The sequence below is a fragment of the Mixophyes fleayi genome, chromosome 2, assembly GCF_038048845.1.
Source record: "Mixophyes fleayi isolate aMixFle1 chromosome 2, aMixFle1.hap1, whole genome shotgun sequence".
Lineage (NCBI taxonomy): Eukaryota > Metazoa > Chordata > Amphibia > Anura > Limnodynastidae > Mixophyes > Mixophyes fleayi.
In genome coordinates, this window is record NC_134403.1 from 217398903 (window position 1) to 217543081 (window position 144179).

At 41.0% G+C, this 144179-nt stretch overlaps 1 protein-coding gene across 2 annotated transcripts; it reads right to left on the reverse strand.

The window, feature by feature from the left end:
* Positions 1-32026: 32026 nt before the first annotated feature.
* On the reverse strand, positions 32027-108011 carry LOC142138642 (protein argonaute-1). 2 transcript variants are annotated; one of them, XM_075195472.1, is made up of 19 exons: positions 107883-108011; positions 67609-67792; positions 66381-66501; positions 66082-66263; positions 65826-65962; positions 63219-63353; positions 62596-62683; positions 62364-62511; positions 54555-54674; positions 52450-52572; positions 51966-52099; positions 48115-48299; positions 47102-47261; positions 45352-45442; positions 44812-45006; positions 44590-44724; positions 44216-44317; positions 35494-35693; positions 32027-35397 (listed from the first exon to the last, which is right to left on the reverse strand). In XM_075195472.1, exons 1-19 carry the CDS (start codon positions 107905-107907, stop codon positions 35289-35291), a joined length of 2574 nt encoding a protein of 857 aa, XP_075051573.1. In that variant the 5' UTR covers positions 107908-108011; the 3' UTR covers positions 32027-35288. The 2 variants fall into 2 exon arrangements, with proteins under 2 accessions (XP_075051573.1, XP_075051572.1); XM_075195471.1 differs by lacking the exon at positions 107883-108011 and adding an exon at positions 77109-77201.
* Between the last annotated feature and the right edge of the window lie 36168 nt (positions 108012-144179).

The following is a 144179-nucleotide window of genomic DNA, read 5'->3' on the forward strand; positions in this document are numbered from 1 at the left end:
GAGATTGAAAGTCAAAGACCCAATAGCTGAAATAATTGGTCTTTCAGGGGGTTCTGTCAATGATTTATGGATCTTAGGTAGAACATAAATCACAGACATTCTCGGATGTATTTTGTACAGAAAATCAAATTCATGTTTATTCAAAATGCCTTCCATGAAGGCCCTCGTGAGTAATTTCTGTAACTCTTTACTATAGGCAGCAGTGGGATCACTGTTCAGATGATCATACATCGACGAGTCTCCAAGCTGTCTTGCCATCTCTCCCTCATACTCTACTTTATTCAGAATGGTGGTACCCCCTTTATCAGCAGGTGTCATCCACAATAAGTTTATTCCTTCTCAGCTCTTGAAGGGCTTCTCTTTCTAGAGGCATAAGGTTTGTTTTTCACCTATTTTTAGCAACAGGAAGTCTTTCTAGATCATCTTCCACTAGTTTTTTTTTAAAAAAGTTTTGATATAAGGACCCTTCATGTGACTGGGAAAGAAGGAAAAGTTATTCCTAAGATTAGTATGTGTTGTCGAAGTCAGCAAATTGGATAAAGTCATTTCAATTAAAGTCGAGCAAACTTGGTTGTCTTTGTCTTAAAAGATGCGTACGGTACGCTACGACGTACAAGGGCACGCTACGGCGTGAAAGGGCGTACGCATCCACTACACGTGGCAGCAACAGTAATTGGTCTTTTACCATACATTCGCACAAACACGCATACTTATAAAATAGTACACATTAATGGTAGTTGCAACACATAGTCAGTTATGTCGAAATATAGCAGTATTTATATGTTATATTAAAGTTACATGCATATTAGTGAAATACACGGAACGGGTTGAAGGAATCATATCATGAGTGGTATCATAATAAACCTCTTTACATTTCCTACTGTTTGGTTCACTCTGCGAAGGAATCGCAGAGTGCATACACAAGTTATGAATGATAGGGAATTATGAACTACTTAAGACTAAGGAATCTTGGCGGGAAGAGCCGAGCATACCCCCTGGAGAGATGACCCCCTCCTTTGGATTCCTTGGGATGAACTAGCCAATGATTGACAACCCCTTGGACCTTCCTGAGACCTGGACCAATAGATGCAAGCTATACCATCTTCATTGTATTACTGTATTTCTGTGTGTGTATATAAGCAGCAGCTTCACATCTAGTGTTCAGACATCTTGTCCCCAGACTTCAGGATTGAATGACTGCACACTGGATCCAGAGCGCCTGCGATAAGTAACGGCTGTATTTATTATCACTTCGCTTAAGCATATTATTCTACTTGTTGCGAATAAATCTTTGTGCGTTGGAAACACAAATCGAGGTTCGACAATCGTTATTGGTTAGCGACAATATGCACATAATTTGGTGGCTCGTGAGCTTTGGAGGTTTCGTTGCCGATGATACGCAAGACCAACGGATTTCGGTTCCGCAACAAAGGGTGGAGATGCGTCCTATATATGGGTAAGAACGCAATGTGTTCAAAACCTGAATTTTACTCTGTGCTGTGAAACCGAATGTCCGTTTTGCATTGTCTAGGGCACGCCAACTAGAACCTAGGGACAAAAGAGAAAACTGTTTCTTTTTACTGTCATTGTGCATTTTAACTGTATTGCATTGCTTAGCTTATGTGTATTTCCTGCTGTGCGTACGCGAACTTCTGGTAGATTTGCCACGTGGTTTTGATTTTCTGCGCAGAAAAGGTGTATAGTGTGTGATTTTGTAACGTAGATACACTGTTTACTATTCATTGTGCTCAGTTGCTGTCTGACGAGGCGGATTGCCCAACTGAAGGACGGTATAGAGGGCAGGTATACCGAATGCGAAAACCGGGTTTTCGCAAAGTGCTACCAATAGATAGCAAGGTTTGCTAATAATTAGTATTGGTAGGCAGTGCAATCTAACCGCACCGTTAGTGCGAATTGGTGAAGCAGCTAGGAGGAATTATACTGGAAAGGCAGGTTGATTTTATCAACTTGTGCTCCCAGCGATAATAAACTCAGCAGATTTTGTGGTGAGCCAGGGTATCAAGGAGCTGATAGCCCTTGGGGCCAACAGTGATATTTCTGTGTTAGGGAATTCTTGTTCGGAACAAGAGAAAGCGAGTGGACGCGGCTATCTGGAAATACGTTCACAAGGGCATTAGAGATCTCTAGCAGTGATTATAGCAACAGGGTTGAAATTGTTGGGTGGAAAGATCAGAGCATTGCGGTGTGTCTGTGTTATGTGCGTATTGTCGCTAACCAATAACGATTGTCGAACCTCGATTTGTGTTTCCAAAGCACAAAGATTTATTCGCAATAAGTGGAATAATATGCTCAAGCGAAGTAATAGTAAATACAGCCGTTACTTATCGCAGGCGCTCTGGATCCAGTGCAGTCATTCAATCCTGAAGTCTGGGGACAAGAAGTCTGCACTCTGGATCACAAGCTGCTGCTTATATACACAATCAAATACAGTAATACAATGAAGATGGTATAGCTTGCATCTATTGGTCCAGGTCTCAGGAATGTCCAAGGGGTCGTCAATCATTGGCTGGTTCATCCTAAGGAATCCAAAAGGAGGGGGTCATCTCTGCAGGGGGTATGCTCTGCTCTTCCCGCCAGGATTCCTTAGTCTTAAGTAGTTCATAATTCCCTATCATTCATAACTTGCGTATGCACTCTGCGATTCCCTCGCAGAGTGAACCAAACAGTAGGATATGTAACAAGGTTCATTATGATACCACTCATGAGGTTATTCCTTTAACCCGTTCTGTGTATTTCACTAATATGCATGTAACTCTGATATAACATATAAATACTACTATATTTCGACATAACTGACTATGTGTTGCAACTACCATTAATGTGTACTATTTTATAAGTATGCGTGTTTGTGCGAATGTATGGTAAAAGACCAATTACTGTTGCTGCCACGTGCAGTGGATGCGTACGCCCTTTCACGCCGTAGCGTGCCCTTGTACGTCATAGCGTACCGTACGCATCTTTTCAGACAAAGACAACCAGGTTTGCTAGACTTTAATTGAAATGACTTTATCCAATTTGCTGACTTCGACAGTTCCACCCTTTGATAGTGTAATAAACTATCACCCAATCACCGTTTCAAGTTCAGGATTATACAATACTTCTTCACAGACCATGATCTCAGTATCTGGTACCACCCTTTCAGTCTCTTTCTCAGTGTTACTCCCCTGAGACCGTTTTCCACACTTCAACACAGTAGGAACACATTTGACAACTAAACCAATTGCTAAGATGACACCCAGTATAAGGAGAAGGAGCTTACCTACAGTCGCAATAATTTCCTGTACCCACTACCCCAGACCGGAGAACCATTTTGCTGGGTTCAACCATGAGAACCAACCCGCCACCTTTTCCCCGACCTCATATAACGAAGAATTATGGCTCTTTCGAAATTCCCATTTCAGCTGCAAAATTTCATCCATCTTCCGGTCTATAACCTCTTTAGGGTCATCAGTATTATTAGTAATGTACGTGCAACATTTGACACCGAACTGGGTGGCCAGTGTCACACAGTACCCACCAGTAATAGAGGTGAGATAATTTAGTACCAGTCTATGTTGCACCAACTCCTTTTTGTACGCTTGTAGCTCCCTTCCAGTATACCTGAAAGTGTCATCATACATCTCGGTGATATTATCTATTAATTTAGCTAGGTCTTGGATATATTTAAAGTTTAATGTTCCCCGAGCGGTCCTGGTGAGATCTAAAGCAACCATAACTTGGAAACCAGTAGTTTCGCTAATCAATTTTGTAGCTATGGGTTCCTCACCAGGAATCATATTTCTTTTGCCACGGTGTTCCTACTGTGTGTGTATGTATGGTGGTGATGTAGTCTTGTGAATATCAACCATTTCTTCATGAGTAATAGTCATGATTTCAGGAACCAGTTTAGCTAAGAAACACAAACCTTTGGAACTCGGAGTCACCCAGGAATAAGCTTTTCTTCCACAAACAAAGTACACATCCTCAGGGAGAACATAAGGGACGGTATGCCCATGAATTATGTCACACAGAGTTTTGATAAAACTACCCATGCCTAGTGTCTACATCTGCTCCAGACATGTGTCGGCATTAATGACATTTTCACATTTATCTGTAGAGACCTTTCCAATGGATACCTTCTTATGTTTGGTTATACGCCCTAATTTGTGACTTCCATCAATATTCCTGCCTAGTAGTGACCTTGTGAGTCTCTCTCTAAAATGAGTGTGGCGAGCCATTGTCTGATCTGATAGGTCAGCCTCCCAATTCTCCAGGCGCTTTGCGTGAGATATGTTTAGGCACAGCAAAGATCTGCCTATGGAGTATTGTCGAAGCGTCAGACTAGGGGACCTAGTGTTATTGTACCTCCCTTCTATAGGCCTCCCACCCCTTAATTCGAGTACTTCGGATATGTTTAGAGGGAATGGCACTAGTCCTATGTTATGCTGCCCTTGAGGCACGTGAGAGCACACCCAACACTCGGTTTGGTTTAGCACCTTACCCACCAGGGAGTGATAATCCTCCAAAGGATGCCCGCCTATATTCAGAGTACTGGGGACTGGCATCGTTGGATGCATCTCTCTTCAACTAGGGAGTTGCAGAACTTGCAGTTACAATACTCATCAGACAATAGCCCCTCACACTGCCTCCGAGTTCCTGAGCTAGCAGACCTTTTCATAACCCCTGGACCAAGTTTGATAATGGGCTGCTCAGGACATTCTATTAACTTTTCTTCGGCCTCTATTTCATCCGTATCACTCCCAGAACTCTCCTCCGTCCTCCATTCTCCATTCTCCTTCACAAAAATAGAATGTCCTAGAAAAAGTAAAAACAAGGAAAATCCTGGAACAAAAGAAAAACAAAAACCCCCACTCCATCGCTGGAAAGATAGTTCTGAGGCAACGTCTCTGGTTCAGGTGTCTCAACTGCAGGCTTTAGGTCTCCCGGAACAGGTTCACAAGTGACAGTTCTATGTCGTTGGTCTGAGTCTTGTCTTGCACTTTCTCCGGATTATGGACTCTCCTGCAGTGGGTGGAATGGACCCAAGTGTCTCTCTCTGCAACCTTCAGTGATGTAGTACTGGTCAGCAGCACTTGGTACGGGCCTTCCCAACGGTCTGTTAAACAACCTGAACGTAAGAAATTGCGGATCATAACATAGTCTCCAGGTTCAACATCATGACAGTTCGTTTCTGGCATATCAGGTGACAGCATTTTTAGTTTTTGTTGTTGTTGTTTCAGCTGTCTACTCTTTCTTATAAGATATTGTACAGTCACTTCATTATTACACTTCAAGTCGTCTTGTGGACTCACGATCAAATGAGGCTGTCATCCAAACAGTATCTCAAAGGGGGACAGATTAAGAGGAGGTCTAGGAGTGGTCCGAATGCTATGGAGGACCAATGGCAAAGCCTCAGGCCATGCCAACCCAGTTTCAGCCATTATCTTACCAAGCTTGTTCTTTATAGTACCGTTTACTCTCTCCACCTTACCACTGGCTTGTGGTCGGTAAGGGGTGTGAAGTCTGCTACCGATTCCCATGAGTTTACACATATTTTTGAAGATATCACCAGTAAAATGGGTACCCCTATCACTTTCAATGATTCTAGGGATACCGAACCTACACACAAAGTCTTGTACAATTTTCTTTGCAGTGAACACAGCAGTATTAGTGGCTGCCGGATATGCTTCTACCCAACCGGAAAACACATCAATACACACTAACACATACTTTAGATTCCTGCACGGTGGTAATTGGATATAGTCAATTTGTATTACCTGAAAAGGTCCGTCTGTAGGAGGGATGTGGGATGGCTCAGTTGGAATAGTTTTCCCAACATTTTTCCTCAAACAAGTAAGACATGACATTGCTTTCTTACCAGCTTGAGAGGAAAATCCGGGAGCACACCAGTATGCTCTCACCAGTTTGCACATACCTTCTTTACCCAGGTGAGTCAGGCCGTGTGCTGCTTCAGATAGTATGTTCGGGGAGCTACAGGCTTACCTTGTCCATCCCTCCAGAGTCCTGAGGACTCTTGACCACATCCCTTCGCCTTCCAGACCGCCTTCTCCTGCAGGGAACACAAATCTTGCATTTCAATTAATTTCTGCGTGTCTAATGTCTGAAAAACCATCATAGTCTCGGTCGATACAGTCATAGGTTGCCCTGCTGCCCATTTAGCAGTTTCGTCTGCCCTGTTGTTGCCCAATGACACTGGGTCTTCTTCAAAGGTATGGGCTTTGCACTTTATGACGGCTACTGTTCTGGGTAACTGTATCGCTGTCAGAAGTCCTTTTATGTGTTGTGAGTGTGCCACTGGTGTACCTGCTGCTGTCGTAAAGTTTCTAAGACGCCAAAGGGCCACAAAATCGTGCACTACCCCGAAGGCGTACCTAGAGTCAGTATATATATTGGCTGATTTACCCTCTGCCAGTTCACACGCTCTCTTTAGTGCTACTAGTTCCGCCACCTGGGCTGAGTGAGGTGGACCAAGGGGTTCAGCTTCTACCACATCCTGATCGTCTACAACAGCGTAACCAGTACATAGCTCTCCTGTCTCTGTCTGTCTATGGCAACTTCCGTCTGTATAAAACGTAAAATCTACATTTTCTAAGGGGGTGTCACGTATGTCGGGCCTTGCAGTAAAGGTCTGATTCAGGTGTTCCATACAGTCATGCGTGTCAGTATTCTTGCCTAACTCATCATCAACCAGGGTCTCCTCACCTCCCACCCTTTGTGTCTCTCGAGACACATACGGAAGGTATGTAGCCGGATTTAGGGTGCTACATCGTTTGATGGTGATGTTTGAGGGTGCCATCAGGGCTAGTTCCCACTTTGTGAATCTAGCTGAAGAAACATGTCTGGTTTGGGCTGAATTTAACAGAGCTGATACAGCATGGGGTGTATAGATGGTTGAATTATGTCCTAATACTACATCCTCGCTCTTACTTACTAGAAGGGCCGTTGCTGCTACACTTCTGAGACATGTTGGGAGTGACCTTGCCACATTGTCTAATTGTGCACTGTAGTATGCTACCGGTCTACTAGCGTCACCATGTTTCTGTGCGAGGACACCTGCTGCACAGCCATCAGCTTCTGTACAAAATAGCTCAAAAGGCTTTTCATAAATCAGGTATTCCCAATGCAGGTGCTCTTGTCAGACTATCTTTAAGGTTAAAGAACGCTTGCTCTGACTCTTCTGTGTGTACAACACGCTCTGGTTTTGAGGAAGAGACTAGCTCCTGCAATGGTAATGCCAGAATAGAAAAACCTGGGATCCAGGACCTACAGTATCCACACATCCCCAAGAAAGTACGAATTTGCTTCTGGCTCTGCGGCAGGGTCATGTGTTGTATGGCCTCAATTCTTTTGGTTGTCAGGTGTCTTAGCCCCTTAGTGAGGCAGTGTCCTAAGTATTTGACCTTAGTCTGACATGGCTGTAATTTATCCTTTGCTACCTTGTGCCCCGTTTGTGAAAGATGAAGCAACAACAATTTAGTATCATGCAAACATGACATAAAAGAATCAGAGCACAACAACAAATCGTCCACATATTGAATTAGAACGGACCCATTGTGGGGTTGAAAGGATTGCAAACAGTCATGTAAGGCTTGGGAGAAAATACTGGGACTGTCAATGAACCCCTGGGGTAGTCTGGTCCATGTGTATTACACTCCCCTGTAGGAGAATGCAAAAAGGTATTGGCAGTCAGGGTGAAGAGGGACTGAGAAGCAGAACATAGATCAATGACAGTAAAATGACTGGCAGACGGTGGAATCTGCATGAGGATGACAGCTGGATTCGGCACTACGGGGAATTGGCTCTCAACAACTTTGTTAATTCCCCTTAAGTCCTGGACTAATCTATAGCCCCTCCCCCCACTCTTCTTCACAGGGAAAATGGGACTATTTGCTGTACTGGCTGTACGAATTAAAATCCCTTGTTGTAACAGCCTCTCAATAACAGGATATACCCCTAGTTCCACCTCCGGTTTTAATGGATACGGTGGGATTTTTGGAGCTATCCTACCACTTTTTAGATTGACCATGACAGGGGCTACGTTTGCCATCAGTCCAGTGTCCTGTCCATCTCTGGTCCATAGGGAACCTGGTATTTCCAGCAACATCCCCTTTACTTGAGATGGACTTTGTTCTATAACAGGAGAGTGTAACATTAACCTTTGAGGGGTGTCCAATATGTCCTGTACCTCATGTGCAACCTTCTCGGGTATATCTAAGAACACACCATCAGAAGTACAGTATATGACACATCCCATTTTACATAACAAGTCTCTCCCTAGCAAGTTAGTAGGAGCCGCTGCAGCCAAGAGAAACGAATGCTTAGTATGCAGAGGCCCGATAGTAACTTCGGCGGGTTTAGTTAGAGGATAATGCAACACTTTTCCCGTTACCCCCATAGCTGGAATAGTTTTGCTGGTCACCTGTAGGTTGAAAGGAGAGGTTATCACAGATCGGGCCGCCCCTGTATCTACAAGAAAAGTTTGTTTCCTACCAGCTATGTCAACTATCATTGTTGGTTCTTCACTCTGACTCTCAGTTAACCTCACTGGCTGTAGACTACAGGTATGACCTGACCCCTACCGCTGACTATTGATTTCCCGCGCAGCATTTGCTGCCGTAATATGCGCGGGTAGATGTGAGTCTTCTAGTCTATGTGAATCCCTCCTTGGAGGATATCTATGTGACCCACCTTTCTGTGTATTGAGTCTTTCCTTTTTACACTCTCTAGCGTAATGTCCTTCCTCGTTACAGTTAAAACACCTGATCACTTTAGGTTTCCGGTTATATGGGTTGTATGCTGGTGGTCGTGTATGCACCTTTTCTAGAGCCTGTATACTTACCATCATTAACCTATCACTTTTCTCCTCCCTTTTTCTAAAAAGGTTTTTGTCATGCTCCACAGCAGACTCCCTAAGAGAGTCTACCGTGACGCCTCTCCAATTAGGTAATGTGGTTTCTACTCTCGTCTTTAAATTTTCTCTAAGGCCATCCATCAGTACTCCTACAGCTACCTCTCTGTGATGTGGGTCCTCACTTATGTTGGATATCCCAGTAAATCGTGCGATCGCTGTTATAGCTCTAGCAAAGTAATCTGAGGCAGTTTCACTATCCTTTTGTTTAATGGTGAAAATCTTACTCCAACTTACTACTATTGGAAAACAGATGGCTAAGTGTTTGACAATTTGTTCTATATTCCGTTGGTTAATCTCATCAGTCAAGGTTTCATCTTCCTCCAACAAACAATCTTCAATAAATTTTTGTATGTTAGTATTGGGAGGAAGACACGCCCTCAATACTACCCGCCAATCCTTACTGGTTGGTTCGTGAGCATTTCCTAAATCTTTAACAAATTTCTGACATTTAGCTAACTCTTTTCTAGGATCTGGGAATTCAGTCATAATGGAACGTAATTCTGATCTAGTCCAGGGACAATGCATTGTAACATTTCTTAAAGGAACTACACCATCCTTATCCGGTTTCCCATTGGGAACTGATATTGTATGGACCGGGAACGCACCCTCTGGTACACTGACTTCAGGAGACACTACAGGATTTACTGGTCCTAGATTTAGAACGCTTTCACTCCTAGTGATCACGCTACTCTCACCTATCTCAGCCATTTTCTCATACTTGCGCTGAGCCTCTAGTACACTAACGGCATGGGCAATGGCCGAAATCACAGTGGGTTCATCTTCACTTTCAGATACACTTGATTTAAACTGGTTTAAAACAGGATACAACTTAGCAATTTTTCTATTTTCAGTTTTAACAACGGCTGTACTTACCCCTCCCGCCACATAAGGTGGCGGGGGCGCGCTTGCGCTGAGTTCGCCACGCTTCGCAACTGTTACATCCTCCTTGCGCGCGCTTTTCGTCACGCCTACTTCCGGTTTGCATTCGCTGCTCTGCCACGTGTTACTTTCCATTTGCCACAATTTTAAACAATCATTATGTTTATTCCTCACTTTCGTTGAGGTAATCAACCATACTTTATCTTTTACAGTATTTAGTACCTCTGTATTAAAACTTCCTATTGTTGGGAAAGGCCTATCACAATCTTTGGTCATCTTGACCCACGTGTCACAATACACAGTTGCGTATGCACCATATTTCTTACACATGAGAAACTTCGCTGAACCAATAGGGCCTTCCTTAGGCAGTTCACTGACCTTCTCTAGCGTATGCTTAGCACCCATGTTGAACAATATACCTTCTACCCGGAACACAGACAAACCGCAATGCTCTGTTCCTTCCGGCCAAATGTGAAACACAGACACACCACAATGCTCTGTTCTTTCCACCTAATAATTTCAACTCTGTTGCTATACTCACCGCTAGAGATCTATAATACTCGGTGAATGTATTTCCTTTAGCCGCGTTCACTCGCTTTTCTCGCCCCTGGCGAGGATCCCTAATACAGAAATATCACTGTGGGCCCCAAGGGCTATCAGCTCCTCGATACCCTGGCTCAACCACAAAAATCTGCTGAGTTTATTATCGCTGGGAGCGCAAGTTAATACAATCAACCTGCCTTTCCAGTATAATTCCTCCTAGCTGCTTCACCAATTCGCACTAACGGTGCGATCGGATCGCACTGCCTACCAATACTTATTATTAGCAAACCTTGCGATCTATTGGTAGCGCTTTGCGAAAACCCGGTTTTCGCATTCGGTATACCTGCCCTGTATACCGTCCTTCAGTTGGGCAATCCGCCTCGTCAGACAGCAACTGAGCACAATCCACAACAAAACAGTGTATCTACGTTACAACATCACACACTATACACCTTTTCTGCGCAGAAAATCAAAAGTTCCCAACAACAGTAATAATACCTCAGAGGCTTTCACAAGTAATTATACTATACACGTACAATAACTATCAAAACGATTGTTTAACCACGTGGCAAGTCTACCGGAAGTTTGCGTACGCACAGCAGGAAGTACACATACGCTAAACAATGCAATACAGTTAAAACGCACAATGACAGAAAAAAGAAACAGTTTTCTCTTTTGTCCCTAGGTTCTAGTTAGCGTGCCCTAGATAATGCAAAACGGACATTCGGTTTCGCAACACAGAGTAAAATTCAGGTTTTGAACACCATGCGTTCTTACCCGTTTATGACGTGTCTCCACCCTTTGTTGAGGAACCGAAATCCGTTGGTCTTGCGTATCATCGGCAACGAAACCTCCAAAGCTCACGAGCCCCCAAATCGTTATGTGCGTATTGTCGCTAACCAATAACGATTGTCGAACCTCGATTTGTGTTTCCAAAGCACAAAGATTTATTCGCAATAAGTGGAATAATATGCTCAAGCGAAGTAATAGTAAATACAGCCGTTACTTATCGCAGGCGCTCTGGATCCAGTGCAGTCATTCAATCCTGAAGTCTGGGGACAAGAAGTCTGCACTCTGGATCACAAGCTGCTGCTTATATACACAATCAAATACAGTAATACAATGAAGATGGTATAGCTTGCATCTATTGGTCCAGGTCTCAGGAATGTCCAAGGGGTCGTCAATCATTGGCTGGTTCATCCTAAGGAATCCAAAGGAGGGGGTCATCTCTGCAGGGGGTATGCTCTGCTCTTCCCGCCAGGATTCCTTAGTCTTAAGTAGTTCATAATTCCCTATCATTCATAACTTGCGTATGCACTCTGCGATTCCCTCGCAGAGTGAACCAAACAGTAGGATATGTAACAAGGTTCATTATGATACCACTCATGAGGTTATTCCTTTAACCCGTTCCGTGTATTTCACTAATATGCATGTAACTCTGATATAACATAAATACTACTATATTTCGACATAACTGACTATGTGTTGCAACTACCATTAATGTGTACTATTTTATAAGTATGCGTGTTTGTGCGAATGTATGGTAAAAGACCAATTACTGTTGCTGCCACGTGCAGTGGATGCGTACGCCCTTTCACGCCGTAGCGTGCCCTTGTACGTCATAGCGTACCGTACGCATCTTTTCAGACAAAGACAACCAGGTTTGCTAGACTTTAATTGAAATGACTTTATCCAATTTGCTGACTTCGACATCTGTGTAGATTGGAGTTGTTCAACATGGGTGCTAAGCATACGCTAGAGAAGCTCAGTGTACTGCCTAAGGAAGGTCCTATTGGTTCAGCGAGGTTTCTCATGTGTAAGAAATATGGTGCATACGCAACTGTGTATTGTGACACGTGGGTCAAGATGACCAAAGATTGTGATAGGCCTTTCCCAACAATAGGAAGTTTTAATGCAGAGGTACTAAATACTGTAAAAGATAAAGTATGGTTGATCAAGTCAACGAAAAAGAGAAATAGAAATAATGATTGTTTAAAATTGTGAAAAATGGAAGGTAACACGTGGCAGAGCAGCGAATGCACAGCGGAAGTAGGCGTGGCTAAAAGCGTGCGCACAACGGACATGGCCGTTGAGAAGCGCGCCCCCGCCACCTTCTGTGGCGGGAGCGGTAAGTACAGCCGTTATTAAAACTGAAAAAAGAAAAATTGCTAAGTTGTATCCTGTTTTAAGCCAGTTTAAATCAAGTGTATCTGAAGATGAAGATGAACCCACTGTGATTTCGGCCATTGCCCATGCTGTTAGTGTACTAGAGGCTCAGCGCAAGTATGAGAAAATGGCTGAGATAGGTGAGAGTAGCGTGATCACTAGGAGTAAAAGCGTTCTAAATCTTGAAACAGGAAATCCTGTAGTGTCCCCATAAGTCAGTGAACCAGTGGGTGCGTACCCAGTCCCCACAATATCAGTTCCCAATGGGAAACCGGATAAGGATGGTGTAGTTCCTTTAAGAAATGTTACAATGCATTGTCCCTGGACTAGATCAGAATTGTGTTCCATTATGACTGAATTCCCAGATCCTAGAAAAGAGTTGGCAAAGTGTCAGAAATTTGTTAAAGACTTAGGAAATGCACACGAACCAACCGATAAGGATTGGCGTGTAGTGTTGAGGGCGTGTCTTCCTCCCAATACTGACATACAAAAATGTATTAAAGATTGTTTGTTGGAGGAAGATGACACCTTGACTGATGAGATTAACCAAAAAAATATAGAACAAATTGTCAAACACTTAGCCATCTATTTTCCAGTAGTAGTAAATTGGAGTAAGATTTTCACCATAAAACAAAAGGATAGTGAAACAGCCTCAGATTACTTTGCTAGAGCTATAGCAGCGATAACACGGTTTACTGGGATATCCAACATAGGGGAGGACCCACATCATAGGGAAGTAGCTGTAGGAGTATTAATGGATGGCCTTAGAGAAAATTTAAAAACCAGAGTACAAACCACATTACCTAATTGGAGAGGCATCACAGTAGATTCTCTTAGGGAGTCTGGTGTGGAGCATGACAAAAACCTTTTTAGACAGAAGGAGGAGAAAGGTGATAGGTTAATGACGGTGAGTATACAGGCTCTAGAGGGGATGCATACACGACCACCAGCATACAACCCATATAACAAGAAACCTAAAGTGATCAGATGTTTCAGGTGTAACGAAGAAGGCCATATTGCAAGAGACTGTAAAAAAGCAAGACAGGATACACATATGGATAGGGAATCATATAGGTATCCTCCACGGAGAAACACACATACGCAAGAGAACACACCGTTACCTGCGCATGTTATAGCAGCAAATGCTGCGCGGGAAAGCAATAGTCAGCGCTAGGGGTCAAGTCATACCTGTAGTCTACAGCCAGTGAGGTTAACTGAGAGTCAGAGAGAAGAACCAACAAGGATAGTTGACATAGCTGGTAGGAAACAAACCTTTCTTGTAGATACAGGGGCGGCCCGATCTGTGATAACCTCTCCTTTCAATCCACAGGTGACCAGTAAAACAATTCCAGCCATCGGGGTAACGGGAAAAGTGTTGCATTATGCACTAACTAAACCAGCTGAAGTTACTATCGGACCTCTGCATACTAAGCATTCGTTTCTCTTGGCTGCAGCGGCTCCTACTAACTTGCTAGGGAGAGACTTGTTATGTAAAATGGGATGTGTCATATACTGCACTTCAGATGGTGTGTTCCTAGATATACCCGAGAAGGTCGCTCATGAGGTGCAGGACATATTGGACACCCCTCAAAAGGTTAATGTTACACTCTACTGTTATAGAACACAGTCCATCTCAAGTAAAGCGGATGTTGCTGGAAATACCAGGTTCACTATGGACCAGAGATGGACAGGACACTGGACTGATGGCAAACGTAGCCCCTGTCATGGTCAATCTAAAAAGTGGTAGGATAGCTCCAAAAATCCCACAGTATCCATTAAAACCGGAGGTGGAACTAGGGGTATATCCTGTTATTGAGAGGCTGTTACAACAAGGGATTTTAATTCGTACAGCCAGTACAGCAAATAGTCCCATTTTCCCTGTGAAGAAGAGTGGGGGGAGGGGCTATAGATTAGTCCAGGACTTAAGGGGAATTAATAAAGTTGTTGAGAGCCAATTCCCCGTAGTGCCGAATCCAGCTGTCATCCTCATGCAGATTCCACCGTCTGCCAGTCATTTTACTGTCATTGATCTATGTTCTGCTTTCTTCTCAGTCCCTCTTCACCCTGACTGCCAATACCTTTTTGCATTCTCCTACCTGGAAGTGCAATACACATAGACCAGACTACCCCAGGGGTTCATTGACAGCCCCAGTATTTTCTCCCAAGCCTTACATGACTGTTTGTAATCCTTTCAACCCCACAATGGGTCTGTTCTAATTCAATATGTGGAAGATTTGTTGTTGTGCTCTGATTCTTTTATGTCATGTTTACATGATACTAAATTGTTGTTGCTTCATCTTTCACAAACAGGGCACAAGGTGGCAAAGGATAAATTACAGCCATGTCAGACTAAGGTCAAATACTTAGGACACTGCCTCACTAAGGGGCTAAGACACCTGACAACCGACAGGATTGAGGCCATACAACACATGACTCTGCCGCACAGCCAGAAGCAGATTCGTACTTTCCTGGGGATGTGTGGATACTGTAGATCCTGGATCCCAGGTTTTTCTATTCTGGCATTACCATTGCAGGAGCTAGTCTCTTCCTCAAAACCAGAACGTGTTGTACACACAGAAGAGTCAGAGCAAGCGTTCTTTAATCTTAAAGACAGTCTGACTAGAGCACCTGCATTGGGAATACCTGATTATGAAAAGCCTTTTGAGCTATTCTGTACAGAAGTTGATGGTTGTGCAGCAGGTGTACTCGCACAGAAACATGGTGACGCTAACAGACCGGTAGCATACTACAGTGCACAATTAGACAATGTGGCAAGATCACTCCCAACATGTCTCAGAAGTGTAGCAGCAATGGCTCTTCTGGTAAGTAAGAGCGAGGATGTAGTATTAGGACAGAATTCAACTATCTATACACCCCATGCTGTATCAGCTCTGTTAAATTCAGCCCAAACCAGACATGTTTCTTCAGCTAGATTTACAAAGTGGGAACTAGCCCTGATGGCACCCTCAAACATCACCATCAAATGATGTAGTACCTTAAATCCAGCTACATACCTTCCGTATGTGTCTCAAGAGACACAAAGGGTGGGAGGTGAGGAGACCCTGGTTGATGATGAGTTAGGCAAGAATACTGACACGCATGACTGTATGGAACACCTGAATCAGACCTTTACTGCAAGGCCCGACATACGTGACACCCCCTTAGAAAATGTAGATTTTACGTTTTATACAGACGGAAGTTGTCATAGACAGACAGAGACGGGAGAGCTATGTACTGGTTACGCTGTTGTAGACGATCAGGATGTGGTAGAAGCTGAACCCCTTGGCCCACCTCACTCAGCCCAGGTGGCGGAACTAGTAGCACTAAGGAGAGCGTGTGAATTGGCAGAGGGTAAATCAGCCAATATATATATACTGACTCTAGGTACGCCTTCGGGGTAGTGCACGATTTTGGGGCCCTTTGGCATCTTAGAAACTTTACGACAGCAGCAGGTACACCAGTGGCACACTCACAACACATAAAAGGACTTCTGACAACGATACAGTTACCTAGAACAGTAGCCGTCATAAAGTGCAAAGCCCATACCTTTGAAGAAGACCCAGTGTCATTGGGCAACAACAGGGCAGACGAAGCTGCTAAATGGGCAGCAGGGCAACCTATGACTGTATCGACCGAGACTATGATGGTTTTTCAGACATTAGACATGCAGAAATTAATTGAAATGCAAGATTTGTGTTCCCTGCAGGAAAAGGCGGTCTGGAAGGCGAAGGGATGTGGTCAAGAGTTCTCAGGACTCTGGAGGGATAGACAAGGTAAGCCTGTAGCTCCCTGAACATACTATCCAAGCCTGGCTGAAGCAGCACACGGTCTGACTCACCTGGGTAAAGAAGGTATGTGCAAACTGGTGAGAGCATACTGGTGTGCTCCCGGATTTTCCTCTCAAGCTGGTAAGAAAGCAATGTCATGTCTTACTTGTTTGAGGAAAAATGTTGGGAAAACTATTCCAACTGAGCCATCCCACATCCCTCCTACAGACGGACCTTTTCAGGTAATACAAATTGACTATATCCAATTACCACCGTGCAGGAATCTAAAGTATGTGTTAGTGTGTATTGATGTGTTTTCCGGTTGGGTAGAAGCATATCCGGCAGCCACTAATACTGCTGTGTTCACTGCAAAGAAAATTGTACAAGACTTTGTGTGTAGGTTCGGTATCCCTAGAATCATTGAAAGTGATAGGGGTACCCATTTTACTGGTGATATCTTCAAAAATATGTGTAAACTCATGGGAATCGGTAGCAGACTTCACACCCCTTACCGACCACAAGCCAGTGGTAAGGTGGAGAGAGTAAACGGTACTATAAAGAACAAGCTTGGTAAGATAATGGCTGAAACTGGGTTGGCATGGCCTGAGGCTTTGCCATTGGTCCTCCATAGCATTCGGACCACTCCTAGACCTCCTCTTAATCTGTCCCCCTTTGAGATACTGTTTGGATGACAGCCTCATTTGATCGTGAGTCCACAAGACGACTTGAAGTGTAATAATGAAGTGACTGTACAATATCTTATAAGAATGAGTAGACAGCTAAAGCAACAAAAACTAAAAATGCTGTCACCTGGTATGCCAGAAACGAACTGTCATGTTGAACCTGGAGACTATGTTATGATCCGCAATTTCTTACTTTCAGGTTGTTTAACAGACCGTTGGGAAGGCCCGTACCAAGTGCTGCTGACCAGTACTACATCACTGAAGGTTGCAGAGAGACACTTGGGTCCATTCCACCCACTGCAGGAGAGTCCATAATCCGGAGAAAGTGCAAGATAAAACGAAGACCGACGACATAGATCTGTCACTTGTAAGTCTGTTCCGGGAGACCTAAAGCCTGCAGTCGAGACAGCTGAACCAGAGACGTTGCCCCAGAACTATCTTTCCAGCGATGGAGTGGCAGTTTTTGTTTTTCTTTTGTTCCAAGATTTTCCTTGTTTTTAATCTTTCTAGGACATTCTATTTTTGTGAAGGAGGATGGAGGACGGAGGAGAGTTCTGGTAGTGATACGGATGAGATGGAGGCAGAGGAAAAGTTATTAGGATACTCAGAGCAGCCCATTATCAAACTTGGTCCGGGGGTTATGAAAAGGTATGCTAGCTCAGGAACTCGGAGGCAGTGTGAGGGGCTATTGTCTGATGAGTATTGTATCTGCAAGTTCTGCGACTCCCTAGTTGAAGAGAGATGCATCCAACGATGCCAGTCCCCCAGTACTCTGAATATAGGCGGGCATCCTTTGGAGGATTATCACTCCCTGGTGGGTAAGGTGCTAAACCAAACCGAGTGTTGGGTGTGCTCTCACGTGCCACAAGGGCAGCATAATATAGGACTAGTGCCATTCCCTCTAAACATATCCGAAGTACTCAAATTGAGGGGTGGGAGGCCCATAGACGGGAGGTACAATAACACTAGGTCCCCTAGTCCGACGCTTCGACAATACTCCATAGGCAGATCTTTGCTGTGCCTAAATATATCTCATGCAAAGCGCCTGGAGAATTGGGAGGCTGACCTATCAGATCAGACAATGGCTCGCCACACTCATTTTAGAGGGAGACTCACAAGGTCACTACTAGGCAGGAATGTTGATGGAAGTCACAAATTAGGGCGTATAACCAAACATAAGAAGGTATCCATTGGAAAAGTCTCTACAGATAAATGTAAAAATGTCATTAATGCCGACACGTGTCTAGAGCAAATGGAGACACTAGGCATGGGTAGTTTTATCAAAACTCTGTGTGATATAATTCATGGGAATACTGTTCCTTATGTTCTACCTGATGATGTGTATTTTGTTTGTGGAAGTAAAGCTTATTCCTGGGTGACTCCGAGTTCCAAGGGCTTGTGTTTCTTAGCTAAACTGGTTCCTGAAATCATAACTATTACTCATGAAGAAATGGTTGGTATTCACAAGACTACATCACCACCATACATACACACACAGTATGAACACCGTGGCAAGAGAAATACGATTCCTGGTGAGGAACCCATAGCTACAAAATTGATTAGTGAAACTGCTGGTTTCCAAGTTATGGTTGCTCTAGATCTCACCAGGACCGCTCGGGGAACATTAAACTTTAAATATATCCAAGACCTAGCTAAATTAATAGATAATATCACCGAGATGTATGATGACACCTTCAGGTATACTGGAAGGGAGCTACAAGCGTACAAGAAGGAGTTGGTGCAACATAGACTGGTACTAAATTATTTCACCTCTATTACTGGTGGGTACTGTGTAACACTGGCCACCCAGTTCGGTGTCAAAAGTTGCACGTACATCACTAATAATACGGATGACCCTAAAGAGGTTATAGACCGGAAGATGGATGAAATTTTGCAGCTGAAATAGGAATTTCGAAAGAGTCACAATTCTTCGTTATATGAGGTCGGGGAAAAGGTGGCGGGTTGGTTCTCGTGGTTGAACCCTGTGAAATGGTTCTCCGGTCTGGGGTAGTGGGTACAGGAAATGGTTTCTAGTGTAGGTAATCTCCTTCTCCTTATACTGGGTGTCATCTTAGCAATTGGTTTAGTTGTCAAATGTGTTCCTACTGTGTTGAAGTGTGCAAAACGGTCTCATAGGAGTAACACTGAGAAAGAGACTGAAAGGGTGGTACCAGATACCGAGATCATGGTCTGTGAAGAAGTATTGTATAATCCTGAACTCGAAACGGTGATTGGGTGATAGTTTATTACACTATCAAAGGGTGGAGCTGTCAAAGTCAGCAAATTGGATAAAGTCATTTCAATTAAAGTCGAGCAAACTTGGTTGTCTTTGTCTGAAAAGATGCGTACGGTACGCTACGATGTACAAGGGCACGCTACGGCGTGAAAGGGTGTACGCATCCACTACACGTGGCAGCAACAGTAATTGGTCTTTTACCATACATTCGCACAAACACACATACTTATAAAATAGTACACATTAATGGTAGTTGCAACACATAGTCAGTTGTGTCGAAATATAGCAGTATTTATATGTTATATTAAAAGTTACATGCATATTAGTGAAATATACGGAACAGGTTGAAGGAATCATATCACGAGTGGTATCATAATACACCTCTTTACATTTCCTACTGTTGTGTATGCACTCTGCGATTCCTTCGCAGAGTGAACCAAAGTTATGAATGATAGGGAATTATGAACTACTTAAGACTAAGGAATCTTGGCGGGAAGAGCCGAGCATACCCCCTGGAGAGATGACCCCCTCCTTTGGATTCCTTGGGATGAACTAGCCAATGATTGACAACCCCTTGGACCTTCCTGAGACCTGGACCAATAGATGCAAACTATACCATCTTCATTGTATTACTGTATTTCTATGTGTATATAAGCAGCAGCTTCACATCTAGTGTTCAGACATCTTGTCCCCAGACTTCAGGATTGAATGACTGCACACTGGATCCAGAGCGCCTGCGATAAGTAACGGCTGTATTTATGATCACTTCGCTTGAGCATATAATTCTACTTTTTGCGAATAAATCTTTGTGCGTTGGAAACACAAATCGAGGTTCGACAATCGTTATTGGTTAGCGACAATACACACATAACAGTGTATATCCCGTTCCCTCCTTCGGTGAATACATGGTACCTCTCTTTTCAGACATGAAATTTCTTTAAAGTAAGTTTGCGTACAAACTTCTCTATGTCAACGTAAGTACTAAATATATCCATATTCTTTCTGGGTGCATACTTGAGGCCTTTATCTAACAATCTCATTTGCCCTTTTGCTAGATTGTCACTCAAATTGAAAATCCCCTTAGGAGTATTCCTCCCCAAGTTCTTCTATTTTCTTATTTTAGGACATGCTCCTAAATCTCTTCCCGCCCCGTTTTACTCTGTGGAAGATTGTCTTGTTTTCCTTTTCAGGCACAAAAGGCTTATTCTAATATCGCACGACAGTGCTGGATCCAAGCCTATGCCCTTCGCTGTGCCCGTTTCTACAAAAAACGTATAGTGGAGTTTCCCCACTCTTCTGTGGGGTTATCATGTGTGGTAAAATCCTGGGTACTGGTTAAATTCTCCCAAAAAAGAAGTTTTGACCAATTCTTAATCGTCAGATATTAGCTCCGCCTCTTTACCAAAACTCCATCTGGCGAAGTGGTCATAGTCAAATCTGGTTTTCTTTCTTCAGTGGGCTACCTAAATTAAGGGGATTAAGAGATTTGTAGATCCTCTTTTTCCTATTCATCGATATTGGTTTTATTAGTGGCGATTTCTCATATAGGGATTTTCTAGGATTCATACCTCTTTGAATTTCCTGGAAAGGGATCTAAGAACTAGACCGTGTGGAGAATCTCTTGGGAAACTATCCCTATTTCCAGGGGGTCCACTTCTTTCCCAATTTCCCCTATAATCTTTGGGGTCCCTACATCCCAGTTCCTGGTCCCTAGTGTGCCTCCTAAACTTTTTTTTTCCCTTAGTAGATGTAATCTGGTCCTCAATCTTATTAATTTTGGACAATGCGAGTGATACAAGATTCTTATAATCCTCCAGATGCTCTATAGGCCTTAACCTCAGTTGTATACCTGTTTTTGAAGTGCTGACAATGGACTGCCAGTTATTTTTGTAGTACTTCTCTATCTTTGTGATTTTGCATGTATGTGACAAAAAGACTCCAGGTAATGGCAATGACAGCAGAATAACTTTTCTGCTGTCATTGGGCTCAAATATTGTAATCTTCTGCTGAAGTAACTGAGCAGGTGAAATCCTCTCGTAAATTGTTTTTTATGTAATTAAGAAACCTTAAGCTCTAGATCTTACTTTGTGAGAATGTTTTTTTAAAAAATACACACTCCATATTTAACCATATACATTAGTATTCAAGGTTGTTTGTTTGATTCCCTTTTACTGTAAATTAATGCAACTCTTATGATGCCTCTCTTCCACAGACTCCTCAACCTTTAGAACAACTTCCATTGCTCTACCAGACTTTTCCCCAGCCTCCAATGTTTTAAACTCATTAAAAACTAACCTGTCCACCTAAGCTTACCAGACCTACGCTTAACCCCGCATCCCCAGTATACCGACATGACATAACTTATTTTTATCAAAAGAATCCTTCATTTGCAGCAATTACAGCTCTGCAGACATTTGGCATTGTAGATGTCAGTTTTTGAACATATACAGAGGAAACTTGTACCCACGACTTCTGTAGCTCTTCCTAGAGGTGCAACTGACTTGTAGATAATTTTTCTCTGACCTCTAGTGGGATGAGCTTGACCCTAAGCTCAATAGGGTTGAGATCTGGCGGTTATGCTGGCCAGTCCAGCACAAAACAGTACTCTGGACTCTCTGGTTATTCACCCAATAGTTTTTGCATAGTCTAAAAGTATGCTTAGGATTGTTGTCTGCTGTAATATGCACCAATTAAGTGCTGACCATTGTTGATTGCTAATGGCATGACATTGTAAAATAGAGTGGAAACTTTTCTTGTTCATTATTCATACACACTGTGTAAATCTAGCACAAAACAGCCCCAATACCATTTCACTTTCTCCGCCATGCTTGCCAGACAGCATTAAGCACTCCTCCAGCATCCTTACATTTGCTCTACATCTCAGATATATTCTCCTCTTTGAGCCAGACACCTCAAACGTAATCATCCTTCCATAATACTCTTTAACAGTCATCCACCGTCCATTGTCTGTGCTCTTTTGTCTATTTTTCTTTTTTAAAATTTGCCAGTTTCAAATATGATTTTTCTTTGCAACTCTGCCCTTAAAGCCAGCATTATGGAGTCATCTTTTTACTGTTGCACGGAAGAGAACACTGGCATTTGGAGTGTACTAATTAAAGAAGCCTCCATCTCTGGATCCTCCTTACCATGTAGGCATCTCTACATCATGGCCTTCGTATTTTACAGACTCTGAACCACAGTGACCCCCACTATGCCAATTGTCCACATTATTCCCTCTCTTTAGGATGTAAAATCTACCCTATTGTAATTTCTTCTGTATATTTGTACATTTCCTATAGATTGTAATCTTGTGAGTTTGTCTGTATATACCCCAATTGTAAAGCACTACAATGTATGTTGGCATTTATAAATAAATGTTAATAAACAAAATACATTATATCTGCATTAAACTGTGAAGGTAAAAACAAGTTCATAATAGAACATAATGAAAGCAAGTTATATTAAATATATTACATCTGCCATTCTTCCCTATCTATGCTGCTGTCTTTAAGCCATTGATTAACCATTGACTAGATGATTACTAAATAAGAAAGGGGCTGTTCTACTAATATACCTAATAAATTGGTCTCCTCCCTCCTGTTTACATAGGAGAAAAGGATGAAAGGTAACAGGGGCAAATTAAAAAGTAAGCATTTGTGAAGCAAATAGTTTTTGAATCAGAAGAGAACATATCAGTCTATGGTGACAGATGCAGTTTAATAAAAATCTGTAATAATATCTAAAGATAACAGTATTAAAGAAATGCTTGAGGAGATATATTAAACAAACAATGTGACTTACTAAATAGTAATGAATGTGAAAATCCCAATTATGCAGCAGCTTAGGTACATTGTGTTAGGAAAAAACACACTCCCATACCCTCAAAACAAATAAACCCCCCAACATATTGAAAATAAATAATTGGATTTTAATCTTGTGTTATGTAACAGATTTACTCTAAGGACGCAACTCAAATTGTGAAGATTCTGAAACTCCACTAACTTCAGGCACCTCATGTGGCCCAGAGTTTTAAATACAATGATTTCCACTCCGTAATAAAATGTTTCTGCAAAGTTGTTGCAACTACTTGAAATGGAATGTCTGCACTTCCAACCCTATCTCTACATGCAAGGATCAACACACCACATATCTGCCTTTTGGTAGGGTTCTTCTCGGTCCTTAATCTCGTGTCTATCCTTGGACTAACACATACACACCATAGTCTCTGCGCCCCCCCCCCTCACCCCCCCCCAACCCATAGAATTGGATAAGGCCATATTGAAACCCTAGAATCCAGCCACTATCCATTTTCCTGTGACGGAACTATGAGTCACCTCTACCCTAATAAAGCAGTGGACAGCTTAAGGGGCATTACATTAATTACAAAGAAAGACCAAGACATATCATTGCAGTGAAGACTTTAATTTATACAATTCTTATAAACAGTTTGTAAATTATTTACAAGTAGCAGAGTTTTTCAGTTCTTCCAAAGACTGTATTCAACAATCTGCACTAACACTAAAAATCACAACAACTTTAAAATATAAGCAGTTATTGGTATAAAAAAAAAAAGTTGTGCTGCTGTTGTAATTCAGTTTGGGCATGACCGCTGGTATATAATCTTTATTTTGTTATTCAAAATAAAAACATTTCTTCACCTAGACACATAAAAAGCTAATGTAAAGACAAACTTAAAAAGGTAGCCTGTGTGCATGTGAAATTTACATACAACCCAACATGTGTTGGTATCTCGAGGTATAAAAAGGTCTATCACTTGTTAAACCAAAAAGGTATGAGAAGTGCTAATCACATAAAGATATGTTTATTGCTGCGCTAACATTGTAACATTTCAAAACACACAAAGTCCAGCTAAATGAACAAACAAAATAATATCATAATAGTAAACTTACTATTACCAACTGTTATACATTCCACTGTACAAGATTCTGAAAATGAATCATGAGGCATAAGTGAGAGTATTATTTTCATTAAATGTGTAAGTATAGATTGACTTATCGTGCAAGCACAATTCGTGATGGGTTTTTTTTGTACCTAAAAATATGAATTTGCTGTACAAAATAAAGTTTTTCATGTGGGCATTCTTGACTATGTACTATAAAGAAGCTTTGTGACCATTTCTACTCCTACGCAAAGCTGTATTTTGTGGTAGATAAAAGAGTTATCAGCAGAGAGCACAGACAATCTTATAAAACAGAACAGTCCATTTACAAGCAGCGCTACCTATGCCCTAACAAACGTAGCCATCTGATGGATCAGGATAACCACAGAACGACCAGATTGTTCAGAAGGACTCCTGCTCACTAACTAGATTACGATTTCTTCCATTCCTGAACTTTTGGGCTGAATAAGGACTCCAACAAAATTGCATTGTGTGTAATCAGTTTATACAAATATAGCACATTTCATTTAGATCAAAGGTCTATCAATCAAGCCGTTCACATCCAACTGTGCGTGCTGCAATTGAAACACAGTAAAGTGGATGGGATAAGTGCAGCACAATCTGACATATCTTCGTAGCTTTGGGATTGTGCAAACTCTGCTAGCCAAACAAGTTACACTTGTATCTAGTCTCTTTGCAGGGCGAGAAGTACCTACAGAGCGGTTAATAACTCTACATATGAATGAACATCTAAACGGAGAGCTCTGTAGTCTGAAATTCTAGTTCAATTGTGCACCAACACTATCAAGGTTATACAGAAAAGCAAAGCATCTGAAAAGTCATAAAATCAACATGTAACATATATAGAGCAAAGAAAAGCAGAAAATATGTTTTCATTATCCATAGAGTACAAATTTGAACTCATATACATTTTGCACGGATGTCCATTACAATGTATTGTTGAGAATAATACTTTGAATAGAACTGCTATTTTACTGTTTTATGACAACACAACTCCTTCCCATTAATAGTGAATAACCCTTACCAAGGCAGCAAAACCAGGGCAAATTGAGCACTTACATTAATATTTTTTTGCATTTAGTTACATCTCCCCTCCCCCACCCCATATTTAAATTCCTTTACCACAAAATAATTCAATTGCAACCTACTGAACACTGAGCCCGCTGTACTACGCGCAGTTTCCATAAGACCGCTGCCAGCACCATCATTGCAGCATCATGAAAGGAACTTCATAAGTTCCCTGTAGTGCAGTGAACAAACACGCATCATGATCGGCAGCAAATAACTGTTCAATTACTAAGCAAATAAAGATATGGTACAATTTTAAACTATATCTTAGGGTAGTAAAATATAAACAAACATTCAAGTTTAACAAAACTAGCATCTAGCTTTTTTTCCTATTAATGCCACTTTAACATGACTTTATGATCATGCCTACACAAAAGACAGTGGCCGGATTCTATTTACAGATACAGTGACGACTAGGTGCAATGCATGTGAACTAGCAGACAAGTGCAAATCAGCTTTGCGGCTTAAAAGTACCACCATTCATTTACAATTTCCACCAGACATCGTTTATACATTTGTCCTGTTAGATGCCACAGCAATGTCTCTTCCTTGTGTTGGACAATAATGCAGAAGGCCAGCCTGTTCCATAGAGATTTACTTGCAAAAGCAGAGGAAGTACGACAGGTCACCGGTAATGCCCGGGGGATCCATCCCATTGTTGGAGGTGTAGCCAATCCTCAGACACTTAATTGACATGGATTAAACATGACTGAACATACAGGGGCACAGACTGACAGGATTGGTGCCACACATGTAGATGGACTGGATGAGATCTACAAGACATCAATGCCGATATTGTAGCATGTGTGGACAGCTAAGTGCGAAATTATGGAGTTAGAGGAAAGAATGCATAAATCAGAACTAAGCGAGTTACTGAATAGCCAGCAAGAAACTGTGCTTTCGTTAATAAACGAACCATATCTAGAGTATTGAGAGATTATGACAAGATATGGGCATGAATCCTCAGAAGAGATGTCTGGTGATCTCTTGTTTACTGTTATTTTCAGGGGTTTTCCACTTTCTTAATCAAATAAGTACAAAGCTATTTTTAAGAGTTTCCTTACCAAGAATACCAATAATTTTATGAAGGACACAGCAGCTGCAAAGACTTCAATAAGAATCCATTCGCTGATGTCTCCTGCCACAAAATTTGACCATTAGTGATAAAGTCACAACTGCTTTAACCATTCTTAAAATGCATCTAAACAATGCATTTCAATTAAATGGGAAAGTTCAATGACAAATTTCACACATATTTAAGAATTCAATTTTCAGACCTCCTAACATAACCCATTCCAAAACGTAGTGACTTGGGCTGAAATAAATAATTGATGTTGAAAACACTTTTAGGGGAAGGCCCAGTGACTACAAGGCAACAATGGCAGTTATTTGTCTGCACAAGTATCTGATCAAATTTGAACTCATATACACATGCACTTGACACTGAACTGGTTTCAAATCAAGTGCATTATCGGTGTGCGTGGAAGAAAAAAAGTGCAGCCCCATGACTGTACATTCCTAGGCGACACAAAACATTTGCAGTTCTCACACCCGCAACAGTATGTAATGGTGTCCTATACTACTTTATGTATCTAATTTTTTTAATCTTTGCTTTAAATAAATACATACAAGTTGAACGGGGCAGAACTGTAAAATGTTACCACAGGCTCTTGAGTCGGTCATTTAAAAAAAAAAAAAAAAAAATATATCAAACTTAAAATGCACTGCATTTGGCCACAACATTTGGCATATTTTACAAATGGAATCTGACCTTAAGTGTTGACACTCCTTGCCAGAACACATAGCAGAATGTACTGACCATCACCCCAGCTGCATTCATTCTGTGCAATGTGAATTTACAGATTTTGTGCAGAATAGTATACTGTAGGATCAGGAAGCAAAAGCATAGTTGAAAGACACGATTGATGAAGCTTTGCATCTCTGCGAAGCGGCCTGTTCTGCTACAAAACTAGATCTGCGCGAGAAAAGGTGGCACACTCTACTGTATTTTGTCTTCCCGGTACACAAGTGGAAAACAAAAAACTACAAGCCCTTAGGATAGTATGAGATGGGCAATTCTGTACGTTAGCGTTTCCTAAATCAACAGAGATATAGTTAGTCTCTCTGGTAAGAAATGTGAGATCTTCAGTTTATGTAATGGCAAGAAAACACAAGGTTTAGGCAGCGTTACAGTCACCATGTTGTGCACATTACCGAAGACGTATAAACCAGTTTAAACCACAGAAGGACTTTTCTAAGGAAACTATGCAACACAGAAATGAAGTATGATGCATCACATGTCTGTCAGTTGTTACGTATCAGGAAAACAAATATATGAACGCCTAGATAAATGAAGACCATTAATTACATTCAAAGCAAGAGCTTCTTTACACGTGTGGCATTGTAAAACATCCCAGAATTCTTAGTATAATAAAACATTGATTCAGACCAGTTAAAAAAGAGGATTGGATTTTGGGCGCATCAAGAAAGACAGCTAATTTTGATGATATTACATTAGTACTGGAACTACTGAGAATGACACCATCAGTGCAAAGCAGCAGTGGATGAAGCATATGTACCAGGAATGTAATACTCAGGTGTTAATTCAAAGGGTGACTAAAAACATACAAGCACTTAAATATATATTATCAACAGTCATTTTAATAAAAATAAATGCTCTACATAAGCCATAACTGTGCGGAATCCCTGGCTTTATACCTCATCTAGCCAGGTGTTCTCATATTGTACCCTGCTTCTTTCTGAATAAACGTTCAACTTCGTACATGAGAAACCTTATTAAAAGGTTAAGTTCAGCACTGTGTTTAAAGGGACTGTATTCCCCTTTTCAGTGAAATCCCAATTGTGGCTTAAAACCATCAAGCCTAGAAAAATTTGAAAGACAGCAAACACATCCATCTTACAAACTTTATTTGGATTGATTACCGTTAAAAGCTGTGATTTCAGTCATTTGTAAAAGCATGTGTGGCTGATGTGTTTTTTTCTGTATGGTTTTATATGCAATACTATGTGTGCAGCTGATGTGATGTGGACTGTGGGTACCTACAGTATGTGTGGATGGTGCTCGTTCACTATATATGCACATGAGGAACTATGTTTGTCGATGAGAGTTAATTTTAGAGAAAACACTAAACTTTATTACTGGTCCAAGTTTTTTATGGGACATATTTTCACCAATACAGGTAGATTTTCAAATCAGACTCTCTTAGTGGCCCTAAAAAGGACCAGAGTTGAGAACACTGCTACAGTCTAGAATTGAATATGAAATATGAAGTGTCTAACAACTGTAGACTACATCCTGACTTTTAGTACTTAACTGCATGTAAACTCACTTCCACTATGTGGTTCATGTACTAAATATGGAGAAAAAGAGCTGCACATTTCCTCTCTTTTCTCGACATCTGCCTCCTGTCAGTCGCTTTCCACCAGGAGAATTGTCTGGAGGAGGAGTCGGGGCTTGCATGCATTGTAATATGGCTTAAAAAAAAAAAAAAAAAACAATCCACACTTTACAAATTTGACACTTGTGGAAATAAAACCCAATGGAGTGTACAATTTTAAGTGAATCACAAAAACACAAACATAAAAAAAGTAGTATGTCAGGCACAAGCTCAATGGCATAAGAAAAGAAAGAAAGAAAAGAAAACCACATTAATAATTCAGCAGCAGCCACCTACTGAGGTGACAACCTGCAGTTATGTTTAGTCTGAAATTAACACCAAGTTAGTAACTTCAGTGTTTCCCAAAAAATGGAAGTGAAAATGTAAAAACAAACATTTAAAAGTTATATGTAGGCAATGCAGATCAGGGCTCACTGAGCCTCCTCTCCCTCATATTGTATTTTACATAGAGCATATCTTTTGCATCACACCCAGAGTGATACAAGGACTGGTGTGTTTGTGTGTTTTTGAGTGCTCCTTGCAGGGTGTTAACCCCTGAGACTTCTATCATCATATTCATGTCTGTTCTTTCAGAAGTTGCAATAGGGAGCGGTCTGAGACTTAATGATAGTGAGTCATTTTGGCAAAAGTCAATTTATCCCACATACTGCAAGCTACATGGATGAATACTAAATAGGGCAAGGTCAAGCATTACTTATTTCCCCAACCTATATAGGGCATATGCAAACGAAGTTAAAAGCAACTGTTAAAACTTAAAAAATAACCTTAAGGAAGATGTAAACAAAAAGCTCATCAAGTAGGTGCATTATGAGTCAGACTTACTAATGTGTGAATACGAGAGGTTTTCTGAAAACTAAATGATATAAATCTGCTATTTCAAACCAAGTTTTGGTAAAAGTAATATAGGTTTCCATTTCCATTTCATAAAATGGAAATATGTAAAAAAAAAAATAAAAAAAAATCTGTGTTCTGTTCAGTAGCAGATTTTTACATATAGAGAATCATTTCCATGTAGGCCACTAATGAGACCGCTGGAGATGGTCCATCCAAAGCTCAAAGTACTAAGCATTTCTTTTCCAATTCTCCTACTATTCCTGTTTAAATTAAGAGTTTTAGTGTTTTTCTCAAGTGTAATCAGGTTGGGTCTAACTCAATGATGGTAACTGAAGGTATAATACTGATTTACATAGAGCTAAATGCCCAGATCATAAAGTAAACGTACAACAGAATGGCATGTATATGAGATCATCAAACAGCCTCACTTTATCTCTGAGTGATCAAATCCAAATCACATTTTTATCATTCAAAACGACTAGTTGTTTTGCTACACATGCTGCAATATTTGGTCAACTTGAATGTTAATGACCAAAATAGCTGACGATCTGTGAGTATATGGCCATCTTAAGTCACCGGATATGCAATAACACGAAAAGTTGCACTACAATCATGGCCAAAAGTTTTGAGAATGACATAAGTATTGGTTTTCACAAAGTTTGCTGCTTTAGTGTTTTTAGACCTTTTTGTCAGATGTTGCTATGGTATACTGAAGTAAAATTACAAGCATTTCATAAGTGAAATTAAATGTAGTTCATCTGATCACTCATGACATTCTGGAGTATATCTAAATTGCCATCATAAAAACTAACGCAGCAAACTTTGTGGAAAATATGTGTCATTCTCAAAACATTTGGCCATGACTGTATATTGGATATATAGGGGGGTATTCAATTGTTGCTTTTAACGCGCTAAAACAAAAAAAACCGAGCGCTCGAAAAATATTACAGTTTATATGGCAATATGCGCGTAAATACCGTTAATACGGTAGTTTACTCGCCGAATTTAGCGAGTAATTACCGTATTAACGATAATATTTTTAGAGCGCTCGTTTGAGAGTGTTAACGGCAACAATTGAACACCCCCCATAAAGCCTTTAAAAAATATTAGATAGTGAAATGGCAAGTCCACTACATGTTACTATATGGCTCAGATGAATTAAAAGGACGTGTAGAAAGAAACTTTTTTTTTTAAATAGGTTTGTCCTCATTTGAGGCTGTATTTTTCAGTGTGTGACCAAACAGCTTCAGCTAAGGTATTCCAGAACCACCTTGTTAAACATGGCCACTTTATTCAGAATGTCAGACAGGTTTATGAACAAGGCATAAGGAGAACAAATTTGCCATTATCTCCACAGTCAGACATTAGCTTTGATCAGTATAGTGCAACTGGACAATAGTGGGAGAGCCAGAGTGGGTCATTTATGAACTGGAAACAAATGTAGCCCAACAGCGCATTTAATCATTTTCTACCTAGCACACACAATGCTGCATGCCCCACCACACTTATGGGAGACACCCCATTAAACACTCTGTCCAAGTTGAGATGGAAACAGGCATGGTGAAAGTAGTAAAGATATAAGTCCTGTCAAATTACACTTTAGGATCACCCCTTTAGCAACTACAACTTTTACATTTTACTTAGAAAATACTGCTAAACAGAACATCAATTATGTCTTTAAAAAAAAATTGGAGTTGGGACAGTACTACTGTCCCAACTCCATGTGTCACCACCATACATATAATCTTAATAAATTGTTAAAATTGCACTTTCCCAAAAAGTGGGAATATGGTAAAAGGCATACCATCGAAAGTGTAAACCAAGGAATAATCACTGGCATCTACAAGCACATTTCGCAGGGAAGTGGAAGGGCTCTGCAGCCAACTGCTAAACCTGGAAAACATCTGTAAATGCTGGCTCTCCACCACAGCTAAATGACACATCCCCAAATCTGTTCTCACATTTCAGTACAATTTAAGGCACACAAGTGCGCTTAGTCACCTTCATTGAGGGAGATCAAATTTTAGCCAGCTTTTACCATCAGAAAAGGTAACCTTTGTAACCCCTATGAATGCTGCTATACTGATACTCCAACCTGTGTATTTCGGATAGAAAAAAAAAAAAAAGCAACGAAAAAAACCTCTCAAAATGTCATTTGCGCTGCATTTTTCTGCCACTTCATGAACTACCTTTAATATCCAACTAGGTGCTACTTGTGCATACTTTATTATGTAAAATGTAACAATAGGAAACACATCAACAATGCTCAAGTAAACATAGTAAAAGGTACAATATATACTAGGAATTAAGAATTTTTACTAAAATTATTGTAGATAAGACATAAAAACACTTATTTAGTGCAAATGCACAGCAATTACTTTGCCAGTGAATGCAATCATAACCGGCCGGACTCACCACTGTTACAGTTATATTTGATTTTATATTCTAATTGATAAAAGAATCATCCTTCAATGTGAATTGAAGGCTCACTGAGCATCGTAAGAGGAGTGAAGAGTGCACAGTTAAAGCCATAGGGGTGAATCCCACATAAGTACAATTTTTTTTTTTTTTTTGAATTAAATAGTTATGATTATTTACCTATCCACCAACAACCACTATTTTTCATGATAAACTTAATGATTTCCTGTAGTCTAGTTTCAATTAACTTTCTCATTGATTGCATTATACACGGTTACATATTGCAATTTATATCTTAGTCAGTTTAACTACCGAAATAAAAGAAAAACATACATGAAACTGTAAATTAGTAGGAAGTTTTCCCACAAGGAGCCAACAGAAAATATCTACAAGTGTTCGAGGGATTCTGAGCTATTCTTCCACCGGATACCTTGTGAAGGCTGGTTTCCCACTGAAATTGGGAAAACATTTTAAGTGCTGGTTACCACTGCATGTTGCATAAAATCAGAAATAAAAGGAGCAGGCAGCTTCTTCAAAATGATACCGTTCCGCAAATGCTCACAACTGAGTGGTTAGGGCATTAGTGGAACCAATGGGTCTCTTTCCCATATCGTTTACCTGATTTTACTAGTAAGAGCATGAGTTTTGATGTCATCCTGTAATGGGCCTCACGATGCCAAAGACTGCAGGACTAGCTGATATTTCAAGACCAGTGGTTAAGGTAAAAGTTTGTATGTCTCAGGGAAGGACATCATAAACTAGAGGCAACTGTGGACTTGAGATTCTGGAGTGGCACCTGAGCCAGCATTTGGCACCATTGTTAAAAAAAAAACAAACAACAACGTATGGTATTTGTTGTGGGGAGATTCTGGGCTATTCTTCCACAATAGAGTTTCAGACCACTGTAGAATCTGTGATAAGGGAAACTGAAGCCTTTCTGGTGGTTCATTGTGGAAAACACCCTACTAAAAAAGATGTATGGTTGTGTTTTTTGTTTTTTTTTTACTTTGTTAGTTAGATTTAATCGCTTTAATTTGGTCAGTAGTCATATAAAATACCATGAGATAGTCATTTGAAACTAGACTACATGAAACAACTGAATCTATCATAAGAAAACCTCTAACTATACATCAGATTGTATTATATGACCAAATAAGAACAAATAAAATAAATAATACCAAAGAGATATGTTTTCATTACATTAACAATGATATTTTGATAAAATAGACTACTAAAAAAGTTACCTAAACAGGGATTAACCCAATTATGTTCGTTTTTCCAAAATGAAACACTTCTTTCAATACAAACTGAAGGGATTGTTTTGGCATTGCAATCCCAAAGCACCCCCTTCCCCCTTTTATATCAGGACAGCTATTATTGAAGGATTTAAATCATGTGCTCCTCATAAACCATGCACACTAAAAACAAAGAAGAAAAACCCTTTTAAACAAAAATCCACATGATACATTAATACATTGTTACAACTCTCAAATGGTCCTACTTTTTACCCTTTGATTCCAGGACTACAAGGCTCAAGGGCAATGTTGGGTAGAAACCAGATTTGTATTGGAGCCTCTTTGTACTTGGCATGTTTTCTCTGTGATAGAATACTTTGTGAGAATAAGGTGTAACCAAACGTATTCTGATCTGGCAGCGAGACCTGGCACCATTAAAAAAGAAGGGAACCCTGGGTAAAGTTGGGGTTATACAAAGAGGAGACAAAGTTTTCTAAATAAAAATTCTAAAAGTGTCTGTGGCACTTAATCCCATTATTAGTGTGGCACTCTCAATAGCCTTGTGGAGGGAAGTTCACAATCATGTACTTCTTTACCATTCTTCAGACTGTGGGAGTTAAACTATTTTGTGTGTAGTGCTCTGCGTCACTGATCAATATTCTGCCACTGGAAAATATTTCCAGTCATTTGGTTTGAAATTCAACATATTGAAAACCTCATAGGTAATCTGAATAGGGTTCTACTAAAGGCTCATTAGCATTGTAACCCAAATCTTGACATCTACTGAAATTTTTGCTTATAATCAGATGTTGTGATGATTCCATTTCATATGGCAAATTATTAACCTAACACTTCTCCCTTGTAAACTCGCACAAATCGCTTTCAGGTTATTAGAGTGCTTGCTGATGGCATCATACATTTATGCAGAATTTTCATACAAGTTACCAAGATCTAATTAATACAACAAATAGTCCTCAATCTCGTGGACGCAGGAAATGTGGTTCAGGGACTCTACAGTTGAAGGAATTTAAAGAAATACAAGTAGTGAGCGGCATATACTGTCACTACACATAGCCAACAACACCTTGCAGTAATTGCGCAAAGACTGGTGGATGCACCCCTGGTCAATTTCTTAGCTATTAGCTGGTGCTTTTAGTACCTGTACGTATAATCTGTAGAGCTGGAGAAGCAGGAATATTTACCCCTTTTCTAGCACTTTAAAGGTTCAAGGCACTTTGCACATTTTTTTTTTTTTTTACTACTAACAACTGAAACCAGTGATGTTTCAGTATCCAGATCTATCAAGTGCATTTGTAAATGTGGCAAACAACTGTTTTGAGATATAAAGGCACGCAGGAGTCAGGTCATCACTGGATAAATACCGTATTGCTTTGAATAACCCAGCTCCATTCTGCCTCACTGAAAGATCAATATTCAATTCGCTGTGGCAGGTTTATCATGCCCTGTAAGAAGCACCATTCCTCTCCAATTATGGCATACATTGTATGTCTTGCCTTACAGACATTCTAATCTCAGGGCATATCAGTTCCTGCATCTTTACAGAAGGAGAGAAACCACAGCAAGATCAGAGCCAGTGGATGACTCGAAGTTAGCTCAGCAAGCCTAGTCCTTACAAACTGAAACGGTATAACTGTGCTGGTTACGTTCAAAGTGCTAAAACGTCTTCTGCAGGAGCATTGTCAAGTGACATCTTCCATGCTCATATGGTACCTCGTTGAATAAAGTTTGCTTGAATGGGAAAACAACTTAACATTTATCTTTTGTTTAAGGCTCAAAACTGTTGGTCTTTTCATTTAGTGCTTGTCAAACACTTTTGCAGTGCACATCCAACCTTTCCCACTGGAGTGTAGAGTTTCTTGTTTTTTTTTTCTGCCTGCGGTACTGCATTTCAAGTCATCGAGGAATTTGCCGCAGCAATCAGGAGAGACCTGCTGAAATGGTGCTCTCTTACATTCCCACAACAAGTGAAACAAAATCAGTGTCTGATGTAATTCCCAAATTGGTCCCCCAGGGCTTCACTAGGTTTGTCAGTTTATTTTGAGGTACCCATCTTCAAAGAGGCTCAAGATTCCAGGAAACATATCTCTTGTGAGCCAATGAGGTACAGAATGTGGCAAACAAGTCACACATATATATAATCCACCAGGAGAGCTTTGTGACAGATTATCAAGCAAAATACATGGTGCGCAATGTGTCTTGGTGAACTTGCACTGCCTTTGCTAAAGCCTGTGGGTCCCTTCCATTGCTTTGCCCAGAGATGTGGCTGCCTTCCCCGCTGCAAGAGACATGAAATACACCATTCAGTAATCCCAACATTATATAGACATCTCATATGTGAACTTTAAGCATAGAATGAACAAAACTGACAAACCTGTCATGTTCCTTATCCACTAGGTGGTACCGTGCTCTGAATGCAACCAGTCGAGCATAGTATGCAGGCGCAGGTATGGAAACAGACCGTGTACAGCGCACATATGTGTGACAAAGCTGGTAAGTGAGGATCTGGAGCTCATCAGCTGTAAATCGGTTGTCATCCCAAAGAACATAGTAATGGGAGGGACGGCTGGTGCCCTGCAGAGAGGTAAAAGAAAATTGTCCCAAATAATTCATAATTTATCCCGGTAATCTTGTCAACATTTTTGTACCCTACTAAGAGTAGTCAGTGGTTTCATCTGGTAAAAATATATTTAGTGAATGTTTTTTGTAACCAACATATTTCTGGGGGGAAAAATAAAGAATACATTAAATTCTTAAAGGTTTGTTATGCTTACTGTTTTTAGCAACTACATCCAGCTTAATAACTGTTCTATCTGCCTGTCAGAATTGCACTCCTAGCTATAACCTAATTTGTGACAGTCCATTTCTTACTAAAACTGCTGGTTTGAAAAAGTGGAGATGTTGTCTATAGCACTGGGGTCATGAGGACGATTCCTGACCCTAGCCTTATCTGTGTGGGGTTTGTATGTTCTCCCCATGTTTGCGTGGGTTTCCACTGGGTGCTCCGGTTTTCTCCCACACTCCAAAATTATACTGGTAGGTTAATTGGCTGCTATTAAATTTACCTTAATCTCTCTTGGTGTGTGGGTGTGTGTGTGTGTGTGTGTGTGTGTGTGTTAGGAATATTAGACTGTAAGCTCCAACGGGGCAGGGACAGACGTGAGCGAACTCTGTACAGCGCTGCAGAATTAGTAAATATATCTATTCCGAATGATGAGGATGATGATGGTGGGTGTAATCAAGCGAGCAATGGATTGCTTGGACACAGGCCAAACTCGTTTATGAGTGTCAGAGAACGAAGAGGATGTTCGACTTACGGAAAGTACCCATGCATTTGACATAAAACACTGAAGGGCCCAAACCATGTCCAAAAGGAGGGTTTATCGCGGAGCACCAAAAAAAAGGGGGATTGCAGCTCCCAACTCTGACACTTGCCAAGCAGAGGAGATGGCTAGAAGGTATACAGTCTTCCAAGTGACATATTGTAATGCCACTGAATCCAACAGCTCAAAGGGATCCTTAGTGAGAGGCCGTAGCACAAGATTGAGATCCCATGGTTTTACTGGATAGGCAAAGGGCGGCTGAACGTGTACAACCCCCTAAAGAAATGTTTGTATATCCCTGAAAACTGCTAGCTGGCAATGAAAGAGTAGAGTGCACAGAAACCTGCAGTTTTAGGGAAACAAAACGTAATCCCTTATCCAAGGCCACCTGTAAGAAGGGAGAGATTTAAACAGGAAATTTGGAACCCCCTGAGAATGTAAACCTTCCAAACCTGATAATATATGGCTGAGGATGAGACACGTCTTGATCATGGTTCTCACCACACCTGGTTCTCACCACACCTGGTGAGAACCTTTGGGCCCCGATAGTCAGGATCTCAACAGCCAGTCCGTCAAAGTCAGACAATCTAAGGAATGGCAAAAGAACCTTGAACTAGAAGGTCTGAACAAAGAGGAAGTCGGAATGGAGAACCTGCCGCCATTCCCTGAATGTCCGAGTGCCATGCCCGGCGAATCTAGGGCCACCAGAATTGTTGGAATGCATTCCCTTTTTAGCACCCACAGAAGCATGGGGAACAGGTACACAAGCCTGAAGTGCCACGGAATTGTCATGGCATCCATGTACCACGCGCTCTTAAGTTCCTTTGAGCAGTAGAGAGAAATTCGGAAGTTTAGTCGGGAAGCCGTGAGGCTGGCCCCAGCTTTGTACCAGAATGACAAAGACTTCCTCGTGAAGGAACCATTCCCCGGGGTGGAACCTTTTTTGACTGAGAAATTTGGCTTCCCAGGTTTCCACCCCTGGGATGAAGATGACTGAGATACCCGGATCATGGCATTCCGCCTAGGACATGATCCTCATCGTCTCTCTCATCGCCATGTCAATGGTTCAGGTAAGCCACGGCATTGTCGGATTGTATCTTCAGGGGACTCCCGGTCAGAAAGAGTTGACTCTAAAGCAAAGCTCTGTGAACTGCCCAGAGTGCCAGCACTTTGATGGGCAGTGCAACCTCCCGTTTGGACCAGAGGCCCTGAAAACAGAGAGGACCGATAAACACGCCTCAGTCGGACAGACTGGCGTCTGTGGTGACCAGGGTCCATGTTCTTGCGCACAAGGATTGAACTTTTTCCAGATTTGCTCTGGCTAACAATCATGAAAGGGAGAGGTGCATGGCCCCGGACAGTGTGATGATCTGCCTAACCAAATGCAGTGGGGATCCGGACTATTTCTGGAGAATCTCACTCTAGAGAGATTGAGTGTGGAAATGCACAAAGAGCACTGCCTCGAACACAGACACCATAGACCCAAACGGCTTTATGCAATAGAAAAAAAAAAGAGACCGCTCTCCTTGCCAGGATAGACCTGATTTTTGCCTAGAACAAAAGATTAATCTGGGAGGTACATCCTCTCTGTCACCGTGTTGAAGGGGAGGCCCAGAAAATGCATTTGTTGCGCAGGGGGTACTTGGATAGGTTTAGCACACCCAGCTGTGGACTTCCAGAAAACTTGTGAACTGGATGTGCTGCATGAGCAGCGATGCGGACGGTGCCTTCAGCAACAGATAGGCCAAATAGAGTATGACAGTGACCCCTTGAGATCACAGGATCCACCCCTTGACGGCCATCACCTTGGTGAACATCTTTGGAGCAAATGCCGGGCCGAAGGGCAGGGACCTGAACGGAAAAAGATTGTTTCTTCCTAAAAAGCAAAGGAGACCTTGATGTTACTCCCAGATAGGTACATGCAAGTAGGCATCCTTTATGTCGATTGATGCCAGGAAAACTCCCTGTTCTATGTCTAAAATCACGGAGCGCAAGGATTACATCTGAAATTACAGCACACTGACCCTCTTTGTTGAGGGTCTGCAGGTTTCAGAATTGCAGACTAAAAAAGTCGTCCGGCTTCAGAAAGATTGCTGTAAAACTCCAACTCTCTTTCCAGCTGTGGGACAGGGACAACAACCCAAGAATATAGCAGTTTTCTGATGGCTTCCTGAAGCGCCAGGCACCTGTAAGGGCAAAAGGGCAGAGCTGTGGTGAAGAGTCTGCATGAGGAAAATTGTATCAGGTCAATGACGTAACCAAATGTCACGACTCCCTGAACCAAGTATCTGTGGTCGATGGACGCCACTGTTCCAGGAAGTGCGGGAGGTGGACCCCCACCACAATTTTGTAGTGAGAAAACCAGTCATGCTGTAACCTTGTCATTCAGCTTGGAGGTCCCATGTCTAATCAGAACTCAGCCACAAGGAGCAGTGGGCTGCAATGATGAGGTCAGAGAGTCTGGAAGTGACCCACACTTCATCCAGGGATGCCTGACCCACATAGCCTGAGACCTCCTGGATGTGTACTGCCAGCCTGAAAAGATTTGCTCTAGGCAGATTGTCCTGGAGTCCCTTGGCCAATAGCTCTGCCCTCCCCTCCCCTGAATGGCCTTGTTGACCAAGGACGTGGACATATTAGGCCAAAACAGACTACCCGCCACGACCTTTGAATAAGAAAGTCACATTTCTTGCCCATTGGGTCACTGAGTGAAGCTGCTCCCTGTGCAGGGATGGCCATGGTAGTGATGAGGCGAGCTACTGGAGAATCTAATCTGGGGGCACCTCCCCTATTTTACAGATTCCTCTGCTGGGAGTGGGTAGATAGATTCAAATCTACCTGACATCTGAAATTGTTTATTAGGCTCCTGTCAGGCATCAGACACCATTTCCAAAAGTGGAGGAGATGGGAGAAAAACCAATATGAGTCTTTTGGTTTTTTGTTTTTTTTAAAAAAAAAAAAAAAGAGAAAAACACGGGGGAATCCCCAGCCCCGGTTCTGCGAAACCTAATGTGTGTCTAACATCCAGAATTACATTATCCACACCCTGTGTGGTGGTGTTCTCTGGACCATACAACTGCTTCCCCCCAGATTCTAAGAGCAACTCACCATCTTCCGCAGAAGAATTTTCAGAATCCCTGTTAGTGGGCCTGAAAGGAGTCAGGAACCAAGCATTTACTGGAAGTCCTCTGGAGGACGGTAAGCAGGCGTTCTAGAGAAGAGGAAGCCCGCGCCAAGCCCTGGGTGGATTTAGCCAGGAATACTGCCAAGCTTTTCTCAGTCTGAGAGGCTCTACTAACTGGATGTAGAGGCAGTGAGGACTGAGTGTGTGGGGCATTTAAGGTAGGACCTTAAATGCCTACCTCTGTGGACCATGACATCACCCTAGTGAGTTCGGCTATGGATGTCGCCAGCAACCTGGCTTCTCCAGGGCTGTCAATACTGTGGCGGGTGCACACTGATCACAGAACTCAGCTTCGCAAGCTGCACACAGGGCATTCGGGCCAGGGTGTCCATAAAATAATTTCACTTTACATTTGGCACAGGTATAATGTAACACAGACATTCCTGCATGCCCCTTAGGCTTGGAAGTCCCTTTTGCAGACATAATTATGGTAATAAATTGGTTACTTTTTTTTCTCCAAATTATTGTCCAATAAAATGCTACAACCATCGGATGAACCCTACTCCAAGAAGGGTTAACTTAATTATGGACACATAAAATGCACCCTGAGACACACTACACTGATTTACAGCAAGTTTTGTTCCCACAGAGAAAACGAAGATTACAACGCTATAAAAAAAAAAAGACAGGTGGTAAAGCTGTATATTCAGTTAATGGACAGTTAATGAGACCAAAAATTGGTACCAGACAGGAGTGGGCACTGATAGTACTCATCCTGAGCAAAAAAAGTTCAGTCAGACAGCGTATCACTAGTGCAGGGAAACGGCTGCTAACGTGTGGGCAAGCCTGCCAACAATGTCAAGGAGAATGGGTACTGCCCCCTAGAACTGTCCTCATAATGGCCGCCTCCAAAGTGCAGTAAACAGCCTACTCACAGTTAGTAGCTATCGGCTATCTCTTCCCCTCCTGTCAACTCTGCAGACAGATGCCATGGAAGGGCCTGGTTGGTCTGAAATGCCGGACTCCACAGCGATGTTGACTGCTAATGGAGTACCATCTTGTGGAATAGTTATAGCTGATAGACCCAGCACTCCTTCTGCTAGATTCTAGGGAGACTTCCATCCGACCAGCTTGCAGACAGAAGAGGCTGTGTAGCTTCACTCCCGTAAACAAAAATAACAAAAAAGTCTCCTGTTATAGTGGGGACGGCAGGCAGATACAGTGTCAGGAGAGAGAGTGAAGCAGACATCATCATTATCATCATCAATTTATATAGCGCCACTAATTCCGCAGCGCTGTACAGAGAACTCACTCACATCAGTCCCTGCCCCATTGGAGCTTACAGTCTAAATTCCCTAACATACACACACACACACACACACACACACACAGATAGACAGAGAGAGGCACACACAGACACACACAGACTAGGGTCAATTTGTTAGCAGCCAATTAACCTACCAGGCTGCAGACCCCTATGCAGGGACCCTGACTGAAGCAAGCCAACAAGCTATTTACTCACTGGGTCTTAACAGGGGGTCTCTGTGGTGACACACCAACTAGCATTGTAAAAGTTTGACAATTAAGCTATATGGGCAGGAGCCCATACAAACCCGCCCTACTCCTCTAGCACTTTAACTAAAGCGGAAGTAGCTTCCAGAGAGGAGAGGCATAGTAGGAGAGGAATGTATTCTCAAAGATGTTATGATAAGTGACTTAACTACTAGTCCATCTATTATACCCCAATGTCTCGCAGTGTCCCCCAATGGTTGAAAAGCAAAAAGGGGAATGTACATTCTCACTGGTGTGTGTGACATGTAACCTTAGGTAATTCAGTACAGAAATGGTTTATCCGGCATGCACGATTCACATATAAATAGAAACAGAATAGCAGTAATACAAAGCTACACACTGGTCAATGACAATCAATAAGTGTAGGGACATTTATTCTGGGCTTACCAGTACACATCCTAGCACATGAACCTCAATAGTAGACCTATCTCAGAAGCATAATAGCCTAAGACGGCGACAGACCATTGTTTCAAAAGGAAGTGTCTGTGTGTGTGTTCCTGAGACCTTCTCGGTAAAGTTAAAAATAAAACGCAGACAGCACGGTGGCTTAGTGGTTCGCACTTCTACCTCACAGCACTGGGGTCAGGAGTTCAATTCTTGACCATGGCCTTATCTGTGTGGAATTTGTATGTTCTCCCTGTGTTTGTGTGGGTTTCCTCCCACACTCCAAAAACATACTAGTAGGTTAATTGGCTGCTATAAAAAAAAAAATTGTATATGTGTGTGTTTGTTAGTTAATTTAGACTGCAAGCTCCAATGGGGCAGGGACTGATGCGAGCGAGTTCTTTGTACAGTGCTGAGGAATTAGTGGCACTATATAAATAGCTATTGATGACGAAACTATGGGTAAATAAAACAAAACAAAAAGAAAAAAGAAAGTTCTCTTTTTATCCAGTTAACGCAGCTGGAATATTGGTCATTACAGAGATCAATGGATTACTATGATAAATACAACCTCTATACCCAATAAGATGGGAAGGAGGCGGGCACAGCTGTCTGTGCATATTGCGAAAGCAAGATCATGATACCTCCACTGCAAAGTCTTAAATTATTATAAAACAGCTCTCCCTAAATTGTAAGACTGCAGGGAATTGCCACATGGCATAATTTGTACCAGTGGAAATGTAAAAGTAAACATAGAAAAAACCTTTTCCTTTTTCTTGTATATAATATATATTCACATATGTGCCAGAAAAGAAAATGGAATTGTGTGTGCTTCATGCAATTTCTAAAAATGTATTTTTTTTAAATGTATATCATCTACAGAAAAAAAATGACAAAACAAAAAAAAAAAGTTTTGGGAGTACATAAAAACGCAAAAAGAAATAAAGAGATAATGGATTTCACTAAATAAAACATGTTAAAAGGCAATTTTTATATAAATCTTCCAAGCACACTAGAACTGTACTATAACAGTCTTTGGGTAAAAACAGAAGGGTTGTACTATTCCTATAACTGTCCTTATATTTTGTGGCGATGATGAGCCTGAAGCGTTCCATTGGAGAACCAAGGAGCTGTCTTCTGATTTGCAGAGCCGTCAATCTTTTACTTACGTTTTAGCCACCAGAGACTTGTTCTAAAGTCACGTACTACCTCCACAATAAACAGCTTAAATTCAATGCCATATGGGCCCACTTTAGAAAACGGGATTCTAGGCAGCATCTCCCAAGAACGTCAACTCCTCCTTGAGGTATACCTGGGTGAGTCATCATTTCAATATTCTGGACACTGTCCCCGGGAAGGACTCTTGTAATCTTATACAGTTTATGACGTCCAGATTTGTAAGTCATTCTGCCGTTCCCCCACCCCCATGTTCAGGAATTATGTTTGTCCTCTTTTTGAGGTTATTTATTTAGCGCTATTGTTAGTATAGTTCCTTTTATTCTGCTTTGCACCTGTCCCTGAATCTGTCTCTACCAGTTGCCCTTTAAAAACTATATAATAATGTGGAAACAATTCTGTAGGGGTGCTAGAACTTGTTTGTGGTTTTATTGTATTTCCTCGTTCCTTCAATAAAGTTTTTTTTTTTTGTTTTTTTTTAAACTATTCTAAAGTTCAAAGGTCTAGAATGCATAGAACATTTATATGGAAACAGACTTTTATACATGACTAATTTTTATCTGAAGGAATCATTCATTATCTCCAATTCTTTTTGCTGCTATTTTAAATTACAATTACAAGTTACTTCTTGAGCTCTGCAAAGGGGTAAGGGAGTCCACAAATGTGTGAATTTGCCCCAGGCTCAGTAAGGTATTAAATTAAACATACACAGGATCATTCTTATGATTGTTGATACAAAGCCCTGATCATATTACGCAGCTCTGTAGTCACACATTCCCTGCTTCATTGGAGCCTGTATTATAAATCCCTACAGAACACACACACACACACACTAAGGCATACTTCCCAACTTTGACAAAAATTCCGGGAGAGTAGGCAACTATACTCTAAGGTCCATTTCGTCTTAAGGCAATTAACATATCTGTATATTTTGGAACTGTGGAAAGAAACAGGAGAACTCAGAGGCAATGCACTCAAAACACGGGAGAACATACACACTTCACACAGATAGGGTCATAGTTGGAATCAAGCCTATGACCCCTATGCTGTGAGGCAGCAATACTGACCACTGTGCTATCCTATACATGAAGACACATATGATACACTTGTTTAAAAGGTCTCTAAGAAAGGCAACGCTAAGCTCAATAAATAGCATGACACAAGGGAATATTTATCAATATTTTTAAAGCTTGTACATCCCAACAGTCAATAGAATATTGTTCCATTAATCCCTGCAGTTTACAGATTTTAAAACGTCCCCAAACCATCTCGGATTATACAAATTTTCATCTTTCACCAGTATTCATTGAACTATTAAGGTGACTTTTGCATATGTACTGCTCTCATAAAAAGCATACAATGCATGTTGCTACCCCGCGATTTCCCAACTCCCAGATTTCAAATAGCTAATCCTATGCAACAGAAAAATCATTACAGTAAAGCGGATGTGCAAAGTTTAACTTCTCTACATGAGATTATTGCTACCGTGTCCCTACAGATAATTTGTTGCATATTACCTGGATACCCGCATGACTGCACAGATAAAAATCAAACTCAAATGGATGTGTGATGTTGGTGTCAACGGTTGTTCCTGCAGGAATGTTACCACTTTTTCCAATCTGTGAAATATTGCACAGAAATAAAAATAAAAAGCAAGCATATGTATGCTGTAGAGTAATTGTTATTTGTTGTACATTCTGGTGGCATGACACCGTTTAAGAAAAGGTAAATATTTTCAGCAATGGCAGTAGTGACATCTGCAGGTCATAATAATGTACTGTACCCCATAAATAGCACTGTAAAAAAAATAAAAAAAATAATACGACATCATCCCACTGACTATTGCAATAAAAAACAACAACCACTTGTATAATAACATGACACCACATACCCGCTCACTTCGGTCAGCACAAAAGAGACGTGTGTGGTGACGTTTTTGCACCACAATGTAGGTGATTCCAGGTTGGTAATCCTTCTCCAGTTTGATACATGCATCCCGGATTGCCAGCAGCTCATAGTGTAGTATCTGACAGGGCAAACAATTAGGCTCTCACAGGACTTATTTCTCAAGCCAATGAAAAGTTCTTTAAACTTGCATTTCCTGTTAAATTACCTGTGGGAGTTGCCCTTCTGGAACACCATCGCGATAGAAGATGATTCTGGTGGGTTTGAAGCGTGTAGACTTGTAGAACTGGATGAGAAGCTCCCTCACCATGTAGGAAAGGTCCTCAATGATCTCTTGCCGAGGGCGCTGCACTCTCACTGTAGCACAGTATCTGCTTGGATGAGCATCCATACTGCCTACAACCTGAATTAAGCCAAAAAGTGCCAAATGTCAGTTCCTATTTTTGACTTTGGTAATTTTTTTGAGCATTTATTGGACTCTTAAAAGCTACATTTAACCTTCCTTGCTCACATAAGTTCAAGCATCCTTGGTCTTGAGTATACATAAAACAGACTACTTATGCATTCATAACTTAGAATTTGCGGCCTTGAATCAATATTTAACGATTATTTGACGTGCGTTTGAAATAGTCAAGTGATGATATGTTAAAACCATTAGTTATAATAGGCATTAAGCATTTCCTACATTAATAGAACATTAGGTGAACTAGATTGGGTAGTCAGCCTTCTACGTGGTTTGGTTTCTCACCGCGGTGATTGAGGGCTTCTTTCCATCTCCAGCGGGTGGGTGCGTCACATCTGCTCCGAGAAAAATGACTGGCTGCTGGAAGACCGCAGATCTGTCATAAGGCAAAACCAAGAACTTAAACATCCTTGTTAGTATCTTCACAATAGTAGTAGTATTGTCTGAACATCTACAAAAAAAAAAAATACACAAAAACAAGCAAGCAAGTTTGGAGCAAAGATAAACTTTGCAGTACATGTATATTGTATAGCCCAGGAGCAGTCGGGCAGAAAAATAGGTAAACATAGGTAAAGACTTAGGTTTAAAATCTGCTAATACAAACGGTATGCACATAAGGATAGGAACACCAGGTGTGACGAAAAGATCCAGGGATTGGCAAGGGACATGTCATGTCCATTGTCTGTAGTTCTGTGTATGATAGATATACCGAGCAATGGGCACTTGAGCGCCAGAACTGGACCATGAAGCAACGGAAGGAGGCCTGGTCTGATGAATCATGTTTTGCTTTACATCATGTGAAAGGCTGAGTGCATGTCGTTTACCTGGGGAAGAGATGGCACCATGATGCACTTACGGGAAGAAAGCAAGCAACCGCAGGCAGTGTGATACTCTGGGCAATGTTCTGCTGGGAAACCTTGGGTCCTGGCTTTCATGTGGATGTTACTTTGACACAGTCCACCTAACTAAACATTGCTGCAGACCAAATACACCCCTTCATGGCAACGGTATTCCCTGATGGCAGTGGCCTCTTTCAGCAGGATGATGCGCCTTGCCACACTGCAAAAATTGTTCAGGAGTGGTTTGAGGAACATGACAAATAGTTCAAGGTGTTGACTTGGCCTCCAAATTCTCCTGATCTCAATCCGATAAGAGCATCCGTGGCATGTGCTGGAAATATAAGTATGAGCCATGGAGGCCCCACCTCACAACTTACAAGACTTAAAGGATCTGCTGCTAACTTCTTTGTGCCAGATACCACAGGACACCTTCAGAGCTTGTTTTGGCGACGTAAAAGGTGGTTTTAGTGTTGTAGCTGGTTGGTGTACTATATATTGGTGGTCGAAGAGGAATTTTATAAGTGAATGGAATTTGATAGTTTTTCAATGAAGGCAGTAGGGGAAGTTGTTGTATGGCATACCATCGCACACCAGCCCACTTCGAAAAAAATAATAAAAAATATATATATTTTTATTATATCTCTCTATCTATATACACAAACCTGTCCCATTAGGTATACATACATTTTTCTACAGCTGGTTTTATTCTAGCACAATTCTCCATAGACGTTGAGGTCTTTTGTTTCTGCCCACCTCTTTGTAAAAAGAGGTGGGCAGAAACCTAGACGACAGGCACCCCCTTATTAAAAAAGTGATTTTAACTGCTGCTATTCAAACCATGCAAGGAGAACATCAGGGTCTAAGATTAGACAAGACAGCAACACATGATGTGCTCATTTGGACTTTCAAACACCATAAACAGAACACCATCCAAACAGTGTTTTTTCACCCAACAGGACAAGCAACTAGGAGAGACAACGCCTGAGATTTAGACAAATTATCCTTATATTTTTGTGCACTGTAGTGAACTAATAACTCTGACAATGTTTAGCAACCTTTGAAAATGGAAACAATGTTAAATCCTTTAGCGAAAAGCTGTACTATCATTTCAGTTGTCCCTTTTAAAAGATGACAAACTCCTTCAAATAAGGGCATTTATGTGTGATTTCTGGTAATAAGAAAAAGCCAAACAATACCGTTGATGAGGCACCAAGATGTTGTTGATCCCGCCCAGTTTTACATTAATCTTCAGACACAAGTTGCTGAGGGTCTGCGGGGAGGTCTTCACCACATTTTTCACCTGGACACACTGGGTGGCCATGCCAAGTAGAGTGTCTCCAACACGTTTCACTTCCGCTGGAAACAAAGAGATTGCTATACCTAAAAAAAAATGCTTTACCATACTCCGCACTAAATTTTTCAATCTCAGAACAGAATTACGATATTGTAACGACAAGAATAACAATATATTAATGTGTAGTAACAGTGCATGGACACAACAGATGCAAAATGTTTTGAGTTTTATATAAGTTGCTTTTACAACAACTAAACATTAATTAATGGCACTCTGATCCTCGTACAATAAAAATACATTCTCACACACAAAGATTAAAAAGCTAAAGAAAGGTTTAATGTTCAAGAAGTTCTACAGCTGTATTCCATTTTTTCTTCATAACTGCAGAAACACTGGGAATAGTACAATCATGTCAATTTTGGAGTTTTAGGAAATCTTCTCTCCTAATAAACAAGTGTTGTGGATCTTATTTATTTGTCAGGCCATAAAATGCACTATTTTTTATTAAACAAATTGTTTTAAAAAGTATGGGCTGGCCTTGTGTTTTAAATGAAAAAAATAAATAAAAATATAAAAACCTGCTGTACTGCCCACACAAGCAGTACCTGCAACAGATATCCCCCTCCTCTCTTCAGTCACAGAGTCTTTTTGATCCACAAATAGCTTGGGAGTTAAATAGTGAGGAGGTGAGCAGTTTAAAATTTAGCTACAAACAACATAGAGAGAGCAGCAGCGGGTTCCCAGTGTTCAAATTGAGGATCAACAGAGCGGTTGCCATAACAAAGCTTCTGCTTGTCAGCACACATGTAGGCCTTATGGATGTTAAGAGTAGCTCAGGAGTAGGGGGCCAGTATGAATGAGCAATTGGATATGGTAGAGAAGGGGGAGGGGGCAGAAATATTTCAGTCTTCTCACCATATACCGGCGTTTTTCCTGGCAATATAACGATGATGAGCTGGAGACCAGAATACGTGTTTTTAAGATGTCTGAACATTGGCTCCACACTGTCCGCACCCTGCGCATATTTACAGAAGCATGGCTGACCCTGGATGGGCATCCCAGCATCCTTTGAGATCTTCCTCAGCTGGTCTGTGAAATTCCTGGAAGTATAATTGACAGCAAAACTTATGACATAACATTTTATATTTCATATTTGGTAAAATGAACAGCTCTCCAAGGTCAAAACATGAACAGCAAAATAAGAATAAATGTGCTTTGGAAGTATATTAACTGCATTTTAAAGATGATATATTAACTGATTACTTAGAAACATGGTAAAATAGTACCCACATCAAACAATCAAATAAAAACCATCTGTTATGACTATTGGCTCCTTTAGATAAGCTACTAGAACCAGACAGAGATCTTCACCTACAGCAGCCACCTTTCCCGTAGAACTAATTTGTTCAGAGGTACTTGGATGCCCACCAGATTTAGCAGATTTATACAGGGAGGGTTTAGCCTCCCTGTATTTAAGCCTACCCTGCCTTAAATACATTGATGGGTCAATCAGAAAAGAGGTGGCACAGAGGCTCACAATCAGCTGAAAGCTGCTTAATTTTGCACACGCGCCGAGCTGCTTAACATGCCGGGACACAGCGTTATCTGAAAAGACCGTCCTGGCCGTTGCCCTGTGTAGAGGTCAGGACGAAGGGGGAAATGACATCCAGGTCATCATGTTGACGACCGGGACACAGCTGGAGAGAAAACAGTAAGTCGGGGAGGCTCGGGACACCGTCACGGCTCACGACACTCATCTGCCAGCTGCAAGCTTGACTAATGAAAAACAAATGTCTGATTGGTCACTTTGTGTGTCATCATATTTGTGCTATTTATGTGTTGTTAAAGAAGCAATTCATTTTTAAACACTCAATTTTTTAGTGATATAGAAGCACAAGTATATACGAAATCCCCCCAAAAAATATATAAAATTACAGAATTAACTTTTTACACAGAATTATATTTTTACAATATAGAACGCTCATAAAACTGCTCCAAGTACAAGACAATAAATCATAGCATAACACCCAATTGCTAAAATGCAAAAAATAATAATTATATATAGCTGAAGTATGGGTTAATGTTGAGATGAGATATTCCTACTACACATCAACTACTGAGTATATATATCTCCTTTATCACATAAATAGTAAGTTACGTTTTCTTCCATACAAACCAGATTGTGTTGAGAAGTTACGATATACACAGGGAGCCAATCTGCTACCAAGATTTACCTATAAGACATTTTGCCACACTTAGTATGTGTGAAGGAATCGTCTAAATATGTTTATCAACATCTGGCAGGGGATGGCATAGTAAAAATACACATGGGGCTTTAACGACGTTGATCCCTAGAACTTTTTGGGCATGTCCACCATATGTGGATAAAAGGTACCAAACTGGCTGCATTGTCTCTAGCAAAGAGGGAAAAATAGTCTTTTGTATCTTATGGAGTTTTTCTTAGACACTGTACCATCAGTACTACACTGCTATAAGCATTTTATTTTATAAGAGCGGAGATAGAAGAGAGAGAAAGGGTAGAGAAGAGTTTTAACTGGACAACAATCCTCATGAAGGGGTTAACCTAAATCCTACTCACACTCTAGTTTATGACTGTCATGCATTTTTGTTTTAGAAGATTGTACAAAGAAGCCTTATTGCCACATTATATATTATGATACTAAGGACATTAGGCATAATGTTTCAAATGGCCTAAGGGTTCTGATATAATTATCATCATCATTTATATATGAGGCACCATAAAGGGCCCCAAGCACTGTACATAGAGCTTGGGACAACAGTACAGGGTAGCAGTTCACGGCATACAGGCAGTTAAAAAAGTGCAATTAGGACAAAAATTACAAACCCAGCAGAAAAAACAGCTGCAAATGTTCTCTGGGGAGGGAAAATAAATAAATAAACAAAAAAAAAAGGGGGCTGAGCATGTGCCCAATAGTGTGGGCGACACTTACAGGATCAAAGCAAAGGCAAGGGAGAAGAGCAGAGAAAGAAGCAGGAGTCAAGTGACGAAGTGGAGAAAAGAGGATAGATGGCCCTGCTCAAGGTAGCTTCCAATCTAAAGGTGAGGGGGAGACTGACAGGAGACACAGAGGGAAGATAGGGTGAGGAGATGAGAACTAAGAGGAGAGATGAACGAGAGTAAGTAGGAGCAGAGGAAGAATTAGGGTGAGGTAAAGTGTGGTTAGTGTAGAGGGTTAGAGGAGGGCAGGGTTAGATGAAGGAAGGGTAGGCTAACCTGAACAGATAGGTTTTGAGGGAGTGTTTGAAGTTTGGTAGGCTGAGGGAAAGCTTGATCGAACAGGGGAGATCGTTCCAGAGAAGGGGGCAGCATGGGAGAAATTTTGAATGTGGGAGTGAGAGATGGTGACCAGATGGAAGGTGATGCTCCAGTCGCTGGCAGAACGTAGATGGCGAGAACAAGTATGAGTGGAGGAGGTTGAAGAGATAAGGAGCAGTGGAGTTAGAGAGGGCTTTATAGGTGAGGGTGAGGAGTTTGAGGACAATTCTGAAGCAAAGAGAGAGCCAGTATAGAGCTTGAAAGAGAGAGGAGGCAGATGAGGTTAAGTTGGGCTGCAGCGTTTAGTACAGACTGAACAGAAGCAAGGCGGGTGTGTAGGAGGCCCGTGAGGAGGAGGTTGCAGTAATCCAGACTGTAGATGATCAGAGAGTGGATGAGAGATTTGGTGGCAACAGTGGAGAGGAAGGGTCTGGATCCGGGCTATATTGAGGAGATGGAAGCAGAAGGATTGGGCAAGGGATTGTATATGAGGGGTGAAGGAGAGCGAGAAGTCAAGGGTTACCCCCATACAATGAAATTGTGGTGGAGAGGAGATGATGGTAGAACCAATGGTGATGGAGAGGGTTGGCAGGGAAGAGTCTCTAGAGGGGAGGGGGTGATAGGAGTTCTATGTGTCTTAAATAATCCTAATTGAAAAGCGATGAATAAGTGGTTCAGATATGCAGTAAAATAAAAAGCTTTAATGTCAGGTAGCTTTCTGCCTCCACCTAGGATTGGTCTGCACAAGGCTCCAGACCCTTGTAGGTCTGTCTCTACAGACAACCATTTATGTATCTGGCAAAGATAGTTACAGGAACTTGGACTGGGAGGGATGAAACGCTTATAATAATCTTGGTAGTATATTTATTTTTAAAGCTATTATCCTGTGCCCCCAGTTCACATTATGCCACATAGCTGTGCACACAGTTCACATTATGTCACATATAAGCATCCGTAGTTCAAATTCAAATACATGTAGGCAGCAAGTGTGCAACCCAGCTCGTCAGCACACACGTCTTAGTTCCGCAATGGAACTGAAGATGTGGATCTTCAGTTCCATGTTCCAATGGATTGTGGAACTGAATGGATTCAATTTCCAATGGAGCAAGCACAGCAGATCCATTTTGTCAGTCTTCAGTTTTAAAAGTAGCTTCGGGCGGCGTGCCAGAGGACACTGGGCTGCGTGCCATGTGCACATGTGCAGGTGGTTGCCAACCCCTACTCCAGTGCAACAATTTTCCCAGCACATGATAGTCTCAGATTGTTCACCTTCATTAAAATAATTTGTTGCTGCTATATAACAGTATCATTTTATTAACCACCCACAAGGAACAAGGGTGGCTTTTAAAAAGTAATTAAACTACTTGTTACATGGATGTCCTGGCTTTCTGTTCCAACAATATGGGAACCCAAGGCATAATTAATAGTTCACATGCCTCTCTGATTTGTAGCCAATATTTGCACTCACTTTAGTACTTCCTCCCTGCATTGCTTCTGTGGAGCGAAACAGGCAATGGCCCAGACTTTAATCTCAATGCCATTGTAGAACTGCTTTCCTCTCATGTCCCACACACCTTGGTTTGGAGTTGCAATCGCTCTGTTCTAGGAAAAGAGAAATATAATAAAGGAACTATTTATTTACAATCACTGACAGTGATCAACAAAGCTCACAATGGAAAAAAATGCTATCTTATAATGGGATGTTATATAAAAGGTCACTTTTCCTACAGTATATCACACTGAGATAGTTAGACAATTATTTACAATTCACTCACAGACCCCTGATGGACATGTAAAAGTTCCAACCTCCCCTCTGCTTCAATATTAAAAATGTGATACAAATAAGTGTATTCATGTAACACACAGGATCTAAAACACAACATATAACCCTTTATAGGAACTGAACACACACACGCGTTGTGAACCAACTTCAAACAATATTTACAACTTACTCTGCCTCCATACTGCAATATGGGTGCTGGGAGGACCCTTCCTGTGACCTCTGTCATGTCATCTTTAACTTTGATTCCAAATTCTTGGATGTACGGATCCAGATTGTAACTTGCATTTTTCATCTACAAGCAGGGTGAAAGACTACTCAGAGAAATACAGAATCAGATACAGAAAAGCAAAATCTACCAAATTACTGCATACTTCCAATTACGGTTGACATGCAAAATTTGCACAAATGTGTAATATTCACTCACGTCAGGATACCCCTCTAAAAACATTCCAAGCTATTGTTGTATATATTTTCTAGGGTTCATGTGGTCATCATACTTCCTAAACAACCATCCACACCGCCTTCTGACTGCAATTTAACTGGCACGTCTAACACGGACCTATTTAGTTTCTGGTCCTATTGTCTGCCATTTTTCTTCCATATATATCTGTTATCGCACCAATCTGACCAGCATCTCTTATTTCCCACAAACAAACAAATAAATTGCTTAAATATTCTTCTTATAATACATCAGCCTGATGTGGCCCACACAAACAAGAACTAAAGTTTGTATTGTTTTTTCCATCTTTTTTTTTTCCCTTTCTAAATATAAAAATTCTGCCTGCCCAAATAGAAAAACCCTCATCACTGTTTGGATGTGGTCACCATACACATTTTTAATTCAATGAAGAAAGTGAATCCATCGCATGTCAAATAACCACTTTTTTCCTGCAACTTACAATTTTAGCAATTGCAATGTAGATTAAAGGTATAGCCCAGTTATGGGCAAACTTTTTCAGGAGCAGGCCAAATAAAAAAGAAAAACTTTAGGCGGGCCAATATAATTTATTAAAAAACTCAAATATCGAAATATATAATACAAATTTTTTGAATGGGACGGGAGGGTGTTATATAGCAGTGTTACCTCTATAAGTGCAGCGATCGTACAGACACAGCACTTATTTCAGGAGGTTGTTGCAGATTCGTCTTTCTGGTGAGCCACTAACTGACAACACAGCAGCCAATCGAAATCCGCCTTAGTATATGGCCCAGCCCATCTCTTCTCACATGACTTTCAGCCATTAGGGGGCGGGCGTTTGAGTGATTGACATACGAAGTGTCCTTTTAGGAAGGAGGATGAAGTGTAATGGAGGAAATAGCTGGGAAGGCATAAAAATGAAGGTTCTGACACACAGGGTCGGCCCTAATAATTTAATGCATATTTTAACGAAATTTTTTAAAATATTGGTGGGCCGGATAGAACCTCTAAGTGGGCCAGATCTGGCCCGCGGGTCGTAGTTTGCCCATCACTGGTATAGCCACTAACAGCCTGTGTGAAGTGTGTGACAAACTGTAAATCACAGCAAACCCAACTGGTATGTCTAGCAATGACTACAATCCCCCCACTACTTTAGTCCAAAACTGTGACCACCATAGGTTAAATTCACTACTACACCATTTTGCAGGTCTTAGATTCTCCCGAAAATTAAAATACAATCAGAACTTATAGGTCACTAAAATTCAACTTCATTTAACCAGAGGTATAAGTAGCCAAATAATACCACATTTGCATTCTTCAGAGAAATGTTGACCAGGATCAATAATGAGTGTGTAAATCAACTTTGCAACTCATGATTCAGTTTTTAATTAAGAATATATTTCCCTTTAATTACTTTATAGGTCTACTGAAATAAATTATTGCTATTACATTTAATGAATATGAAATTGGGGACCTGTACAAATTGAAACAAATTTAAATTAGTAAATTGGCTAAATGTGGCAGAGCACAACAGATTGGAAACCAATGATTATGCAGACTCGTCTTAAATGGCTTGATGATGCACTGGTCCACAGGTTAAAAATAAATATATATATTTTAATGACAGCTAATGAGCTGCATTTTAAATGTGGTATTTAATCGCTACTGCAGTAATGAAGTGTTTCACCAAAAAACTTTGTATACACTCTACTAACTCCTTTTTCAAACTCTATTCGTCACTGTGTCAGTGCAGGAGCATTTAAGAGTCATGCATAAACAAGTACAGAATAACTAAAACAGACACAAGCCTAAAGCAAAATTGTGCTTTGTCACCAATTACGTGCAACGTCACTCACCAGCCGGCTAATCTCTTCCTGCCTGTCCGGAGCAGACCGGGCTGTTGCTTTGATCATAGTGGAGGTCTGATTGTCAGTCAGTTTCTTGATGCATCGCTGGCCAGCTACAATGTTACAGACCTGCAATAATAGCATATGAATGTTTACTGTAGGTTTTCATGGTGACAATGTTTGCAGTGACATGCTAATCACAAGCCTGATTAAATGTATATTACTCCTGTATCACTTAATAGAGAGAGTTGTTAACACTTAAAAATAGCTGTAGAAAATAATCAAGTATCCTGGAAAATTAGAAGCCAAGTAATCCATGTATAACCAAACAAAACAGCTGTTTTATACTGTACTAAAATGTCTGCATTTTCTTTTTTCAACTCTGCTCTAGACACTGAATTGTGGAAAACAAGTATTTGCCAACATTTCAAAAAGTGGCAGATACAGCCAGTACCCTCTTTTCAGAGGAAAACAACTTCTCCAATCCTCTGTGGCATTTGCAAATGATTTTTAGCTGCCACCACAAAGGAAGAATCCTTTTAGGACTGTGCAGGCTGTGAGGGGTAATGAATATATTATTTTGTCCAGAAACTTTCAATCTTATTTAGGACAGACCAAAAGTGTTCATGTGCCACTGCTCTATGAGACACCAAGGTATAAGTGTACTGTTTGGGAGCCCAAATAGCAGGTATTACATATCAAACTACCTGGGGATTGCAAACAGATTCTGGGACACCACCTGAGGTCCAGGTCAACGGGATGTGTACACCTACCACTGCATTAAACCCTGTCACCACTTCATGCATACATATGTCTGATTTATGTTAAATACTAGCACTTCCAAAAGGTCCACCGGCTGTGAGAGATGTTAATATTTCTACATCTTTTTATGTAGGGGTGGGTTTACAGCTTCTTCCGTGTATGCTACACAGCATATCACAGGCAAATAATTTCAAAGTTGGCCTTTATTGATCAAAAACTATACAACGTAAAAAAGAAATCCCACTGAAAGAGAGAGGATGCGGAGCCCCAGTGTAAGTGCAAGTAAGAGAAACTATAAAAATGTATTTTATGTATAGTATGCATAAGAGCATCCCAATTTAAATATTTAATGTAGAAAAAAGTAACTTTTTGAATTGATTATAGTATTAATAGCTGTAAATTAATTTAATAAAATACATTTTTTTTGGCATGTGTTCTTATGGGGTTTTATATTGCACATAGGCATGTGCATATCCTGCAGTTTGTTCTGTCTCTCTGCATATGGCAAGTAACATATAACCACAACGTACTTACACCCATATTCAAATGAAAAATTTTCTTGACATCCGTTTGTATTTGAATACAGGCGTACGTGCTTGCAAGTTGCATCCATTTTTTTTTAAGCGCAAGTTGCATTCACATTGTGTTCAAAGATGAATCAGGGCAAGGATCACAATGGAATGTACCAAAGCATTATATTATGGGTAGAAAGGATAGTTACTCCAAAATTACCTCCTGCAACAGTTTCCTTACAAAATTCACCTCAGCTGAGCAGACATTGTGTACCTAGGCCAGGATGGATTACTCTGCCACCCGGTCTGCATGGAAGCTGTTTTACAGACTTGTCTTAGGTATCCTCTTCCCGTCAATACCCTGTCATTACTGACTGTCTGATGGCCAATTAACACCAGTAGGAGCAGTCGCTGACTGAAAGTGCCATCTGAGCATCAGGTGTAGGAGATCAGCCACTGCCACTAGCAGCCTCTTTCAAAGAAACCTATTTGGTGGTGTGTGTAGTTTCTGCAGCACCTCTTTGCTTGTGACTGGTTTCTTGTAACCACGTACTCTGGATCAGGACTGCAGACATATTGTTGACTCAGGGATTTGGGTTTAACACAGGACATCCGGAAGACAAATTATAGGGTTAACTCTTATCTGTAAATCATAGAAATTCAGCAAATAATAGACATTATGCCAGAATAGAATAGAATCTTTAGTAAGAGTAGTGTTTATTGCTCAACAGTAGCTCTTAAAAGAACTTACCCATCAGTGAGAGGTAGTGATAACACACAGATGAAAAGCACAGAAAATATATTTACATGAGGATATGCTCCCAATTTTACACATTTTTTACATAATTGGCAGAGGGTATCCTTTAACCAGTCCAGGCTGATGCACTAATTTTTTACATGAATCAGCGTGGACCTTTTCATAACTTTGACATTGTATTGTCAAAGTTATGTATTGTGTATTTGTATTGAGTTGCAGAGACCTTGAAGGTCTTGGTGGCGAGAGTTTCTTTACATTTTGGCTTTTCGACCAAACGTCAGATCTCTGACATTAACCGGTAGTACACCCTGACTCTACAAAGTCTGGCCTGGAAGATTTATCTTTAAGTCTCCCACCCAAAGTATCATCCAGGAGACCTGTTCAGGAGTCTAGTGCCACAGTCAAGCCAAAAACAGCTTCAGAGGGATGGTGACCAGACCTGGAGACAACAGTCTCCATGCTGCTGCTACTGAAGCCCTCTGAAGTCCAGTGTGTCACTTTGCTTTTTGGGACTCCCAGGAGCTAGTGTGACTCTTGGATTTATTTTAATCCAGGAGGCTCCATCAAAAGACCTTCTGAGGTCGATGATGATGATGATGGAGTCTGCCAGCTGGGGCTGACGTGCAGCAGCCCGTCCCATTGACCAAGAAGAATGGAGGAGGAACCACCGCAACTTCAGTGCTTAAGTCAACGTGAATGAGAACAGGAAGGGCAGCATAACGTCGCCAGATGCACCCTCATTCCCAATGGACCACCAGGATAAGCACTAAAACTTTTTTTTATGTAAAAGCATTGTCAATAAATATATGTTCTATATTTACACATTAGACAGTGTTCCAGACATTTCCCTTAAATTAACTGTTAAGGTGCCACAGTGTCGACACTAAACTGAAATATGCTCTGCAACATGTGGTGTGGAAGACGGTGAACCACACTACTACCACCATCCATGTTGGCCAGTTCCCCATGATTTGACTTCTGGTTCCACAGACAAAGGGGTTACCATGGGTTATTTTGGGGATTGGGCTCCTCCTGCCAGTACAGTACATCTATACTACAGTGGGCCCTTAATGCTTGCGGACAAAATGAAAGTCATAAATCTAAAGTGGAACTGCAACAGTCTGCCATTCTCTCCTGAGATGTGTTACAGCCACTTAAAAGTATTGTAGTCCGTCACTACAGAGAAGTGCCAGACATACATAGGTCTGAAGTCTTTTCATTGTAAATACTCTCTCAATTGTGATACTGCAGCTTCCGGTTCAGCAGTTTTCTGCTCAAATAGGCCACAGGGTGCTCCTGCCCATCAGGTACCTCATGGCTGAGTATTATTCAGACTAATGTGTCACTTTGAGTGCTAAAGTCCTTATTATAATTTGGTGCCACCAGGACTGGAGCAGTCACCAGGTCTTCTTTAAAGACTGAAATGCCTGCTCACAAAATGGTGTCCTGTCTATTACTTTGGGGAATCCCTTCTTAGGCAGGTCTGTCAGCATCTAAAAACTGTAAAAAACTGCTTGTAGTACAATGTAGTCCCTAGGATAATCAGTACCGATCTCTGGGTCATAGGCCAGGTCCTGACCTCCCCTGACACATTGCCCCAGTTACTGCACCCATCATATACCTATGTGATGCTTGTCTGCCCTAATTGTCAGACCTGCTCCCAAAACTTCCCTAATACCTGGCCTACATGCTCTAGATGAGAGGTGTCCAAACCCAAACACAGTCCTCAATGTCTACCAACAGTTCATGTTTTCTAGATTGCTGTCTGTAGAAACAGGAAGGATAAATAATGACCCAGCCAAAAAGATGAACCTGTGTACGATTAAAAAAAACCAAAACTAAAAACGAACTGTTTGTTAGCCATTGAGGACTGAGTTTGGACACCTCTGCTCTAGATGATCTTCCCAGTTCATACTGAAAATAGCAATGAACTGAATATTTGACAGTGCTTTTTAAAATCATGGTAATCATCATCCCATGCTTACATCAGTGTTAAAACTGAATATTTAAAACTGCTTTTTAATTCATGGTATACTGTCCTTTCCTTGCTTGTTTAAACTTTTATTGCTAGTTTTTGTTGTGCGAGTTTATTGGGAGGTTGATAGATGACACTGATCACGTTTTTGTTAACCATATATAATCAATCTATATTGACTGCATAGCTAGTGTGTAGAGCTCAAAGTGTGTTAGTTACAGGTGTACTAGAATTAATATAGCATAATTCTGAGTTATTCCGGCGATAGAAAGGAGAAAAACATGCTATCCAATAGCACTGCTACAGAAGGTCATAGTCCTACAAATCTAATGTGCTTTTTGAACAGACAAAGCCTGGGTCAGCCAGTGTGTATTTTTTACAAGCGTATACACCGTATTGTATAGCAAAGTAAGATTTACACAAGACTTGAACAAATAGAGGGGAACTTTCTACCAGGAAACACAGCTACACAAGGACAACATTTAGCACTAATTTTCAACTCCAGATATTACTCCTGATGTTTCCATCTCTCTGCGGCTGTAAGCTTCATATCTCAAGAACTCTGTTTTGAACTCTGAACTTATTTCCTTCTCACATCAAGAAAGTTTGTTTTTCATCTGTCAGTTTATTTCACTGCAACAGCACTTCTGTTTAATCAGTCTGCTGTTCTAATTGCTCAGCCATTCTTTCCCTCCGCATCAGTTGTTTCAGTCTTCTATCCCTGCCCTGCGCACTCTGGAATGCAAGATCGGTCTGCTGCTTCCTCCAATGCACTGCTTTCCCATTTCTTCTCTTCTTCCTACTATTATTTTGATATCCCTATTGACTCTCCTATTACTATCTCTGCCTCTAAATTCCTAACTCTCACTACCTACTATGGCCTCTCCCAATGGACAACTTCCACCACTCACCATGATGGACACTCCCTGGACCTAGTGTTAACACATCTCTGTGACATCTCCAACTTCTCCAATTCTGTCTTCTCCCTCTCTAACCACAATCTCCTTTCCTTTACCCTCTCTTCACCCCTTGCCCCCTATCTCCCATTCCAAAGTCATTCGCACGATGTGTCCCATCAACAGCATTGGCCCCATCATCTTTGCATCCTCCTTCGAACCCTTACTTGCTTCCATTTCTTCCCTATCATGCCCCAATGCTGCCGTCTCTCTTTATACACTTTCTGTTGCCCTTGATACTGCAGGCCTCCCCTATTATTTGCCTCCTCCAAAAGTACTTCCGCTCTCCTGAATGCCAATGGAGGAAATCTAATGGAGAAAATCCCGCACCATTGCCGACTTCATTCTACTTTAAATTCATTCTTTCCTCCTACTATTTTGCCCTCTCTCTTGCCAAGCAAACCTATTTCAAATCCCTCATCTCCTCCCTGTACAATAAACACCGACATCTCTTTGCCACCATTAATTGTCTACTGTGTCCTCCCACACCTCCTCCTCAGTCCTCCATTTCCACTTTTGACTTTGCCCACTACTGACTATTCACACACAAACACACACACAAAGACAGACAGAGATAAAGAGAAAAACTAGGGTTAATTTGAAAGCAGCCAATTAACATATTATGGAAAGTGGGAGAAAACCGGAGCACCCAGAGGAAACCCATACAAACAAGGGGAGAACATACAAACTCCACACAAATAAGGCCATGGTCAGGATTTGAACTCATGACCTCCGTGCTGTGAGGCAGAAGTGCTAACCACTAAGCAACTGAAGACATCTAAAAAACAGAGCTGCGCAGCAGCAGCTCAATTGCAGCCATCTTCGGCTGCTTTAGTAATGCAGCTGCGAAGCTCTGGTGTGTCAGGCAGTAGTCCACGTGCTGGGGGTACCCGACCCTTGCCCTACCCTGTCTCACTAGACTCTACCCAAACAGTCAGTCCTTCATACGCTCAATCAAAACTCACTTTTTAAAACTCACCTATCCTACCACCTCTTAACCATTCTATTACCTCCTCTTCCGCTTTTCCTCGCCTATGTCCATTTTCTCCCACCAGTTGGTCCTACTATCTCTCACCACCCCTCCCTTTAGAATGTAAGCTCCCACGGGCAGAGTCCTCTCTACCTATTGTCTCATGTCTGTTTACTGTCTAACTCCATCGTATGTCCTGTCATGTTTTTTGTTGCACTCTGTGTGAGCCTCCCTAGCATTACTCACTCATTTGTGCTACTTATATGTATTGCCTCATCTATTTGTTACTTGCTTCTGTACCCAGTGCCTTATAAATAAACAATAATAATCCAAGTAAGCCAGAGTCTTCAAACCCCATCAGCATGTAAATAACTGTAAATATGCTCTTCACCCCAAACAGCATGACCTTGAACTCGTACAGGCTAAATGAGGCTATGAACGCCAACCATTCTTGAGCCTATGGTATCAGTGACACTGCTTATTCAAATGAAGGTTGAAAAATACTTTACTCTAGCCATTTCATCTAACAAAGCATCAATATGGGGCAGAAGAACAGACATTACATGTGGTCACATGATTCAACCTGTGTTAATCTATGCATAACCACATTGTCTTGTCCTTACCTGGGGACCACTACAGTGGAGGATGGTCATGGACTGTTAGATGCTTGTATAACGCCTAGCTTCGGCATCCCCTGTAACAATCTACAGGTTACCTAATTGGTCTATGCTCACCACTTTCCATTTGGTGCATCACCAAGTCCAGCTTGCTACTGACCTATACCTCAGAGGAATGCAGCACGGAATCCAGATGGTCCCCTTTATTGGCACCAAGCTGCTTGCACCAGCACAATTCCTTTACACCATCAGGAAATCACTGGGGAACCCTACTCTACTAAATAATTCTACCGGCGTGTCTGCTACCTTTTTCATAATGATCATGGACAGAGATACAGCCTCATAGTGGGCAGGGTCTAATTTTCCAACCTAGGCTGATAGAATTGCATCAGCTGTCTTTGTCGAATGTAGGATCAGCTCCACATCCACCATGGCTAGGGCACTGTGGGTTCAATCATGATGGTATAGGTAAGCAACCGCCTTGACACATATCACCTTGACTATAAGGCGGTGAGACCACTCTTGAAGTTCAAGGCAACTTCCCCAAAACCAGGCGAGGAGATAGGCATCCTATAGTGTATAAAGAGAGACAGCAGCATTGGGCCATGAAGTTGCCAGTTTTACACCCCTGTAATGACTGACTGAAGAGAATCCACTTGTAATTTTCACTGACTTAGAAAGATAGTAAATTCCAGTAAGGTAGAAGAGTCAGATAACCTAACAGCGTCTGTTTCCAAGGCGACACTCACTGCAGAGCAATTGATTGTCCCTTGTTAAGGGAAACTATCAATTGAGAGATCTGAGTTTTCAAACTGGCCAGAGATTAAACTAATTTGGTATGCTAAAGAATAACCGGGATATGCAAAGCTACTCTAAGAAGATGGATAACCACAAGAGTACCTGTGCAGCACAAAACAGACAGCCTTCTCTAGAACCAGAAAAGGAAAAAGGTTCAGGTATGATTAAAATAAAGAAAATATATAGTTTCCAACAGCTAACTGTTTTAAAATTTCTACAATGTCTTCACCTCACACTCTCTTCTATTTCCAAACGTACCACACCATAATTGTGAGAAGGCTTAGCATTAGAGCATTCTCACAAATATTGCTAAATCAGAGTGGTCTTGAAGATTTCTATTTTACACATGTAAAAAAATGCAGCTCATTGCAGTATTTTATTTTTTTGCAAAAATGATATTATTCCTTATAGTATAATTATTGGTTCTATTTAGAAAGTACAACTTGGAAACAAAACTCTTCCAGTTCTCACCTCCAGAGGTAGATAAGTGTGCTTCTGCTCCTGTCCCACCTGCAGGCAGGGAAGGTGAGGGTACTTTAGTTGTAAGCTATATTTTTGCTTGAAATATTGGGCTACTGTGCACTCAACAGTCTGACCACTCTCCAGTTGAAGCGGGAACCTATGACATTAAAGATATTATAATAAGACTTTCACTTGACTTGATTGATTTAGGATACCTTCACGAGCCTCTTCGCTTACTTACGTCTGGTGGCTGGCAGGCCTACGAGTAACATTGCAAACTCTGTATTTTCTTTTCATCTGCCCACAGTGTGTGACTTCCACTTTTAAACCTAGCCATAAAAAAAAAAAAAAAAAAAAAGTACAAAGACATAGCACCAAATGTCATTCTCCTTTACAAAATAGAATGTATACATTGCTAGTGCTTTCACATATCATTAAAACTTGTCTTTTTGTGGGCAGCACGGTGGCTAAGTGGTTAGCAAGTCTGCCTTACAGCACTGTAGTCATGAGTTCAATTCCCGACCATGGCCTTATCTGTGAGGAGTTTGCATGGGTTTCCTCCGGGTGCTCCGGTTTCCTCCCATACTCCAAAAAAACATACTGGTAGGTTAATTGGCTGCTAACAAATTGACCCTAGTCTGTGGTGTCTGTCTGTGTGTGTGTGTGTTATGGAATTTATACTGTAAGCCCCAATGGGGCAGGGACTGATGTGAGTGAGTTCGCTGTACAGCGCTGCGGAATCAGTGGCGCTATATGAATAAATGGTGATGATTTTTTATATATTTTATTACTGTAATTGTTTTCATAATTTTTTGTAGCATCCATTGATTGTAAGCATATGATAAATGGTTAAGCACTACTTACCTTTGATCTCCTTAGTGAAGCGCACCCTCTGAGAGTCTGTAAGAGGTTTGGGTTGTTCGTCAATGTTTCGAATATCCAGAACCTCGCACATGAATTCTATGACTGGCTGAGCCTTATAGAAAGCTGTAGCTGATACTGAAAGCAGATAAATGTAGTTAGGCAGGGGGAAAAAAAGAGAGCATAGGATATGCAATGTAGTAGCTTGCTGAAATAATAAATCTAAAGAAATAAATATATAAAAAAATATATATAATATATATATATATATTTTTTTATTTTATCTTCTCTCTTTATCAATAAATAATGGGATTTTTTATACATATGTTAAATCCTTTGTCCAGTGTGGGGCACTGGAAACACGAGGGTATAGACATACAGTACAAGAGCTTGGGCATTTTAAATATCCCTCCAAAAATTCAAGCTTCTTCCCCTCTAAACCCCCACAGGCTGCTGGGACTTCAGTACTTTTCTAACAAAGCACTAAGAACAGAACCTGGAATTCAAAAACAAAGGAGATTAGAAAAAAAGGTCATCAAATAACATCAGGAATGATACCCTAACAAGGAGAACAGTGAAGGACAAGGAACAAAGAACAGAAACAAGCTGTCTAATGTCCCTTCTTGGACTCACAGAAAAGGATTAAAAACATAATTGAAAAATCAGTTTTCTTCTTCATCTATGCAGGACGCTTAAAACATACCAATGCTTTCTGTATGATCGGGTTCCCCTTAGAAGTAGCAGTGTTTAGCATCTTACGTCCCAACCTAGGAACTTTAGACGCAAAAATGTTGAATCTGTATAACTTTGTGAAAGTGTGTAATGAAGCCCAGGTGGCTGCTCAACACAACTGCTCAGCCAAGGCCCTGTGGAGCACTGCCCAAGAGACACCCACCAATCTGTTAGATTGTGCTGTCACAATTTCAGGAACAGGTAGTCTGGCCCCAATGTAATGTGATGTGATGTTATGATTTATGGCAGAAACCGACTTCCAGGCTTTGAGGACAGTCTGAATCATGCTGTCCGGGAAGCCCTTAGTTCTAGGAAATATGGTTTTAACAGCCACGCTGTTAATGCCTGTCAAAGTAAACTTTGATTATGCAAGGTTCAATGACTTAGTGGGCCCTATGCTATGCTGAGAATGACAGTGTTCCATGAACTTCTCAGATAGTTCGGTGACACTAGAATGTCCTCTCTTTTTTTACCTTCTTCACACTCTCAGAAGCATTGCTTTCAGAGGGAATAGATAAATGAGACAGAAGTCCCAAGGTAAAGAAATAGCCAAAATGCCTATGGATCCTTTGCCTGGCGCAGAAACGTTTCACCTTGTGGTTTAAATAAGATTCCATCATGTTAACTGGAAGACCTGTAGGTGAAGGTACCATTCCATGGGGTAAAGAGCCTGCCTGCAGAGAATATCCCAGTTCTCCACCCGAGTTGAACACCTTCATGATTGGCAGTAATGTTTCGTTTCACCCACGGTCCTGCTGGTTTCTCTCATGGCCAGAGCATAGTTAGTACTTCCCAGGTAAACTAGGTATTTCACCCCCATGGTATTGTCTGACTGGATCTTTCTGGCTCTTCCTTACAATAACAAGGTGAGCCCTAACTAAAACCACTCTAAACTCCAGAGTCAAAGCTGCTGGAACTCAAAGACCCTGCAAACAACACTGATGAGTGACAAGTACCCAACCCCTAAGGCTGGTGTCCATTGTCACCAGTGTCCATTGTCACCAGTGTCCATTTCCATGCTGAAGGTTATTGTTCCTCAGACACAAGAGGAGTAAGTGGAGGACACTTTGAAACAGTCTCAAACTAACTGTTCAGGCTCTGGTGAGGTTAGTTCCATTTTGAAATAAGTTTGATCTTGAACTCCCTTGAAACCGTAAAAATTGGAGGTCTTTGTCAAGGACTTTCATGCAAAAATGGAATGATAAAAGCAGCAAGCTAACAGGAACTTTACAATCTATTGAATATGTGCTAGCAGCGAGGCTGAGTTGCCCACCTTGATCAGAGGATAACAGTTAGGAGAGGACAGACAGCGCCCTAGTTCTCAGAAGGACAGCAATCACTGCCATGATGTTAGTAAACACCCCTGGCATTATTGACAGGCTGAAGGGTAGAGCCTGAAGCTGAAAATGCTGGGACTGTACAGCAAATTTAAGGAGAAATTGATTGGATGATGCAAATATGTGTCCTTCATTTCCATGGATACCATAAACTCGTCCATTTCCATGTTGCTAATGAAAGACCTCAATGACTCCATCTTGGACCTGTCAAAGTCTGAGTATGTAAAAAAACAAACTCGTCCAGAATCTACCTTAGACGGAGATCCCATTTCACTGTATCCATTCTAGGATGTAGATACAGGGAATGCAATCTGTAGGAGACCTGAATCCTATGAACAGTTATGGTCAATGTGTTGCATAAAAGGTTCTCCAAATGAGGGAATGGAAAAACAGTCTGAAAAACAATGATTTAGTGTCTACCGATACAGAGATATAGATACATATTTATTACAAAACATGAGTTGCCTTTTCTGTGTGATATTTCTAGACTATATTTACCAGAATGCATTCAAAACACAAGCTAGTTTTTATTTCTACTCACCATCAATGTTGAGCATCATGTTCCACATGGCTGGGCGCACAGATTGATGGAACCCAAACCAGACTTCACGGCCCCCTCCGAGTGGATGATAGTAACCTTCAGGTGGTGAAAAGAAGGACCGACCTACAGGAGTATACCTGCAGAGAAAGCAATTTCAAAGAGGTTACACTAGGAACAGGCAAGAGTGTCATGCATTTTGCTCTTTGCATAAATCTCTTTAATTAGTAGTCACACACATACAATACAGGCTTCTCACCGCATTGAGGCCAGATGCCTCATTGCTACATCCAAAGCCTGCACAGATTCCAGAGGAAGTTGAATTCGACCACTCCCCAAGGCTTCATGTAGCATTCTCCAGCTCACCACTGCCATCCATTTAATGGACACTTTGAAAATTCTGTCTTTTCCCTCACCAGGGATTGTCACCTCAAAATCAACCTGTGGATAAGTATAGAGGACATTAATGCTACCAGCAGTATTGTTGAATATAAAACTGTTTATTCCCTTTCACTAAAATCATGCTAACTGTTCCCTGTGCAGAGTGTGATCTTTTACCCTTTCATGACCAATAGGCAATGTTGTAACTGTATAGATGTTCTTCTTTCCATCATACACTGGTTTTCTGTCTCCAAAGATCTGTGGCTTGAAGTGTTGGACCATGTATTCTACAACTTCCCTGAAAGATGAAACTTCACAAGTCAAGATCATATAAAAGGGAAATAAAAACAAGAAGTTGCTGCAATGAGAAAGAAAAGCAGAAGATTATGAGAAAGAAATTGCCATAGAAGTAATGTAAACGGTGATCCCTCGAATGGGAGAGCCACATCAGATCAATTACTCAAACTTCTGTGTATACATATAACATGTCAATAATATGCTATATAGATAAGGAGATGCTACAGAAGGGGACATTGGTTGAACGTTTGCACATGGTTATCCGAAGTGTGTGGTCTACACGGTTGACGCTCACACAGATACAAGCAACAAGATTAGATAGGTGGGGTAGTTAGAGGGTTTTAATCGTATGTTTAATTTTCTTTGTTTTGTATTGAAAATCTCAAAATAAATACTTTAATAAAAATAAAAAAAATAAAAAAGTAAAAGGGTGATCGTGCAAATAATAAATATTTAATAAACACAGAAGGTCCACCAAGGCATCCTGTACATACAAACTAACCATATGCTCTTGTACATAGCAGAATTGCAACCACAATCCACCAAACTACTCCTGCATACCTACTTATTTTTCACTGCAACTTGATCTTGATTAGGCAGGTACATCTATATGGTACTAATTCTGCCAACTTTATAAATACGTCTAAACAGTGTCTCCACTTCTCTTCTGTTTGTGCAACTTTCAATATAGTATTTTCACTATTGGTCTCTATAAATCCTGCATCTAAGGGGGGAGGGGGGTTCAAATACCCATGAATGTGCAGTGGGAGCTTTAAAGATGTGCTCCAGTGAGCACTTCCAGGCTAATACGGTACTGAAGTCTTTGATTATTTTTGCTTGCAGCTCTATGAGGTGTGAACAAAAGTAGGCAGCGATTTCAGTCCAGATATCACTACGGAACCACACCATACCAGGCTCCCATGACACTTTTGCCTTAATTGAATCCCCGGCTGTGTGTCACAATGAACGCAGGTTCTTTATTAGTTATGTATACAACTCATTTTTCCAGTGTCTTCTTGTTCTCATGCTTGCACAAAACAATTTTTCCAACATATACAATCATAAGGCCTACGATGATTACTCTCACTTTAAAGTCTCTGTAACTCACCTGTTGACACGCCTGGGGCATTTGTCTGGCTTGATGTCCACTTCATAGTGGTAGACATCGATCTTGGGAATGTCCACTTCAAAATAATTGGCAAGAAGTTTTATTGGTTTCCCGACTGTGCCAATACCAGGGCGGCGTGGGGCTTGGAACACTTGCTGTAACGGTGGAACATACCCACTTTGGGCTAGTATAGAATGAAAGAAGAAAAAAAAAAAGTTCAGAATGCCTAGTTATACTGAAGAAAAAATAAAAAGACTTCATCTGTGTAGAACAAGTATCTTGCATTAACTTTGAAAGTATTAATGTTGGATGGAGTTTGATGCAAATTTTTTTTTGCTGTCTGTGTTGCGGTGTTGTGTATATCTTTCAGAAATATTCACCTTGGTTGATATCTGATAACTGGGAAGACCATAGCCTATTTGTGGCCAAGTCTCCCCTTCCCAGATACGCTGCATGTACTGCAGGGCATGTTTTCGTTAATATCCAGAGTTGCTGGAAGGGTTTATGTCAGGTGCATAAAAAATATTTTGAACGCATTTCTAAAAAAAATGTGGAATTTTTTATTCTACCCGAGTGGTCCATTAAAGATTCAGTGACATCTTTCATTGTTTTGAGCGCTGGTGTACTGGCAGAGGGGATGGCAGCAGTTACTCCTGAGGAAAGTGGTGGTGGAAAGCCACCACACTTCTGTAGCTGCCGTTTGGGGCTGAACAGCAGTGGTGGAGGGACTTCTGATGGTACATCCTACATTGAAATGTATCCATGACTCCCAGGAGGCAAACAGTCACACTGGAGCCCAAAGGGCATCAGACAAGGGGGCCTGCTCTCCACCCCCTTTTGCATATGGTGAATTAGCCCACCTGGACCAAATGCACTCATAATTTATTAAGTAGTTTCTACTGGTGTTAACTAATATATCGTGCCCAACAGTATAATTAAGTTTAAAAAGGACCTTATTTGTTTGTTTATACTGTAACACTAGAGTAAATAAAGGAAGTGACACACCTCTATTAAGAAGAAAGCACACATCACTTTAAAAGAACATTGTGTTAATATATGCCTACAGCTGTACCACCCTAATCAAGCCCAATTTTGTCTGATCTTGGTGCTAAACAGGATTGGGCTGGGTTAGTACTTGGATGGGAGACCACCTGGGAATACCAAGCTCTGTAAGTATAATTAATGAAATTCTATTCTTAGTGTGTAATCAGGAAATAGCAATATGTTGATTTTTGGACTCAAAGCAGACCCCACTGCCTAGCCAGCCAGCATGACACATCGCATCTCTGTTCTTATACTGTAGAACGTCAACTATGAAGGAGTGTGGTGAGGGACCTCCACAATGGGATTTTGTTCTCTATACAGCATACTGTGTTATGAACGACTGTCTACCATACACCTGCATCAATCATTTCTCCAGGCAACCCTCCAAATTTCACATCATTACACCTTAGCCTTCCATCCATATCCGACAGTTGTCTACATGCCGAAACGGGGGAGGCCAAGTTAGCAATGTCACATTTAAATAGGAGCAGTTGTGTCCTCTAGTGTGAATATGGGACCTTCTGCATCACCCACATGCTCCCTCATTTTCTGCAGGTTATGATGCATCAGCGACAGGTCTCATTTCACTTCACTTATTTTATCAGTCACTCTTTTTCAGATGTAGTGATTGCCAGTGAGACTTGTAAGACCTGTAAGACTTGTTGCTTTAGTGCCGCTAGATTGCTCAGGTATTTGAGCTGCTTCTGTTGGTTTTGAGGAAGACTGCTGTGCCACTATTGTTTGCAGATTAGGAACGGGCAAATCTCTCAAGGCACCCAGGTGCTGCTAATCATTACCTATGTTAAACGACAACTATCCAGTAGAGAGCTCCTAAAAGTGAGCAAAACAAAGCAGTCCTAAGCATCACTTGCAGCTCCAACTAGACTAGATGAGGTATTGCACAGGAAGTGGGTATATAGCTTTTAGCTTATATCCAGATGTAATTCTGCCCTCTAATCGCAACCTGCCACTGTGGTTTAGTAATCAGCACATTTCTAGATTCAACAGATCTCTTTAAGAGCAGCAGCAATGCCTAATATCCAACTCCCCGTTTGTTATTGGCACACTTAGACTCAGTTTATATAAACTGTTCTAAAAATCTAGTGGAGATCTTTCTTCAGACCCTTCCAGTGTCCAGAAAAATCAGCCTGGACTTCACTTCCAGATGTTCTTAATTAGGCCATGGGCCATGATGTATTTAAAATACATTGCACTAAGAGTTGACTACAGTCAACGCTCATGTCTTATGTAGGGCCTCACCTGCTGTGCCCACATCGCACAATGAGGTTGACAGCCAGAGAACAATTCACTGGGACCGCAAGCTGTAAAGAAGTGTGAAACTTCCCTAGCAAACCGTTTCAAACCAGGTTGTTATAAAGGTTATATCAGATGCCAAATGCGAAGTTTTTTTATGCAGGCTTGATCTCAGGTTTTATGGGGCAGGTAGGGAGCCCTTGTATAAGCTTGACTCTCCTCACTGCCCTTTGATGGTATGCCACCATCTTCTGGGAGGTGAGCGGATAAACCCATTCTCATAGATTGCCAACCAGCCAGCAGGACCACAGATCTCTTCCGGCAACCTTCCATACAGGCTCTACAGATCCAAAAGCAGATGCCTGTGAACTTCATGCTCCAGACTCCAGTGAGTAGCGTGATATGCTCAGCTACATAACGGCGTCTTGACCAGCAAATAGTGCAGAACTCACCACTTGAGTAAACAGTTAACAAGGAGAATCACATTCACATGGTTCAATCCCCCCGACGACAACAACAGTTGCCATCAGTAGTCCTCTGGCACCAACTTGTGACACTTTGCTCTTTGGATACTTTGAACAAAAATGCTCATTTCTTAATTTTTTGCTAAATTAAAATGCAATCTGTTTGTAAAGCATCATCGATGAAGTGGATCAGAAAAATCCCTAAGGGATTTTGTCAACCCTGAGTGACCGCGAGATAAATGTTTTTGGATGCACACATTTCGAGAACGGTCACTGACATACAGATTACACTAAATTGCAAGACACTTATCAACATCAATTAAGGGGACGGAGGGTAATTCTTGAATCTGATGAATCATTGGGCATATATCTACTTTCAGAAATGGATAAACTTAATGTGCAAAATCATTACAAGCTGAACTTGATGTAAAATAGCAATTTCAATTTTCTACTACTTGAGGTTGATATAAATGCTATTTATAACAACCTAATTGTATATTGTGCTGTAAAGAAACATGCATGGTGTATAGAACCAGCGTTACAACTCCATAATCTTATCCATACCCAGACTGCACTTTTTAGCCATGTTGTTATCTGGAAGTGTCAGTGATGGAACTATAACAACTCCTTGGAAAAGTACTTCAGGGGTTAAATTCCATCTCCGCAGGGAACACTCAGGAGTTGAGTGAATTAAGCTACCATTCTTATTTCTGTTTGCTCCCTATTGTCCACTAGTGAGCTCTACAGATAGCCAGAAGCCGGACCCAGAGGGAAGACACATGGGGAGGTAGGGGAGGGGGCTGGATAGTGTGAGAAGCCCACCAATCGAGACCTTTTGCAACTCCCATGGGCAGACAGGTCCCAAGGTGGGATTATGAGGTGATAAAAGAGGCTACCCTGGGAGCTGGAGACATATGTGACTGACTTTGGCCAAGAGGTGATTCTCTGCCAGAGAGGTGGTGTGGAACCTATCTCACTAGATTTATTTGAACGGATTTCCTCACTTGTTGGACCTGCTATCGTTAATGGGGCCAGGCTGTATTTAATCCTGTTTCGCAGAATAAATCATCCTTCTATTTTTCCTCTAATACCGTGTCAGAGTTATTTGGAAACAACGTATCTTCACATGTGTAATAGCATCACTCAGGGTGATCGAATCTATCATCCATATTCAGGTTAAAAAAAATAAAAAAAAATAGAGTTTTCCACAAGGGCATTTAAGGAAACACAATAAGTACTATTTGGGAAGACAACAAGAGCATTTAGGGTACTTTTGAAAATCATAATTCAAATATATCATGGGCTCTTAAATTATTGGGGAATAGAAAGAAAAGCAGTTAAGATCTTAATCCTGTTGTAAAACATGTTTTGGATGGGGAACATGCTTTTAATTAAGAGGTTTGGTTTTAAAACATATACAAAAACCATTTCATAGTGGAGACAGGGTCAATGCCAGGAGGCATATTGTGTTTTTACGCTGAAAACAATGCAATCTAAGGAAATACTAAATTATATCTGAAATGTTGTTATTTGGTTGAACATTAATCCTTTTTGTAATGAAATATGCATTTTATAGATTGCATATATTGTATTGTTACATTTGGAGTGTACAGATCTATCACCCAGCAATGCGTGTTATATTGAAGGTGGTGAGCATGGATATTAGATTTTGTGCGAACCATTATGCCATCTTACCATTTCACTGAAGACTGATTCCTATATACATTTTTTTAGTAAGGTGTTTAATGAGCTATTTTTACACCTCAAATTGACCAGTGTCTTTCTCTGTGAAGGTTGCAATATAGGGTAATCATGACTATATCAGCTCACACCCTAGATTTATATTTGCAGGTTGCTTGCATATCAAACAGATACACAAACCTCCAGGTTCAAAACTATGTGCCTTAATCCAAGATGCAGCTTGTTGATGTCTTCCATAATGTCAAAATAACTTCAACTACTGCATGCAATACAAATAGAACACTACAGGTGCTTCCAAACCTACATCAATAACTATACTGCTTTCAAGTTTTAGGTCTCTTGCTCTAGCCCCGATATACAAAATATCAGGGAGAAAAAAGGGAGAAAAAAAGGGAGAAAAAAAGGGAGAAAAAAAGGGAGAAAAAAAGGGAGAAAAAAAGGGAGAAAAAAAGGGAGAAAAAAAGGGAGAAAAAAAGGGAGAAAAAAAGGGAGAAAAAAAGGGAGAAAAAAAGGGAGAAAAAAAGGGAGAAAAAAAGGGAGAAAAAAAGGGAGAAAAAAAGGGAGAAAAAAAGGGAGAAAAAAAGGGAGAAAAAAAGGGAGAAAAAAAGGGAGAAAAAAAGGGAGAAAAAAAGGGAGAAAAAAAGGGAGAAAAAAAGGGAGAAAAAAAGGGAGAAAAAAAGGGAGAAAAAAAGGGAGAAAAAAAGGGAGAAAAAAAGGGAGAAAAAAAGGGAGAAAAAAAGGGAGAAAAAAAGGGAGAAAAAAAGGGAGAAAAAAAGGGAGAAAAAAAGGGAGAAAAAAAGGGAGAAAAAAAGGGAGAAAAAAAGGGAGAAAAAAAGGGAGAAAAAAAGGGAGAAAAAAAGGGAGAAAAAAAGGGAGAAAAAAAGGGAGAAAAAAAGGGAGAAAAAAAGGGAGAAAAAAAGGGAGAAAAAAAGGGAGAAAAAAAGGGAGAAAAAAAGGGAGAAAAAAAGGGAGAAAAAAAGGGAGAAAAAAAGGGAGAAAAAAAGGGAGAAAAAAAGGGAGAAAAAAAGGGAGAAAAAAAGGGAGAAAAAAAGGGAGAAAAAAAGGGAGAAAAAAAGGGAGAAAAAAAGGGAGAAAAAAAGGGAGAAAAAAAGGGAGAAAAAAAGGGAGAAAAAAAGGGAGAAAAAAAGGGAGAAAAAAAGGGAGAAAAAAGGGAGAAAAAAGGGAGAAAAAAGGGAGAAAAAAGGGAGAAAAAAGGGAGAAAAAAGGGAGAAAAAAGGGAGAAAAAAGGGAGAAAAAAGGGAGAAAAAAGGGAGAAAAAAGGGAGAAAAAAGGGAGAAAAAAGGGAGAAAAAAGGGAGAAAAAAGGGAGAAAAAAAGGGAGAAAAAAAGGGAGAAAAAAGGGAGAAAAAAGGGAGAAAAAAGGGGAGAAAAAAAGGGAGAAAAAAAGGGAGAAAAAAGGGAGAAAAAAAGGGAGAAAAAAAGGGAGAAAAAAGGGAGAAAAAAGGGAGAAAAAAGGGAGAAAAAAGGGAGAAAAAAGGGAGAAAAAAGGGAGAAAAAAGGGAGAAAAAAGGGAGAAAAAAGGGAGAAAAAAGGGAGAAAAAAGGGAGAAAAAAGGGAGAAAAAAGGGAGAAAAAAGGGAGAAAAAAGGGAGAAAAAAGGGAGAAAAAAGGGAGAAAAAAGGGAGAAAAAAGGGAGAAAAAAGGGAGAAAAAAGGGAGAAAAAAGGGAGAAAAAAGGGAGAAAAAAAGGGAGAAAAAAAGGGAGAAAAAAGGGAGAAAAAAGGGAGAAAAAAGGGAGAAAAAAGGGAGAAAAAAGGGAGAAAAAAGGGAGAAAAAAGGGAGAAAAAAGGGAGAAAAAAGGGAGAAAAAAGGGAGAAAAAAGGGAGAAAAAAGGGAGAAAAAAGGGAGAAAAAAGGGAGAAAAAAGGGAGAAAAAGGGAGAAAAAGGGAAACTGAATGATTTGGGTGTCAGCAAAGCCATGGTAGTAATGAACAAAGACCAAAGTTACATAGGAGTGATAGTCAATGAGAAGCATATTGGGGGACATAGAACACAGGGCATCAGATATAAAATGACGTTTTGTCCCAGATAGTTCGGGTGATGGTGGTATCTTGACCACCACATTCCTGGCTTACATGCACACTGGGAAGGGGGGCGGGGGCTTTGTATTCGTGTGGAAATGTGACAATTATATAGTTTGTAATTTAAGTTTCTTAAAATTAAATATTAATATTTGTTATATTGTATTTTTATATATTGTTTGAATTTCTATGTTAGTTAACTCATTGCTCCCTGTGATTAGAGCTTCCCACTGACAGCAAGCACTAATATATAAAAATCTCTATGTTGAACTTATGATCTGCTGTTTGTAAGAAAAAAAACAAAACAAAAATGATGGTCTCCTTGCAAAGCCAGGGAAAAAATGAACTGTACATGCTCATAAAAGGACTTGCCCATTGGTCCAGCAAATCCTAGCCCTGATTGGTTGGCTCAGTGCCATCTATCCTACCATTGGTCACCCTGCTCAGTTTTTCAAGTGCTTACTTGAATTTATGACAAAAGAGCAGGCTGACTAGCTCTATATAGGAGACCATATTGCTGTATTCAAAGCGGTTTTAACGCATGGGCACGCTTGGCAGTTGCCCGGGGGCCCCACAAGCATAAAGGCCCCATAGGCTTGCAAACTTTTCAGTATATTATTCAGGGAGATTTATTCAGTATCTTGATCTAGACGAATACAATGTACATGTACAAATTGTACATGAGCAAGGCAAAAATCAACACACACAATTTTATTAAGCAATTTTCTGCAAAGAAATTTCACAAATGTTTGCGTTTAATACTTGAATAATTCATAGTAATTTCACACAGTGCCGTCTCCACCTATATGATTTACCAATTGAATACCATTTTTATATTGAATTTCTTGTTTTTCAACTTCAAGGCTTATGTCATATTGTCCAGACATTTTTATGGATTAATCTCTGCTGTACAGCATGCATTTTAATGTTTAAAAACACTGATTTTGTTGGAGGTACCAATAAATATAAGCTTAATTTTATCAATAGTTCACATTTATATTTCAGTGAGTGATTGTGTAGGTAGAGCCCCAGTGTACTGCTTTCCCAGGGACCTATAACGCCATTACGATGGCATTGGCTTTATTTTGTGTGTGTGATCTTGGAGTCCTGAGTGTTTGTGAGCTGGATGCCATGACTTCCAATGAATTGCCTGCAGATTCATAGGACTACTGAAGCACTATGTTGTTGGCAAGTCTTCTTTCATCTGGGTCCTTGCAGGTCTTGTGGATTTTTGTGTCTGCCAAAGATATGATTTTATTACCCCTTTCTTATAAGCGCTAAAATTGTATTTACCTTTATCCCTAAAAAGGTTTATTCACTTTTAGTATCCCATTTAATACACACACACACACATATTGTGACTGAAGCTCTGGGCAAGTGGTAAATAGCAGGTACATAAGTATCAGGTTCCTGTCGTTTGTACTTTAAAACAGACTGAGCAAGAGATGCACCTAGGATGTGCGTGTGAAAAGGCAGCTGGGATATGCAACCAGTGTCTCAGACCTGGGGAGGAGGCGAGTTGACTCCTGAGACACTTTGCTGCAGTGAGCAATAATATGTTGTAGTTCTGAGAGAGAGAGGGTCTCTCTCTCAGCACTACTAAATGTATTAACTAGTAGCCAGATGGCTAGGATTTAGTTTATATTTTGTTTTGTTTACAAGCTGGTGAATAAACTGGCTGTGATCCTGAAACTTCTGGACTCATGTTTTGGCTCTGTGCCAGATATGTTCCCACATTCACTATACTGAGGTCTTTGTTGCTTACCCATAGCTGGTTTACCAGAGCAAACCCCTTGTATTCACATACATTAATATGGCGTTGGTCCCCCTTTTGCAGCAACAACAGCTTCCACTCTTCTTGGAAGACTTCCACAAGATGTTGGGAGTGTTTGTGTGAGAACTTGTGCCCATTCATTATGTAGTGCAATTAGGAGGTAAGGCACTGATGTTGGACGAGAAGGCATGGCTCGCAATCTTCGTTCATGCATTGTGCCCCAGTGCACAATGCAAGGATTACAAAGACATGGTTTGATGAGTTCAGTGTGGAAGAACTTGACTGGCCCGCACAGAGCCCTGACCTCGAAAACCTTTGGGATGAACTGGAACGAAGATTGTCCAACATCAGTGCCTGATCTCATAAATGCTCTACAGAATGAATTAGCACAAATTCCCACAAAAACACTCCAAGCCTTCCAAGAAGAGTGGAAGCTGTTATTGATGCAAAAGGGGGTCCAACTCCATATTAAAATATATGCTTTTGAATACAATATCATTACAGTCCCTGTTGGTGTAATGGTCAAGTGTCCAAATATAGTGTACTGTAATTAGGATATTTGAATGAACAAAAAAAACAACAATAATTCTGCGCTGAGCGAATATTGTACAAGATCACGAAAGCAGCCGAATCAGATAAAGGGCCAATTGGCAAACCCTTATATATTATACAGAAAAAACAAAACAGCACCTGACAGCGCTAGTGTGTCTTCTATGTCTGATTTAATAAATTGTATAATTAGAATAAAATATACATGCAAGTCACAGCATTAGAGACCGGTCTCATCATACAATGTGCACAAATAACATAATAAAAACTAGTAAATAAAAAGCATCTCTCAATAGGTGAAAAATGAAGTAACCACAAAATGAGAACAACTGTAGTGAAGATCGTAGAGGAGATAAATCACTGTATGAATATCAATAAGGGAATGTTTCTTGGATATTGCAATAAGACAACTGGATAACTTCCCCGTGAAAAAGGGGGGGGGGGGTAGGGGGAGGGGAAGATATTGGTCGAGATTGACTAATGTTCTTAAATAGAAATACAATACTAAATGATTGCGTATTATTCATGATGGAAATTATATTCAACTGAGAGCGGAAGTCTCGGAGCAATAAATACCGGTTTCACATGTTCGGGGTATTTCGTGATATATCACTCCCAGGGTGTTTTACCGTCCATGTGATACTCCAATAGTTGAAAAATAAATGCTAATCTTACCGTACCAATTGAGTATGACCAAACAGATTAATAGCATGGAAAATGTTCCTTATTATGGCAGATCCAAATGTGCTTCGTACACGTAGTGTAAACGTTTTCCTCAGCATGATGTCAGTGGAATCCGCCCACAAGAACAGGTTGTAGCAAGTGATATGCCGATTACATCGATAATAATGATTCAGTCCAAAAAAGGCTACTGCAGATAGCCAAAAACGGAGCTCCATAAGGGATTGGACTTTTTATCTAGTAGCAGCAGATGAATATCTTTCTAAATGTCCTCACCCACTGATGCGTTTTGTTCAGCTCTGCTAAACTTTCTCAAAGACATGGTGAGTAGGGGTAACAGTGTTGTAATATATAGGAACCATATAATTGATCGCCAATTGATTCAAGCTGCTCCTAATCAAAGGTTGATTATATCCATGTATGTGGAAAGTAATCATAATATAGGGTTGAGCTAGTATATAGTCAGATTAGACAGTAAATGCATGATAGCAGAATCTCACAATTATTTTGTTACACAATAATTATATTACACAATTATTTTATTAGATCTCAGACCAATATCCAAGTTTTATACTTATAGTATGGTTAATTGCTATCATAACTCACATTCCACAACATTCTACCCATTGCAGTAATAATAAAAACCAGAGCCAGAAAATAACCTATACCTCTAAAAACTCAAGAGATTCATTAAGACCTTCTGGAGATAATGTATGGAGCTAAAAAATAAAGGTTTCAGCATTGCATAACTGACAAAATCTATCTCCTCCTCTCATTGTGTTCTTCATATATTCACTCCCATATAATTTTAAACCAGAAATATTCTTATTGTGGACCTGTGAATAGTGTCTAGATACTAGGAGTCTGTACTCCCAGAGAAATATTTATTTTATGTTCTCTAAAACGGGTCTTAATGCTCATAATGGTCCTCCCTACATATTGCAGTCCTCATGGACATTGCAACATGTAGACTACAAATGTGGATTTGCAATTAATGAAATGGTTAATAGTCTAACATTTCCGAGCGACTGTTGGAAGTAATTTCTTGTGTTCTGTTAACCATAAAAGTACACGTAATGCAAACATTCCTGTTACAGCTGAAGCAACCTAAAGGTTTAGATGGCAACCAACTATTGGGATCTGAATTCTGAGTTTTTTGTGGATTGTAAAAACTTGGCGCCAACATGTTTTTTGAGGTTCTTATTCTTCCAAAATATAATTTTTGCTTTATCTCCTAGATGAGACCCCAATATACTACTATCTTGTTAATATAGCATAATTCCTGTCAATAATTTTTCTAATTTGAGACGATTTTGTGTTGAATTTTGATATAAATGCAGGAACATCAGTTTGCTCTGAAAACATAAGATCAGGATCTCTCTTAACCAAATGACATTGTAATAATTTAGTTCTACCTAGTTGTAAAGCCTCGCCTCTTGCATCTTCTAAAAGAGAGCTCGGGTAGCCCCTTTGGGCAAATTCTTGACACAATCTCAGATTGCACTTGAAAATCCTCAAGTCTGCTACAGTTTCACTTTACTCGATTAAGTTGGCTTCTTGGCATATTTTTTAGCCAAGGTCTATAATGGCCACTATGATTATGTAAAAAAATATTTGCATTGACTGGTTTGATGAAGTTTGTTGATATAATTTTATCATCAAGGGACAGAGTAACATCTAAAAAGTTTACATGATCAGACGAAAATGTATGTGTGAAACACAAATTATATGAATTTTAATTTAAAAAGGAAACAAACTCGAGTGCCAGTTGTAACCCACCATTCCAAATAAAAAGATTGTCTATATAAAGGCCATAGTACACTAGATTTCCCCTAAAAGGGCCATTCCAAATAAGTTCTTCTAATTTGCTCATGTAGATGTTTGCGAAACTAGGGGCAAATCAAGTGCCCATGGCTGTACCTAGTATCTGTAAATAATAAATACGATCAAATAGAAAATAATTGAGAATGTATAAATGATATAGAATCTAAAATAAATTCTAAATGTTTTGATGAGAGAGTAATATCCTCCAATAATTTGTCACGTATGGCTTGTACATGTGTTATGTGTGTGTACAAGGCTTGAACATCTAGCGTAAGGAAGGCATATTCTGACTTCCACTCAACAGAATCCAAATATGATAACAAAAGATAGTGTCTTTAATATGCGATCTTAACTTTACAACATGATGTTGTAAAAAGTGATCCACATAGAGGGAGAGATTAGAGGTTAGTGAACCAATTCCTGAAATAATTGGTCTCCCTGGGGGATTGGTGATAAATTTGTAAAAATTTGAATTAACAAATATGAAGTCATTATAATTAGGAATGGTTTTAATCAATCGCATAAATCAGTACATTATACCCTTCATTTTGTATTAAAATAGTACTAATTTAATTGGCTTTATTTTTTATTTACTTAATTTTACATAATAAAGTATGTATTGGGAAGAAAAACTGTACACCACGTCTACAGAATAGGTTTGGAAAGATAATGGTGGATACTTGACGGTTTTTGTCAAGGGGTATGTAAAATCTGGGTGACATAAAACCCGGTCAAACAAATGCATCACCCGAGATGCAAATCACAGATTCTTAGCGGTAACATGTTAGCGTCAAAGCTGGGGTACCTTGTTCTATGTTGCAGTGGTACAAGGCAATGGTTATGAAGGCTGTGTAGAAAGATGCCTCCTTAGAACAACAGACTGTCATGAGTTTGTAGGCAAGTTGACAAAAAGAGTGGAAAAGCTGCAAATTGTATCACACTCCAATTGTTACTTTGAGATTATACAATATTTTATGTTTAATAGATAAGTTCAAGTAGCTTGTCTGCTGTAGATTATGTGTACTGTGGAATCCAATGAGGCACACTAAACCTGTGAGTCCTGTAGAAACCTCTTTTCTCTCTTAAGTGTGTCAAATGTATCACAGTAATTAAAGGTTCTATTGTGCAACAACTATGAAATATAGTAAAGCTGTTTGAAACAGTTTGCCATAAAGGACACTAAACATTAAAAACACACACACATATATATATACATATATATAACAGAGGCAATTTTATTTTAAAACACTTTCTTTTCTTTATTACACAATTGTCTATTTTACATTGTGGTTTTATGAAATTACAGGAAAATTTTAAACAGTATAAATAACGGTTACGTTTTAATATGAACCAGTAATTTACAGTAAATGAAAAAAATGTTGCTTTTCTTTTCCTTTTTCTCGTACCAGGTGAAAATGATAAAGATTGTAGGAAAAAATGCAACATTTTTGACGACTATAGTCATGGCCAAAAGTTTTGAGAATTACAAATATTTTTTACAAAGTCTGCTGCTTCTGTTTTTATGATGTCAATTTGCATATACTCCAGAATGTCATGAAGGGTGATCAGATGAATTGCAATTAAATTCAAAGTCCTACTTTGCCATGACAATGAACTTTATTCCCAAAACAACATTTCCACTGCATTTCAGCCCTGCCACAAAAGGACCCGCCGACATCAGGTCAGTGTTCTTACGTTAACAAAGGTGAGAGTGTTGACGAGGACAAAGCTGGAAATCACTCTGTCATGCCGACTGAGTTAGAATAACAGAATGGATGCTTTAAAAGGTGGGCGAGTGCTTGAAATCATTGTTCTTCCTCTGTTAACCATGGTCATCTCCAAGGAAACATATGCAGTCATCATTGCTTTGCACAAAAAGGGTTTCACAGGCAAGGATATTGTTGCTAGTAAGATTGCACCTAAATCAACCATTTATCGGATCATTAAGAACTTCAAGGGGAGAGGTTCAATAGTTCTGAAGAAAGCTTCAGGGCGCCCGAGAACGTCCAGAAAGCGCCAGGACAGTCTCCTAAAGTTGATTCAGCTGCGGGATCGGGGCACCACCACTGCAGAGCTTGCTCAAGAATGGCAGCAGGCAGGTGTGAGTGCCTTTGCACGCACAGTAAGACGAAGACTTTTGGAGGATGGCATGGTGTCAAGGCCAGCAAAGAAGCCACTTATCTGCAGAAGCACAGGGATTGGACTGCTGAGGACTGGGGTAAAGTCATTTTCTCTGATGAATCCCCTTTCAGATTACTTGGGGCATCTGGAAAACTATTGTCCAGAGAAGGAAAGGTGAGCAATACCATTAGTCCTCCTGTGTCATGACAACAGTAAAGCATCCGGAGACCATTCATGTGTGGGGTTGCTTCTTAGCAAAAGCAACCCCACACATGAATTTTGCCTAAAAAAACAGCCATGAATAAAGAATGACCAAACTATCCTCCAAGAGCAACTTCTCCCAACCATCCAAGAACAGTTTGGTGACAAACAATGCTATTTCCAGCATGATGGAGCGTGATAATCAAGTGGCTTGTGGATCAAAACATCGAAATTTTGGGTCCATGGCCAGGAAACTCCCCAGACGTTAATCCCATTGTGAACTTGTGTTCAATCCTCAAGAGGCGGGTGGACAAACAAATCCCCTCAAATTCTGACAAACTCCAAGCATTGATTAGGCAAGAATAGGTGGCCATCAGTCAGTAGGTGTCCCAGAAGTTGATTGCAGGACAACTTTCAGAGATCTTCAAAAAGAAGGTTAAACACTACAAATATTGACTCTTTGCATAGAATTAATGTAATCGTCAATAAAAGCCTTTGACACTTATGAAATGCTTGTAATTTTACTTCAGTATACCATAGCAACATCTGACAATAGGTCTAAAAACACTGAAGCAGCAAACTTTGTGAAAACCAATATTTGTGTCATTTTCAAAACTTTTGGCCATTACTGTAGAGAGAATAGATAGTAAATAATGAACTGCACCATATAATCAATATTGAAAATTAGGGACATCTCTAGAGATAAGAGTCTTTAAAACCTGGGACAGATCCTGGAAACTAGGGAAAGAACTATGCTTTTATTGGAGCAAAAGAAGAGATTTTTTATTATGTAAAACAAAATCTTAGATTCCTCCATCTTAAGTATCCCAATAGGTCATATTTTGAGGATTTCTCAGTTTAAGCACATAGCAAGTGCGATCTGTGTGGATTTTGCATGTTTTCCTCACGATTACGTAGGTTTCTTCTAGGTGCTCCAGTTTCTTCCGATGATCTAAAAACACACTGGTAGGTTTTACTAGCTTATGGCACAAATGGTCTTGTGTTTGTGTACTTGTGGTAAAGAAATTAGATTGTAAGCTTAATATCTACCATCTACTTGTAACTCTCTCTCTCACCCTCCCTTAAGTCTCCCAGGTTCCCTAAGGCCTTAATTCAGCTCTGGTTACATGCACATACATGAATTATTTTCCTGAAAAGTTTCTTTACCAGACCTGAATCTTGTTCTGAAAAAAAAAAAAAAAAGTTTCTCACTAAAAATAGAAACAGATATATTTTACTACTAAAACGTTTGGGTAAGGCATACTGCGCATTAAGCTTTATATTCCTCTAGATTTGAATGAGGTTTTCCACCATTGCACTTAAATCTCCTCTTCCTTTGATTTGCTAATGTAGCAGTGCCCTACATATACTGTGTTCAAGAGCTCCTTTGACTATTGCAGTAGAGTTGATGGGGAGCAGATATTCAGAGCATGGACTGAAATCACAGATGGCTCTGGATGGCCTCAGCACTTGCCCAAACTGGAGATATCATTAAGTTGGTATCCTTTTAATAGTAGCAAGCAAGTACCGAGGATAGCTACATTGGGGGGGGGGAAAAAAAAAAAAAAAAAAACACAGGTCCCAAGGGAAATAACCAGACCACTTTACAAGTCTGGTTGTGGGCAGCACGGATGGTTTAGTGGTTAGCACTTCTGCCTCACAGCACTGGGGTCATGAGTTCAGTTCTCGACCATGGCCTTATCTGTGTGGAGTTTGTATGCGCTCCCTGTGTTTGCGTGAGTTTCCTCCGGGTGCTCCGGTTTCCTCCCACACTCCAAAACCTACTGGTAGGTTAATTGGCTGCTATTAAATTGGTCTCTGTCTGTGTGTCTGTATGTTAGGGACTTTAGACTGTAAGCTCCAATGGGGCAGGGACTGATGTGAATGAGTTCTCTGTACAGCGCTGCGGTTTGTTGTTAGAACAGTACGCTTTTGTAATTTAAGCGAACTGCTTGGTACTTGGTAGTATGTGACTGTTTGTGCTCAAAACATTGTCAAATATTACATTACTAATACATTAGTACTTGGACAACTTCGCAAATAATAATGACAGTTTGTCGACTGTTTATCAAATGTATTAAGCCCTTTTGTGCTGACAATGGTTATTTATTTATTTTTCCTTTTCTTGCGGCCCACATAATCTTAGACTTTGATTATTTGACCCAATTAGGGTTTTCAGTTTGACATGCCTGCTATATACACTACATCCAGAAACATCTTTATAATTGCTATGTAAAATATACATCCCTCCTTAACATAATTATTGATCACAAACTTTGCCCCTTTATCCTGTACCTTTTCAACAAATCTAGCAATTGGGCAAAAAACAAAAAAAAATATGCATGCTGCCCTCTGCCTATTTCTTCTCTACCGTAATGTAGGTGTCGACAACCCCTGGCATGCACGCCAGAAATGACACGCAGCGCAGTTTTACCTGGCATGACGGAGCTGCTTGCAAAAAAACTGAAGACCTATGAAACGTATGTGCAGCAGATCCTTCCAGGTTCCGTTGCAGACCTGAAGACGCCTGTGCCGACAAGAGGCGAGTCGCACACACAGCTGCCAACATGTATTTGAAAATTAAAATGGGCGGCATAATGGGAACTGGGACACCAATTGTGTGGCATAATATGAAGTGGCCAATATATTAATACATTTCAAACCACACAACTATGAATTTTGTAGGTACTAATTACATAAGTTAATATAATTACAATTGGACCTATTACTAATATTATCACGCCATTAGCATGTTCAAATAAATAATTAAATGAGATATGTATGTACCACTGACACCTGGGCTTGACTAGATTTCATCCAGTACACGCATAGAAAAAGGTTGCTGACCCCTGCTGTAATAAGTTATCAGCAAACAACATAGATGTAGTAAAATACTGGGGCACCTTTATGAAAACAGTTCCCCTCTCTATAAAGTATTTATTATGCGCTGCATACTTTTCTTTCATCTGGCATGAGCAGTTCAATACTATAAAAGTCCATACTGTATCTGGAGAAATTCAGAATCTTTCATTTCCATTATGCCACAACCCTCAAAGTGTAGTAAAACCATCTAATGCAACAGCCTAAAAACGCTATAAGAATGAAACACCATTATTTGAAATCTGATTTTAGCATGAAGCATTTCACAGGTATTAGAGAGATAAAAAGCTTGACATGCTGAGAGAAATAAGAAAAAAAAAAAAAAAAAAAAAGTATACCACCTTTAGTAGGTACCCACCATCTACATTTGGGCCCTGCACCTTCATAAACACCCCTCCATTCCGCCCCACCAAGGCCACTGCATCATCATGGAACCCATTCCATTGATGATTCTGCGCCCCCCCAAGAGCATGTTTTTCTTGAAACTCTTCGTGCCCTCCTCTTGAACGGATGTCTGAAACCTGTCCTGTTAGCCCACAAAGTATCTCCCCATCTCTAATACCCAATGTGATTGGATGGACTGCCTATGCCACTCTTTAGGCTTACTTTGCCACCGTTCCCTTTCGTTATCCCAAATGCACCCTCTTGCCGCAGTAGGAGGGACTTACAAGTTCTGCCACCACTGGACTCAGTACCGGCATCCAGAACCGGGTTTGTTCGAGGTGACTGACGCTGCTAGCATACCCTGTTACTGGTGTACCTGGGCTGGTACCCCTGACCTCGTCCTATAGATCAGGGTTGTTGTAGATGGATCCCCCCTGGCCTATTACACTGGCTAGAGCTGCTAGGTAGCGGGCAGAGCGGTGGTGCTGGGTCCAAACCTCAGAAAAGTCGGGATGGATTAGAGTGGGGTCTAATCTGTAGGTCACAGGATAGAGAAGTTTCCAAGCAGGTCTATAAAGCAAGTGATGTTTATTTCAAGTCACACTGATTGAAGGAAGGTATCAGTGCTCAGGTCAAATGATACAAGAAGAACAGCTTTTAATACAAAACAGAGCCTTTTTTATGCACATTTGAGACTTGTCTTAGCAGGAGGTAATGCATCCTCCTGTCCCTTTAACCAATCTGGGCTGATTCATGCAACCTGCACGTGAATCAGCCCAGACCTTTAACATTGCCCCCATCCACGAGCTGCCAGGGAGAGGGGGGCTCTGCCCGCTCTCCTATCCTGGTGCGAAAGATTTATCTTTTAAATCTCCCTCCCAAAGTTACTTCCAGGGACCCTGCTCTGGGTTCTGACTCTGCTCCCTGGCCAAAAATAGTACCAGGGGAGAGCAACCAGACCCCGGCGCAGATATTACTGTTATAATATCTCCTGTCGCTAATTGTTACTGACTGCCTTTCTGCCATTTCATCTCAGATGTCCTCTCGCCAAATCAAACTCAATCTTTCTAAAACAGAGTTAATAATATTCCCACCCACCAACAGAAACATACCTGACATTTGCATTTTTGTTAACATGACCTTAAACCCCACCCCTCAAGCTTGCTGCCTAGGTGTGATCCGTGATTCAGAACTATCCTTTGTTCCCCACATCAACTACATCTAAACCAGGTTCCATACATCTAAACAAAAATTTGCAAAGTACGCACATATCGCACACAAGACACTGCAAAAACCTTAATTCATGCACTCATCATCTCCAGCATTGACTATTGTAATTTCCTCCTTACTGGTCTTCCCTTAAATAGACTCGCATCCCTACAATCTATTTTACATACAGCGGCCAGATTAATTTGCACAAGATCAGCCAGCGTCTCATCCACTCTCATTACATCCTCCCATTCACGGTTACAGGACCTCATTCGAGCTGCACCCAGTCTATAGTGTGATTATAAAGATAAGATCAATCATGCAAAATGCTCTATCTACAGGATGGCATAGTGGTTATTGTATATTGTTGTTTATTTATAAAGCGTCACAAAGAGTCCGCAGTGACGTACTTAGATGATGCAATAAAAAAAAATAAAAAATATACAAATCAAAAATAGGACATTAAAAGGCAAGAACAGTGCACAATAAAACAGAATACATAGCAAACAAATAGCCAAACCAGCAGGAAATTAATGTTCGGCGGAGAATAGTCCCTTACAATAACTAGAGATGGGGGGGAGGAAATTAGCACAATCTGAGCTTGCACCCAGGAGTGTGGGCACAGCAAACATGGTCAGAGCCACTGGCTGAGGATAGAAGGGAAGTCACAGGTGAGCAGGTGGCCTAGGTAGTGAGAGGAAGAGGAGGAGAACACAAGAGAAGTCAGCCCTACTTGGGAGAGCTTACACTCTAAAGTAATCTAGTGGTTAGTATTCCTGCCTCATAGCGCTGGCAGTTTAGACTGTGAATGATTACTTTCTGTAAAGTGTTGCGTAATAGAGTAGCGCTATTTAAATTTAAATATATACATATCTTTACTAGAGTATATAAAGGCAGTGGAGAGTTTAACTGCACTTCTTCAGTAGTTCACTATCTTCACACACACAATAAAAATAAGCCTCACAGTTGTCATTGCAGTTTTGGTATACGAAAATGGTACCAAAATGTATTTAAGTCAATTATGCAGATCTACAATGTCAAGCGTGAAATCTAGTCAAGTTTTATTCATAATATTACAATAAAACATAGCATCTATTGATTCATAATTTTACAGTGAAGAATACAACTAGCATATAAAATAAGCTGTTCAGGCATAGTATCTTATCAGAATATCAAAGCAAACATATGACATTTTAATAAATAGGACTTGTTAACCTTAAGCAGTCCCCCAATAAATGAGACGTTCAATAATTAGCCTTGAGCACCCAGGCATTAAAAAATAGTCCCCACAACTAAATGATCAGCCCTTACCATAACCCCAGCAATAAATTAATTCCCCCACTCTCACCTCTATTTTAGATTATTAGATATTTTTAATCCTTCTGCCAAATAAATTAACAATACATCAATTAAAATTGGTCAGGCAGTCTATCACCCTACCCTCCCCTATCACTAATTTGTTATACTGTAATAAGTATTTCTGTTGTGAGAATGACATTGCTGGATACTTGTATTTTGATTGCTTCACTCAAGTTACTTTTTGTTCTCTATATATGTCACTCATGTTTTTTTTTTTTTTTATGCAATAAAATTTTGAGTTAAAAACTGGTTAGGTAAAGGATTCAAATTTGCACCAGCTTCTGACCTATAACTTTCTTCTCTTCATTAAACTTACTGCATAATAATATATATATGTATATATCTCCTTAAGATGTTATTTGTCTAAAAAAAGATGCGACAGCCTATGCCACCCTGTCTGTTGTTGCTGGGAACCGACTGGGCTTACTTTGCCAACGTCCCCTTTCACTATTCCGAATATGCCCCTCCTGCCGCAGTAGGAGGAGCCTACTGCCACCACAAGACTCCTTTATGGCATCCAGCACCACATTCCTTCTGGGTAACTGTCACTGTTAATGTACTCCCTTGCTGGTACCCGTGACCGCTTACTATGGATCAGGGTGCTGTAAATGAATCCCCTGGCCTAACACACTGGCCAGAGCTGCTGGATAGCGGGCAGAGTGGTGGTACTAGGAGCTGGGTCCAAACCTCAGAACAGCCGGAGGACGGATTAGATTTAGGGTCTAATCTGTAGGTCACAGGATTACAGTAATATTGAATAAATCAAGCAGGGTCTTGAAACGAAGAGTGATGTTTATTTCGCTCAAGTGTCCTGACAAGGACAGTTCCACTGATTAAAGGTATCAGTGGTCAGGTCAGATGCAACATCAGAATGATACATTTCAGTGTACAAGGGCTCTCTTTTTATACAGTTTCAATATACAGCCTCACAGGCTATTTTTAGAATCAGGATGCAATTTGTTTACCCAAACATGGATTTACATGTAATGCAATGCTAACAATATTTACGTTTATCTGTGATATCCCAAAACCTTGCTGTGATTTCTGGCTTCTTATTCCTTCCAACAGTTGCAGATTACACATTTACTCCAAAGAAAAAGATTCCAAGAAAAGTTGCAAACCCCAAACAAGGCATTTCCTTACACCAAGATATACAAAAGGCTTTCTAAACAAAGGCTTATTGTATCAGATATATACATCAGAAATAATGCATTTCCTCTAGCAAGGTTAAAACAGAAAACAAACAAATTTTCTCCCCTGGTCTCAGAAAACGGGATTTATACTTACGATAAATCTTTTTCTCTGAGTCCATCTGGGGGACACTCCTTAACCATGGGGTTGAGTCGGGGGGAGGAGTCTGGCACCCAAAGAGTTAACTTTTTCCAGCTGACAGCATATCACCCCCGCCAATTCCCCACATACCTCAGTTTGATTACCAAAGCCCTTAGGATGATAGGCCAATCAACCAAGACACACCACTCAACAGAGGGGGAAGTGGAGACAAAAGAAAACAACGAAAAGACGGGAAGGATCGTAGTGTCCCCCAGATGGACTCAGAGAAAAAGATTTATCGTAAGTATAAATCCCGTTTTCTCTTACATCCATCTGGGGGACAATCCTTAACCATGGGGACTTACTAAAGCAATCCCTCTGAAGGGTGGGACCGCTCTGATCACCTTGCACGTAGAACACTACGGCCAAAGGAGGCGTCCCCAGACGCAAATATATTAAATTGGTAGAATTCTGTAAAGGTATGGACCGAGGACCAGGTGGCTGCCCTGCACAGCTGGTCCGCCGTGGCTCCATTACGAGCCGCCCAAGATGCCCCAACCGACCGGGTAGAATGGGCAGCAATACGCTTCGGCACAGGGAGATTAATACGGACATAAGCCTCCCTGATAGTCAGGGCAAGCCATCTGGCAATAGTTTACTTAGATGCTGGCCGAAAAATCAAATAATACAAATAGAGAATCTGTCTTACGTATCTTTGCAGATCTCTTAACATATATACGTAATGCCCTCACTACGTCCAAATATTTATTTGTCTTTGTTCCAGGAGTCTGAGGCTCCTCTCTGAACACTGGAACAACTATATCCTGATTAATATGAAAACCTGAAACCACCTTAGGGAGAAAGGACGGAACAGTCCTTAAAACTGCTATATCCTCATGAAAAACCAGATAAGGTTCTTTGCAGGATAAAGCTCCCAGCTCAGAGAACCTTCTGGCAGAGGCGATAGCAAGCAGGAAGACTGTCTTCCATGTCAAGAACCGCCACTCTGCTGAGAGTAGAGGTTCAAAGGGAGGCTCCTGCAACATGCTAAGGACCAGGTTAAGATCCCAAGGCTTCGCAGGATGTACGTAGGGCGGCTGGATGTGAAGCACTCCCTGTAGAAAAGTCTTAACATCCGGAAGCTCCGCCAGCCGTCTGACAAAGAAGATACCTGAACTTTTAAGGTTCCAAGTTTAAGCCCCGCCTCTAAACCACACTAAGAAGGCGAGAAATCTAGCCAGACCAAAGGTTTTAGACTTCTTCTTACACTAATTTTATATATATATATATATATATATATATATATATATATATATATATATATATATATATATATATATATACACACACACACACACACACACACACATACATACATACATACATACATACACACACCCCAGATACGGTGGTAAATTCTGGCTGAAACTGGCTTCCTGGCATTCAGGAGAGTGCCTATTACCCACCCCCCCCCCCCCCCCGAGAAACCTCTTGCTCTCCACAGAATGGATTCTAAGGCTCTGCCATTAAATTCAGCTGGTTCAGCCTCTGACGCAAGAACTGTCCCAGGGTCAGCAGATCTCTTCACAGCCCTACTGGCAGTACCAGAAAGACTGGATGATCCTCTGGACTGACTCTCCACAGGACCCTGTGGGGCAGGTTTTACCTGCAGCCCCAAGGCCTTGCTAGGACGTCCACTACTAGGGGTTCCCTTGTTCTTGCGCAGAACTCTGGGACCTTCCTGCCTTTTGTTCGGTTTTTTTGTCCAGCAACCATCAGCTGAGGACCTACCTCCTCCACTGGTACCTCGAACACTGGAATGCTCCTCTGGGGTGGAACCCTGCACAGGGTAAGGTCACGAAAGATGTCACCATCATTCCCAGCAGCTTCACAGACCTGGCCTACTGACAGCCTCTTGTCTGACAGGATCCGGCCTGTCCACTCCATCTAGGACCTTATCTTGTCCTGTGGAGACAACATTCTGCTGCGTCCCTCACTAGTCTCAAGAAACTCATTCTTAGACAAGGGATTCTCTGTGACCCTTTCAGACTCCAGAAGTTCGGTCATAGACTGAACGACCCGTCTGGCCTTAGCACCCCGAATGGGTGTGACTAAAACCTTTTCCCTTACTGGAAATTCTAAGCCTGTATAGCTTCGTTTAAACGAAGCAAAACAACAGCCCTGAGCTCTTTCTGATTTGACAGAAGCCAGCGAGGTAACCAAAGAGGTGAGCTGGCCCCATGAATTCTATCACGATATCCTGGACCTTCTCATGTACCGAGGACCTTGTCTACTGCTGGGCAAACCCAAGCAGCCATCCTCCCACCCCACCCTCTGTAACCAGAGGCGGGTGGTAGTCATGCTGCTGGTCTATCCGGCAGCTTGGCGGAAGAAGCACTCCGCGCCGCAGGGGCAAAGGATGACCTTCCCCTATGGGACTGTCTTCTTGATTCCACGGCCCCTGGATCGCTAATCTGGCCTCTGCCAGACCGGCCCCCGTAAGGAGGCTGTCTGAAAGAACTAAACCTAGGCCTAGCCCTAGGTCTTGGAGTATTTACAGGCAAGGACGTCTTCTTGCCCCCTGAAGCCTGTAAAATCCAAGAGTCTAATTCTGGACCAAATAACATCCCACCCGTATACGGGATGGATTGTAATGATCTTTTAGACTCTGAATCCGCATTCCAAGTCCTTAACCATAACGCCCTTCTAGCTACTACAGCTGTAGCTGAAATAGACGAAGCTATGGAGGCCGAATTATGGGCCGCTTCATATACATAGCCTGCTGCCTCCCTTAGCTGCATGGCCAGAGGCAGTAAATCTGAATCCTGCAAGGCAGACTAACTGCCCTGCCCAGACTTCCATGGCCCTAGCTACCCAGGTAGAGGACAATGCTGGCCTGAGGCTAGTACCAGCGGCCAAGAAGATCGACTTCAGCAGGGATTCTAATTTTTTGTCAGTCGCATCCTGTAAGGCCGCTGACCCGGGTACAGGTATTGTAGTCTGACGAACCAATCTCGCCACAGGTGCATCCACCTTCGCCACCTGTTCCCAACGGGTCATATCCTCCTCCTGAAGGGGATACAAAACGCCAAACTTCCTTGGCATAGAGAACCTCTTATCTGGATATTTTCAAGAGGCCTCTACAATATCCCTCAACTCAGCTGAGGGAGGGAGGGAACCTGACCACCTGCTTAGAAGCTTTCTTAAAGAGAGAGCGGTCCAAGGACTTAGACCCTGGGGTTTGTTGAAGTAGAGGAGACTGACGAACTGCTTTTACCAGATCGTCCATACCCTTGTGCCTAGAGTTTCCTTCTGACTCTATAATGGACACATCTGAATTGTCCAACAATTCCTCCTCTGAGGAACTCAGAGTCTGACACTGACAACAGCGCTTTAGCTGGTCTACATCTTTTAATACTACGCTTGTGTCTAGGGTTCTCCAGTAGATGGGTAAGCCGGTCCAGGCCTTTAGCCACCGCTGACCAACCCACCTCTCCGATCTGGGAAACCCCTGGGAGGGTTGGGGAGGGTATTAACCCGACCCCTGGGGAAAATGACTCATCTGTCATTCCTACTGTTATACCCTGAGAAGCCACAGATGTAGATGGGATCTCAACTGGTTTAGATAACAGATTTACAAGGGTATTAACTCCCTGTGTTAAGGCAGCCGCCCACTCAGGAGGATCTACCGTTATGGTGGAGGTGTCTATAGGCTGTTTCACAGGAGCCACAGTGCAGGCCGCACAGAGCCCCCCCTGATCCAGCCGTTCACTTGTTAGTTTAACATTACATTTTGAACAGACATTATGTCTGGTATGTGTTTTGCTTTTATCTGCCATCACAAGATAAGAAAAACGGGGGGGGGGGGGGGGGGGGGGGGGGAAGGGGGAAGCGGTGTTCCTCAAACACATTCTCCTTCCACTGGCTCTCCTTCTGTGTTATTTACTTTAACAGCGTTTTGCCCTTTCTGTTATCTTAGGGGAAAACCTGTTAGAATGTGTTCCCTGCTAGCGCTATCATTAGTGCGCCAACCTCAAGAATTCAATGCCATCCCATGGGAGGAGGAACTTGGTATACTCCAGCTGGCTTCCGGGGAACCTCAGCAGTAAAGGCGCTTTCTGCCTAATGGCAGCACCCGTCCTGCATCAGCGGGGAGAGTCTCTTGCCGACTGCTTCCCGCTGTGAGAAGCGTTTCACTCTCCTGCTCTGTCAGCGGGGCCGCCCCCCTGACCAGCGCTTCTCCCACGAGTCAGCTCCGTTGTACACAAAGCCTCTCGCTGCTATCAAAAGAAAAAAACTTGCAAAAGAAACGGATAAAACCCATTACCAGTGAACCCTGTTCACTGTCTCTCTTGGAGCTCTTCAGGTGCGACCTTCTTCCAAGGGCACCCAATTCAAACTGAGGTATGTGGAGGAATTGGCGGGGGTGATATGCTGTCAGCTGAAAAAAGTTAACTCTTTGGGTGCCAGACTCCTCCCCCCCCAACTCAACCCCATGGTTAAGGAGTGTCCCCCAGATGGATGTAAGAGAAATACAGATTTCCTATACCAAACTATACACAATCTCAAAAATATGTGTGCGAGTGTAAGTGTGTGTGTAAAATATATATATATATATATATATATATATATATATATATATATATTAGTGTGTGTATATAGTGATCGGATCACTTATACATGGCTTATGCTATAAATGTACTTAAAGGAAGTAGCGCAGGGCGCTTATTTATATAATTGTACATGCACTTATTTTTGAGATCACAGTGGCCAAGTGGTTAGCACTTCTGCCTTACAGCGCTGGGGTTATGGGTTCAATTCCCGACAATGGCCTTATCTGTGTGGAGTTTGTATATTCTCCCCGTGTTTGCATGGGTTTTCTCCAGGTGCTCCGGTTTCCTCCCACACTCCAAAAACATACTGGTAGGTTAATTGGCTGCTATCAAAATTGACCCTAGTCTGTGTCTGTTAGAGAATTTAGACTGTAAGCCCCAATGGGGCAGGGACTGATGCGAGTTCTCTGTACAGCGCTGCGGAATTAGTGGCGCTATATAGACAAATGGTAAATATGTATACACACACACATTATATATATATATATATATATATATATTATATATATACACACACACACACACACACGTTAACCGGTGCATGATACTCATGCATTCTAGTCAAATCAAGCTACTTAAGGTGTTAAAAAGGTCATGCATTTGGGGCTAGGCCAGGCCTCCTCAGGGGAAGAGCGTTACTTCCCGACGTAAGCGCCCTTTTTTAACGTGGTTTTGTCCACATGTCACCACCTCATCATTCTTCTCCATCACCTCATCCTTCATCTTCATCGCCACATCCTTAATCTCCATCATCTTACTGTTCTAAAACCTCTCGATACACAACGTTTCTGCTAAACACCTTATCGCTGTGCTCAATCAGTCTTCCTTGAAGGGCAGTATTCATAACCTGCACTTTCACATCACTGCTTCTCCGTACTCGTGAAAATGCGACATACAATTATCCATGACCAAACACAGGCTCTGGTAAATAAATACCCACACGGTCAAGAGTTTGAGCCCTCAACTGGTAAATTTAGCCTTTACTACCCATCCCACGGGGGAAGGGGGGATGATGGAAGTTAACTGACTTCTATAATTTTTTTGTCAAATAATGTCAGTATACCAAATTTCAGGTCAATTGGATGAGCCCTTTCTGAGAAAATAGTTTTTCCTACACACACACACACACACTAACACACGCCGCTAGGCATGCGCGCGTGTATATATATATATATATCTCTCTATCATTTTACCATGTGTCCATAAACCAGAGCATTATGACTTGTTTAAGTGCCTAGCAACACAGTGCCTTATTTACAGTGAATTGGGGGAGCGTAATCTATCTGTGGTCTCCAGGGTGGATGTCTCGAGAGTAGAAAATTGATTCTCAGGCTTTGAGTCTAGTCTCATCGGTAATACTGCCCTATGTGCTTTTTACTTTACATAATAGACATGCTCAGTTACTTTTAATGATCAAATTATCTCGTCAATGCAATTGTGGGACATTCCCTTTTTTCTACTGCTCAGGCGCTGCAGGATAAATACACCAGACCACGCAGCTGGACGTGAGCTGCTAGGCCAATAAAACACAGGAGCTCATCTTGAGATGAGCAGTGGCACATGCATCAACTCCTGAAACAGGCCATGCCCCCTTGCAATTATTTTAATTCTACTTTATAGCCCTAAGTAAATCTGTATCTGATAAGTTTCACATTTCTATCATTAGTAGTCTCCAGTAAACAAACATGCAGCTGTCCATGGTGTCTGAAAAAGGACATGATCTTCCCATTCCCTAACTATTTTCCCATAGACTTCAGGCCTGAACTAAAAAAGAAAAAAACCTGCATCCCCTCTCTCCCTCTTTCACTACTGTCAGTTTATACATCAAATTCCTGAGGTGGGAGAAGATCTAGACTGATATAAAAATCAAAATAATAGACATATCATACCCACAGCTCAAGGAACAACAAGGCACTCAGACTATTAACCACATACTAACAAGACTTTAAATGAGCAACAATATAAAAACACACAGGTATATATTTGTTACAATGTAAAACAAAAGTTAGGAAATCAATAGTTCTAATTTGATAATCTATATTGAAACAACTATCAGGCCAGCAAAGCTATATAGTTTGCCGTGATATATAACAATTTGTTGACATTTCTTATGGTTTACATTTGGATATTCCTAACTAAAAACTAGAGCACCATTCTCTTGCTAACTATCTTTTTCGCTAGGTACCTATTCTTAATTTTATTTTTTAGTTCAGATTTGACTAATTCTTCTCCTGAAGTTAATATACAAATGCACAATGAAAAAATAGATATATTTTTGCAAGCATTTGGAACGTAGTGGTAGAGTTGCTTTTTCTGGGGAGTCTTTTTAGTGGGTGTTGCACACACGTTCAAAACAGATTCCAGAATGTAATCATGTGCTACATAAACTATAGCAAAGAGTATTGTGAGAACACATAGGGTTAACCCGGCGGTTCCCAAACTGTGCGCCGCGGCTCCCAGGGGTGCCGCGGGCCAGACATAAAAGAAAAACCAAAACACAGAAACTTACCAATCCGCCGGGACCCAGCAGCCTCCTCTCTCCTGCAGCTGTCACTGAATATCGACGTCAGTAACAAGCTGCAGGAGAGAGGAGGTTGCTGGGGCCCGACGGATTGGTAAGTTCATGTGTTTTTTTTGTTTTTTTTTATGGCTGGCGCCTGGCGCGGGGCAGAGTGAGAGGGATCGTGGCAGAGGATGGTGACAGCGGGGCAGAGGAGGGGGACACAGCGTGACAGGGGGCAGTGTGTCTGGGGGCAGAGTGCCTGAATGCAGAGGGGGCAGAGTGCCTGAATGCAGAGGGGGCAGAGTGCCTGAATGCAGAGGGGGCATTTTTGCATACAACTAAATAAGTATTTCTGTCCTGACCTAAATACTTATTACAATTTTTCGACCCAACTACTTCTAAAACAGGACTGCTCAATAATTATTTTGGAGGGGTGCCTTGAAAAAATTGAGACTCTAAGGGTGCCGCGAACTGCAAAAGTTTGGGAACCACTGGGTTAACCTATAAATAACAAAATATGTTCATACCTTTTCTTAGCCGAATATAAACAAAGGTTTAAAAATCATGGGTGTTGCCCCTGCTGTGACAATTCACCCATTTTATGTGCAGGAGTACAGGATAGCATTGCATGTGGTAGTATATCACCTAAAGATTGTGGAAAGCCCAAACACACTGTTGCAAACACAGACTGTATCTGCATGCTCGATAAATGCTGTGATAACACTATAAAATTGTGGAAATGTTATCACTTTATGATGCATGCATTTAAAACTAAATATAAACTCTCAACAGCTAATTAAAAATTTTAAGAATGAGTAGAAGTGGTAAATGTCATTTAACACAAAATGAATTAAAAAAAAAAAAAAATGTAGCAGTGCTATCTATAGGGAGTCACAAATCTGACCCCAAATTCCCTGTTCTGCCTTTTTATGCTAGTGCTGCATTGAATGGAAGGATGAAATGAGATAAAAAACACTCTCTCTGAAAGGAGCATGTGTAGAGGGGCTTCAAGGCAGAAAGGGGGGTTTGTTGCCAGTAGAGAGAGGATCAGCCATAGCTGAGATGGCCACATTTTTTCCTCATCATGAAACTGCAAGGCCTCACAGACTCCCTTTTGTCATGCAAATTAGCTTGATCGGACATTGTTTTTGGCAGGGGAGGGGTGTAAATAAAATTTAGAGTTAAACACAGACTTTGCCCTTTAATGTTGGAGTTTAACCCAATTACTGCCAAACAGATCTACAGAACATATCTCAAAACATCACCATACCTCAATTAAGGAAGCATGTGATTAGGTGTTTGTCCTATATATTAAAGTCTTTTTAAATGTCTTCCCAGAGAGAAAGTCACAGGGAAAATACTTAATGATATTAGAATGCAATCAAATGAGCAATCAGGGTTATAAACCTGCTACATAACTAAAATGTCCATATATTTACTCCTAACTATGACATTTTTCTTATCGATCAATAGAGCTAGGAGAAAATACAGAAAATGTCTTTAGGCTAAACAATCATATACAAGATAAGAGTTTTTTCATAGAGTAAATAAAAAAAACTAAGCTCTGTTGTCAATGGACTTAATGTGTGAACACACAACTGATCCAGAGCAAAACAAAAACACAAAGCAATGGCTTTTCCACAACCCCTCCTGCTGGAGAGGCTGTCCATCTGTCGTCCAGGTTGGGGGGAGGGTTACAGACAGAAAAGAAATAAAGAGTCATTGGGGTGAACCAAGAGGGAACCTGGCATATAAAGCATAACACTGCCAACTGCTATGAGTGTTGCAGTTTCAGATTTTGAATCCAGTCATGTAGAACCATGAATTGTACAAATGCACCAAACTTTCTTTTGCAAGTAAGGTACAAATCAAAGCAGCAACAATTCTTAAAATAATTTTGTAAGCTACAAATGTAGGAAAACATGTAAATATGTAACATTATAACAAGCAGTTTTCGAAGAATGAAAAATCACACTTGATGTAAGCCCATGAATCGGAGTATGTTCATAAGTAACAAGGAAGCCATATAAACTCAACAAATGAAAATGCTTCACAAGAATATGGCAATAAAATGAGAGATACAAAAGAAATAGAAAATTAATGTAAGAGAAAAGGCCTTTACCTCCAAACAACATGGACATTTTATTAGGAGCGGCATGCGTGTGCTTGCCTTAATATTCTGCCACTGTCCAGAAACACACTTGTAAGTCAGTGTATGTGCTTGTGTGGTAGAGAATTCAGCCTAAAAGCACCACTGGGACGAGGACTAAGGTGGATGAAATAAATTATATATATATATATATATATATATATATATATATATATATATATATATATATATATATATATATATACACACACACACATACACACACACACATACACTATATAAAGTGCTGTGGTGTAATGCGTTGACACTATAAAAGGTTAATAATTCATGAGAAAACTATGTGTCAAACATTGTAACATTTTCTGGATGGTTTCTGTGGGTATAAACTAGTATGTTATAAATAAATGATGATTCTCAATGACAAACTCCCTAGTTGTAATCATTTATATCTGTGGGTGCTTTTAATGTCATTGGAAGACTAATGCTTTATTGATAAAACAAAAGGTGATTAGTGAAGTAAAAATTGAGTACACTTGGCAATGTTTAGAAATATAAAGAGCCAATAAGACTTGAGATCTAGAAAGTAATGAGTAAGGAGAGAATGCCCTGGGTTAAGATATCAAAATTGGAGATAAAAGTGTAGTGTTTTTTTCTAGAATGGTGTCCCAGTTCAATTTAGGAATAGGGACAACTGTCTTGAAAATGAGACACTTTGGGTGTTATAGGTAAGTATCCCACTTGCACCACACAATAACGGTAAGAAATAAGTTATTGTTTCAACTTGTTTCATTTCTCTGCACAGAATGTTTGATGTATATTATTTTAAGTGCAAAAAGTGTGTGGATTCCTAAGGCAGCATGCCTAAAGCATATTGTGTGACATAAACAGTAAATGTAAATTAGCACCTCTGTTGGGCTAGGATCAGGGGAAGGCATCAACTTCATAAATGCAAAAAGGTGCTGCAGCAGCTATACACAACACCCAGAAGTGGTTCCAGGCGCCATTGAAGGAGCTTAGTGGTGGCAGAAGCCGCTTTCTTACAACTGGCTTCACAGTTGGCACTTATAGTTAGTGCGTATCTGGTGGCAAAGTAACACCAGTAGGCGTTACGGTTATGGAGGGTAAAAAGAACCTCAAGGCTCAAAAAACCACAGGTAAACGGATTAGTGAAAAGGCATGGAGGCACAATAAGCTCATGCTGCGCAAAAATACTGTTTCAGGAGGGTTTTTTGGATTAGCCCTTGCAAACACATGTAATGACTGGAAATAATATAATCAATGGAAGGACAGGATTTGTTCCTCCGGTCAAAAGACAAAAAAAAAACCCACCATTAAACTAAACCTGACTTTGACTGACCTCACCTAGATGGATCTTTTTAATAAAGCACTGTAGCTTAGTGGTTAGCACTTCTGCCTCACAGCACTGGGGTCATGAGTTTGATTCTCAACCATGGCCTCTGTGAGGAGTTTGTATGTTGCATGGGTTTCCTCCCACACGCAAAAAACAATCTAGTAGGTTAATTGGATGCAATCAAATTGGTGTGTGTGTGTGTGTGTGTTAGGGAATTTAGACTAAGCTCCAATGGGGCAGGGACTGATGTGAGTGAGTTCTCTGTACAGTGCTGCGGAATTAGTGGCGCTATATAAATAATGAATGGTGATGATAATAACTCAAGCATCACACATCACATTACAGACAACTACTTTATATTAGTTAATACATAATTATTTCTACAATCATAGGCAATAGAAACCTTAAAGAACCTGATTCATTAAGGGAAAAAAAAAAAGGGAAAAAAATGAGTAAGTTTTCCACTGTTACAATGCAATGGGTGCAAATTAGATTTTTATTTTGCACATAAAATAAAATACTGTGTTTTTTTCATGTAGCACACAAATACTTGATAGCTTTACTTGTACACTGAAGTTTAAAGTTGATCAAGGACATGCCATACCCAAATATAAATCTGCCATCACATTTTAAATTTACGTTCTCCTCCAATGCAGCATGGTTTTGCAAAGGTGCAAAGTTTCTAATTTTTTTGCTTTACTTTCCTTACTGAATCAGGCCTAAAATGTATAAACTACACGTCCTATTCACAACATAACCAAATCACTACATAACATATAAAGGTCGGACTCTGTGGTTTTTAGAACATAAAATTCCAAAAGCTGAAGTTGCATGCAATAGCTTTTAAATCAAGCATTCATTAGAAGGCCAAAAAATATCTAACTTCACAACATTGCTCAAGATAACCTGATAAGATATGGCTGCCTCCTTGACAAGCAATCCTCTGAGCTTAGCAAATGTACTGTAAGCATATTGTAAATATACAAAAAAATTAAGCTCTAATTCTATTCTACAAAAAAAAAAAAAAAAAGGAAAATAGAATCTTGACGAGATGGAGCTTATGACCAGTATTTTGAGGAATGTATCTGCCTCTTTCTATAAAACCTTGGCTACATGGACCCAATTTAATAATATCCTGCCTCCACACTTCTAGCTTCAGTCCCCACTGCATAATCCCATCCTGAGCTTCCAATTTCCTATCATTGCTTCATTGTCCAAGACGTACCAGTGTCCAACCCCCTATCCCACTCCATGGGGTAAATTTACTAAAAGGTGACTTTCAAACCTATAGTAAAACGGCTGAATTTTACCAATATTAAAATATTGGTCTGTCAGATTTACTTATATACTGTTTGACAAACGTCCAGAAAGAAAAACCTCAAAAAAAAAGCCCAAAAAAAAAATAAAAGGAAGTTGTAAGAGTGCTCAAACAGCATGCTGTTTAAGCTATTTTGCCATTCAGAACATAAGAGGAGACACCATTGACATATGAATTATGGTGGCAATCATTTATTAAGGAGCAAAATGAATAATTAACTTACAAAGCAAATTTTATTTTCATTATATTAAGGGTCAATATTATTGTATTACACTGTGGGAGCAATAAAAATAATATAATTATGTTAAGGGGGCAATAGTATTCAATTGCTAATGGGGACAATTATGCACTAAATATTACATTCATAATATAGTAATACAATAATAATAACGCCTTAATAAAATGAAAAATAAGATTTGCCCTACAAGTGAGTTATAGAGTAATGTTGCCCTTTGATCAATAAATAAGGAGTGCACCCATAATTCATAAGTCAGTGGTGTCTCCGCTATATCAGATACTTCTATGTGAAGGAATTACATTTACCACCTGATCAATTTAGCATTTTGTATTTCACAGTCAGTAGTGGACCTTGTTTTTTCTTCAAGCCACTTGAAGAAAATACAAGTGACTTGTTTGTTTTACAGTCTATTTTGCCCATTATAATACAAATAAGGTCAATCCAATGAAAAAAATAGCAAGAGATCGGGGCTAAGAAAAAAAAAAAAAAATCAAAAAAAAAAATCACAGGAGCAGGCAAGTCAATGCACCTTAACATAAGACATATCTGTTGGCATCTAAATTTTGGAAACTTTTTCTATTAATATCAGCGGATGCACTGCTACCCTGGATCCATAAATGGCCTTGCTAGCTCCTATATTTCACTGACTGGCGACTGAATTCTACCCTTTGTTTTCACCCTTAGGTCTAGAATAATTGATGAATGATATTTCCCCCCCCCCCTCCTCTACTCTGCCAATGACCGCCACCTCATAGATTACCTCTTCCCACTACCACCTCCAGGACCCAGGACTTCAAGCGTGCCCTTAAAACACTTCTTTATTCAAGCTAATCAGCCCCCTAATAACTCCTTTGCCTTAGCCATCACATCTACTCCCTAATTCAGTACTATCTTATTTGTGTCCTCCCCTACCCTTTAGGATGTAAGCAGTCATGTACAGGGCCCATTTTCCTTGAGTTCTCCTTCTACTATTCCATCACCCTCTGTACCTCCAAGCCTGCTTCCCTAGCCCTGCCTTCTTGAGCATAGGCCTACTTTGCATAGGACATTACCATCACTCTTTTACAGTCCCATAAATAAGTTGATATGCATTACCAAGTTATCTGTGTGTCATTTGTTTAATCAGTATGTCTAGTCTATGTATTATTTTATATGTATTATGTAATGTATTATGGACTATTACTGTGTTTATTGTATACTACTGTAAATGTCATGTGCAGCGCTCCAGACCTTTTGTGACACCTTATAAAATATAATTATTATTATTAATAATAATAATAATGGCTATATTTAAATTGGCTACTTAGTACGTAATTACAAGTCAGGTGGCTAGAAGACAGTATCTACATAAAATGTACAGAGCTTTGCTACTTTTCATATTTTTAGAACGAATAGGATATACAGGGTAAAAGGAGGACTAACTAGGGCTAGATCCTACTAACTTTTATTCATTAAAGCAGCATTTAGAGCTCAACATAATATCTTACATTTGTGTATAAATTATTACATGTATACATACATCAAGGCATTATTAACTAAATATTTGTAATTTTTACCACTAATATAATGGGATCAGAAAACCAAAAAGGTTTTCATTGAACCTTGACTGACACTGGATATATCTATACCTCAGTTGTCATAGTTACATATTTGCATTCAATAGTAAACATGTATTCTGGTGACAGTTACTATATACACACAACGTAACATTCTACAATAACAATTTATAAGTTAATTTACTTGTAAAAACATCTGTTATGAGGTCATACGATCTTTACAACAGTAATTGTGTTTTGTTCATTCTGTTTTACAAATACATTCACACAATGTCAGTCTATAATATGAGAGCAAAAACCTGATCAGTTAGTTGATTGTTCCTGAAAGTGACAGTACACAAGGAAATCACCTGGATTTACATATAGATTACATTTTTACGAATGCTTTTGAACATAGTTAAAACAAGAAAAATAGATCCCCCGTCCACTTCTCAAGTTAGTGTTTTTATTAAGTAGGGATAATGATAATTATCTACAATTATATTGTGCCACCAAATTCCACAGCGCTGTTCAGAGAATATTTGTCATTCACATAAGTCCCTGCCCCATTGGAGCTTACAGCTAATTCCCTCACACAAACACACCAGGGTTAATTTTGTCAGCAGCCAGTATAGTGTTTGGACTGTGAAAGTAAACTGAGCACCTGAAGCAAACCTAAGCAAACACAAGTAGAACTTACAACCTCCACAAGGAGAAGGCCCTCGTAGGAAATGCAACTCATGATCCGATGTGAGACAGCAATGCTAACCACTGTGCAGCCTATTGCTTCCTATGGACTGCTGGCAATGACAGATCACAGGTCAGGTATGAACGTACCTGGAATTTAAACCCATTTCTTTTCTAGGACCATCTCAGGGTTCAACACCAAAATTGCACTGGCCATGCTAAAACTTTGAACTCCATATATTATAGATTTCAAAGTGTAGAGTTTATATAATATACTATATGCATATTCCGTAGTGCTTTACAAATATTTCACTGAGACATTTCTATATCGACCACACATGTTGCAATATTGATTCCGTGTGTGTTGCCCCAAAACAAGTCTGATGCCAGATAACAATCCTATCAAAATCTACAGCACAATTATGAGACATGACAAGAAATGCAGTCAGATGGTGACCGTTATCAGTCTGTATGCTCAGTCATCTTCCATCCATACAAAACTGGTTTAATGAAGCCAGAAGTGATTCGGAAATTTAACCTGAATGAATGGCCAGCTATGGGACAATTTGGTGATCCTGCTGCTTGACTCTCAGATGTCACGACTGGGTCAAACAGGGTGTGGCCACCAGGACTAAACAAGACTCCTACACAATTATTCTTAGCATTGCCAATAATCACCTATTTTCTATTATTTAGATTACATAAATGTGTCTTGTTCCATGGTTTACTTATGGTGTCTTTTTGGGCATATCTCAGACGCGAGAAGCTATTTTTTTCTCTGAAAGTAATTTTTATTCAAGTAATTGAGAAGTAGACGAAATCCTGCAGTGTATTAGTGTGTTTGCAGCACAAAAGGTAAGACTCAACTGCAATAGAAACACCAAAATATGTGAGACTATTCTAGGTCTGTGATGGGCAATAGGCAGGCCTACAAGCTTTCACCTGCACACCCCAGCTCCATCTTGCTTTATTGTCAGATGTATTTGTTATGGCTTGTAACACTTGTTTAAAATGCCTGCTGATATATTAGAGCTAGACGTCTTTCTTTAATCATATGTATTGTTTAACTTAACTTATTACTAAGAACAATGGTAACGTGCTGCCCTTTTGAAGGTTAGAGGGCCACCCAATCTGCCACTGAAGTGTATCAGTTTGCCTATCACTGTTATATGTGAAGCCAAACATCAACCATGAAATTATAGAGTATATATTTGTAATTCAACTATAGAAAATAAAACAAAAAACACATATCTTGTGGAATAATGCATTTCCAAAATATGCAAGAGGTGGATCATACATCAGATTTGTTTCTCATCTTGCCGCTTTTACGGTAAAAGCAATTTGTAGTTTAGTTAAGTACTTATGCTACTATAAAAAGGGAAAAAAGGGAAAAATAACCTATGAAAATAAGTAGGTGGTCACCTTTAATGCAAAACTGCATAGAAGCAGACTGTAACATGTTGTTGCAAGCATAATAGCTGAAGACTGTGTACAAGTATATATCACTGTCTTGGACAACTAAAATATTCAGCTGTTACCGGCACCATGCAAAAATGGGTGCAAAATTTTATCTTATTGTTTAAAGTTATCCTCAGAAAGGAAGTATCTAGAAATATAAGTAAATGCTTAAGCCTTCCCTGATAGTTCAAATACTACTCTCTTGCATATATAAAAAGTTCTCTACGCCACCCTAGGGCATCCCAGGGATGGCTTTCCGCCCCTCAAACCCAACCCCCCTGATTTTCACTGTATCCCTATATTTTCTTTGGGTTTATATTTTTTGGTGGTGCTTTGATATCTCTTGAAGCCCTGGTGGATCTTACTTTTAAGATGAAGAATACCCCCTCCAGTGTAAGAGGACCAATAATAGTGATCCTGTCATTATACAAATGAAGTTTCAGCTTAAATTTAAAAATCTTAATTCTGGTGCCAACATACTTTTTGTAGTACTGTTTAACGTAGGGACATTGTACAATGATAAAACTTCAATAAAAGAAAATAATCACAAAATTATTTTGTCATACCTTATTTGATTAATATTCAAACATCTCTGGCAGATTTCTAGAGATATAATTGTTATCGTAGATTTGTAAGGTGCCACAGTGCTCTGCAGCACCATACACAAGATATACACAACTTTTCATTTGTAATTTGCCTGTACTTATAACAGTATAATGACATTAAAGTGCATGATAAATAATGTTATAAAACGACTCATTGACATAGTAAAAACAACAATAAGGGGCATATTCAATTCTCAGCAGTTTCCACCGCAGAAAAACTATTACCAGTATTACGGTAATAGTAAGCTGGATTTCATCTCGCGGCGAGCTGAAATCCAGCAAGAAAAGTACCATAATACCGGTATTTACGTGCACTATTACCATAATGACGGTAATAGAGCACACGGCGCGTTCATTTTGGCTATAACGCCAACAATTGAATATGCACCTAAGAGAATAATTCCCCCCGAAGTACCGCCGCGTTAAACATATTACCATTATTACGGTAATATTAACCCGGCTTGACCTGCGAGCAAAAAGCAGGCGTTAAAACTACCGTAATAATGGTATTTACGCGCACTATTACCAGTGGGTAGTAGCGCGCAGGCCACCTTACTTTTTCAAGTAATACGGCCAATTGAATTCCACCGTAAGAGCCCGATTCACGTTTGGATGTACGTCCATTTGTGCAGAGTATCTTGCCCGGAATAGCTCTGAGCATGCTCAGAAACAGACCTTACACCAATAAAAGCAAGTGCATGCAATTCATGTTCAAACTCAAATAACACTTCTAACTGCCTACGATTCGTGGGAAGCGACGGGCAGGGAAATGCACAGTAAGGGCGTGCCAATGCAGACGATTCAAGTCCTGGGTTTCTTGCAAGTACGCCTGTCTTCAGCTGTATAATTTGCACTATCTACAGTGCAGGTGTAAGTTCCGACCGATAGTGATGATTGAGACGGCATAGTCGGTTTTAAAAACTACACGTATGTGTGCCACTAACTAACACAGAACATGTAAACTATATAGTAAACTATAAAAACACATTGTATGTACAATACGCATTAAACGCATCTTGAGTTATGGATTGAATGTAAAATAATTCTTTGAAAAGCCATATTGATATTAATACTATATTTTATAACAATCTTTTTTGTATGCGTTCTGATATGACCTTGCATTGTACAGTCTGTTCTATCTGCATACATTAAGCAAGTATCGTTTAGGCAGAGTGTACTTACACTCAGATTCAAAGCTAATCGCATCTTGAGATCCTCTTGTATTTGAATACGGGTGGAACTATGATCAGTTTCTGTGAATCAGGACCAAATACTCAAATGTAAAATCCATGGGATCCATTCACATATATTCAAATTGGTTTTAAAATAAGCCACAAACTAAGTTACAGTAAATTAGGGCCTTCTTTTCTATTTCATTGTGAGTTCCTGTATTTTATTCAAGGTGCCTTCAATGTGTTTCTACTTGTAAAGTGTTGTGGAATAAGTGGCGTTATATAAATACAGAATATTGAACATTTTTAGCAAATTGGCTTCCTGCAGTTCTACAAATGCAACCTGCTGGTGTAACCATCAAAAGGTCAACACATCACAGGTCGTCTTCCTAAACAAACCAAGTTTCCCAGACTCTTCCCAGTATGTTACAGATAACTGCATCTCTTACTCAGTAATACAGGCATTTGGCCTGAACTCAACATCTTTGGAAAGAGACTGTTCTGTGTCAACACAGTCTGCCTGATGGAAGGCAAAATATGCCAGGCTCTGACCATCTAGTTAACTCCTGAAGTTCAAGGTGACAGATCAGTGGTAAGGTCTTAACTTGGGGTTTTGGGACACATCTCATGGATTACATTAAGCTTGGAGATCTTTACTCATTTTTCAGAGCCTGTCTGCCGTTAGTGCAAAACATTATTCATTTAAATTACCAGTGTGACATTTTAAGCATAACGTTGACATTAGGATTGTAGTTAAGCACTGATCTCCTAACATACATATATCAGGGCATGACTGTTGATAAACACACCTGAACATGTGAGAAAAAAATCTGAAAACTGAAAGGAAACCAGTTTCTTTTTTATATATTATTTAATTGCAGCCATTATTGGCAGGCTTCATATTATGATTATTTAGCATAAAATGCCTAGTGAATATTAATTTTACAGCTAAAAAATACTGGCAGGTAGAGAGTCTATTAAGTTAATAAAACTTAACAAAAAGTGGGGATATAACTTTCTACTTCAAATAGGTTGCAAATTGAACTTGCAGCAGCTACTTAAACCAATGACTTCACAAAATGCAGTTACTGTGTACAATGATTCATTCCGTAAAAATACAGGTGGAGGCAGCCGATGTTTCACTTCTTACAGCCATTCATTATACTCTGTTACATGATTCAAACGGACTCTCAGCCTTTAGACCTCTTCTGGTACACCACAGCCATCAGACACACATTCCGGCTTTATGTCTGACACAAAACAAAGAACAAAAACACAGCGTCCCTTCATGTGGGGCGTGCAGAGAAAACTTCTATAGGCAAATCCCTGCACTAACCATCTTATCAGGGGTCGTGTTCAGGAGCTCTGACTGCAACTTGATTCGTGCTATGAACAAACAATGAATAATTCTCATTTATCCTATTTTGATCAAGCATTTCCCGACTGTATAGTATGAGAAAAAAAAGTGTGTAATTTATGGTGTAAGTAATACATTTCACCGGGAAATAAATAAAACAAATCCCTCCCTGTCACAACTCTCCATGATATGCTGCCAGCTAAGGGGATAAGTCACTTATTGATGTTCTTACTGTAGCATTTAATAGACTCCTACTTATACCACATCTAATGACACCTCTCAGTACTGAAACCAGCAAACTTCCTTAAAAAGCCACTGAGAAGTTTCAGCAGCTGCAAAAATTAACATGGCCCAATCTAATACTCCCATGGACTATTCACATCCTTTTCAATAGCCTGGTTTAAAGCAACCTACCATTCCCCTTTACCATCAGAGATGCCCAAATATACTTAGTTGAGGGGAACTCTCCATTAACATTAGTTGCAGTCTGCAATAGACTTCTCTTTTCTCCCCTCATTTTCCAATGTGTTCCCTTCCTTGTTCTAGAAAAACGCCCCGGTCCATTGCTCACCTGGTGTAGAAGGTCCAGCTTCCATCCCATCCACCCAGCTTGCTCTTAGCCCTAGTGCACAAGGTAGCCTGGTCCCTGACTGTTCAGCTGCAGCTGCTGCCTCTGTTTTCTAAGCCTCCAGCATGCCCACGCACGCGCATCTTGAGCTCCAGCCGACTAGCCAATCACAGAGGTCGAAGCAATTTTGCTCGAAAACAACTTTATTGAAAAGCCGCATGTGCATACAAGTTCGCTTCATTATAATGTATTTGAACGTGAACCTACGCGGCGATTACAACTACCGTGTTATATCATCGCGGCTCCTAACTAGGTTTTGCTTTTAGACTTTTTTTTATACCTCAAAACATTTCAAACCACCACCGAGTTCGACAAAATGGCTTTATTTACTTTTTTTCTACCTTTAACGGCTATACAATGCAGAACTGACACTTTAATAAGCGGGCGGATTCCGTTAAAATACAGGAGCCAACCAAAGGTTTCGGAGACATTGAGGGGTTATTTCATTTACATTGCTCAAAGGTGCAAATCTGCACTAAAACTATGGTGATCAGACATTTGTTTTTATAGTCCAACTTGCACTAGCTATAGACTGCTTTTACAGCAGGTTATAAATTACCATGACACAGTGCTTTTATTATCAATATTTATTTAGCACCAGCATACTCTGTAGCTCCTTACCATTGGGATAAAACACCATAATAAAACAAGACTTGGGGCTAGATTTACTATCAGCCGTGTTGGTAAAACCGCAGATTTTCGGAAAGTTTGCTGGTGCTATAGCCATCGCCGTATTTACTAACGCTAAAACCGCCGTCCAAACGGCCAGAAATGACTTTTTTCAAAACCGCCTCTAGAAATCGCCATGACGATTTGAACATACAAACAGCCGGATTTACTATTGGGCGGTTTGTTAAACCGCAGGGAAAGCGCCATTCAAATGACCAAAATGAAAGAGCTGCTTGTGAGCGGCGAGATTGCTCAAACTGAGCTATTTTGCCATTCAGAACATAAGAGAAGGCACCATTTCATGTTCAATGATTACTCCATTAGGATTGTATATGGGAAATGGGCAAAGTGTAATGTAATTTCAGGGTAGTGTTTTGTTTTTTTTCCCCCTGTATGATTGCATCTTATTTTCTGAAATCAACATATTTTTACATAAACTTTTTTTGTTTAAAAAAATCAACAATAATAATGGTGCTTACAAATAATCAGGATGCACAATGTGTCATTACATAGTGAACCCTTAATTTAATGTTAATGCAATCCAAATGTGCTTCCCCAGCCAGGAGTCACAGTGGCATGAGCTAAAGGTCGCTTTCTATAGGCTCGCAGGTATCCCAAATGTAATGGGAGCAATAGATTGCACTCATATTGGCCTGAGACCACCTCACCACAGGGCAGAAGTTTTCATTAATCACCATCATTACCACTCCCTGAATGTGCAGGTTGTGTGTGCTGCTAACCTGCATATAATGAGTGTTGTGGCAAGCTATCCTGGTTCATGTCATGACGCCTTTATCCTGAGATAGTCCACCCTTTATGCAAAAAATGAAAGTGCTGAAATGCCGGAGGGATGGCTTTTGGGTATGTACTTATCATGTTTTATATATCCCTTATCATTGTTCAATTTGCCCCACATGTGCTAACTGCTGTACAACATGCTCAATTAAAATGGTAGCTAACATTTTTGTTTTATTACAGGAGATTCAGAATATGTGTGTCGCTCCTGGCTGATGACTCCTCTGCTGCATCCTCAGACTCCTGCACAGCACAAATATAATGTGGCACACATAGCCACTAGAGGTGTGATAGAGCGTACCTTAGGACTCTTGAAAACCAGGTTCAGGTGCCTTGATAAATCTGGTGGGGTGCTTATGTATGCACCTGAAAAGGTGTCTGATATTGTGCTGTCTGCTACATAATGTAGCGCTACATTAACTTATCCCACCGCTTATTGCAGTAGACAGTGAACAAGTAGGTGTCCATGTCCCATCTGGTGATGTGCAGAGCACAGAGGGGGGAGGCAGATTAGAGACCGTCTCATTGCAAACTACTTTACATGTAAGTGCATACTAGAAAAAACATTTATTGCTATAAAATGTGTTTGATGTGAGAGCAATGGATATTTTTTTTTATTATTACAGTATGGAACCTTTAAACAGAGGATAGTGTGTACTCCTCGTGGTAAATTTGAACGTCCCTGGAAAGCTACAGTCAGATGTCAATATGTAAGTGGAATTAGTGCATTGTTTTTGGTAAGCAGTATACTCTTGTTTAATTGGCAGAAAAGAAAGACTGATAGCATTGAAATGTAACCGCATTTATTGCAGTAGAAAGCATAATCTGAAAATTAACACTGCATACACATGCATAAAAATATATTAACAGAAACCACAAGCATTAGGCTACCTACGCCTTTTGGCAGGTACATCTGCACCTCTGGAGACACTCCTCTCCCTCGGCCACTCCTGGTGCGAGTACCTCTCCTTGGAGGTGTACTCTGGACTGATCTACTAGGCGTGCTAGCGGTACTGGTTGTAGCAGATGAGATTGGTGCCGGGAAAGGGGCCATAATTTCATGATGAATTTACCCTGCCATCCGATTAATATTAGCATTTACCTCCCTTACAGTTTAGTGTAATGCCTCCACTGCACCAGTCAGTTGGACCATCGTAACATTAGATCGCTCTATAGCTGTAGCAATTCTATTTAACGCAGCAGGAATCTGGCTATTACTGCGGTGTGCCCGCCTCAAATGCCCCGCAATATGTGATATGTGCCTGGTTTGTGTGTCCATAAACTGTGATTGCAGTAGTTGGAAATTGGTAATTGATTGTGCCATTTCTCTCCCTGGATCCAATGTAGGCGGTGCAGCTTGCTGCTGTTCGGTGTTTTCTGCAGGCCCTGGTGATTGCTCCTGGAGGGTAGACACAGGGACATCAACCACTTGGAGGGTGATGACTCTATCATCCTCTGTATGTGGTGACATCTCCAAGGACTCCCACTGAGATGCCTGATATGAAAATGCATGGTAAGTATATAGGATATAATATGTTTGTATATTGCATTCTGGACACTGGATAGAAAAGAATAATCTTTTTCAAATACAGATTGTTTAACATTGTTTGCAATTCTGATTACTTGTCCTATGCAACCTGCTTAAGGATGCAATTTTTATCTTTTGAATACACATTATCATTTGGACTATGTATGGGTGAGGGGAATAGAAAAGCAAATTATTTTGAACAACAAATATGATGGTGCAGGCAGCCAAATGCTGCAAGACCGTGCTTTTAGGTAAGCTAATGCTGTTTTAGTTCTCCCTCTGTGTAGTACATGATGTTTTCATTGCAAACCATATAAAAATCAAGATATATAACATGTACACCAACATTTGCACCTAAAAACATTTAACTCCATTGTTTCCCCCCCAAACAGTACGTGCACCTGCTTGTTCTTCAGGGGCAGAATCCCTCACAGAAGGTGGAGGTGTAGACCTTGGACTCAGAGTGGAGTCTCTTACAGGCGAATCTGGATGTATTAGAAAAAGCATACAATGTATTTGGAGTAAGAATCTTTTAAAATATATACAGTATATTTGCAAAATGTGTTTGGAAAAAAAAAAACATTTTTTAAAAAGTCATGTGTACCTGCAATAATGTTAGAGTAAAAAATGCAAATCACTCACCAACTGCTTGGCCAAACGAGGGTGCATCTGTATCCTGCACATTGACCCCCTCTACAATCTCCCGGGGCAGTATCTGCCGCAGCTCCTCCTCATAGCTGGTGTATTCAACACAAAGTGGGGGCCCACCACCCGTTCTTCTTGCTGCCTTCCTTTCATCAGCCAATTTTTCTTTAAGCCTCCTCTTAATATCAGAGAATCTTTTGCGGCAGTGAGCCACTGACCGCTCTAATGGCCCCACCGCGTTCATGGCCTCACAGATTTGGGCCCACAATTGGTGGCGCCGCCTTAGCGGAGTACGGGCTGCCAGGTTCCCTAATATTAATTCGTAGCAGGGAACTATATTGTGCACCAGCACACAATTTTCGTCATGAGAGAATGTGATATTCCTCCCTGACTTGGTCTTCCTGCCCTGTCATGTCTCCTCTAACTCTTCCTCACCTTCCTCTGTCCCCTCCAGCTCCATCTCCCTCTCCTCATCATCATCATCATCATCATCATCATTTATTTATATAGCGCCACTAATTCCGCAGCGCGGTACAGAGAACTCATTCACATCAGTCCCTGCCCCATTGGAGCTTACAGTCTAAATGTCCTACTATAGACACACACTCACACACATACAGAGAGGGAGAGACTAGGGTCAATTTTTTTTTTTTTTTTTTGATTGCAGCCAATTAACCTACCAGTATATTTTTTGGAGTGTGGGAGGAAACCGGAGCACCCGGAGGAAACCCACGCAAACACAGGGAGAACATACAAACTCCACACAGATAAGGCCATGGTCGGGAATCGAACTCATGACCCCAGTGCTGTGAGGCAGACGTGCTAACCACTACGCCACTGTGCTGCCCAAGCCTCTGCCCCCATCCTATCTCTGGCCATATTCACAAGGAATACACAAAAACAAGAAACACTGAAGAACTGAAAAAAACAAACGACTAACTACAGAAACACTCACAACACACTCACACACAAGTAACAGAGACAAATACAATAAATACAAGACAGAAATTAAATCAGAAAATAAAGGCACCAAACTGTAAAAGACCACAGGACTACTCACACTTCAGTCAGAAATCGCTGCACAAGACCACTCTAAACCAACTCTCAACAATCTACAATCCTCCAAACTCCTATCTCTTTTCTCCTCAAAACCCTATCAAAAAAAAAGTGGCAGGCCAGTGCTTTATATAGGGCTTGTGATGTCAAATCTCCTGACATTAAAAGTAGCCAATAGTAAAAGGCCATGAGACAGGTGTATTTTTCAAAAAACCCGCCAGCACACGAAAGTGCCGTCATTTAAAGTAAAAAGCTCCATGTTCCATTCAAAGCCGTCGGTGGCTTTGAGCATTACATCCCGCCATGACATCGCCGGCGGCTTCAACTTGAAGCTGAAACTCGCCCATTCGTAAATCCGGCTGTTTGCCATGCAAACCCGCTGGAAAAAGGCGGATTAAACACGCCGAGCATCCAGCCTGATAGTAAATCTAGCCCTTGGTATTAACAGACAGAGAAAACAGTAAGAGGCTCTGCTTGCAAGCTTACAATCCATCAAACCATACTTGCCAACTCTCCCGGAATGTCTGGCAGACTCCTGGGAGAGCAGGCCATTCTCCCGCATCCTGCCCTCTTCCTAGTGAAGTGGGCAGGATGGGAGCCTTAATGACGGGGATCATGTTGGCAAGTATGAATTAAACACACATCACAATTAGTTGTTTCATGGATTATGTCACTATATATTAGAGTATCACTAATATCATGATGATTTACATGACAGAGTTCAAAATATTCAATATCAGTATTGACGATGATGTTTTAATGGATGACACAATTGATGAAGTGACAATAGGCAACCTCACTGATAAGAGGTTCTATGAATTTGATGTAAAAATGCAGGCCACAAATTCTACCCTATACTTCCTTTTAGGTACCAAAACAATGTATAATATATAGGATCCAATTTCAATTTATCCTGTTAATTCAAGTTCATCTGGGGCCTGATTCATTAGTGATCTTATCTTGTGCAAAGGTTAAGACGCTTATTTTAAGAAGAAACAGGGAGATAAGAGGGAGTTAAAATGGATTTTCATCTTAATTTAAGAAATTATTCACAGTGGATTTCGCTTCTTATCTCCCTTTTCTGGGCATGCACAAAGTGGATTTGCTTAAGATAAGCAAAAAACAGCAGATAGGAACACTAATTAATCAGGCCCCTAGTGTTTAAATTGTGCAAAAATTAATTTAAACTTACTGCTAACTCCTTTTTCTCACACTCTCACATAATTTAAGAATAGGAAATAAGAGTGTGTTCCTAAACCTTATTCCTAAATTTGAAAAGGCCTGCATCAACGATAATGATAATGTTTCTATAAACTTTACAATTAGATGCAATTAAACCATTTGCAAACAACTGGAAATTCCTTAGATATTTAAGTCAAAGACCTTCAGTCAATGTATTTAATTATTTATTTAAATGGTTTATAAAACGTACCGTATTTTTCGCTCCATAAGACGCACTTTTTCCCCCAAAAAAAGTGGGGGGAAAAGTGTGTGCGTCTTATGGAGCGAATACTGCATGCCAGAAAGGAAGGGAGAAAATAAAACTTACATGTCCAGCGTGGAGAAGCGGGTTCCGGCCAGGCTGCAGATCCTCCTGATCGTCCGTCCCCCTGCCTATCTGTGAGGACCTAGCTATCACATGGGACGTCCCATGTGATCGCTAGGTCCTGTCACACGCCGCACTCCCGCTGTCCAGCGTGGGAGACAGCGCGTGTAACCGGGTCTCCGCTGTCCCCCCCACCTGATTCCTTCTCCAGAGCGTCACTTACCTAGTTCCACGCTGCAGCTCTCCTCCAGCGCTGTCTCTCTGCTTCCTGGATCGGCATTCATTGTTCTGCGCATGCGCAGAACGTCCTAAACCTTTTCTCTGCTTCCACTGCCCTCTATTGGCTGACTAATTGGAACTACACTATTTAAAGCCTTCCTGACCTTAAATCTGTGCTGGTTCTTTCAGTCAGTCTCTGACACCCGTACTGAATACAGCTCCTGTGTCGTCTCAAGTTCCCGGGGATTCCTACTCAGCCTTTCCAAGTCCCTGCATCTCCGGGCTCCTACGCCACAGTATTCTCCGCTATCCCCTCTTGGAGTTGGTTATACCTCATCATCACTACCATCTCCAGTGGCAACGCAGCAGGCTATCCGGTAGATTCGCTCCTAGCAACATCCCTTGGCTCAACTTCTCATCCGTTGCCAGTAGCAACGCATACTACCTACATCAGTCTACGCTCTCTCTCTCGTGGTGCGCTGGGAACTTCCTAGGGGACCGCGACCTGCAAGTGGAAGCCGCGAAGTCCATATTCCCTTGCGGGAATCACTGGTGAACACCATTTCACTTGTTAGACTCCGCGCCCCTAGCTGAAGTCACGTCAATTCCAGTGAACCACCAGGATCCAGTTGCCCATCGTTGGAACCGTGACAGGTCCTCACAGATAGGCAGGGGGACGGAGGATCTGCAGCCTGGCCGGGACCCGCTTCTCCACGCTGGACATGTAAGTTTTATTTTCTTCCTTCCTTCAGGAGGATCCGCAGCGCTGAAGACACCGGATGGAATAAGATAAGGCTATAGTGTATGTGTGTGTGTGCTGGAGGCTAAACTGTGTGTGTCCTGGAGGCTATACTGTGTGTGTGCTGGAGGCTATACTGTGTGTGTGCTGGAGGCTATACTGTGTGTGTGCTGGAGGCTATACTGAGTGTGTGCTGAAGGCTATTCTGTGTGTGTGCCAGTGTGCTAACATAGCATGTGTGTCTAAGAGTGGGGATCAGTGTGTTAATATAGTGTGTGTGTGTTGGTGAGTGTGCGTGAAGGGGCCAGTGTATTTTGTGTGAGTGAAGGGGCCAGTGTATGTTTTCCTTCTCTAAAACTAGGTGCGTCTTATAGTCAGGTGCGTCTTATGGAGCGAAAAATACGGTAATATACAAAGAAAAATACACAGTAATTAAAAATTGTATAACTTTCTTTTTCAGTACATTACAAGTGTCTTGAACATAAAATATGGAAGCTGAAAAAAAGCTGTAAAAAGGAAGGTGGGATACTACATGGAATATCAACATGACTGAGGTCATGGAAAGAAACTCCTTGAACTTTGAACACAAGGAAATTTCAGAGTTCAGTTTTTTGGGGTTTTTTTGCAAAACAAAATAGAAATACTCTATGGAATATTACAGTATAGATAAATAACCAAGGTATATTAATCAGGATAGACTTGTAGTTGGTTTTGAGATTCTATAAAAAAAGGGAAATCTGCGATTATGTCCACCAAATAAGGAGGAAGGTACCTCTGTGAACGCAGTTTCTCCACAATATAGGATCAGAAGTATGAAACAGCTTGTTTAGTCTCTCCGGAATGCAATACCATATAAGATATATTTTGTAAGTTATTGTTTTGATTAAGGTTAGGTTTTAAATATGATGCAATAAATCAGACAAATTACTTGCTCAAATGTAAGATGTATCCGAATCTGCATATGGACTGTGATTACGCATTTTTTTTGTGGGCATCTGCAGTATAGAAAAGCATGTTACTCCATAAAATGGACATAGGTCCAACTCAGCACAAGGCCCTAATTCACCTAATCTTTCAGTAAAGAAGAGGTCAGTCCTAAATGAGCCCATCACAGACAAAGTCCCTGGTACTATTCAATCACTGGCTAATGGTAACTTTTCCATGACCATCCAGTTTTAGTGCAGAATACTAGAACATCTTTAAAGAAAATTACCCCAACACTTCTCTCACTCTTCAACCATTTGCATATTTCAGTTCAACCACCACAGAGATTTAATGAAGCCAGAATCATAATCATTCCCAAACCAAGCAAAAATGTCACCATTATAAACTCTTCTAGGCCAATATCTCTTCTCAGACATTTAAAGATTCCTTCCAAACTTATGGTCAATAAGCTTCAATCCTAAGTACCATGTCTGATCTTACCCATATGATTATGTTTTGTCATATATTCATTAATGGATACTTGCAAGGCAATAGCAACTCATTTCTACACACGTTCGACCAAAGATAGACATATCATTAACACTGAAAAAGTGATTAAATTGTATGGCTACACCTCACATGCCTAGTATTTTGAAACCTAATGCACTATATGTACACTCAACCCTAATGGCACTTGTCACATCACATTAATTATAAACCATTTAACTTAACCTTAGTTCCTTTGAACGGCTATTGTACAAATTTAATTTCATTTTTATGGTACAAAAATTGGAACTAGATGTATTAATCTTGCAAGCTATAATATAGTAAACATTTCCGGGCGATTTCCTGTTAATCTTAAATTGCAAGTAGTTGAAATTCATTATTATTGATTTAATTAATAGATCCATTACTTTCTCAGGGTTCACTATAGTCCTTGACAAGTTGGAAGCCCTGTCAATGTTTTGCAAGGCAAGATCAAGTTGGCTGGATAATGGGCCAAAAAACATCTGCCATCACTCCCTCCATAACATAAAAAAAAACTATACACCTTGTGAAGGAGCTCCTATATCGCCGCTGATGACGCAGTCGCGGTGGGTGGAGCTTGAGCCACTCATAATGGCTGCTAGCATTCCACTCCTGTTTACATGCGCCGAACTTATGCGCAGATTCCGATATGAACTGGCTGAAAGCCAGAGCATTTCAAACAATATGTCTCTCATATATGGCTCCACAGTAAGTTAGGTTGAAACAAAGGAAAAACATGTGCTCACAGGACAGGAAGTCATAGCTAAGAAACACAGAGCAGTGAGTCATCATTGTAGGCAGTGTCCAGTTGCATGGGTGTGGTAAAGGTTACAAGCCCCACCTGAAGCAATGCATTCTGGGTAAAGGCTTATAAGCCACTGAAACAGGCAATAGAGCCTCTTTTGATCACACCACATACACACTTGGAAGTTGGGGACTTCTCTTACACCTGGAGCCCACAGGACACACACACTCCACAGTAAGCTTATACCTTATCTGTCTGCAACTTTTATCTTATATCGGTTTGTATATCTTCTTATTATATGTCCATCTATTTCTATTAACTTTACTCTGAATCTTTATCTGTTTTATATCTATTTTCATTAACTTTCCTTTGAATCTTTACCTGTTTATTTACTTTATATGTATTCTGCCGGCAACTTTAAAGTTTTTCTGAATCTTCAAGTAACCTTTTCAAATATGTTTTACAAAGGCTAGCTTCTCAGGAATGCTTGCTATTTACACTACAATGGACTCTAGGTTCCTCCCCCTCATCTCTTTCTCACCCTCTATGCTGGGTCTGACCACATGTTCAATCTTCCTGTATCTCTCTCTCTCTCTCTCTAATTTAATCTTTCTTTATCTACCACTTAAATACATTGCTACACATTTAAACATACACGAACATGAACATGTACTTGCTTACACATTTAAACATACAAGAACATGTGCATTACACATTTAAACATACACGAACATCAGCTTGCTAAAACACATTCTCTTCATAAATGCTTTCTCTTGTACATCTATACACACACTACACAAAAGAGCAATACTGACCATACACTCGTACATTTCTGTCTTACAGCATATACACTAGTACATATATATATATATATATATATATATATATATACACACAACAAAATAGGATATTATATACTTCTGAAGTTTTAGCAGTATCTGTCAAATCTATAATGTATTATCTGTATTGTATGTTTGATTATCTTTGTGAAGTAAAAGACCTGTATCTTTATGCCTGTTTTGTATGTTTAGATAACTGGAATTAGTAGGATGAAAGGATGTTTATATAGATAATGCAGTATAGTCAGGTAAATAATAGATTGGTATTTATTTAGCGAATAACACATAATGGTGGGCTATCGTCCGTGGAAGTCAATAAATGTGTGTAATATTTAGGCAATATATATATATAGCCTTGTCAAACACAGGAATCTCGTAAGTCGCTCTTACGGATTTCTAGTTGGGATGCGCAAGCATAAGAACTGGGATACCTTGTTTATGGTTGGCATGGTACAAGGTGAAAGCGCAAAAGGTTGAGTGAAATAATGCCTCTAAAGTACATCTGAAATGTCACGGGTGCGTATTATTCTACGTGACTAAAATAGCGAAAAAGACGCAAATTGCATTATATCCCAATAATTAATCAGATTAGTAATAAGATCAAAGGCATTGTATCATTATTATGGCGGATCACAGGATCCTATTACACACCTACAATATCAGACCAGTCATCAGAGTCGGACTGGTCCACCAAGGGTACTTGGGAAATTCTGATGGCCCTTCCCCTACCTTAGGGTTGATTGACAGACTGGTCCCTCCCCACAGGACCAACCATCCTTTTGCTTACAGCAGTTTCTCCCCTCTCTTCCTACTGTCTCCTCTGCTGACCTCATCACATGTAGGATGGTGTGCACCACATGACATTTGCACCATTCCATGTGTGCAGGCTGCTGGAAAAGATGACAGGAAGACTGCCTCTGCAGCGCCGTATAGAAGAAGGTAAATGTGAGACGCAGGTGTGATTTTAATGGAATGTAAGTGGGGGCATGGTCTATTTAATGGTGAGGGGGATAATAACTTACTAGTGGCTAGATATCAATTAATATTGGTAGGAATGATGGTGGGAGCTATTTAATGGAGGTGCCCAGTAATTAGTAGTGGGGTGACATGACTAATGCTCTGGTGGTTTGGGGCTAATTGAATGTGGGGCTGAGTTTTTGGCTAGTAGAGCTATTCATTGAATGTGAATACTAATGGGTTATTGTTCATGTTGTTTAGGAACGGAAATAATATTTACATTTAATAAATAAACCAATTAATGTCTGGGCTGGTTGGGTGGAAATGTGTATGTATTAAATGTAAATGCCACTTATTTAACGTCAGAGCAGGTTGGGGTGAAATATACGAATTATACTTGCTGATAATGTGTTTTCTTCGTGGCAGCCATTATAATGGGTTAATCCCATCTAGCTTTAAGTAGAGGCCGTAAATTAGAAACACCCCCAGGCCAGGTAGTATATAGTGCAGCTCCTCTTCTTCCTGTGTCTATGAGCAACTTCCCAAGCTGTTATTTAATTATTTAAGCATAATATCGAACTAAGGGTACTTCTAGCCACAGATCCTATTTCTTCAAGCTCCAGTACTCTGTACTAAACTCATCCGGGACCTCTGTCACTGCTGTTGATCCTGATCCTGTGCTTCTCTGCATTCCTGGACCTAGTACTTACCTGGCCGTAGATTCGAGTTCTCCTGGTGCCAGGACTCCTATCCTGTGCATCACCTTCTTTATTTCTATCCCTCCACTAGACCTCACCTGAACACCAAATTAGGAGGGCTGTGACCTGCAACGCAAAAGCAGCCAGGCCCATATCCTCTTGTGGGGCTCACTGGTGAAAACCTTTTGTGCCGTTAGACTCCGTGCCTCCTGGGAGGTAGAGCCAAGCTGAGCACGTCTAAGGGTCCTACCCGTCCGCAGATTGCGACACTTGCCTGTAAAAGAATATCAATTACTTTCTTTTAGATTATTTTTCTTCTGAGCAGTAAAAATTCAATTTCCATACCAAAGATAATCTTTTGGATTTGAATGATTGGACATTGTTGTAGGAGGACTATGACAGTGTGTCTGCCCACCACATGAAGTGCTGAGAGGAACTTAAGGTTTCTTTCTGCCCATTACATGACTTTTGCTACCTGTCATTGTCCTGCTTATGGTACATCCATTTTGCCCAATAACCACTGCCATATTGAATCATTTAAAACACCACATTCATATTCATATATTTACCCATAAATCATATGCACATTTCCATTATTGCACAGCATTGCAGGAGATATAGGTTAGGAATGGGTACAATGCAGCATATTGCATATAGCATTGCAGGGCTTAAACCACATGGCACAATGGTGGTGATCTTGAAAGCATGAAAGGATTAAATCAAACACTGTCTTTATCTCATAACAGCAGCATTACACGCTACCTATACAACCATTCACCTCTATAAATTCAACAACGCTTACAAACCAATTCCTATAACAAATACATGATCTATGAGCACATTATAATCCCTTATCAGCATACTATATATTACTATGAACTCCATTGGTCTATTTTCTGGATACAAACTCATGATCCAAGACAAACTCACAGATTAAGCAATATTAATCCAAAAATCCATGCATACTGTTCAATCCTGATTACTTATGCTATCTCACACAAGTTTCATACATATAATTCCCATTTTTTGCAACATAATCCAGGCAGTGTTACATATTAATCACATTACAATAATCTCCGTCATCTAAATTACAATTCACATTTTGAACATCACATTGTCTCGTATTTAAGTCCACATGCATCTCCATCATTTACCATACAATCTACTACAAGGACAATGTATCAATACCATTTAAACTTATACATTTACAACACCCTAGACCAACCTAAACTAAGCCACATAACAGCCTTTACAGCCATTAACCACACTGAGCCATTATAGTGTCTAAAGGGGGGGGGGGTTACTGGGGAAGAAAGAAATGCTTGCTTGTGTCCAGGTGGAGATTCAGAGATTGAGAGAGAGAGAGAATCTTTTTAGTAAAAAAAAAATTACTTGCTGATCTGGGATATGGAAGTAGGCATCCTGAAGATCTATGTAGGCAAGAAAATCCCTGTCACCTTGTCTTGTATGTACAAAGTAATTGAACCACCTTAAATCTATGATCGTACGGAAAGTGCCCAAGGATTTTTTGAACAGAAAGTCTGGAATAAAAGCCTGTGCCCATCTATGCTCGAGGAACTAGCAAGATCACATGAGCTTCCTGCCATGTTTTCAGACTGATGTATAAAGTTATCTACTTAAGCTGGAGGGGTTCTGAATCTGAAAGGATTTTCCACTGGGAACATTATTAAATTTTATCCTGTAACCTAGATAATTTCCAGAACCCATTGATCTTGAATAGTATTTGTCCATTTCTCTGCGTACTCTGTGACCCGACGTCCACAGGTGTTAGAGGGGACTGAGCAAGGCCATAGTCATTGAAATGTCTTTTGATCTGATCTCCCTTCTTTGAGCCCAAATGCTCAAAAGGGTTATTTGGAAACACTGGTTACACCGTTTCTGGTGTATTGACTGTAAGATTATAGCTTCTTAGATCTGTGAAGTGTTAGTGACATGAGGGAAAATACTTCACCTTCCAATCCTGTGGCAGACAGAAAATATGTTAATCATGGTACCTAGTTTATCACCAAAGAACCTAAAAATTAGAGTATTGCTAAGCTATTCTTAGATTGAGCATCAGTTGTCCATCGATGCAGCCAGAGAGCTCTTCTCTCTACCATCTTTGAAGCTATAGTTATGGCTCAAAAAGGTAATGGTATCCAATGATGCCTCACAAATGAAATCTTTTCTTCTCTGCATAACTTCAGTTTTCAGCAAATATTGTCTACTAATGTTTTCCTGGACATGTGTATGAAGTCTCACCCCATAGTCTGATTGCTCTAGCCACTGAAGCCATGATTTCAAGGTAGTTCCAGGGAAAACAAAGCTTTTTAAAACAAATTTCCATCTTCCTATCCAGAGGACCTGGCTTCTATAGGAATATTGGTTCTGGCTGATAAATTGGCTATTGCTGCTTTCACTTGTGGAACTAAACTCCATTTGTGTGCTTCGTTATCAATCTTTTGCGTTTAGACTGAGACTTTTCCACTTGATCAAAATTCTTTATGAATTATAGCCTTTACTACTTGCACAGGAAAAACTATTTATTTTACAGTGATTGTCAAAGAGGGATTTCTTTACTGCAGTGGAGATTGGTGCTTTATTAGCCCCCATAAATTTATGAGTGTGCCTTAGTAGAATCTCCACATTAAATAGTGTGGGCTCTTCTTTAATTTCCCCCAATTCACTACTAAAGGGTACATCCATATCCTCTATAAAGGTCTTATACTTTTCTGGGATCTTGTACTCTTCACCCACTGCATAATATATAAATCCTCTTTAGTACCAAATGATTTAGCCATTCTGGCCATCAATTCCATGAATCATCATCAACATTTATTTATATAGCGCCAGCAGATTCGTAGCACTTCACAATTAGGAGCAAACAGTAATAAAATAATACTGGGTAATACATACATACAGAGAGGTAAGAGGGCCCTGCTCGCAAGCTTACAATCTATGGAACAATGGTTTTATACACAAGGGTTAGTGCTACATCATATTGAATATTTGTCCAGCTAGAATGCAAAAGTTACAAAGTATTTAATGGCCTGTATGCTCAGTCACACAACTATGTTGGTCAGTGGGTTGTTGTCTTGTGTTAGCTGTGTAGAGGGTGGTAATAGGGTAACCTAGGGAGATTAAGAGGGTGTTAGAGGAATATTATAAGCTTGTCTGAAGAGGTGGGTTTTCAGAGATCACTTGAAAGTTTGAAGACGAGGAAAGTGTGGTGTGAGGGAGGGAATTCCATAAAGTGGGTGCAGCCCGAAAAAAAGTTCTGTAACAGTTCTGAGAATGTGAGGAAGTGATGAGAGTGAAAGCAAGACACAGATCTTGTGCAGAACAGAGGTGTCGAATTGGGAGATATTTTGAGACAAGTGAGGAGGTATATGTCGGTGCAATTTTGTTGATGACCTTGTATGTTAGTAGAAGAATTTTGTATTGGATTCGTTGAAAAACAGGCAACCAATGTAGAGACTGATAGAGTGACTCAGCAGATGAAAAACAATATGCAAGGAAAATCAATCTAGCTGCTGCGTGCAAAATAGATTGTCTCGAGTCTGATTTTGGGAAGACCAGTAAGGAGGGAATTGCAATAGTCGATGCAGGAGACGAGTTCATAAATGAAAGTTTTTGCAGTGTCGTGTGTGAGATATATACATATTCTGGAAATTTCTGTTAGAAGTGTGCAGCATGATGTTAATATAGAGTTGATGTGGGGAACAAAGGATAGTTGCGAATCAAGGATTACACCTAGGCAGCGAGTTTACAGGGTGGGATTTATGGTCATATTGTCAACAGAAATAGAGATGTCCGGCAGGAGGCTTCTATTGTTGGGTGGAAATATTTTAAATTCTGTTTTTGAAAAATTAAGTTTGAGTTGGCGAGAGGACATACAAGATGAAATGGCAGAAAGACAGTCAGTAACACGAGACAACACACATGGTGAGAGATCAGGAGAGGATGGATACATTTTTGTATCATCCGCATAGAGATAATACTGAAATCCAAAGGAGCATATTAGTTTTCTAAGAGAAGTGTAGCAGAGAACCTAGGACTGAGACTTGTGGTACTCCAACTGATAAAGAAAGTGGAGTGGAGATGGATCCAGAGAAATTAACACTGAAAGAGCGAATAGATAGGTAGGATGAAAACCAGAATAGGACAGTGTCTTGAAAACCTAGTGATTGTAGCGTCTGTATGAGGAGAGAGTGGTCAACAGTGTTGAATGAATTGGTCAAGATCTCGGCAACTACATGTTGCACAAACGATCCTATCATAATCCAGAGATAATGGCTTGTTATATGTCCCACAGGCTATGCTGCTGGGCTTTACCTCCACAGTCTCTATAAGAGTACTGAAAATGGAGAATATTAGTAAACATCTAACTATAATCCAGAAAAAATAAGCACCCCTAATTTAGGAGCTTAACTTCTGCTGTTTGTGGATGAACTTAGGCCCCATCCTGCTGGCAACGCTCCTGTACTTAGTTTGCTGTTACCAGTTGCTTCTCTGAAACATGGAATACTGTAGTAGCTGTTCCAAGGTCCTGCTGCCTGATTCTCCATATTGGCGTCAGTTGACTCTGGACATAGCGCTCGCACTAAACACCTACATTGTGTGCCATTTTAAAAATTTGAATTTTAAATACATCATTCATGTACCGCATTTGCTACCAAAAGGTATCAACAGGCAGTCCCTGGGTTGCCAGCCTTTCACCACTGCTTGCACCACCAGTGGTGTGTCACTGGGATACTTCCAGCCGGTTAACCCCTATACACAAAAACAAACTACTATCTGCCCTCTCTAACTTGAGCTAGAGACAGGGAAAGAGAAGAATCTGCACTATATATTATCTGGGGGGGTATTTCTAATTTCCTGTCTCTAAAGCTAGAATTGACAAACCCATTGTAATGTATGCCTTGGAGGATGGAAGCAGAAATAGGTGTGTTTATTAAATGTAAATACTACAAATTTAATATCTTGGCTGGATGGGGAAATAATATCCACTGTCACTCACCGGACCGTGAGTGCCTCTACGCTGGTGCGTGGCTCCCTAGCCTTCCTGCCGGCACCTGTCCTAAACCGCGGCCGTCCGCCATCCTAATGGACTGCGCATGCGCAGCTCCCAAGAACTCTTGTGACTGTTGCTTTTAATCCAAATTGGTTGATCAGGCAACTCCCTCTTTAAGGCACCTGTGTGCATTACCTCATTGCCTGATCTTGGAGTCTCATTCCCTGTGAGTCTCTGAAGGTGTTCCCTGTGTTCTACTAGTGTCTTCAGTTTCCTGCTGATTCCTGATCTACTCATCGCTGGTTTCCATACCCGCTACTATCTCCTGTGTACTACTAGTGTATCCGGTTCATGTGGATTCCCTGTGCTACTCATCGCTGGTTTCCATACCTGCTACAGTCTCCTGTTTCCTGCTCGTGTCCTCAGCTGGACTCTGATTACCGGATCTACTCACCTGTGGTTCCTACACTCGTCTCTGCCGTCCAGCGTCTCTGCAGTTCCTGCATCTCCCTGTGGACAGACTGTTCTACTGAATAGCGGTATGCCTATCTGTTATTGACTTTCTACGTTTACTCTGCATATCCGCTAGGACAAGTTTCCACGCTCAGCAGCGGTATCCATACCCGCTATAGACTGTTATTGTTACGCTGCATACCTGTTTGGAATTAACCGTACTACTCAGTCGTTATATGCATAACTGTGATTGACTATCCATTATTGGCCTGCATATCTGTGCTGAGCAAGTCTCTACCAAGCAGCGCCACACATATCGTTATATAGACTTTGTTGGATATGCTGCATACCTATTGGGATCAAGTTCCTCTGTGCTCTCAGTGTCTGCATCCTATTATCTTTGTATGCTTCCACTCATCAACACTTGTACACATCCTCACCTATTAAGCAGTGGTACAACTTGCTATACGCAGACCACTGACTTCCCCGCTACCTACCTGCACCTGGACAAGTCTTCTCACCATAAGCAGTGGTACAACTTGCTATACGCAGACCACTGACTTCCCCGCTAACTACCTACCTGCACCTGGACAAGTCTTCTCACCATAAGCAGTGGTACAACTTGCTATACGCAGACCACTGACTTCCCCGCTACCTACCTGCACCTGGACAAGTCTCTTCACCATAAGCAGTGGTACAACTTGCTGTACGCAGACCACTGACTTCCCTGCTACCTCCCTGCATCTACTCACGTCCATCCTGATCTCCGTGTTCAAATCTGCCTTTCCACTATATCAGCTAGTCGCTGATTCATTGACCAAAGATTGCTGCAAGTCACTGACTTTCCTATTATTTATTGACATTCTCCATCTGCTGTGATATCTGTTCCGCTAGTCACCCCGCTACCAGAGGACCGTTGTGAGAACTTCACTACTCTGGTAAGCCCAGTCATCTGGTGAAATCCTGGGCAAGACTCCTAGTGCCGTGACATCCACATTTAATAAACAAATATATTTTCCCCCAACCAGCCAAGATATTAAATAGTATTCACATTAATAAATAAACCTATTAATTTAATGTAGGGGCTGGTTCCTGGACATAACCATGTTAAATGCAAGGGGTGCAAATGAGTGTTCTGTTTTGCACATAAGTTAAATACTGTCTGTTTTTTCATGTAGCACACAAATACTTGATAGCATATTTGTACACTGAAATTTAAAGTTGATATGTGTGTGCTACATGAAAAAACAGGCAGTATTTGACTTATGTGCAAAACAGAACACTCATTTGCACCCCTTGCATTTAACATGGTTTTGTCCAGGAGACTGAAATAAGGATCCTTTTCAGTTAAGATCCTTAATAAATCAGGCCCCTAGTTATTAAACATGGGTTCTATTGATTTAATGTTGGGATTGGTTGGAGGGGGCCTAGAGTGTTCATTCATTGATAGGCTTTCCCCATTTCTTGTACCTATCCTTTTTTCCAAACAGTCCCAACATTCCAGGATAAGGACAAGAAGCTACTGAGCTTAAGACTACAGTAGCAACAAGTAGTGAAAGCTACAGAAACAGGTAGTAGAGAGCAGGATAGTATCTGTCAACTGATCTAATTCTGGTGGGGCAGTCCCAATTTTGTGTGACTGTACTACTCAGTCATGACTTTTTCCCATCTAGGGGGCAGGGCATTCTTTATATACTACACTGTGTTGCCAGCCTTATGGCCTGTGTGTTGACCATACCTCCTAAAGTGGTTGGTCACATCTCTCTGGTGGATGGACACACACCCTCCCCACCATTGTTTTAACAGTCCGACATGAAGTCATTGTGCAAAAGCTTAATTCTTGGCAAAACCTAATCAATTTTCGTGGACTGGTGTAATTTAGTAAAAATGTCTATCTTTCTAAAAAATACTTTACATAATGTAAATTACTGCCCTTTTACTGGAAACGGCAGATTTGCAATTTATTTGTAACAATTTTTTATCAGCATAAGAATATACAGTAAACAAACATCCTGCACAGAGGATCAATGTAATCATTGTGAAATTTGCAACCGTACAATGTTAATAATTAGATGCAGAAATACAAACATAAACAGAAAAGAGAAACCTTTTGTCACGACAGATAGTGGGTACCTGCTGTTGTTGGCGCAACTCAGAGGAAGGCGCGGAGTCTAACGTGCCCCTGGTATTCACCAGGAACCCCCGCAAGGAAGTATGGACTCTGCTGCAGGGACACGCAGGTCGCGGTCCTTCCTAGAGTCCACAGCGAGATACAAGGAGGTGTCAGACAGGCCGGGTCAGCAACGTTCAGGTAGAAGAGGTACAAAGGGAAATCCAGAAGAATGGTGAGGCAAGCCGGGTCGGTAACTTTCAGGGAGCACAGTACAAAGGCAGAATCCAAATAGAGGTGGTCAAACGGTCCGGGTCAAAAGGGTCACAAGCAGCACGAGGATAGTCAGGAACGAATACAGCAACTGGTATACACAAACGCTGGAGGCAGGAAGACCTGATACTCTGGCACTGGTGAGAGGGCAGGAAGAGGTTTAAATACTGTGGTAACCCAATCAGAATCAGCGCTGCAGCGCTGTCATACCTGCCGCCGGGAATCCTTCATAGCGTCCCGTTGCCTAGCAACGGGGCGCGTCATCACACCCAGAGGTCAGACGGCAGGGGGATCCGGAAGTGATGCGTCTGGTTGCTATGCAACCAGACGCGCTGTCAGCAGACAGGCGGCCGTGCGGAACGGCGCCTGACAGTATACCCTCCTCTTCTTCCTCCTGTTTGAAGGAACTTTTTAAGAATCCTAGGAGCGTGAAGGTCCTGCTTGTCCACCCATGATCTCTCCTCTGGGCCAAATCCTTTCCAATGGACAAGAAATTGCTGTTTGCCACGAAGAATGCGAGAGGCCAAGATCCGATTGACTTCGAATTCTGTACCAGAAGAGGTTTGTATTGGTGGGGGACGACAGGGAGGTCGATAGAATTTATTGAGTATCACTGGTCGTAGTAATGAGACATGAAAAGTATTATGACATCTCAGAGAAGGAGGAAGTTTCAATTTAAAGCATACAGGATTAATTACTTGCATGATGGTGTACGGGCCAATAAATCGAGGAGCCATCTTCATAGAAGGAACTTTTAGTCTTAGGTCCCGGGTGGATAGCCATACTTGGTCTCCCACCTTTAAGAGAGGAGTGGCCCTCCGATGACGATCTGCAAAGATTTTGTGATGCTGAGTAGCCTTGAGTAAAGCCATCTTAGTCTTAGCCCAAATGAGAGAAAACTCCCAATAAAGAGTATCTACGGCTGGAACCGGTGAAGAGGACACTGGAAAAGGATCCGGAAACACAGGATGACTTCCATATACAATAAAGAATGGGGAGAATCCGGTAGACTCATGAATGTGTTGGTTATGGGAGAACTCCGCCCAAGGAAGGAATTGAGACCATTTATTCTGATTGTCAGAGGTAAAACAGCGAAGAAATGTCTCGAGATCCTGATTGATTCGCTCCGTCTGTCCATTGGTTTGAGGATGATATCCCAAAGAGAATTTCAATTCTATGTTCAATCTCTTACAAAAGGTTCTCCAAAAATGGGATGTGAATTGGACTCCACGGTCCGAAATGATCTCCTTCGGGCAACCATGTAATCTGAATATCTCCTTGATAAAGATATCTGCCAGACGACTGGCCGTGGGCAGTCCAGTTAGAGGAATAAAATGTGCCATCTTCGAAAATCGATCAATAACCACCCAGATAGTGGTAAACCCTGCACTGTGGGGTAGGTCTGTGATAAAATCCATGGCCACACTTTCCCAAGGAGCATCGGGGATAGGGAGTGGACGAAGAAGGCCTGCCGGGACTCTTCTACAAGTCTTGTGTTGAGCACAAGTAGTGCAGGAAGCAATAAATTTACAAATATCGGCACGTACAGTAGGCCACCAGAAGCGTCGGCAAAGCAGCGATGTAGTCTTCTTTATTCCAGCATGGCCGGCAATGCGGGATGAATGAGCCCACTGCAGGGTCTTGAGCCGGAGATGAGGTTCCACGAATGACCGGCCTGGAGGAGGAGAAGACGTTTTGGTCCTAGTGAGGGCTACAATATTAGGAGGATCAATAATATGCTGAGGAACCAACGGTCTTAAACGATCGGAATCGTCAAATGAGCGAGATAATGCATCGGCACGTCCGTTCTTGGCTCCAGGGCAGAATGTGAGCTTCATGTTAAATCGAGCAAAGAAGGATGCCCAGCGGGCTTGCCGAGGATTAAGGCAACGAGCCTCTTTAATGAACACTAGGTTCCGATGGTCGGTAAACACAGTAACAGGAAATATAGCCCCCTCCAACAGATGTCGCCATTCCTCCAGAGCCGCCTTGATGGCCAGTAACTCCTTGTCCCCTATTCCATAATTACATTCACTTGGAAGAAATCGTCTGGAGAAAAACCCACACGGGTTGTGTGAGCCAGCAGGAGACTCTTGAAAAAGCACCGCCCCAATGCCTACAGAGGATGCATCTACCTCTAAGAAGAAAGGTCGTTCTTGATCTGGCTGGGACAGAACTGGAGCTGAAGAAAATGCTTTCTTTAATGTTATGAAGGCAGACATGGCTTCCGAGGACCAAACCCTGGGGTTGGCAGTCTTCCTGGTTAAAGCTGTAATGGGGGCTATAATGGTGGAGAATCCCTGAATAAATTGGCGATAATAGTTTGCAAAGCCAATGAACCTTTGAATAGCTTTAAGGCCTTGTGGCTGAGGCCAGTCCAGAATAGCTGACACCTTGGTGGGATCCATACAAAGACCTTGACCCGACACAATGAAACCAAGAAAAGGTACCTGGCTAATCTCAAACACACATTTCTCCAGCTTGCAGTAGAGGTGATGTTTCCGGAGTCTACGTAAGACCTCCTTTACTTGTTCCCGATGAGTTTTCAGATCTTTAGAAAATATTAATATATCGTCTAAATACACTACCACAGAAGTGTATAACAGGTCATGAAAGATATCGTTAACAAAGGTTTGGAAGATGGCTGGGGCGTTGCAGAGGCCGAAGGGCATCACCAGGTACTCGAAATGTCCATCTCTGGTGTTAAAGGTCGTTTTCCATTCGTCCCCCTTCTTGATGCGAATCAAATTATAGGCCCCACGGAGATCTAATTTGGAAAAAATTTGAGATCCACTGAGTTTGTCAAAGAGGTCGGAGATGAGAGGTAGTGGATATCGATTTTTGACAGTGATGCGGTTGAGAGGACGATAATCAATACAAGGCCGAAGAGACCCATCCTTCTTCTTAACGAAAAAAAACCCTGCACCCGCTGGGGAAGTGGATTTGCGGATAAATCCCCGTTTCAGGTTTTCTGAAATATATTGAGACATGGCTGACGTCTCTGGATGAGATAAAGGGTAGGTCAGCCCTTTGGGGATGGGTTGGTCAGGAGATAAAACAATAGCGCAATCCCAGGGACGATGAGGAGGCAAGATCTCCGCTTCCACCTTACTGAATACATCTTGGAATTCCATATAGGCCTCAGGAAGATGGGTTAGCTCGGAATGAGCCATTACTTGACATTTTGGAGGCAAGACTCTAGACAGACATTCAAAGCGGCATCCTGAACCCCACGACATAACTTGAGCATGGTCCCAATCCATCTGAGGAGAATGTTTTCTCAGCCACGGTAGCCCCAAGATGAGGGGATTAATGGACCTCGGCAACACCAAAAGTTGGATCATCTCGCTATGAAGTACTCCTACCATCAACCGAACAGGAGAAGTCACGGAGGAGATGGAGCCGTGAGTGACACGACTACCGTCGACTGCCGTCAGAGATAACGGTTGAGGCAATGGGTTTAAAGGTATTTGGAGCTGCGAAGCTAGATCTGCCGAAATTAAGTTCCCGGAGGAGCCGGAGTCCACAAAGGCCGTGGTGGAAAAGGTACCCTTGGGGGTGCTCAGGTTGACAGCCATCTGGAATTCTGGGGAATTTTCTTTAGAATAGGGAGCAACTGTGGATTCTCCTAAAACGGCCTCCCCGCCACCGTTTAGGAGGAAGAGTTTCCCGGTTTCTTGGGACAAACTCTTAGCAGGTGTCCCGGATCTCCACAATACAGACACAGGCGTTGTTTGAAGCATCTCTCCCTCTCTTCAAGGGATAATTTAGAGCGTCCTACTTGCATTGGTTCGTCCACTGGCAGGATGGGATTTTGGAACTTCGGTGCTAGCCGTGGTATGAACCGTTTGCCAGGAGAGCGTTCCTGCGTGCGCTCTTGGTAGCGCAAATCCACCTTTATGCACATGGAGATGAGAGAATCTAACTCGGCCGGGAGTTCTCTGGAAATTAGCTCATCCTTAATCCGGTCCACCAGACCTTGCCAAAAGGTTGCCACCAGTGCTTCGTTATTCCATTTTAACTCGGAAGCCAGGGTCCGAAATTGAACTGCGTATTGCCCCACGGACAGGTCACCTTGGCGGAGGTTTAACAAGCTAGTAGCTGCAGAAGCAACTCTTCCGGGATCATCGAAGACTTTTCTGAAAGCTTCAATGAAGGAGTTGGAGCTATTAAGAAGTGGACCCCCTTGTTCCCATAAAGGTGAGGCCCAGGCAAGGGCTTGACCACTGAGGAGGGAGATGAGAAAGGCTACTTTGGTGCGTTCTGAAGAAAAGGCCCCTGGGTTGCACTCAAATTGAATGGCACATTGGTTCAGAAAGCCCCTGCACTTCTTGGGATCACCGTCAAACTTTTCGGGTGTTGGGATGCGTAAACCGGAGGCCGCTGTAGAGACCGTAACCACACTGGATGCTGTGGATGCAGAAGAGGTTATGGCTGGTGTAGCGGGTGCAGCATTCTGAAATGTATCGAAGCGGGTAGCAATCCCTTGGACACATTGTAGGAGATGCGCTTGGGCTGCTTCTTGTTGCTCCACTCGTTGAGCCAAATGCAGGAGTAGGTCACGAGCAGACGGTTCACCAGACCCCTCCGTTGTCATGGCCAGAGTATACTGTCACGACTGATAGTGGGTACCTGCTGTTGGCGCAACTCAGAGGAAGGCGCGGAGTCTAACGTGCCCCTGGTATTCACCAGGAACCCCCGCAAGGAAGTATGGACTCCGCTGCAGGGACACGCAGGTCGCGGTCCTTCCTAGAGTCCACAGCGAGATACAAGGAGGTGTCAGACAGGCCGGGTCAGCAACGTTCAGGTAGAAGAGGTACAAAGGGAAATCCAGAAGAATGGTGAGGCAAGCCGGGTCGGTAACTTTCAGGGAGCACAGTACAAAGGCAGAATCCAAATAGGGGTGGTCAAACGGTCCGGGTCAAAAGGGTCACAAGCAGCACGAGGATAGTCAGGAACGAATACAGCAACTGGTATACACAAACGCTGGAGGCAGGAAGACCTGATACTCTGGCACTGGTGAGAGGGCAGGAAGAGGTTTAAATACTGTGGTAACCCAATCAGAATCAGCGCTGCAGCGCTGTCATACCTGCCGCCGGGAATCCTTCATAGCGTCCCGTTGCCTAGCAACGGGGCGCGTCATCACACCCAAAGGTCAGACGGCAGGGGGATCCGGAAGTGATGCGTCTGGTTGCTATGCAACCAGACGCGCTGTCAGCAGACAGGCGGCCGTGCGGAACGGCGCCTGACACCTTTTAATGTCTGTGTAACAAATAGCCACTTCTTGCCACTCCCTGATTTGATATCATGTCATGGATAAGCCCCTCTAGCTACTCCCTGATTAAATATCTTATCATATATTCCAACAGTGACACAATATATCACCTCTATTTTGTCAGGAAACCGCTCCTGATCCCCTTTATCTGTCACAAACCGCCCTCTGCTCATTGGCGACTTGTAAGCTACTGTAAGGGAACACACAGGCTCAGCCTAAATCTCACATTCACCTCTTTCTCTAAGGCTACAGATTTACTAGTCCCTTTCCCAATACAGACACCTGCTTCCACACCTCTCCAACTGCCACCACCTACATATAAGGCACGTAGCAAACCTATGACTCAATTATCCAATTGCGCAAACTCGGTGCTCTGGTAGCTAAACAGTTAACCCTTCACACTCTGGTTTCTAAAGAGTTAACCCCAGCCAAGCAATCTCTTCTAAACAGATAATTGATTTGTTTAGAGTAATAAGGACAGAACTATCATTAAATTGTTACATTTAATATACAAAAGGTACAATGCTTACAGATAATAAAAAAACACAATTAGATATAGATATGACATACAAAAAATTGTAAACAGTTATAAAAATAATTGGGATGAAAGTACAGAGCATAACTTGCGTATAATAATCTGTATGCCTGGGGTTAGGCAGTAAAGATGGACAGTCCTTCAGTTAGATTGATCACCAGGAAACTGACAATTTGTTGTAACTGGTCTCAGCTTTTTGAAGACACCTTTACCTTTTCCCCACCCTCAGTGGGGCTGTAGTCTGTGACACTTTTGCTTGATTTACTACCCAATTCTATTATGTGACCTAACTTCTGTTGAGTGTAACATAAATTGTATTATTAATAGATCCCCTATGAATTTACCCATCTATTGATACCAAACAGGAATAGGTACAGGGTATCAGTTGAGCTTATACTGATTTTCTCAACTTATCGGTGTGGCAGAATTCTTAATTTGACATATTAGCTGCCCTTCATTATTTTATTGAGGAATATGTGGTTGATCACTACTTTTATTGATTATAAGTGGCATATTGTAAACTGAATTATTTTTGTCTATATAAAATATAGCCAAGTCAGCACATGGTCTCTTTGAGCCAGACACCATGCTGAGTGGTTCCTAAAAGTCTATTTAGGTGTCAAAACTCCATCCTAGGGTCCTAGGTCAGGATATTGCTCACCGCAGGGGCATTTGAAGCTGCCACAGGTGACACTGCTATCTTCTAACACTGGGATGTGCAGAGCCACCAAGTACACACACAGCAGCCTCCCTGACTTTACATTTTACATTTTAGTAGCTCAATTTTTCAATGGATTCATTTGATATACCATATTTACAGTGCAGTTATGATTTAGGCCTTATTCCCCACAAGTATGTGATGGGTTAACTCTTATAACCATAATTCCTCTATGATCACTACATATCATATCATATCATATGTTCACATAGTCAAACAATATATCACCTCTATTTTGTCAGGAAACCTCTCCTAATTACGTTTACCAGTCACAAACCACACTCTGCGCACTTGTGACTTGGAAGCTTACTATAAGGGAACACACATGATTCCAGCCTAAACCTCACATTCACCTCTCTTTCAGGCTACAGATTTAGCTGGTCCCTTTCCCAACACAGATACACACTTCTACGCAACTGCCACCAGCTACGTATAAGTCCAGTAGCAAACCTATGACTTGATTAACCAATTGCGCACACTGTGTGCTCTGATAGCTAAACAGTTAACACTTCACACATTGGTATCTAAAGAGTTAACCCAGCCAAGCAATCTCTCTTCTAAACAGGCAGCAAATTTATTTACAGCAATAAGGACATCACTAATTAATTTTTAGATTTAATATACAAAGAGTGCAATGCATACAGGCTATAAAAAAACGATTGAGAAAATTGTCATGACATACATAAGCAAAACAGATTTAAAATTACAGGATTAAATTTAGAGTATAATTTACAGACAAATGGTATATTCTGCGCAAAAGGAGATTGGCTTGAAGAAGGACAGCTTATCACATTAACACTTTCAACCCACACCCAGGGGTTCTGGTTTGTGATAATGTTTACCATCACAATTTTCATGTTGCATGATTTACTACCCAAATCTTTTTTTTTTTTTTTTTTTTTTATAAACATATTTTATTAGGGTTTTTTTCAGCATTTTAACAGTGTAAAGACAAAATACAGTAAACAATCAGTAATTACATGATTATTACGAAAAACATAATGTAAAAGCACAATAAGAATAGAAGAAAGGAAAAAGGGAGAAGTCCAGGGGATGGGAAGAGGTCTTCGAAATAGGAAAAAGAGAAGGAAGAATTATGGGAGACAAAGTAAGGAGAGTGGAAATGGAGAAGGGGGAGAGTCCAGCCTGACACTTTGCCGTATGTTGGGTGCTCGGCCCACGGTCTGCAGGTAATACCATTGGGGTCCGTCTACAAATTAGGTGGTTCTTGGCTGATCTATTCCTTGAGGGGAGAGCCAAGGGTTCCAATTGGTATGGAATTTTTTGGGGCGGTCATTAATGATGCTTGTGATATGTTCACAATAGTAAGTCCACCTAATTCTATTGATCACTTCAGGTAAGGTAGGAGGTTTGAGTTCATTAATTTTGCACACTTGGCGGCATTAAGTATATGGTCCGCAAGTGCCATAGTGTACTTATCAGTTTCAGGTATGTGTAGTGACGAATAAGGAGGACAGGGAGGTAGTTTTAACATGGTGACTCGACGGATCAAATTATATATGCTTTGCCATAATCTCACGATCGTTGGGCAAGGCCACTGGATGTGATGGAATGAGCCTCTTGTCCACAGGACCTCCAGCATAAGTTAGAGGAATCGGGATATATGGCTTTTAGGCAGGTAGGGACCAGATAACTTCTATAAAATAGTTTGTGCGAATTTTCCTTATTGCGCACACAGATAGAGCTCTTGGTGACTCATGTCCTGATCTCAGGACAGTCCAGTGGAATGCAGGTCATAGGCCAGTTCAAACGATGCCCTCCAAGGGTGGAGGTAAGCTCTCCAACAGATGCATACTTATCTTCCCGCCGAAAAGCTGGTTCAAACTGATCTATTTGCAATACACACACAATACCATTCTGATCATTTATTCCCTATAATCCTTATCTTGCATACGCAAGGTGCTAGGCGATTGAACCGGACGTCTGAGGATAATAGAGGATTAGAATGATACTAGACATGATATCCTGTATCCTGAACCTTAGATCTCACTAAAGTGTATATAACATTATAATATTTAACTATAAATTCTGCTACATTTCATTATAAATAACTGTGTTGGAACTAATTTTTTTTTATCATGAATAAGTTTTAATTGGAAAATTTTGCATAAATATGGGGTACAGAAAATAAAAAAGGGGGTTAATAAAGGGGGAAAAGAAGGGAGGAGGAAAGACCTACAGGGGACTCCCACAATTAGGAGGGGAGGGGAAGTTGCTCAGTGAGTATTGTAGCATAACATGATATACTTATGAAAATATGCAGTCGCGAAAAGAAAAAAAATGAAAAAATGATTTAACTTGAATAACCAAAATAGATGTATCATAGCCCAGAGAAAAAGTATAAATCTTCCAGGGGGAACCACTAACCTACTAATCGACCTGTGGGATTCAAGGGAAGCTTGTAGTGAATGTGTTAGAGATGGGTAGGAGAATCACCAGGTGCTCTGGCTCCTTCCGTAACAAATATATACCACTCTAGCCACTTCATAATTGGAGCCGAAACGGAGATAGAGTAAGGCATATCGATCATTTCCATCTCGAAACTATGCTGAATTTTAGAGATGATTTTAGACAGTAGATTGTAAGCTTGCGAGCAGGGCCTTCTCACCTCTTTGTCTGTTTTACCCAGTTTGTTTATTAGTTTACAATATTTGTCCCCAATTAAAAAGGGCTACGGAATATGTTGGCGCTATATAAATAAATGATGATGATGATGACAACGTAGGAGTAGTAGCGACCTTCCAATTTTGGGTTGTTGCTGCTCTAGTAGCTAACAGGATATGACCCAGAAGATATCTATCTTATTTAGAAACAGAGGAGTGATATATATGAAGCGGAGCCAGGCCTGGATCCATGTCAATAGGACCACCCAGAAAGAGGACCAAAAGTCAAAGACCTCTCGTCAGAGAGGATGTAAGACAGGGCATGTCCAGAACACATGAAATATATCAGATGTTTGGTCGCATTGATGCCAGCATAATTTTGTCTGTGAAGGCCATATAACATGGAGCCTGGTCGGCGTGAGGTATAGTCTGTTAACCAATTTAACGTGCATCTATGTGTGGTTAATGCATTTGGATATGTTATGGGAAGCAGAATGGATCATTACCCATTGCTGAGGAGAAATATTAAGACAATGATCCAATTCCCATTTAGTTTGGGATGGGGACTTAGTGGGGACTATGAGAGACTGAAGGTATTGATACCAAAAATGTATACCTCCCCTGTTAGGACTTTTCATCAGTCTGTCAACCATGAGGGAGGTAGAGCTAGAGAGTGAGGTGTCTTGGAGGCCGAGCTTATACAGTGGTGAATTTGAGCGTATTTAAAAAAAATCTCTAACGGATATTAAAACGCTAATGGATAAGAGAGAAGGGGAGGAATAGGTTCTGGTCATATAAATCTTTAAGCAAGAACACACCTCTAGAGCACCAGGTGGAAAAATTAATGTCTGGGATGAGTTTAGAGAGGGCCTGAAGGGAGATGTTACGTGTTGGTAATGGTAGGTCAGGATAACGATATATTAATCTATTCCAGGTCAACAGAGATGGTGAGGAGACGACATGGGGAAAAGGGACGAGCATTTTTAGGGGTCCACAACAGGTCTACTAGAGGATAGGTCGAATAGGAGCAACGTTCTAGGTCTACCCATGACTTAGTATTTACAGGGAGAAACCAATCTCGGAGATAATTCAAAATGCAAGCCTCTTGGTATAGAACCAGGTGAGGAAGTGCCAGAGCCCCCCTGTTGCTTGGGGAGAGTCATATGTTGGTAGGCCAGAAGGGGGGCGTTTTTGTTTCCATAAATACGATGACATCAATTTGTATAGGAGATCCATATGACGTTTGGGAGCAACATAATGAATAGTACGAAATATATACATTAATTTTGGAAGCAACATCATTTTAAAAGAAGCACTACGGCCCAGCCAGGAGACCTCATACTTTATCCAATTTTTGGTTAGCAACAAAAGATGTTGGATTAATGGAGCATAATTAGCTTCAAAGATGTCGGCGATCTTAGGGGTAATCTGAATACCCAAATATGGTAGGGATTTCTGAACCCACACAAAAGGAAACCTTCCTTGCAAAGATGCAAGAGGGAGGGGAGGAATATTAACAAGCAAAGCTTCTGATTTTGTAACATTCAATTTGTAAAAAGAAGCAGCACGATATTGATCTAAGATATGTTGCAATACCACCAATGAGGTCTCTGGGCTGGAAACAAAAAGAAATACATTGTCTGCAAACAAACATAATTTATGAGAGGTAGAGTAAAGGGTGATCCCTGGAAAGTCCGGGGCAGAACGAATTGTTTGGGAGGATCAATGGCAAGAGTGAACCTAATGGGGGACAGAGGGCAGCCCTGTCTAGTTTCTTTAGAAATGGAGAAGAGGGGGGATAGGAAACCGTTGCTAAAAATCCTGGCTGATGGATCTTGATATAACGCAAATATTGAATGGAGAATATTACCTTAAAGACCAAACTTAACTAAAACCTCCCACAAATAAAGCCAATGTAGCCTATCAAAGGCTTTTTCCGCATCTAAGGACAACAAAACCAGTTTGACTAGGGTAAACTGTTAGAGTCAAGCACATTCAAAATACATCTGGTATTATCAGATGCCTGACAGCTGGGAGTAAAGCCTACCTGGTCTGGATGGATAAGGAGAGGGAAGAAAGGATTTAATCAAGTAGCGAGGAGTTTAGCCAAAATCTTCAAATCGGAATTAAATAAAGCTGTGGGCTTATAATTTTTGCACTCTGAGGGGTGTTTACCCGGTTTAGGAATCGTGATAATATGAGCTTCCAGCATTACAGACGGGAAACTGCCGCCATCCATCACACTATTATAAAGAGGTAAGCAAGGGAGCCAGGGTTTCCTGAAAGGTAGAATAAAAGGTATTGGTAAAACCGTCCGGACCAGGAGCTCTATCTTTTGGGAGACTCTTTATAACTACTTCTACTTCCTGATTAGAAAAAGAGAGGTTAAGAGATATCGGGCAATCTTTATCTAAGTTGGGAAGGTTTAGGTGGGCCAAAAAAGCAGAAATTAAGTCGGTTTTAGGTTGAGGAGTGTTGTTATCGTCACCTAGGTTATATAGTTTAGTATAATACTCAGCAAAAAAGGTTTCAATCTCAGCAGGGTTATGGGATTTAGTATTTCGAGAGTCGTAGAGGGCTTTAATACTATTACGGACCTGTTTCCCTCTTAGCTTTTGTGCTAACAACCTACTTGCCCTATTCCCCAGAGCATAGAATTTTTGCCGGAATTTAGTTAGAGCTGTATTCATGTGAGAAACAAAAAGAGTGTTTATCTGTTTCCTTGCATTATTCAATTCTTTCTGTAAAGATTTAGAGGGGCGTGACTGGTTTTGGGCCTCAAGGGTTGCTAGTTGGGAACTCCAGAGTTTTTTGAAGAGAAAGATATTGCTTTTTCATGTGAGCGCCTATTTGTATGACTTTGCCCCTGAGAACTGTTTTTAAGGCACACCAATGTATAGTCAAAGACGTATCTTCTGGATTATTAGTTTGGGTGTAAAGAGCAGTTCTCGGTTCAAGGGAGGAGAGGAGGTATGAGGGCATTCTCCAGGGCCTAGGAGGAATCCTAGTTTGGTGGAGATCCCAGGACCATTCAACAGTGGCGTGGATGGACCAAGTAATTGGTAGAATGTTTACTGAACCTTTGTGTTGTAGAGTCTATTTATCAGTGAGAATCATATCAATCCCGAAATAGGAATTGTGGACAGCTGAATGATAAGTGTATTGCCTGGCCCCTGGTGAAAGAACCCTCCATATGTCATAGAGGTCATATTCCGCCAACAATTTACGGAACGCTACCGAGGGACCTAAGTTAGACTGTGAGCTACTACTTGAGGGAGCTTGTGATTTATCTAATTTAGGGTCAAAAGTTAGGTTAAAGTCTCCCATTATAATCAAATGGCCCTGTTGGACACTAGACAACTCTTCGCATAGTGATTTTAAAAAAAAGATCTGGTGGAAGTTAGGGGCATAGTAAGTGAAACAATAGTTACTTTTTTCTCATTAAGTAGCCCTACAAGGATCAGGTAATGGCCAGATTTATCTGCAATCTTCGTCTGAAGAGAAAAACTAAAACTAACTCTGTTTCTCTTGAAAGGGCCAATGGCCGAGTAAACTGTGAGGAATCTAGAGTCACAGAACTTAGGGGGGAGTGAGAAAAAAAATTGGTTTCTTGTAGGGCTACTACGTCAGCTCTACATTTATGAAATGTTGTAAGTGCTAGTCTGCGTTTGTTAGGAGAGTTCAGACCCCTATCATTCAGAGATTTTTTTTTTACCATAGATATAACGTAAAAGATGGCTATGAAAACAGTCGATTGAAAGGGAAATTCTCAAGAGCAACCAGTGGAAGGGGGAAAGGATGGGAAGAGGAGAAATGAAGAAAAACAAGGGGGAACAAACAAAACTAGCCTGATGAATGGGGCTAGAGCATTTGCCACAGAGGAGAAATAGTGGCAAAATAGGTAACATGTGGGGGGAGGAGTAGGCATTAAGCCCCACCCATGTGACAAGTAAACATTAAACATATATTTTATAGTCAATGAAATGAGAACAATATGTAACCAAACAATATATAAATATTCCCTTTTAAGCATATACAAATGAAACTTTTGGGGTATAAAGAGAAAAGTAAAACAACCCAATATTGCTGCATAGAAACAACAACTGAAACAATATATCAAAACAGGTGGCCCGCCAAAGCACACAGGAACACACCCAAAGGTCTATAGTTCGACCCCCCCACTGGCGAGGGGGACAGTACAACACACCCCAAACCCCCACCAACCAGCAGAGGAGACAAGGCCGGGGCCTAGACCATAAATAATATACAAAAATATTTGATATTGACAAACCACCGAACCCCAATAACGAGATTAAGTAAACATACAAATACTAAACCAGAGCAATGCAGAAACATGCATAAACCCAGAGAGAGGCATGGAAGTTACTAGTCTCTTGAGACTTGAGTCCAATCTGAAACCAGAGGTGGTCGGCCTTGTCTTGGGAATCGCAGGAGGAGACATCTTCCATTCAGCCAGAAGTTTCACACCAGCTTCTATTGAGGACATAATGTAAGTGTAGCCTTCTCGATGGACCAAACGCTGGACTGGAAAGCCCCAGCAATAAGGAACATCATGGGCTCATGGGACAGCTGTAATTTGTTGGAAAGATCGTCTTTTATTGATGGTTGTCAGGGAGAGATCATGGAACAACTGATGACCGCCTAGATGATCAGAATTGTCCAGGTTCCAGACAGCCTGAATGATAGCTTCCTTGATAGGAAAGAAGTGAACTCGTAGAAGAGTGTCTCTGGGCTGGTTGGCTGATATCGATTGTGGACGAGGTAGCCTATGAATGCGGTCAATTAAAAGATCTTTGTCATCAGCTGAAGGTAATAACTTTTGGAATAGTCATATAGCAAAGCCTTCCAAATCTGGGGCCAAGAAAGTTTTCGGGATGCCCCGGATCTTGACGTTATTTCTGCGGGAGCGGTCCTCTAGATTTGCCAATTTATCTTTAAGGAAAGAGACTTCACTTTGTAGATGGTCATGGTAGGTAGGAAGATCATTATGAGAAGCAATCACTTCCTCCATCTTAGTCTCCAGATGGTCTGTATGGGCACCCAATGCAGCGACATCCGCTTTCAAGGTGCCAATCGAACACCAAAGTTCATTAGACAAGTCTGTTCTTAGGGCAGTCAACATCTGATGAAGAGTGCGGACTGTGAGAGGAGCATCCAGCTCTGGAACAGAACTCATGGCAGGAGAAGGAGAGGATACCGGAGAAGCAACAGCCTCAGGAGCTGATGCAAGTTGAGAGCAGTCCTTACCAGAAGGAGAGGCCTCCAATCTAGAGGGAGTTTTATGCAGGAAACGTATTTGAGGCGTCAGAGAATTAGGTTTGTGCTTCTTAGGTGGCATTATGGGCTACCGGTCCCTGTTATTAGGCAAGAGGAGTAGCTATCCGATCAGGCACTATGACTGAAGAGATGGGGGTGGTCACAGGAGAACAATGCTAGAAATTAGGTGCATCTTGCTGTAGAGGCTCCCTTCCAGGTATATGACTGGTTTCACCAGAAGCTACACCAATAAATTATTATTGAGATGAAAAATGAGTAGACAACTGCTTGCTGGATAAAAGCTTCAGGTTCTTGATATTAGATGCAAACAGTGAAACTGAAGAATAGTAGCTGTAATATTGTAGTACAACCACTAGGTGGCAATAGACACGCAGCTTCAATATATAATTACCTATCAGTCCTGGATGTGCAAAGTAGAAACTGGGTCAAGCCCAGAGCCCACAGTAGTACATCACAGAAACAAAAGATCAAATGTTTGCCAGCACAGGACCAGCCCTTCCTGGGCACTAGTAAGCATGCCGTATAACCCTGGAGTTCTTCTGGGCAGCCCTGGAAAAATCAGGAGATACAGACTAGGGGACTGCGTGGCAGGCTGGTTCAGCCGATCGCACCACGAGCAGCCGGTCAGGGGGATAATCTGAGGGTGAGGACACCGAATGCTGCATCAGAAGGACGAGATCCCCCAGTCACAAATACTATATTGCCGGATGGAGCTCTACTGCTTCCCAGATATACATAGGGCAAGCAGGAGCGATTTTTAAGTGTGTTTCTCAGAGATTAAGCCCCAATTCAGGGAGAATATGCAAAGCTCCGGGAATATGCGACCATGTGGAATGGTGTCCAAACCACGCCCCGGAACTATTTTTAATATGAACTAATTACAAGTGTATGTGTAATTTCAGACAAAGACAATCAGATTGATAGATATTAATTTTAAATGTCCATATCCAATTATTTGACTTCGACAGGGGGGTAAGGCTGGATTGTTCTTCAGTGGGAACATGAGTTCGGGGTTTTTTAGTAATTGACATGCGCAGGTGCTATAGTCACACATATAGTGCTATAGTCACTATAGTCTAGCGGGAAACGAGTGGTGGGTGGAAGTACAGAGAGTGGCGGGCAATGTTTGAGAGATATTCATAGCAAAGTGTAAGATGGGAGTAGGTGTAGAAAGTTGGCCTCAATGTCAACCCATAGTCTTGTGGAAGATGGGGAGTGGAATAGAACCAGCTGGGTAAGAGGTGTGGCTGCATAGTATTTAGAGATATTTGGGAGACCTAATCCTCCCTCTGTGGTTTGTCGATAAAGTGAACAAGTAAAGGATCCTTGGCAACAGATTAATTTTTACTGCTGTTATGCGGCCTATACAGGAGATATACAATTTTTCCACTTCTCAAGGTCGCATTTAAGCAAATCCAATAGTCGGGGAAAGTTAGCAGCATACTTGGTCATACTTGGCATAGTTGGTTATAATGAGTAGTCAAATTGATCCCCAGGTATTTAAGCTTGCTTGATTGCCCTCAGAAATCCGATTGCTGTTTCAGATCGTTGAGTAGTTGGGGGTTAGTTTTAAGGGGAGGATTTGTCTGTGTTAATTTTAAAATTAGAGATTGCCCCGTATTCTTCCAGTTCGGTTTGGAGGGAGGTGAGCGGATTGGTAATTGTGAGAAGAATATCATCTGCATACATGGAGATCTTATAATCATTTGCACCTGCTTGGATCCCAGTGATTGGGGAATTGTTGTGGACCCATTGGCTCAATCAAATAGCAAAGGGGAGAGTGGGCAGCTGTCACGGCTAGGAATGTTTGTGGATCCCCAACCTCTACTTAGATGGTAAAGCAGAGGGTGGTGGAGACAGAACACGCTGGGATAAGTTCAGATGGAGAATCACAATGAAGAAATACACAGACGATAAAGTAGTGTTCCAACTTTAGTTTATTGTTCAATGGTGCAACAGCAGTAATAAAAGGCATGTACAACTCAGCTGTGCTGAGCACACTGTAGTTGAGAAATAACACAATCACATCAGTAGTTCAAGTGGTAACCATGA

Coding starts and splice junctions, on each gene's coding strand:
- LOC142138642 (XM_075195471.1), bottom strand. CDS start 77,145: ATGCTATTAATCTGTTTGGTCATACTCAATTGGTACG. Junction 47,262..48,114: donor AGGAAAAACGCCGGTATATG/GTGAGAAGACTG, acceptor CTTTGTTTCCAG/CGGAAGTGAAACGTGTTGGA. Junction 44,318..44,589: donor GTGCTGACCGAAGTGAGCGG/GTATGTGGTGTC, acceptor AATATTTCACAG/ATTGGAAAAAGTGGTAACAT.